The sequence below is a fragment of the Lepidochelys kempii genome, chromosome 5 (genome assembly GCF_965140285.1).
Source record: "Lepidochelys kempii isolate rLepKem1 chromosome 5, rLepKem1.hap1, whole genome shotgun sequence".
Lineage (NCBI taxonomy): Eukaryota > Metazoa > Chordata > Testudines > Cheloniidae > Lepidochelys > Lepidochelys kempii.
Window position 1 is genome coordinate 1,457,132 of NC_136384.1, and position 141,537 is coordinate 1,598,668.

The window sequence follows — 141,537 nt, forward strand, 5'->3', positions numbered from 1 at the left end:
AGTGATCTCAGGAGCTCCAGTTCTCAAATGCTATGATGTGAACAAACTCACAGCGGTTGGTGCAGATACAAGCAGCTCTGACCTAAGTGGTTCACTGTTCCAACAACATGGCTCAGAGTGGGAGCCAGCAGCATTTTGCTCTCGCTCACTCACAGAAGCAGAAAAACGATACACACAGATTGGCAAGGAATGCCAGGAAAGTGTATGGGCATTTGAGAACTTTTACAGATATCTGTGTGTAGACTGGATTCGTTTGCACTGATAACCGATCATAAATCACGTGTAACGCTCATCAGTGGAGAAGACCTGGACCAAGCATTGCTGAGATGCCAGCATCCATTGCTAAGGTTAACATGATTTAACCAAATTACTCCGTATGCTCCTGGGAACAATCTGGCAGTAGCAGACACTCTGTCACAGACCCCATCATCACGCACTCTGTGAGCTCGAAGATGACATAAAGGCATACGTGGATGCTGTGGACACATACAGACCAGTATCAGGAAGGAGACTACTCCAGTTACAAAAAGAAACCTTGACAGACACGCAACTTCAGGAAGTTCTAAGTTACATTAGGGGTGGCTGGCCCAAGTGTCTAAAGGATACAAAGGAACTGACAAGAGACTACTTTGTGGTGTGTGGACAATTAAGTCAGTCAAATGAACTCATGATTTAAAGGCAATTGCATTGTGATTCCAAACCATATGAGAGGAGAAATCCTAAACTTCATCCATGAAGGACATCAAGGATTAACAACTAAATGCCGTGAATGGGCCAACCAGTCAGTGTAAAGTATCCGCATGTGAACACTGCAGGACTAACAGACCACCACACTGCAAAGAACCTTTAATAACACCCCTGCCAAAGAGACCTTGGAAGAGACTTGCTGCAGATTGATGTGAAGTCACAAGACCTCATTATCTGGTCAATGTGGACTATTTTGCCAGGTAAATAAAAATAATATACTTGATACTCATAACATATTGCAGTGTTATTGGGGAAAGTGAAGTGCACTTTTGCTCAATTTGGTATTGCAGAACTAGTGACGGACAACAGACCACAATTCACTGCAGCAGCATTAAGTCATTCTGAATTAAATCTGATTTTACTCCTATCACTAGCAACCCACATTACCCACAAATAAATGGAGAGGCTGAGAGAGCTGTACAGGCAGCCAAGAAAATCCTACAGCAGGAAGATCCACTCCTTGCTCCTCTCAGATCAACACCACCAGCAGCTACTGGATATAGCCCAGCACAACTCCGGATAGGAAGACAGCTCAGAACGACTGTTCCAGCTTTGGAAAAGAATCTGTCTCCAAAGTGGCCAGACAGGAAAAGAGTAGCCAAATTGGCTAAAAAGGCAGAAAGAGCTCATGAACACTTCTGCAACAGATGAGACAGTCATGCTTTGAGGTGCAATTCAGGCCAGCGAGAGGTTCTGTCACAGCTTCTACTGAGTGCCCCAAAATGCTTCTGCTTCTTGTGGCTCCCAGACTGGGACACACATGGCTAGCAGCCGGCATGCGCCTTGTGCTGTGGAAGCCTCCCCGCGCGGATCCAGCAGAGCTGGCAGCAATTATCACAGGCAGATTCTTGTCTTTACCAGACTTGTTTAAAGTTAGTAGGTGGCCCCCCCCACCCTCCCACCCAGAGTCCCCAACTTTGCCAATCCTGTGCGCCCTGCAATGCCCAGACCTCTGCTGCAACATTCAGAGAAATAACGTCCTCTGTTTATTCCTTTAAAGAGACAAACCCAACCATTTGCCCCATTAACTGGAGTTAACATTCACTTGAATTGAAACACAGCACTGTTGATTTAGATTAACAGCAAAACAAGTACATTAACAAAAGAAGATAGGATTTTAAGTGAGTTCAGGAATAAGAAATAAAGTTAGAAATGGTTTCAAGCAAACAAAAGTAAAAATCTGCATCTAAAAGTCTAAAACTTAATCAAGCAAGGTACAAGGGTTTTGTTTAAGGTGTCCGTTCTCACCCTCGGTCTTCCAGTATGCTAACGGCTGACCATCCCACCCCCGGGATCTCCTCCAGAAGCCCAAAAGTGCTGGTTGCTTTGTTGTCTTAGGTGAAGGAGAACTGGCGGTTTTCTGCCCCTTGCTTTTATAGTCCAGTGAAACTGTGAAATGGATTCTTCTGAAGGCTCCCCCTCAAAGTAAAGTTTACTCAAGCTGCGAGGAAGGTGACGTGGAGTCAGGTGGTGATGGAGGCTCCATGCTGTCTTCCCCCCCTCCCCCCGCGCTGCTGTTTGCTAAAATGCAAATTGTTCAGTTTCCTGCAGTCTCCACCCCCTGTTGTCTCGATGGTCCAGTTTACTGCCTATATGCAAATTGAGGCAAACCCACTTCCCTTTGTTTATGTTAGACCTGTTTAACAACTTTACTTAGGCAAGGCTGGCAGGTCTTAAACATGTGCAAATAGCATCCTACAGGGAGTAACCATAACATTACAGATAATGGTGCTACATACATTGTACCATGATGTTATTGACCAGTGAGTGAGTTATTAGTTTTCCAACCACACCTCACAAGGCCTATTTTATACAATTATTACAATGGTGTGTAGGGTGTGAATACAGGGTGCCTAGCTCACAGTCACTCAGAGAACTGCCAGGTCTAGAACCTGATGACTGTTCGTGTTAAATCAGATGGAGAAAAAGGATGGAGAACTCCAGCTGTCGCAAAGACAAAGAATTCAGTGCCCAGCTCTTATGTGATTGAGACCAGCAGTGGAGAGTTCAACAGAAACCATCAACATCTACAGTTTGTTCCTCAGAAAGAGCAATTAATGGTTTAAACTCTCTACAGCTGGCAGATGGAGAACAAGAAGATTCCAGGATTCCATACTGACCACAGCCGTGCATCACAGCTAATGGACAACCCGACGAGCGAGTTGTTCCATGTTTGGGTGTCTAGTTAGAAAACAAATGTCTCTGAATCGTACATAAGAACATAAGAATGGCCATACTGGGTCAGACCAAAGGTCCATCCAGCCCAATATCCTGTCTGCCAACAGTGGCCAATGCCAGGTACCCCAGAGGGAGTGAACCTAACAGGTAATGATCCTCTCGCCTGCCATCCATCTCCACCCTCTGACAAACAGAGGCTAGGGACACCATTCCTTACCCATCCTGACTAATAGCCATTAATGGACGTAACCTCCATGAATTTATCTAGTTCTCTTTTAAACCCTGTTATAGTCCTAGCCTTCACAATCTCCTCAGGCAAGGGGTTCCACAAGTTGACTGTGCGCAGTGTGAAGAAGAACTTCCTTTTATTTGTTCTAAACCTGCTGCCCATTCATTTCATTTGGTGGCCCCTAGTTCTTATGGGAACAAGTAAATACCTGATAGCGATTGTGAGGGGCAGGAATGTAGAACTTAAAGGGGGAGATGGAATGGGATGTAAGATGTATTGTACAGTTCAGCAGGTGCTGTGTTGAAAACACCTTAGTTAAGCTAACGCCAGCCAAGCCTGGCAGCACAGCAAAGGATCTGATACTGATCAGAGCTGGTGTGTATCCCACTTAGAAGTAGGCTCTGTAGCCAGCCCCTAGCTGGGACGGGACCATGACATCATCCCCCCAGCTGAGTAAACACAGGGAGTTCTCTTTATATTTCCCCTAACCCAGCCCCTGCTCATTCATCATACATCGTTTGATCTGTCAGGATCTCAGGACAGACATTAAGTAGTTAATCCTCCTGGGAGGTAGGTGGGTCCATGTCATTAGCCTCATTAGGAATAGGGAGTGGGAGGAACAGACCGAGGGGATGTTACCGGCCTGTGATTACACACTCAGGGTAGATTCAGCCCCAAAGTAACTCCATTAAATGAGAAGGGGTACGTGTGGTCTCCAGTTGGGAGCAGAGCCAGCATCAGCACACTCGGCCTCTGGCCCCAGCCCTCTGAACCCCCTGCTCTTTGTAGCAGCTTTCCTGTACGGAGGCACCACTGACGAACTCACTCTTACAGGCACAGGTGCCAGCCCCGCCCTGCCCTGTCTCTTCCCGCCCCATTCCACCCCCAAGCGTGCTCTGCCCCCCCAGCACCTCCTGCACGCACTGAACAGGGGAGCTCTGCGATGGGGGGAGGGGAGCTGATGGGTGGGGGCTGCTGGTGGGTGCTCAGCACCCACTGTTTTTTTCCTGTGGGTGCTCCAGGCCCAGAGCCCCCACGGAGTCAGCACCTCTGCTTGCAGGCTTGGTCACCTTGGCAAGGATCCCTCCCCTCCCCGTCCATACCTGAGGCCTCTGCGAGATCTCCCAATTGCACTGGCCTTTTTAGCTGCCATGCACCGCTGTGCACTCCTGTCAAATCTCCCCCCCTCGGCCATGCCTGCTGCCCAGGTCTGCAGCTGGAGTCTTCCCCCAGCTGCCATAGGTGCATTTCTCCAGGGTGACTTGCTGAGGCCAGGCACTCAGCGTGGGAGAGCTGTCCTGCCCTGCCGTCTGTGGTTAAGCAAGACTTCTCCAGCCCTGCTGGTTGGGGCCTGGAGGCTTTGGGTCCCTGACACCCAGCACCAGAGAGAGCGTGCAGACTTGGGTGGGGAGGGCAGGAGCAGCCCAGCCTGGTGCAGAGACCCCAGCAGCAGGAGGAGTCCGAAGAATGTAGAGGTGTCTCCACAGGCTCCGGGGGACGGAAAGAAGCTGCGTTAGACAGACAGAGAAGTGACTGGGAAAAGAGACAGATGCTTTTATCCAGGGGAAATAGTGCTTGGTCCTTCCTTGGGCTCCGGGCAGGCCACAGCAGCACTAAGGGGGTGACCAGGCTCCGTCTCCAGCCAGGCCTCAGCCTCTCGTTCCCCCCGTCACAGACACGTGCAGGAGGGAGGGAGCCTGGACCACGAATGTGACGTTTCCCGCCGAGCCGACGGCGTTTCCGGTCAATGGCACGGTGGAGGTGACATGCACCGAGAAGCCTGAATCCGGGCCGTTCCCTGCAAAATGCACAGAGCTGAAGGACCGCGGGGCAGTCTGGGATATCAGCGGAGTCCAGTGTCTCAGTGAGTGTGCGGAGCCTGGTACACCCCCCGTGCCCACCCCCCAGGCATGGGGCCAAACCTCCCCAGCCAGCCCGGGCATGGGGCTGCCGCCAGTTGCGGGCAGGAAATGGCCAGGGAAACCGGGCCGGTGATAACCAGCCCCTGGAGATCAGTGACGTGATGCCGGGGCTGGGAGACCTGGGGGTGGGAGATCTGGGAAGCGTGACAATGGGCAGAGAAAAGGGGAACCCACTCCCTCAGCCTGCTGAGAAACCCGTCACAGGGCTGTCACCGTGGGCCCTCCCCACAAACACAGGCTTCCTCCCCCCGGTGCACACGGCTCCCCACCAGGCCCTGAGGCGGCTGCTGGCGGCTGTGGCCGCAGCCTGGCAGGAGTCTCCGCTGGGCACTGCTGGGCAGCTCTGCGAGGAGCGAAGCCCTGAGGCCTGGGAACAGATCTCAGCATTTCTCAGGGTGCTTCTTCCAGCACCGCTTCTGAGAGCGGCCAGGCCCGGGCCTCCCGGACACGCGGTCCCCTCCCTGCCCCAGACTCGCTCCCCGAGCCTTCCCCGTGGTCACAGGCCCCTTCGTGCAGGGCCGGCCCCCGCACCTGTGCGATCCTGGGGCCAGCTCCCCAGGGCCAGGGGCTGTCAGACCGTAGGGCAGACGCCCCCATGGCCGCTCTCCTGTTCCTTTCCCAGGGATGTGCAATGATTGGGTGAGGCAGGTGGATTTTGACCCTGCACAGACGGAGTTCGGCGTCGGGGCCGAGGGTCGGGTGACCTGTCGTCAGCAGTTCCAGCAGAACTCGTTCAACGTGACGTGCAGAGAGACGGCGTCGGGGCTCTTCGAGTGGGAATTGGGTGCACACAAGTGTCTCAGTGAGTGCGGGGAGCCGGCCCTGGGGCTGGCCGGGCGCCGTCTGGCCAGGGGAGGCTCCAGCCAGGCTGCTGAGAGGCCGTGGGGAGAGTCCTGCTGCAATGAACAGCTTCCCCCCCATGGTGTCCCCGGGGGGGCAGGCGCGTGGGTCTGATGCCGGCTCCTGGCCCTGCTCCCTGTGCAGGAGTAGCAGAGACCAGGAACACCGTTCTCCCCACGGCCCAGTGGGGCTGACTGGTCTGCACTCGCCCTGCCCACGGCGGCCCTGAGCGTGTGAACGGAGTAAATGTACCTGAGCACGTGGGGCCCAAGGATCTGGGGGGGTGGGGGTTGTGGGAGTATTTTCAAGCTGCAGGAGTGGGTCCCAGGAGCCACCTGGCCCACGCCCTCCAGGAGCCACTCGACCACGCCCCCTGGGAGCTACCTGCCCCCCAGGCCCCGCAGGGTCCACCAGCCGTACCTAGCAGAGCAGGAGCCCTGGCCGGGCGCCTCGGAGCCCCCTCGTTGCCTTGCAGCCGGGCTCAGAGAGCGCCCCGCGTTTGCTGGTGGTGCGCAGGGGCCTACAGCCACGCGAGGTGCCCACCAGTGCACCCCCAGGAGCCTGGCGTGGCCCTGTGCCCTTCCGCGGCTCTTCCCGGCCGGCCCCGCAGGGCAGGCTGCGTCTGGGGGACGTGCTGCTGTTCTCCGCTGTGGGGCCCTGGTGTCAGCGAGGCCAGTCTGGCCAGCCTGGCGACAACCTGGCAAGGAGCATCTGTCCCGCTCCAGCCTCTGGCACCCGCTCTAACTCCTGTGACCCCGCGGCAGCATAGGGCCCTGGGGGGGGCCTGCCCTAGCGTGCACAGCAGTCTGGCCCTGGGGAAAGCGGCCAGCGAGTGCTGGGACCTGGCTCCAAAGTCGAGGCCGGCTGCGAGCCCATGGGCTAGATGGGCTGCCCTGCCCTAGCTAGCGTGGCCGTGGGCGGTGGGGCTGGGTCCCAAGCCACAGCAGACCCCGCTCTGCCTCCGCGTGGGCAGGGAGCTCTCTGCAGCACCCCGGGGACGCAGACCGATCCTCACTCCCCCGGCAGAGGGCACCGCCCCCCAGACAGACCCACGCTGCCAGCACTGCTGGGGGCACAGGGCTGTGGCTGGCGCAGGGACCGGATCCTATTTTCTTTCTGACCCTGCCGGCTCTCGTTCTGTTGCTTGCAGGAGAGGCCCAGGCTCCCCAGCGCGGGGGCCGGGCAGTGGCCGTGGCGGTGCCCGTGGTCCTGGTGCTGCTGGCCGCAGGGGCCCTGCTGCTGTGGTTCCTGCTCTCCAGGTCAGTGTGACTGAGTGGGTCCCAGCCTGCCCGGCCTCCCGCTCCCTCCCCGCCCTCCCGCCTGCGGGTTTCCTCCGCCCTGGGAGGGGCTTTCCCAAACGGCTCACTGTGCCCACAGTTCATCTGTGTAGCCCGCCCTGCCCCCGGCTTGCCTCGCCTGCCCCCCGCCTTGCCTAGCCTGCCCCCCTCCCACCCTGCCCCTGCCTTGCCTAGCCTGCCCCCCGCCTTGCCTAGCCTGCCCCCCTCCCACCCTGCCCCCCGCCTTGCCTAGCCTGCCCCCTTCCCACCCTGTCCCTGCCTTGCCTAGCCTGCCCCCTTCCTACTCTGCCCCTGCCTTGCCTAGCCTGCCCCCCGCCTTGCCTACCCTGTCCCCTTCCTACTCTGCCCCCGCCTTCCCTAGCCTGCCCCCCACCCACCCTGCCCCCTGCCCAGTCTGCCCAGCCTGCCCTGGGCATTGTTACACCCACTGGCCCCTCTGGTTTCCGCAGGCGTTGGGAGCTCTCTGGGGCCGGCCGCGTCTCCTGCAGGCTGTGCCCGCGCGAGGAGCTCGGCAAGGAATCCCTGCAGGCGCGGCTAGCGGCTCAGCTCCCCCCGCCGGGCCGGAGCCAGCCCTGGTGTAGACGGGTGTTGGGATTTCGACCTCTGACGCCTCCAGCTCTGTGCACAATGGGCCCAACTGCAGCACGGGTATTTGATGAGCAAGGGGCTTGGCAGGGTCTGTCCCTGTCCTCCACCACAGCCCCTGGGACTCCCGGCTGCCCAGCCCAGCACAGGGACCCCCGACGCCCCAGCATGGAGCTGTCACAAGGTGTAGAAAGCCAGCTGGGCCCTTTGCCCAGAGGCTCCCCCTCCCCCAGTGCTCCTTTTCAGCCGGGTGCATGGGGGGGCCGCAACGGCCCCGTCCCATCAGCTCAGGACGTCCCTCCCGCTGTCCCCAGGAAACGCCAGGCTTCGGCGAGCTGCCCTGCCAAGGACACCGGGGAGGCGCTGTACACAGGTAGGAGCCATCCGCACCCACCCGTCCCCTGCTCCTGGGCTCCACCCATGGGGCTGAGCTGCGTGGGGAAGGAGCGCGAGTCCCTCCCAGCCAGACTGACGGAGTCCCCGGGCGATGCTCTGGAACTGCTCCCCATGAAGCCAGTCAGGACGCTGGGGAAGTCTCCTCTCTGTGAGCAGCCTGTCTGCAGGACACACAGCTCCCCCGGCTTCCCCCTTCCTGGGTCTGACCTGGGAGCATTCAGCCTCCTCTGCCCCTCTGTGTGCTTCCCACAGCGAGTCCGCTCAGGCAGGGTCCTGGGGCAGCCAGAGGGTCCTGCCCCTCAACTCCGCAGTCAGACGGGACTCTCAGCCAGCCAGTAAAACAGAAGGTTTATTAGACGACAGGAACATGGTCTAACACAGAGCTTGCAGGTGCAGAGAATAGGACCCCTCAGCTGGGTCCATTTTGGGGGGCAGTGAGCCAAACAACCACATCTGCCCTTCACTCCATGTCCCAGCCAGCCCCAAACTGAAACTCCCTCCAGCCCCTCCTTCTCTGGGCTTTGTCCCCTTCCCGGGCCAGGAGGTCACCGGATTCCTTTGTTCTCCAACCCTTTAGCTCTCACCTTGCAGGGGGGAAGGGCCCAGGCCATCAGTTGCCAGGAAACAGGGTGTCGGCCATTCTCTGTGTCCAGACCCCTGCACACACCTGCCCTCTAGGGCTCTGCAAGGATCATACACCCTTACCCCACCCTCTAGATACTTAAGAACTGCCTAGGGGAAACTGAGGCACCCCCACACTATTCAGAGGAAACATTAAGAACAGTCCCACTTCGTCACACACACTTCCTCCTTTCCCAGACACACAGCTTGGGACCTCTTTCTCCTTGTCCCAGCACACAAGGCTGGTCACAGACAACTGCTTGGAGATCAGGGTAGCTCCCTCCATAGGCAAGTCAATACCCCTGACAGACACAGGCACGTTTCCTTCACTGTCCCAATTCTCCACCCAGCTAACAGGTAAGGTCCAGGGACTCTCATCTTCCGCTCTCCTCGCCTTCCCACCCTGCTGACTAGACACAGCCATCAGCTCACGAGGCTGCCTAGGCTCATCCAGACTTTCCTTACCCAGCACCTTGCCACTCCCCACAGATCCCCTGCCCTGCCCGTGTCTCCCCCACCTCAGCTGGGGTCTCAGCTCCCATTGTGCTCAGTGCTGCCCTTGCTGTCCCAGTGGGGGTAGGCAGCGAGCTCTCTGCTTTCCTCACTGCATCAGAGCCAGCGTGAGCCCCCTCTCTGGTGTGCAAGGGGGGTGGGGAGCCCCAGGGGTCTGGTTACAGGCAGGCAGGTATCCTGAGCTTAGCAGCTCCTCCCCGCTGCCAGCCAGGTCATCTGCATTTTCACTGACCATTTCCCTGTCCACCGATTGGATCCCTGGATTCAAATTCAAACCCTCAGCAGTTACAGGAGCAGGGCCTGGATCCTGTCCCAAAAAGACACCATCACCCCATAACAGGGTCTCGCAGCTGGTATCCTGGAGAACCCCAACGACCAGCCAGCCCCACCCCTCCTGGATCTGCACAGGGATCTGGGCCATAGGCAGGGCGAGGGGCTTCATCCCTGGGACCCTCACCCAGCTCACACAGCCCCTCCGCATCTGAGGCTGCACCACCCAGGGCCTGACACCAGTTCTCTGTCCCAGGAACTCGCCACCCCAGGAAAGTCTCCCCATTGACCATCACCTTCTGCTCCCACTGTGGGTCCGAGGGGCCCGACCCCAGGAGACTCTACACAGACCTATAGGTCGGGGTCAGGAGTGGGAGCCTGTCCACCTCCCCACCCATCTGGCTGATGGAGTGTGTGGCCTTGGGACCCAGCAAGGGAGCTAGACACCAGGGCTTTTCTGCAGGGTACCCCTGGTTCAAATGGCCAGCCTGCTCAAAGGCAGTGAGGTGGGCATCCACATCCCCCTCTCCTTAACCAGGGCAGCAATTTAGTCTCGAGGTTCCCTGCGGAACTGGCCCCCCGGGATCTATCCCCACTCACCCCCGGGGAGGTCCCCTAGGCCTCTCCGCTCCCCACCGCCAGTTCATGCTGCTGCTGCTTCTGCAGCTCTTTCTCGGGCTCTCGCTGTCTCCCATGGTCCTCTTGCTCTCTCGGACTCAGCTCCAATCCCGTCCGTCTCCGATCCCCGAATGGGGAACCCGATCGTGAAGACCCCCGTCTGGTCGGGGACAGGAGTCTTGGCGATGCCTGGCTCCCACTCCAGCTGCTCCCAGATCCTGCTATAGCCCCATTTGGGGTCAGGAATCTGTTCCTTAGAGTGGTCATCCTCCTCCAGCTGCACGATGAACTGTGCTTTGGTGAACTTTCCAATGCTCAACCCTCTCTTTCTGCACAGGGTTACAATGTCCTTCTTCAGGAGATGGTGACAGGCCGTCACTCCACTTTTCCCAAATTGTTGTGGACTCACAGGCCTGTGTGCTCTCAGCTCCCCACGGTCTCCAGGGAGAACCCCTAGTGTGCCAGCCCTTCTCGAGGTCACCACCTCTTTGCCAGGGTCGAGCTGCAGACTCCTCCGCCCCTTGGACTGCTCACTGCAATCCCCAGGGGAACCCTGTTACTGCAAAAGTCCTTCTTTCTCCCAGGGCCAAGCCGCAGGCTCCTCCGCCGGTGACTCACCACAGTGCCCAGGGGGACCCCATTACTGCACAGCCCTTCTCGCTGGTCACACACTCCCAGGGGTTAACCGCCCCCCGAAACCGCTCCTCTCTGAGCCTTCAGCACGCCTGGTCCTCGTCAATCCCTCTTCGTTTTACTGCTCCCCAGTCATTTACTGCAGGAAGCGCTGTCCATGGGGTGCAGTAGATCCCACCGCTCCCACCAGTTGTCACGGAGTCCCCGGGCGATGCTCTGGAACTGCTCCCTACAAAGCCAGGCAGGACTCTGGGGCAGTTGCCTTTCTGTGAGCAGCCTGTCTGCAGGACACACAGCTCACACAGCTTCCCCCTTCCTGGGTCTGACCTCGGAGCATTCAGCCTCCTCTGCCCCTCCGTGCGCTTCCCACAGCAAGTCCGCCCAGGTGGGGTCCTGGGGAAGCCAGAGGGTCCTGACCCCCAACTCCGCAGTCAGACGGGACTCTCAGGCAGCCAGTAAAACAGAGGTTTATTAGACGACAGGAACATGGTCTAACACAGAGCTTGTAGGTGCAGAGAACAGGACCCCTCAGGTGGGTCCATTTTGGGGGGCAGTGAGCCAGACAACCACGTCTGCACTTCACTCCATGTCCCAGCCAGCCCCAAACTGAAACTCCCTCCAGCCCCTCCTCCTCTGGGCTTTGTCCCTTTCCGGGCCAGGAGGGCACCTGATTCCTTTGTTCTCCAACCCTTTAGCTCTCACCTTGGGAGGGGGGAAGGGCCCAGGCCATCAGTTGCCAGGAAACAGGAAAGGAAACAGGGTGTCGGCCATTGTGAGGCAGCAGGGAGGGGGGAGTGTTGACCTGGGAATGTGCCCTGGGGTTGGGAGACCTGAGAGCCTGTCCCCTGAGCCAGGAGGGGGAGGGGGAGGTGACACCTCTGCCCAGGAATGTGAACAGAGGCTGCAGCAGGGAACCTGCTGAGTGGGTTTAGTTTCAGTTTGGGGCTGGGTGGAGGAACACAGGGAACCCCAAGGCTGGGGTCTAAGCTCCCTGCCCCCCAGAAGGACTTGACTGAGGGGTCCTGGGGGTACCCACAAGCTCTATTTTAGTTTGTGTTCCTATTGTCCAATAAACCTTCCGTTTTACTGGCTGGCTGAGAGTCACGGTGAATCCCAGGAGGAGGGGTGCAGGGCCTGGACTCCCCCACACTCCGTGACAGCCATTCTGTGTGTCCAGACCCCTGCACACACCTGCCCTCTAGGGCTCTGCAAGGATCATACACCCTTACCCCACCACCTAGATACTTAAGAACTGCCTAGGGGAAACTGAGGCACCCCCACACTATTCAGAGGAAACATTGAGAACAGTCCTGCTTCATCACACCTCCCACCTGCCCTGGGCCGGGAGTCCAGCCCCCCATAAGGAGGGGGAGTCAGGGGAGGTTACAGCTACCCCTGAGCCATCTGGCGCTGGCCGGTGCCCTAAGGAGCAGCTCCGGAGCATGTCAGCCGCGGTGCGGCTCCGTCAGCCTGCCTGAGCTCTCCCGGCTCCTGCCCCAGGATTTAGTAACATGGGGCTCCTCGGGAGGAGCTCTTCCAGGGTCGTTCCCCTCCCTCCCCGGGGGGAGCTCTGCCAGGGGTATTCCCACCCCACACCTCTCTGGAGGGACCTTTGCCCAGCCCCGGGGCTCAGATTCCTGCCTCGGGCCAGGGTCTCCACAGCCCTCCTCCCTGAGCCCTGGCTGGTGTCGCCAGCCCGCTGCACCCAGGGTCTATCGCGGGCTCTTCCCTGAAGTTCCCTGCTCCAGGCTTCCTGACTGAGCGTTATAACCCACAGTGCATGGTCCCCTGGCTTCGGTGCCTGGCCCCGGTGCCAGCTGGGTCTGGGTATCCTTCCCTGAACTCCCTGCTTAGGGGCCAGGCCTTGGAGCAGGGCGGGCTGGCCCGGGCCTCCTCCTGCCCCGACAGGGGACAGTCTGCCCTGGTCCGCCGGATTACTGGGCGTGGGTGGTGGCTAAGGGCCAGACCCAGGCCGCAGATCCTCTGAAGACCCCTGTACCCTGCTGCATCTGGAGGGCACCTGCTGGAGCATGCCCTGGCAGCACATGGCTAACGCTGACTAGCACTTGGCCACCCTCGGCGCCTCTCCCTGGGGCAGGCGGCTGGTCGATGCTCCTGGCAGGAGCTCTGGGCGTCTCCACTGGGCCGGGAGCTGGCTGCCAGGGTCGCTGTGCTCCAGGCAGCTCCTCTCCCCAGGCTTCTCCCAGTGCCACCGGTATTAGCCCCCAGGAACACCAGGGACCATGGGGAGCAGGGTGATGCCCCCCCACCCCCCCAAGGATGGCACCAGCCACACGCTGCCACCGAATCTCGCCTCTCCTGTCTGCGTCCTGCTCCGGCCCCTCCTGCCCGCTCAGCGCAGTGAGCGTGCTTCTGCGTCTCCCGCCCCCAGAGCTCCAGCCCCGGGACACGCCAGACGTTTACTGCACGATCCAGACGCCGGCACGCGGAGCTGCAGGTAGGACCAGCACAGCCTCTGGCTGGCACGCCGCACCCAGGGCCCCGCCTGCAGGGTCCCCAGCTGTCGGGGGTTGGGGGACGGGTGCCGACTACGACTCTGCTGGTCCCACTAAGTGCCCCAAGTCCCAGAACACCCCCCGCTGCCCCACACGTGGCAGAGACATGGCGCAGCGCCATGCTGCAAGGAGTCCCCCCTTTGGGCTCCGCGAGAGGGGCCAGGGCAGGGCGCGGGGTGGAGGCGAGGCCCTGTATTTACCTGAACAGCTGTAGTGGGGAGGAGGGCTGTGCAGGTGTGAGGCTCCCCAGGAGTCCCAACCAGGGGGACGCGCTGCAGGGAGCTCCTGGGGTGACCAGGACAGGTGCCTGGTGGGAGACGCTGGCCCAGAGTCGTCTAACTTCATCCAGAGCCGTTCCGCTGTGACTCCGTGACACCCAGACCTGGCTCTGCACACGCAGCCCCCAGCACGGCTGCCCGTTGCAGAGCAGCGCCAGGACCCCGCTCCCCTCGGCACCGTTGGCAGAGCAGCCGGGGCCCACCCCGGGGATCGGAGGATGAACAGAGGCCCCTGAGCTCCAGGGGATGGGGAGGTTCTGCTCACCCTGAAGGGCCCACAGCTCAGTGCTGGTGCTTCCTCACGCCAGGCCGGGCGCCGAGGAACACGTCTGAGTAAAGAGAGGAAATGCAGGAGCTGAGGGATCTGGGAAGGGGCTACGGGGCCTTTCCCCTCCAGGGCGCTGGCCCCAGCTGTGTGCCCACTTCCTCACCAGCCAGCCCCTTGCGCCACTGTACACCCTGTGCAGAGGGGCAGGAAACGCTGCCACATCCCCGGGCCCAGGCGGTGCCGAAGCAGGCCCCAGCCCCTCTGTGCCGGAGCCAGCCCGTGGGGAAGGGCTGCTGCCCTTGCAGCAGGATCTGGCTGGGCAGTTCCCGCCCCTGCCAGCAGCAATGACCGTGTCTGGCCGTCTGCTGCAGTGTCATGCTGCCGAGCGCGAGAGGCCGGCCTCTCGTGTGGCTGCACCCAGGCTACGGCGCCCGGTGCGGGGACCGGCTACTGGGGCGAGCTGGGGGCAGTCAGGAGAAGCAGCGAGATGCCCGGGGAGCTGGAGCGATGGCTAACAGAGTGAGAGGGACCCAGCGTGTGCGAAGGGGAGATGTCAGAACCGCTACCGCTGCCCGTCTGGCTGGCCGTAGCGACGACGCTTGCCAGCAAACCCACCCCCCGCCCCCATGCACGACCCAAACCCTTCGCTGCCCCTGGAGCTCGAGCCCATGAGGTTCCACAGGCCCATCCCGCCAGGCGGGCGTCTCGCGTGGGAGCGTTGACTGCGCTAAGGTTCAAACACACCGTTCCCTGGTCCCGTCTGGGGATCCCCCAGCTGTGAGCTCCTCCCTCCACAGCTTCCATAAGTCACTTGTGGGGCAGCCTCCCGTCTCTCTTGGGCCAGCTCCTGAGCAGCCCTGCCGGCCCCAGGCAAGGCTAACTGCCCCTTTTCCTGGGCCAGGTGCCCTGTTGTCTCCCGTGCGCGAACGCGGGGCCAGGGCTGCGCATGGGAGCTGTGGGCGTTAACCCAACTAGCAAGAGCTTGCTATGAGACCCAGAAAAGTGAATGTCAAATGGGGCAAATCCCCGTTACCCCAAGAAATCCAACGCCCCCCCCCCCCCCTTCACTCAACCCCTGCGTCGGGCTGTCTTGTGAATCAGCGCTCCAGCACTCCCTCTGGCTCGGCTCTTGGTCCTCCCCCGTCCTGTGTGGCCCCCGGGGAGTGTGAAATTAAACGTACTGGATGTAATTGGGGTAGGAACTAGAGGGGATCTGTGTCTGGTGTCTCGCGCAGCGATTGGTGCACAAGAGCAGAGGTAGGAATTGTTCGGCACCCGAGGGGAAAAAACAATTACCTGGGTCTAGAAGGGACCTTCTGGCTCACTGAGCATCGAAGAATCTCAGCACCGAACCAGGGTGGAACTTTGGAGCATTAAAAGACACTGCTGAAAAGGGGGGTCCCAGGTGCTGGTCTGGTGAATTCTGACCCACAGCCCAGGGAAGGAGCTGACCCTCCCGGCAACAAGACACAGCGAGGAGAGTCGTTACCCACCGACACCTTCCACTGCACCCACGCGAAGCAGCAGAGAACCCGTGCACTGAAAGCTGCACGCCAGCTGGTCAGTGCCCAGTGCAGAGCTGCCTCCTCCCGGCCCGGAGACAGGCTAGAGCCCTGCTGGCACTAGGCAGATCTCTGAGCTTTGCTGACGCCCTGCAGGGAGCCTCTCCCCTGCCCCAGCTCACAGGCCAAAGGACGGGTGGTGAGATTTCAGGTCAGAACTTGGATTTCTCTGGCTTGTTCCTAGCAATAACTGAAGGTTCACTTGTTCAGGCGACACTTTAGCGAGACCCCAAGCTGGAGCCAGGTGTGGGCTCACCCTGTAAGCCCAGGAAACGTGGCGCAAGAGAGCTTTAAACTGAGCTTTAATCGGCTGCTTTTGATGTTTAAACTTGTCCCATTTATACCAAGTTGTTCAAATGGCAGCGCCCAGCCTCTGGGCAGTGCCTGAAGACAAGTGCAACCTTAGTCCCTAGCGCGGCCTGGAAGCGTATTAATGCGTCTGAGCTTTGACAGAATTGATAACTAAGGACAATAAGGCAAGAAACAGGGCTCTGGGGGACTGGGTTTTCCTTGGAACAGCTGCTGCCCCAGCACTGGACCGTGTTCCTTGCTTACAAGACGACAGGCTGGGCTACACCCACAATGTGGGTTGAACTGAGGTGAAGCTGGTAAAGCGAGGGCACCGTTCCACAAGGCAGCAGATCGGTGTGTGTTGCTGGTGTCCAGGAGACACGGGATCAGGCCTGTGAGTGTAACAGGGCAGGGTGTGTGAATTACCAGCCTGCAGAGGGAAAGCACAGGGCTCGCGGAGCCCAGAGTGGAGTGCTCGTGTTGACAGCAGCCGGGACTTTGGGAGAGTTTTCCTGGTGGGCATGGCCAGGGCTCCCTCCCACTGTGAGCAGTGGTACTGATTCCCCCCGGACACCTCGGCTACCCCTGAGAAGTCACAATGCACATGCACTCTGGCTCCAGGTAAGTTACCACCCAAGTCCCTGGCTGGACAAAGTCTGGGATAACAGATTCAGAGCATCCAACCCACTCCCTGGAAATGAGCCCCAGAGGAAACCGTCTGCTTCAGCCAGCAGCGTGGGCTCCAGGGTACGGCGTGTCAGGAGTCCAGAGCGTCCCAGCTGGCACCACCAGGGCCCTTCTCATCTCTGCCAGTTTCCATGGCCCTGGCTCGCTCCCCAGGACACGGGCTTCTGCCCGGGCACAGAGCAGTACAGAGGTGCCACGAGAAGCAGCAGCAGCAGAAGGTTGCGACTCGAGAAGGTCCCGACTCGAGAAGGTCCCTCGCTCGCCTCTATTTGAAATTCCCATAGATTTTGAATGAGTCCAGGTAGCTCAGGGCTAACTCGTAGCAGAACGTGTATTGTTCCTGGGGAGAGAAGGCTGCACGTCAGCACCCCAGGTGACAGGCCCAGACCCACCCGCACATGCCCCTGCTCTCGCTCCTCACTGTGCAGGGCTGGCTGCGGGTCTCGCAGCTCCTAGTGACCCATGCTCAGGTGTGTCCCCCACTGCCAGATCTAGGGTCAGAAACCCAGCCTCCATCAGGAGCCCGGTCCCCAGCCGCAGCCTCCCTGAGCCAGCCGCGGCAGGAGCCCGGCCCCCAGCCGCAGCCTCCCCGAGCCTGAGCCTGCAGGAGCTCCCACTCCTGCCGTGCTGTCTTGGCTCTAACAGAGCCCATCACCGTAGCCTCTGACGTGAAGCACAATCCCAAGAGGCCGCAGGTCTCTCTCCCCCCGCCACGCCGAGGCAGCTGGGGCTGGGGTTTGTTTCCCGCTCTGGGAGCTCTGGAATCAGCCTGGGCCCAAGGAGCTGGGGAGGGAGCGACTGAGAGCAGCGCACGGGACGCCAGGGGCGGCAGGACTGTTGATTGTGTGACTGTCCCCGGGTCGATTGGGGCAGTCCCCGGGGCTGACTGAGCTGTGGCTCCTGGCCTTGAGGCTGGCAGCAGGAGCACCGGCCTCTCTGGGCCAGGCTGGGGCACTTACCACGTCCTTGATCATCTGCCGTCGCCGGCGCTTCAGCATTCTCACCGCCTGCGAGACGTCCAGCAGCCCCTCGCTGCGGATCTGCTCGCACAGGAAGGTGGCAGCACAGAAGAGCCCGCAGCGGCTGGCACCGTCCCTGCGGGGGAGAAGGGAAGTGCAGATCGGTGCAGGCCAGGAGTCGCCCAATGGCACCGAGCTGCCAGTGGCCAGACTTGTGACTGTTCTACATGGCTGGTGCACCAGGGAGCTGCAGCCCGGGCTGTGGCTGGGGCGGGGCAGCCTGGGCTGCCACGTCTTGGGCAGGGGTGCCCGGTTTGCATGCTCCCGCCAGCCAGCCAGCCAGGGGGCTCGCAGAAGGCAGCCCTGGGCACTGTGCTGGATGGTTTGGGTGCGAGTCCTAGGGGCGGGAGCAGAGATGGGTCTGCTGTAGAGAGGCCATTCCAGCTGACGAGGACCTGGAAGCTCAAGGGTCTATCAACTATAAGGAGGATCTGAATGAATTCTCCCCTGACAGATGGCTGGGGGTGGGTGCGGGGGAGAGACCTCAGGACCAGACTGTATTTACATGAACACCCTACTCTTCCTAGGTATCCAGCTGTGATGTTATTGACATGAATCGTGGCCATATAGATCATTGTTGCAACCAAGGTCCTGTCGTGGCACCAAATCTTGTACAAAGGAGGTCAAGTAAGGTGTCTAAGACACGGTTATGGTTTGCTGGTTATGATGATGCTATCTGGGTGCAGGTATCATTTTTGTATTTAAAGTTATAAGTATTGGCTCTGTACTGTCTGTATTTCAAACTTGTGCTGTGCTTCTGGGGGACACCCCAGACACGTTGGTGTCAGCTCTGCCCAGCCTGCTGGATGGCCCATTAAGGACCATCAGCTACACACCTGACCCATTCAGAGAAGGCAGACACGCCTTGGGACTCAGCGAGGCATGCAGGGACCTGCCGATGGACAGAACTCTGAGGCTTTCAAGCCATGTGCTGGGCAGCTTGTGTTTGGAATAAAGGAAGCATAGGCCGCATGGCAAGAGACTATACAAGGCAGCTGCATCTTCTCCATTTTGTCTTCAGTCCTGCTTCTTACCTCTGGAGGGACTTTGCTACAAACTGAAGCTCTGAACAAAGGACTAAATGACCCATCCCAGCTGTGGATGTTCTCCAGAGACTTGGTTTGAACCTGAAGTTTATTCCATCCCTGCTACAAGCCTGAACCAAGAACTTTGCCATTATTGTATGTCATTGATTCCATTTAGCCAATTCTAGCTCTCATCTATATTTCTTTCTTTTTATGAATAAACCTTTAGATTTTAGATTCTAAAGGATTGGCAACAGTGTGATTTGTGGGTAAGATCTGATTTGTATATTGACCTGGGTCTGGGGCTTGGTCCTTTAGGATCCTTTTTTCTTTTACTGGGGTATTGGTTTTCATAATCATTCATCCCCATACGAAGTGGTGCTGGTGGTGATACTGGGGAACTGGAGTGTCTGAAGGAATTGCATGTATGACTTTTGCTTAGCCAGTGGGGTAAAACTGAAGTCCGCTCTGTTTGGCTGGTTTGGTGTGCCTTAGAGGTGGAGAAACCCCAGCCAAACAGAGCGGACTTCATTTTTTTGGCTATAACTGCCCTGCTCCAAGCAATTTGTCCTGAATTGATACTCTCAGTAGTGTCCCGCCAAAGGCCGCATCGTCATACTAGCAGACAGAGGTACGTTGCTCAAAGTGATCAACGATGGCTTTTGTTGGGTTACAAATCACTTTAGTACTGAATGCAGCGGGAGTGAAATGCTGTTATCCATGTTGTTGTCTTTATTGTATGAGTAAAGGGGAGCAGGGCTGTGCTCAGCCTGCCCCAAATGAGGGGGTCGCCCTCAGCTGAAAGGACCTTGTTAAGCCAGGGGCTCGAATGCCAGATCCCCATGAAAGTAAGAGGGGTGGGCACATGTGTCCCAGCCAGGGGGGGTTGGATTCTCCCTAAAGGTCCCTGGACTGGTTTAACCTGTTCCCTCCACTGTTCAAAGAATAGAGCTAAATAGGCTTTGTTAGGCGCCTCTTTGTTCTGTTAAATGCCCAGTCAGAACTGGAACGGGTTGCGGTAGGACTGTGTTTCTGCCCTGCCTGCTAAGAGCTAAAACCACTGAGAGCTGGAATCCCTTGAGATGGGGCAGCCTGCACAGAGCTGGCAATCACTCAGAGACGGATGTGCCAAGGTCACAGCCGAGAGGCAGGTGGCAGCAGAAGGCGACTGACAGAATCATAGAATCATAGAATATCAGGGTTGGAAGGGACCTCAGGAGGTCATCTAGTCCAACCCCCTGCTCAAAGCAGGACCAGTCCCCAATTAAATCATCCCAGCCAGGGCTTTGTCAAGCCTGACCTTAAAAACATCTAAGGAAGGAGATTCCACCACCTCCCTAGGCAACGCATTCCAGTGTTTCACCACCCTCCTAGTGAAAAAGTTTTTCCAAATATCCAACCTGAACCTCCCCCACTGCAACTTGAGACCATTACTCCTCGTTCTGTCATCTGCTACCATTGAGAACAGTCTAGAGCCATCCTCTTTGGAACCCCCTTTCAGGTAGTTGAAAGCAGCTATCAAATCCCCCCTCATTCTTCTCTTCTGCAGACTAAACAATCCCAGCTCCCTCAGCCTCTCCTCATAACTCATGTGTTCCAGTCCCCTAATCATTTTTGTTGCCCTTCGCTGGACTCTCTCCAATTTATCCACATCCTTCTTGTAGTGTGGGGCCCAAAACTGGACACAGTACTCCAGATGAGGCCTCACCAATGTCAAATAGAGGGGAACGATCACGTCCCTCGATCTGCTGGCAATGCCCCTACTTATACATCCCAAAATGCCATTGGCCTTCTTGGCAACAAGGGCACACTGCTGACTCATATCCAGCTTCTCGTCCACTGTAACCCCTAGGTCCTTTACTGCAGAACTGCTGCCGAGCCATTCGGTCCCTAGTCTGTAGCTGTGCATTGGGTTCTTCCGTCCTAAGTGCAGGACCCTGCACTTATCCTTATTGAACCTCATCAGATTTCTTTTGGCCCAATCCTCCAATTTGTCTAGGTCCCTCTGTATCCTATCCCTCCCCTCCAGCATATCTACCACTCCTCCCAGTTTAGTATCATCCACAGTCAGCTGGTGACCGAGTGGCTGGTGCAGCGGTGAGCAGAACGAGCAGCTGGCAGGGCAGCCAACTAGAGCATGTGCTCAGAGGCCAGAGCAAGCCAGATGCCTTCTTCCCCGGGTGGCAGGGGAACTCAAACAGCTGCGCCTCTGAACCCTGGGTCCTCACTGACCCAGGAGAACCCCTGTAAGTGGGGTGTGGTGAGGGAGCAGAGGGGGGCATAGAAAGGGAACTGTTGGTTGTAGATCTCAAGAACATGAGGCGGAAGCTCTGCCCCACGCACTCTGGGTGGGTGTCCTGCTCACAGTTTATGTTTATGAATCTTGTTTGTGGCATTTTCCCTAATTAATGTCGGGTGACTTCCCTCCTTTCTTTAAAAGTTTCTTTGCTACACTCAGACTCTGTGCTTGCGAGAGGGGAAGTTTTGCCTCTCAGAGGTGCCTGGGGTGGAGTGTAATTGTCCCAGGTCACTGCGTGGGGGCTCGAGCCGGTTCTGTGTTGTATCGATGGAAAGGAACCCCCAGGTATTGAACCCAGCCCTGCTTATGGTTGCTGCCAGCTGCACCTGGCAGAAGGGTTCCACAGCCATCAACGGTCCCAGTCTACGCCAGCCTCCCCCCGGGAGAGTCCGTGCCAAGCGCCCGCTGTGTTGAGCCACCTCCTGCTGCAGGGCTTGGGAGTGAGCTCCTGCTATGCTCGCCGACTCCGCACTGGGCAGAGCCAGCCTGTCGCACCAGGGCTGCCCGGCCCAGAGCCCTCACTCACCAGCAAGTGACAAGAACGTGGCTGTCCTGGCTTGTCCGCTGGCTCCGCTCCACCTCCCCCAGCAAGCTGATGATGGTGCCAGGGCATGGGGGGAGTCGCTGCTGCATGGGCCAGTCATCTACTTGCCAGAACCTGATCTCCAGCGCGGCCTTCTTGGGCTAGTGAGGAGACAGGTGAGGAGGGGAGGAACCGCAGCAGAGTCAGCCTCGGGCAGAAAGGAAAGCCTCACAGTGAGGCTGGTGGGAAATTCAGGGAAGGCTAATGGGCAGAAAGGGGGCAGCCCCAGAGAGGGGAGGGGGCTACATGCCAACAGACCTTTCCACAAGCTCAGCCATTGGCCCCCCAGCCCGAGGACGAGCTATGGGACTGGGACAGGGCCTAAGTCGTGTCAGACCCTCATGCAAACCTGGGGGAGCGACCTTCCCAATGGTGACAGCCTGCGTCTCTGAACAGCCTGGCTCCGGCCCACCACAGAGCCACAAACCAGACTCCAGGAAATGTGGGGCTGGAAGGGACCTTGAGAGGCCGCCAAGTCCAGCCCCCTGCGCTGAGGCAGGGCCGAGTTACCCTAGACCATCCCTGAGAGGGGTTTATCCGACCTGGCCTAGGACCTTCCAGTGACGGGATCCCACAACCTCCCTTGGGAGCCTCTTCCAGAGCTTAACTACCCTGAGAGTCCGAAAGATTTTCCTAATAGCTAATGGACAGCTCCCTTGCTGCAGATCACGCCCATCACTTCCTGTCCTACCTCCAGTGGCCATGGAGAACAATTCATCCCCATCCTCTGTATAACAGCCCATAGCATTTGAAAACTGTTCTCAGGTCCCCCCAGTTTTCTTTCCCCAGCGCTGAACATGCCCAGTTATTCGAACCTTCCCGCACCGGTCAGGTTTTCTCAACTGTCTCTCATGTGTGTTGCTCTCCTCTGGCCTCTCTCCAGCTTGCCCCCCCCTTTCCCAAAGCGTGGGGTGCCCAGACTTGGGCACAGGACTGCAGCCAAGGCCTCCCCTGGCCAAGTAGAGCAGGACAGCTGGAAGTTACGATACTGTCTGTGGGCCCTGCCTTCTCTCCAGCCTGGCTGCCGGGCTGCCCTTCGCAGAGGACGGTTCTGAAAGGCGGGACTCACCAACACCCTCCCCGCCCAGTCCCATCCTCTGAGGGGCAGTGATTGCTCTCTAGGCAGGCGAGGGCCCAGCCCTGCTCCGAGGGTCCCACCTGGAGTCCCTCAGGGCCCTGGCCATGCGAGGGTCACCCTCTCAGGGCAGCGATAGCGTCTCTGATCTCGGTGGTCGGATCAGTAGCTAGCCCTGAATCTCAGCTCTGAGCTGGGTCTCCATTGACCTGGGAGCCCTGCTTGGCCACCTCGGGCTCTTCCGGGGACCAGGGCCCTGAGGGCTGATCTCAGAGGAAGACCCAGGACCATCCCAGGGGCAGGGCCTACCTGTTGCCTGTTGGTTACAGCGAGTGTGCGAATGGTGAAGCCAGCTCCCGGCTCCTCTGAGATCAGCTCGACGTGGAAACGGCCGTAAGAGGCCTCTCCGTGCACAGGCCAGAACGCCAGGTATGTCTGGGGAGTGAACACACGGACCTGCTCACAGACGTGTGCTCACGGGGCACGCACGGACCATGTACACGCAGTCACACGCCTAATGCCGGCACACAGAGCAGTGTTCTGATGCACAAAGCATCCCCCACCCCCACATGTGCCCACAGACTGGCCCGGCCAGAGACAGGGCACACACAGCCTGGTGTCCTCACGCATGTACACTCAGACAGCTACAGGAACCTCTGGCGGCTCTAGCCAGGGTCCACAGGTGCAACTGCAACCTCAGCAATCCGGCCAAGATGTGCACCACCATGGATCCCACTCCACGGGCCGGGACCGCGCAGCTCCACTCGGGGCTGGGGACTGGCGGGCGCCCCGGGCGGGGCTCAGGTTACACAGGGCAGCGGGGAGGCGAGCCGGGCTCTTCTACGTGGCTGGCAGGCCGGGGAGCTGCAGCATGGGCTATGGATGGCGGGGGAGCCTGGGCTGCCACAGCTGCATGCCAGGCACCCTGCCGGCAGGGGGGAGCAGAGCGGGAGGTAGCCACCCGACACGCATAGACACACGGCGTATCCCCATCTCTCTGCAGACGGTGCCAGTGTGTGATGGTGAGAGGGGAGTAAGCAACAGAGCCCCAGAGCCAGCCAGACAGACAGACACCATCCCCCATCCCCAACCCCACTCCACACACGACTGCCCCCGCCCTCCCGGAAGCACCCAAGCATCCCTGGCACCCTCCGTTGCCTGGCCTGGATCTGTCCCACCGGGAGTCAGAAAGGCAGCTCTGGGGGCTACAGTGTGGGCAGACAGCCCCACAGCAGGGAGGGACACCCCGTCACTGTGGTGAGGAAGGGAGGTGGGGGTTCTCCTGCAAGCTCCAGCAACTAAGCTGCTCGGATCAGGACCCCTTGTGACGAAGCGGGACTGTTCTTAATGTGTCCTCTGAATACTGCAGGGGTGCCTCAGTTTCCCCTAGGCAGTTCTTAAGTCTCTAGGTGGTGGGATAAGGGGGTGAAATTGTTGCAGAGCAAAGGGCCAGGCTACATAAATGTCCGACACTCTGTCTCCTGGCAACTGATGGCCTGGCCCTTCCCCCCTGCAAGGTGAGAGCTAAAGGGCTGGAGAACAAAGGAATCCGGTGCCCTCCTGGCCCGGAAAAGGAACAAAGCCCAGAGGAGGGGGGGCTGGAGGGAGTTTCAGTTTGGGTCTGGCTGGGGATGTGGAGTGAAGTGCAGACGTGGTTGTCTTGCTCACTGCCCCCAAAATGGACCCAGCTGAGGGGTCCTGTTCTCTGCACCTACAAGCTCTGTGTTAGACCATGTTCCTGTCGTCTAATAAACCTCTGTTTTACTGGCTGGCTGAGAGTCCCGTCTGACTGCGGAGTTGGGGGGCAGGACCCTCTGGCTTCCCCAGGACCCCGCCTGAGCGGACTCGCTGTGGGAAGCGCATGGAGGGGCAGAGGAGGCTGAATGCTCCGAGGTCAGACCCAGGAAGGGGGAAGCTGGGTGAGCTGTGTGTCCTGCAGACAGGCTGCTCACAGAGAGGAGACTTCCCCGGAGTCCTGCCTGGCTTCGTAGGGAGCAGTTCCAGAGCATTGCCCGGGGATGCCGTGACACCCCTCCAACCCCCGTTTGTGCTACGAGCCCTCAGCTGGCTACCCCGACCCTCAGCAGGGTGTGCCAGGGCCCTGCTCCGAGATGCTCATGCCCCAGGGCTGGCAGAGCCCAGAGGAGGCCCCGTGTGTGCAGGGGAGATCGCAGCAGGGCGCACAGGGCTGACCTGGTCCAACTCCTCGATGCAGTTCAGCATGACCAGCGCGGTGCAGGTGTAGTCCCAGAGCAGGGCCCAGAAATCCACCAGCGTTTCCCTGAGCGGTAGCTGGGTGACGATGACGTTGTCTTCTTCCGCGTAGGTCTGCAAGACAGACAGACCCGGTGGGAGCCACCAGCCATCTCCCCTGCTTCAGGCACTACCCAAAGCCTTCACCCCTCCAGCCATGCTGCTGGTCCCAGCCCTGCCATGGAGGGGACTGGCCAGGGGCTCTGCCGAGAGGAAGCGTGACCCAAACCCAGGAACACACAGGCTGCCATGCTGCCCCGGACCATCTCCCCCCAGCCCAAGGGGGCCAGCCCAGCTTCAGGCTCTGAGTCCCTCCTGCCCCCAGCCAGAGCCGCCAGGGTCCCCAGCCCAGACACAACGACAGGGCTCACGCTGTGGGGCAGGGCCGCTCCAGGAAGCCAAGGGCAAAGGGGTGGATGCGGCACAGCTCGGCTGTGGGGGGGAGGGCATGAGGCACAGCTGGGCTGGGGGGAGGGGATGCCGCAGAACTGGGCTGTGGTGGGATGGGGGGATGCCGCACAGTTGGGCTGGGGGAGGGCGAGCGGGGAGGGGATGCGGCACAGCTGGGCTGGGGGAAAGGAAAGGGGGAGGGGAAGCAGCACAGCTGGGCTGGGGGAGGGGAAGGGGGAGGGGATGCAGCACAGCTGGGCTGGGGGAGGGGAAAGGGGGAGGGGATGCGGCACAGCTGGGCTGGGGGAGGGAAAGGGGGAGGGGATGCAGCAGCTGGGCTGGGAAGGGAAAGGGGGAGGGGATGCAGCACAGCTGGGCTGGGGGAGGGGAAAGGGGGAGGGGATGCGGCACAGCTGGGCTGGGGGAGGGAAAGGGGGAGGGGATGCAGCAGCTGGGCTGGGAAGGGAAAGGGGGAGGGGATGCGGCACAGCTGGGCTGGGGGAGGGGAAAGGGGGAGGGGATGCAGTACAGCTGGGCTGGGGAAGGGGAAAGGGGGAGGGGATGCAGCACCTGGGCTGGGAAGGGAAAGGGGGAGGTGATGCAGCACAGCTGGGCTGGGGGAGGGGAAAGGGGGAGGGGATGCAGCACAGCTGGGCTGGGGGAAGGGAAAGGGGGAGGGGATGCGGCACAGCTGGGCTGGGGGAGGGGAAAGGGGGAGGGGATGTGGCACAGCTGGGCTGGGGGAGGGGAAGGGGGAGGGGATGTGGCACAGCTGGGCTGGGGAGGGGAAGGGGGAGGGGATGCGGCACAGCTGGGGGAGGGGAAAGGGGGAGGGGATGCGGCACAGCTGGGCTGGGGGAGGGGAAGGGGGAGGGGATGTGGCACAGCTGGGCTGGGGGAGGGGAAGGGGGAGGGGATGCGGCACAGCTGGGCTGGGGGAGGAAAAGGGGCAGGGGATGCGGCACAGCTGGGGGAGGGGAAAGGGGGAGGGGATGCGGCACAGCTGGGCTGGGGGAGGGGAAGGGGAGGGGATGCAGCACAGCTGGGCTGGGGGAGGGGAAAGGGGGAGGGGATGCGGCACAGCTGGGCTGGGGGAGGAGAAGGGGGAGGGGATGCGGCACAGCTGGGCTGGGGGAGGGGAAGGGGGAGCAGATGCGGCACAGCTGGGCTGGGGGAGGGGAAAGGGGGAGGGGATGCGGCACAGCTGGGCTGGGGGAAGGGAAAGGGGGAGGGGATGCGGCACAGCTGGGCTGGGGGAGGGGAAGGGGGAGGGTATGCGGCACAGCTGGGCTGGGGGAGGGGAAGGGGGCGGGGATGCGGCACAGCTGGGCTGGGGGAGGGGAAGGGGAGGGGATGCGGCACAGCTGGGCTGGGGGAGGGGAAGGGGAGGGGATGCGGCACAGCTGGGCTGGGGGAGGAGAAGGGGGAAGGGATGCAGCACAGCTGGGCTGGGGGAGGGGAAGGGGGAGAGGATGCGGCACAGCTGGGCTGGGGGAGGGGATGCGGCACAGCTGGGCTGGGGGAGGGGAAGGGGGAGGGGATGTGGCACAGCTGGGCTGGGGGAGGGGAAGGGGGAGGGGATGCGGCACAGCTGGGCTGGGGGAAGGGAAATGGGGTGGGGATGTGGCACAGCTGGGCTGGGGGAGGGGATGCGGCACAGCTGGGCTGGGGGAGGGGAAGGGGGAGGGGATGCGGCACAGCTGGGCTGGGGGCGGGAAAGGGTGGAGGGGATGCAGCACAGCTGGGCTGGGGGAGGGGAAGGGGGAGGGGATGTGGCACAGGTGGGCTGGGGGAGGGGAAGGGGGAGGGGATGTGGCACAGCTGGGCTGGGGGAGGGGAAAGGGGCAGGGGATGCGGCACAGCTGGGCTGGGGGAGGGGATGCGGCACAGCTGGGCTGGGGGAAGGGAAAGGGGGAGGGGATGCGGCACAGCTGGGCTGGGGGAGCGGATGCGGCACAGCTGGGCTGGGGGAGGGGAAGGGGGAGGGGATGCGGCACAGCTGGGCTGGGGGAGCGGATGCGGCACAGCTGGGCTGGGGGAGGGGAAGGGGGAGGGGATGCGGCACAGCTGGGCTGGGGGAGGGGAAGGGGGGGGGTGCGGCAATGCTGGGCTGGGGGAGGGGAAGGGGAGGGGATGCGGCACAGCTGGGCTGGGGGAGGGGAAGGGGGAGGGGATGCGGTGCAGGGGACTGAAGCTGATCCGTGGGGACCATCTCCTGGTGCCGAGGCCGGTGTGTGGGGGAGTCCCAAGGGAAGCCTGGTGCTCAGCAGCCCCAACGGTTGCAGGTGGTGCCCTGGCACACAGTCTGAAGGGCTGGGGCTGGGGCGCTCCGGGGGCTCGCTGCTCGCGCCCACGCTCGGGCCAGACGGAGCCTTACGCCAACAAAGACTGCGTTGATGTAGCCGGGCGAGCCGTCCGCTTTCAGGGAGGACATCAGGATGGGGCGGCTGCAATCCGCTGGGAGGGGAAGGAAGGAGAGAGGGCGTGTCTGAGCCAGGCGGTCTGCACACAGGTACCTCACCCGGGCGGGAGCCCCCGGCGGGGGCCGAGAAGCACCGTGTGCAGCTGCGCCCAGCCCCCCAAAGCTCACAGGGCCTGTGCCTGGGGCCTGGCCCAGCGGCGCTGCGGAGGAGCAGACCCCTTCCGCTTCCAGTGTCACGGCCTCAGCGCTCGCCGCACACCGTGCAGGGGCAGGATGCTGGTGGCACGGGGTGAGGGTCTCAGCTGGTGGATGCTGGGCGGGGCTGGGCCATGAACGCAGAGATCTGGCCGGCGCCCTTGGCAGAGGACTGCCTGGGAGCTCTCCCAGCCGGGGACAGGGGCTGGGAGGGCTGAGAGGCACAGCACTCCCTGGGCTGCGAGTCTCCACAGACACCTGCCAGGGCCTCGGGAAAGCCAGGTCCCTGCGGGCTCCCGGGCCATGGTGCCCACACAGTGCCCCAGGCTAGGCCTGGCCCCACCGTGTTACCTGGCAGGATCGCCGCCTTGCGGTTCTTGGGCTGGTTTCTGGGCTGCTGGGCCTCCTTGCATGGGGAGAGCTGGAACAGTTCGGAAAACTTCTGCAAGGCCTGCAGAGCAGGAGGGTGCAGCAGCGTCAGCTCCCAGCCGTGGCTCCCTGCTCCCACCCGAGACCCGACAGCACCATGCCCACGGCCTGCCTCCACGCTGCAACTCAGTTGCCCCGGGCCTGACAGGGCGGACTGAGGGGTCATGCCACGGAGTGGATCCCACCCGACTCTCCAGGGGCCGGGCCCCGTGGGCCAACGTGGAGCAGCAAGCATGAGGGGGACTCTGCTGTTCAACACGTCAGCAGAGGGGCTGGCAGAGTGGTCCCTCCTCACTGCACACAGCTGCCTCCCAGGCAGCCCAGAGAAGTGCAAGGCAAGTCCATCTCAGGCAGAGCTGGGTTCCGGTGCTTGGCCTGCACCAGGATCGTCAGCACCAATCCCATTGCAGGATCCTTGTAATAAGCAACAGCCTGGGATGCTGAGCCCCCGACACGTCCCACGGAGCTACCGACACGTCCCACAGCCCGGGAAACGCTGCTCCCGGACGACACGGAGCAACCGACACGTCCCACGGCCCGGGAAACACTGCTCCCGGACGACACGGAGCAACCGACACGTCCCACAGCCCGGGACACGTTGCTCCGGGACGACACGGAGCAACCGACATGTCCCACGGCCTCGGAAATGCTGCTCCCGGACGACACGGAGCAACCGACACATCCCACAGCCCGGGAAACGCTGCTCCCGGACGACACGGAGCAACCGACACGTCCCACAGCCCGGGAAACGCTGCTCCCGGACGACACGGAGCAACGGACACGTCCCACGGCCCGGGACACGCTGCTCCCGGACGACACGGAGCAACCGACATGTCCCACAGCCCGGGAAACGCTGCTGCCGGACGACACGGAGCAACCGACACGTCCCACAGCCCGGGAAATGCTGCTCCCGGACGACACGGAGCAACTGACACGTCCCACGCCCCGGGACACGCTGCTCCCGGACGACACGGAGCAACCGACACGTCCCACGGCCCGCGAAACGCTGCTCCCGGACGACACGGAGCAACCGACACGTCCCACGGCCCGGGAAACGCTGCTGCCGGACGACACGGAGCTACCGACACGTCCCATGGCCCGGGAAACGCTGCTCCCGGACGACACGGAGCAACCGACACGTCCCACGGCCCGGGAAACGCTGCTCCCGGACGACACGGAGCAACCGACATGTCCCACGGCCCGGGAAACGCTGCTCCCGGACGACACGGAGCAACCGACACGTCCCACTGCCCGGGAAACGCTGCTCCCGGATGACACGGAGCAACCGACACGTCCCACGTCCCGGGAAACACTGCTCCCGGATGACACGGAGCAACCGACATGTCCCACGGCCCGGGAAATGCTGCTCCCGGAGGACACGGAGCAACCGACACATCCCACAGCCTAGGAAACGCTGCTCCCGGACGACACGGAGCAACCGACACGTCCCACAGCCCGGGAAACGCTGCTCCCGGACGACACGGAGCAACCGACACGTCCCACAGCCCGGGAAACGCTGCTCCCGGACGACACGGAGCAACCGACACGTCCCACAGCCCAAGAAACGCTGCTCCCGGACGACACGGAGCAACCGACACGTCCCACAGCCCGGGAAACACTGCTCCCGGACGACACGGAGCAACCGACATGTCCCACGGCCCGGGAAATGCTGCTCCCGGATGACACGGAGCAACCGACACGTCCCACGGCCCGGGACACGCTGCTGCCGGACGACACGGAGCAACCGACATGTCCCACGGCCCGGGAAATGCTGCTCCCGGACGACACGGAGCAACCGACACGTCCCACGGTCCGGAAAACGCTGCTCCCGGACGACACGGAGCAACCGACACGTCCCATGGCCAGGGAAACGCTGCTCCCGGACGACACGGAGCTACCGACACATCCCACAGCCTGGGAAATGCTGCTCCCGGACGACACGGAGCAACCGAGACGTCCCATGGTCCGGAAAAGGCTGCTCCCGGACGACACGGAGAAACTGACACGTCCCACGGCCAGGGAAACACTGCTCCCGGACGACACGGCGCAACTGACATGTCCCACGGCCCGGGAAACCTGCTCCCGGACGACACGGAGCAACCGACACGTCCCACGGCCCGGGAAACGCTGCTCCCAAACAACACGGAGCAACCAACACGTCCCACAGCCCGGGAAACGCTGCTCCCGGACGACACGGAGCTACCGACACGTCCCACGGCCCGGGAAACGCTGCTTCTGGATGACACGGAGCAACCGACACGTCCCACGGCCCGGGAAACGCTGCTCCCGGACGACACGGAGCTACCGACACGTCCCACAGCCTGGGAAATGCTGCTCCCGGACGACACGGAGCAACCGACATGTCCCACGGCCCGGGAAATGCTGCTCCCGGATGACACGGAGCAACCGACACGTCCCACGGCCCGGGACACGCTGCTGCCGGACGACACGGAGCAACCGACATGTCCCACGGCCCGGGAAATGCTGCTCCCGGACGACACGGAGCAACCGACACGTCCCACGGTCCGGAAAACGCTGCTCCCGGACGACACGGAGCAACCGACACGTCCCATGGCCAGGGAAACGCTGCTCCCGGACGACACGGAGCTACCGACACATCCCACAGCCTGGGAAATGCTGCTCCCGGACGACACGGAGCAACCGAGACGTCCCATGGTCCGGAAAAGGCTGCTCCCGGACGACACGGAGAAACTGACACGTCCCACGGCCAGGGAAACACTGCTCCCGGACGACACGGCGCAACTGACATGTCCCACGGCCCGGGAAACCTGCTCCCGGACGACACGGAGCAACCGACACGTCCCACGGCCCGGGAAACGCTGCTCCCAAACAACACGGAGCAACCAACACGTCCCACAGCCCGGGAAACGCTGCTCCCGGACGACACGGAGCTACCGACACGTCCCACGGCCCGGGAAACGCTGCTTCTGGATGACACGGAGCAACCGACACGTCCCACGGCCCGGGAAACGCTGCTTCCGGATGACACGGAGCAACTGACACGTCCCACGGCCAGGGAAACGCTGCTCCCGGACAACACGGAGCAACCGACACGTCCCACGGCCCGGGAAACGCTGCTCCCGGACGACACGGAGCAACCGACACGTCCCACGGCCCGGGAAACGCTGCTCCCGGATGACACGGAGCTACCGACACGTCCCACGGCCCGGGAAACGCTGCTCCCGGACGACACGGAGCAACCGACGCATCCCACAGCCTGGGAAACGCTGCTCCCAAACGACACGGAGAAACCGACACGTCCCACGGCCCGGGAAACGCTGCTCCCGGACGACACGGAGCAACCGACACGTCCCACAACCCGGGAAACGCTGCTCCCAAACAACACGGAGCAACCGACACGTCCCACAGCCCGGAAAACGCTGCTCCCAGACGACACGGAGCAACCGACATGTCCCACAGCCCGGGAAACGCTGCTCCCGGACGACACGGAGCAACCGACATGTCCCACGGCCCGGGAAACCTGCTCCCGGATGACACGGAGCAACCGACACGTCCCACGGCCCGGGAAACGCTGCTCCCAAACAACACGGAGCAACCAACACGTCCCACAGCCCGGGAAACGCTGCTCCCGGACGACACGGAGCTACCGACACGTCCCACAGCCTGGGAAACGCTGCTCCCAAACGACACGGAGAAACCGACACGTCCCACGGCCCGGGAAACGCTGCTCCCGGACGACACGGAGCAACCGACACGTCCCACAACCCGGGAAACGCTGCTCCCAAACAACACGGAGCAACCGACACGTCCCACAGCCCGGAAAACGCTGCTCCCAGACGACACGGAGCAACCGACATGTCCCACAGCCCGGGAAACGCTGCTCCCGGACGACACGGAGCAACCGACACGTCCCACGGCCCGGGAAACCTGCTCCCGGATGACACGGAGCAACCGACACGTCCCACGGCCCGGGAAACGCTGCTCCCAAACAACACGGAGCAACCAACACGTCCCACAGCCCGGGAAACGCTGCTCCCGGACGACACGGAGCTACCGACATGTCCCACGGCCCGGGAAACGCTGCTTCTGGATGACACGGAGCAACTGACACGTCCCACGGCCCGAGAAACGCTGCTTCCGGATGACACGGAGCAACCGACACGTCCCACGGCCAGGGAAACGCTGCTCCCGGACAACACGGAGCAACCGACACGTCCCACGGCCCGGGAAACGCTGCTCCTGGACGACACGGAGCAACCGACATGTCCCACGGCCTCGGAAATGCTGCTCCCGGACGACACGGAGCAACCGACACATCCCACAGCCCGGGAAACGCTGCTCCCGGACGACACGGAGCAACCGACACGTCCCACAGCCCGGGAAACGCTGCTCCCGGACGACACGGAGCAACCGACACGTCCCACAGCCCGGGAAACACTGCTCCCGGACGACACGGAGCAACGGACACGTCCCACGGCCCGGGACACGCTGCTCCCGGACGACACGGAGCAACCGACATGTCCCACAGCCCGGGAAACCTGCTCCCGGACGACACGGAGCAACCGACACGTCCCACAACCCGGGAAACGCTGCTTCCGGATGACACGGAGCAACCGACACGTCCCACAGCCCGGGAAACGCTGCTCCCAGACGACACGGAGCAACCAACAGGTCCCACAGCCCGGGAAACGCTGCTCCCGGATGACACGGAGCAACTGACACGTCCCACGGCCCGGGAAACGCTGCTCCCGGACGACACGGAGCAACCGACATTTCCCACAGCCCGGGAAACGCTGCTCCCGGATGACACGGAGCAACTGACACGTCCCACGGCCCGGGAAACGCTGCTCCCGGACGACACGGAGCAACCGACACGTACCACGGCCCGGGAAACGCTGCTCCCGGACGACACGGAGCAACCGACACGTCCCATGGCCCGGGAAACGCTGCTCCCGGACAACACGGAGCAACCGACACGTACCACGGCCCGGGAAACGCTGCTCCCGGACGACACGGAGCAACCGACACGTCCCACGGCCCGGGAAATGCTGCTCCCAAACGACACGGCGCAACCGACACGTCCCACGGCCCGGGAAACGCTGCTTGCGGACGACACAGAGCAACCGACACGTCCCACGGCCCGGGAAACGCTGCTGCCGGACGACACGGAGCAACCGACACGTCCCACGGCCCGGGAAACGCTGCTCCCAAACAACACGGAGCAACCGATACGTCCCACAGCCTGGGAAACGCTGCTCCCGGACGACACGGAGCTACCGACACGTCCCACAGCCCGGGAAACGCTGCTCCCGGACGACACGGAGCAACCGACACGTCCCACGGCCCGGGAAACGCTGCTGCCGGACGACACGGAGCAACCGACACGTCCCACGGTCTGGGAAACGCTGCTTCCAGATGACACGGAGCAACCGACACGTCCCACGGCCAGGGAAACGCTGCTCCCGGACAACACGGAGCAACCGACACGTCCCACGGCCCGGGAAACGGTGTTCCCGGATGACACGGAGCAACTGACACGTCCCACGGCCCGGGAAATGCTGCTCCCAAACGACACGGCACAACCGACACGTCCCACAGCCCAGGAAATGCTGCTTCTGGACGACACGGAGCAACCGACACGTCCCACGGCCCAGGAAACGCTGCTCCCGGACGACACGGAGCAACCGACACGTCCCACGGCCCGGGAAACGCTGCTCCCAAACGACACGGAGAAACCGACACGTCCCACGGCCCAGGAAACGCTGCTTCCGGACAACACGGAGCACTAAGGCACAAATGGGGGGTGACTTGTACAATGTCACAAAGCAAGTTCAGGGCGGCGCAGGACCCAGGAGCCCTGGCTCCCAGCCCCCTGCTTTCCTGGAGCAGGGGAGAAGGCAGAGTCCTAGACCCTGGGCCAGCCCCGTGGTTCCTCCCACAGGTACCTTGAACTCCCGCGAGAACCCGTTGCTCTGCGTCTGGGCGTCGGGCTGGCGCAGTAGGCTGACGTGGCTAGGGACGCTCTCCACCAGGACCCCGGTGTTCCCGCACAGCAGCCCCTCCAGCAGCACCTCGTAGAGGAAAGTGTACTGCTCCTGGGGAGGAGAACGCAGGCGTCGGCCCCAGAGCCCAGCCCACCGCAGGGGGCCGGCGCATGGGGCCAGAAGGTGATGCCTGGTGCTGCGGGGAGCCCAGATACCATGTGCCATCAATTGCACCCTGAGGGCAGGCTGGAGACTCACCCCTACACCAGGCACGCTCGCGCCAACAGAACAGACTCTTGGCACATTTCTCTTGAAGGGGGAGAGTCCCCATTTTCTGTCCCCACCCCCAGCCCATCCTTTGGCCCCACATGGTGGAAATCCTCCCTTTGGTACCAGTGGCCTGAGCGCAGCCCCCCTGAGCCTGCCAGTGCTGCCCCAGATGCCAGACAGACCCTACAGTGATGGGTGCCCCAGACAAAGCAGTTAGAGGGATGGGTTACTGCCACATTCTCACCACCCAGGCCACATGCAGCCAGGGCGCCCTGTGTCACGGAGTCCCTGGGTGATGCTCTGGAACTGCTCCCCATGAAGCCAGTCAGGACTCTGGGGTAGTCGCCTTTCTGTGAGCAGCCTGTCTGCAGGACACACAGCTCACCCGGCTTCCCCCTTCCTGGGTCTGACCTCGGAGCATTCAGCCTCCTCTGCCCCTCCGTGCGCTTCCCCCCAGCGAGTCCACTCAGGTGGGGCTCCTGGGGAAGCCAGAGGGTCCTGCACCCCAACTCCGCAGTCAGACGTGACTCTCAGCCAGCCAGTAAAACAGAAGGTTTATTAGACGACAGGAACATGGTCTAAAACAGAGCTTGCAGGTGCAGAGAACGGGACCCCTCAGCTGGGTCCATTTTGGGGGGCAGTGAGCCAGACAACCACGTCTGCACTTCACTCCATGTCCCAGCCAGCCCCAAACTGAAACTCTCTCCAGCCCCTCCTCCTCTGGGCTTTGTTCCTTTCCTGGGCCAGGTGGTCACCTGATTCCTTTGTTCTCCAACCCTTCAGCTTTCACCTTGCAGGGGGGGAAGGGCCCAGGCCATCAGTTGCCAGGAAACAGGGTGTTGGCCATTCTCTGTGTCCAGACCCCTGCACACACCTGCCCTCTAGGGCTCTGCAATGATCATACACCCTTACCCCACCACCTAGATACTTAAGAACTGCATAGGGGAAACTGAGGCACCCCCACAATATTCGGAGGAAACATTAAGAACAGGCCCACTTCGTCACACCCTGCTCACCCTGCAGCCCCTCCGGCAGAGCGACACCATCTGGGGGACAGTCCCACCTGCAGCCGTGCCCCCTCCAGGGAGCCGTACCAGCAGAGCCGTGGGACATGCTCATCCTCATGCTCCAGAGGAAGGTGTGGGGAGCAGGGAGTGGGGCAGATTTGACCTGGGGATGTGTCAGGGGAGTTTCATTGGGAATGGGAGACTTCCCTTGAGGGAAGAAACATGAGTCTGTAACCTGAGCCAGGAGTGGGGGTTGGGGCGAGGTGACACCTTCTGCCTGGGAAACTGGACAAAGGCTGGAGGAGGAGCTGTGGGGAGGCTGGGGGAGATGGCTGGAGGGGTTTCCAGTTTTGGGGGAGTTGGCTGGGGAAGAGGAGGGAGCCCCAAGGCTGGGGTCTAATCTCCTGTCCCCCAGAAGGGCCTGACTAAGGGATCCTGTTTATGCCTGCAAGCTCTGGTTTGAACTGTGTTCCTGTCGTCTCCAATAAACCTTCTGTTCTACTGGCTGGCTGAGAGTCACGGTGAATCGCCAAAAGTGGCGGTGCAGGGCCCTGACTCCCTCTAATGCCATGACAGAAGGAGACAATCCCCCTGGATCCTGCCCTGGGTGCAGGCCCCCGTAACCCCAGCCAGGTGATCAGTTCCCTGCAGGCACATGTGTGAGGATTCCCATCCCAGGAGAACCTGTGGGAGCTGGGTACCTGCCCAGGATGCTCTCAGATCCCAGCTTGGGGGTTCCGCCAGCACCTCCGTGACCCAGAACTCTCCTCAGAGACAGGGTCCCAAAATCTAGTCTCTAGGCAGCCTCAGTGCTGGCTCCCTGCAGCTGGGCCACATGCCGCGTGGTCGGGCTGGCTTTGCAGGGCCATATCATAGAATCATAGAATATCAGGGTTGGAAGGGACCTCAGGAGGTCATCTAGTCCAACCCCCTGCTCAAAACACGACCAATCCCCAATTAAATCATCCCAGCCAGAGCTTTGTCAAGCCTGACCTTAAAAACTTCTAAGGAAGGAGATTCCACCACCTCCCTAGGTAACGCATTCCAGTGTTTCACCACCCTCCTAGTGAAAAAGTTTTTCCTAATATCCAACCTAAACCTCCCGCACTGCAACTTGAGACCATTACTCCTTGTTCTGTCATCTGCTACCACTGAGAATAGTCTAGAACCCTCCTCTCTGGAACCACCTCTCAGGTAGTTGAAAGCAGCTATCAAATCCCCCCTCATTCTTCTCGTCTGCAGACTAAACAATCCCAGTTCCCTCAGCCTCTCCTCATAAGTCATGTGTTCCAGACCCCTAATCATTTTTGTTGCCCTTCACTGGACTCTCTCCAATTTATCCACATCCTTCTTGTAGTGTGGGGCCCAAAACTAGACACAGTACTCCAGATGAGGCCTCACCTATGTCGAATAGAGGGGGACGATCACGTCCCTCGATCTGCTCGCTATGCCCCTACTTATACATCCCAAAATGCCATTGGCCTTCTTGGCAACAAGGGCACACTGCTGACTCATATCCAGCTTCTCGTCCACTGTCACCCCTAGGTCCTTTTCCGCACAACTGCTGCCTAGCCATTCGGTCCCTAGTCTGTAGCTGTGCAATCCATGCAGAGGGTCCCTTGTGGGGGGAGTGTGACAAAGTGGGACTGTTCTTAATGGTTCCTCTGAATAGTGTGGGGGTGCCTCAGTTTCTCCTAGGCAGTTCTTAAGTATCTAGGGGATGGGGTAAGGGTGTATGATCGTTGCAGAGCCCTAGAGGGCAGGTGTGTGCAGGGGTCTGGACACAGAGAATGGCCAACACCCTGTTTCCTGGCAACTGATGGCCTGGGCCCTTCCCCCCTCCCAAGGTGAGAGCTAAAGGGTTGGAGAACAAAGGAATCAGATGACCTCCTGGTCTGGGAAAGGGACAAAGCCCAGAGGAGGGGCTGGAGGGAGTTTTCAGTTTGGGGCTGGCTGGGACATGGAGTGAAGGGCAGACGTGGTTGTTTGGCTCCCTGCCACCCAAAATGGACCCAGCTGCACCTGTCCTGTTCTCTGCACCTACAAGCTCTGTTTTAGACCATGTTCCTGTCGTTTAATAAACCTCTGTTTTACTGGCTGGCTGAGAGTCACATCTGACTGCGAAGTTCGGGGGCAGGACCGTCTGGCTTCCCCAGGACCCCGCCTGGGCGGACTCGCTGTGGGAAGTGCACGGAGGGGCAGAGGAGGCTGAATGCTCCGAGGTCAGACCCAGGAAGGTGGAAGCCGTGTGAGCTTTGTGTCCTGAAGACAGTCTGCTCCCAGAGTGGAGACTTCCCCAGAGTCCTGACTGGCTTCATGGGGAGCAGTTCCAGAGCATAGCCCAGGGACTCTGTGACAACTGGTGGTAGCGGTGGGATCTACTGCACCCCGCGGATGGCGCTTTCTGCAGTAAGTGACTGGCGAGCAGTAAAACGAAACGGGATTGACGGGGACCAGGCGTGCTGAAGATTCAGAGAGAGACGGTTTCAGGGGCTGGTTAAACCCTGGGAGTGTGTGACCAGAGAGAATGATTTTTGCAGTAACAGGGTCCCCCGGGGGATTGCAGCGAGCGGTCCCAGGGGCGGAGGAGTCTGCAGCTCGACCCTGGCAAAGAAGTGGTGACCTCAAGAAGGGCTGGCACTCTAGGGGTTCTCCCTGGAAACCGTGGGGAGCTGAACGCACACAGGCCTGTGAGTCCACAACAACTTGGGAAGAGTGGAGTGACGGCCTGTCACCGTCTCCTTAAGAAGGACATTGTAACCCTGTGCAAAAAGAGAGGGTTGAGCATTGGAAAGTTCACCAAGGCACAGTTCATCGTGCAGCTGGAGGAGGATGACCGCTCTAAGGAACAGATTCCTGACCCCAAATAGGGCTATAGCAGGATCTGGGAGCAGCTGGAGTGGGAGCCAGGCATCCCCAAGACTCCTATCCCCAACCAGACGGGGGTCTTCATGATTGGGTTCCCCATTCGGGGATTGGAGACGGACGGGATTGGAGCTGAGTCCGAGAGAGCCAGAGGACCGTGGGAGACAGCGAGAGCCCGAGAAAGAGCTGCAGAAGCAGCAGCAGCATGAACTGGCAGTGGGGAGCGGAGAGGCCTAGGGGACCTCCCCGGGGTGAGTGGGGATAGACCCCGGGGGGCCAGTTCCGCAGGGAACCTTGAGACTAAATTGCTGCCCCTGGTTAAGGAGGGGGGGATGTGGATGCCCACCTCACTGCCTTTGAGCAGGCTGGCGATTTGAACCAGGGGGACCCTACGGAAAAGCCCCGGTGTCTAGCTCCCTTGCTGGGTCCCAAGGCCACAGACTCCAGTCAGCTAGATGCGTGGGGAGGTGGACAGGCTCCCACTCCTGACCCCACCCTCTATGTCTGTGTGGAGTTTCCTGGGGCCAGGCCCCTCGGACCCCCAGTGGGAGCGGAAGGGGATGGTCAATGGGGAGACATTCCTGGGGTGGCGAGATCCTGGGACAGAGAGAACTGGTGTCAGGCCCTGGGTGGTGCAGCCTCAGAGGCTGAGGGCCTGTGTGAGCTGGGTGAGGGTCCCAGGGACGAAGCCCCTCGCCTTGCCTATGGCCCAGATCCCTGTGCAGACCCAGGAGGGGTCGGGCTGGCTGGTCGTTTGGGTTCTCCGGGATATCGGCTGCGAGACCCTGTTGCGGGGTGACTGTGTCTCTTTGGGACAGGATCCAGGCCCTGCTCCTGTAACTGCCAAGGGTTTGAATTTGAATCCAGGGAACCAATCGGTGGAGAGGGAAATGGTCAGTGAAAATGCAGATGACCTGGCTGGCATGGGGGAGGAGCGGCTAAGCTCAGGCTACTGGCCTGCCTGTAACCAGACCCCTGGGGCTGGGTGGGAAAGAGAGATGCTCCCTGCCCCCTTGCACACTGGAGAAGGGGCTCAGGCTGGCTCTGATGCAGTGAGGAAAGCATCGAGCTCGCTGCCTGCCCCACTGGGACAGCAAGGGCAGCGCTGAGCACAATGGGAGCTGAGACCCCAGCTGAGTGGGGGGAGACACAGGCAGGGCAGGGGATCTGTTGGGAGTGGCAAGGTGCTTAGTAAGGAAAGTTTGGATGAGCCTAGGCAGCCTCGTGAGCTGTGGCTTTGTCTAGTCAGCAGGGTGGGAAGGCGAGGAGAGTGGGAGATGAGTGTCCCTGGATCTTACCTGTTAGCTGGGTGGAGAATTGGGACAGTGAAGGAAACGTGCCTGTGTCTGTCAGGGGTATTGACTTGCCTATGGAGGGAGCTACCCTGGTCTCCAAGCAGTTGTCTGTGACCAGCCTTGTGTGCTGGGACAAAGAGAGAGAGGTCCCAAGCTGTGTGTCTGGGAAAGGAGAAAGTGTGTCCAGCTCTTCTTTGTCTGTGGAGCAGACAGAAGGGGCCTTTCAGCCTTTGATGGTTGAGGAGAGTGCAGTTGTCTCAGAGCTGGTTCTGGATTCAGCTAAAGCCCAGGAAGGGAAGGGTCCTAAGTTTGTATCTGCTCGGGAGAATGGCCCTGTAACTAGGTCACATCCAGTTAGTGTCTATGTGAAATCCCAGAGACCAGACAATTCTGGTGCTTGTATTTTGCCTGTTGCTCGTGTGTGGCTGGGAAAGGGTGTCGCAACTCTGTCTAATCAGGGTGAGATCCTAGCCAGGGCACAAGGAGAGCATGAAGGTGATGTGATTGTCTTACCTACTGAGGGTGTGGAAACCTATAGCAAGAAGGAAAAGATTCCTGAACTTGTGTGTGGCAAAGGGAAGGAGAATGCTTCTGACCTTTTATCTAGGAAGTCTGTAAGTTTGCCTGAAAGGGGATTGTGTAGGAATCCGCCGGATGGGCCAGAGGTAATTCTGGATGTAAGGGAGACCCAGAAAGAGTCTGTTGTTGCTCAGGAAAGTGTTCCTCTAGAGCAAGCCCTAGGTAAAGAGGGTAAGAGCAGAATTTCTGTGAGGGATGAATTGTTGCACAGAAAAGCCCTCCGGAAAGGAATTCTCATGGAGTCTTTGCAAGCAGTTTACTGCAACTGAAGAGTGTGAAAGTGATTTAATCAAGAAAGTTTCAGTTCCTAACGGCCAGAAATTTTCTGTTGTGAATGGATCCACTGACTTTCCTGTTGAAGGATCCAGTGTGGAGAGCTTTGAGAAGGTCTCAGATGAAGTGAAAGCTGTTAAGAAAGTTAAACAGTCCTATAACCAAGTGGCTGTGTTTGGCCAGCTTGTTGGGGAGAAGACCCAATCCCAGTTTGACCCCCTGGGTTTTGGGGTGGCCAAAGGGCACGGGCCGCATAAACCTTCCCACATGCGGCCTGCGAGTGCTATCGATCATCCCTGACCTAAGGGAGGGCGTGAAACTGGAAGGGCCTGGTGTAACTCCTACCAAGGAATGGGAGAGATGATGGGGCATCCATGGGAACGTTGGTGGCTTCGAACTTCCCCAGGCCACCAGCTAATGTGACTCTGCTCAGTTCGATCTCAAAGGGGGGAGAGATGTGACAAAGTGGGACTGTTCTTAATGTTTCCTCTGAATAGTGTGCTGGTGCCTCAGTTTCCCCTAGGCAGTTCTTAAGTATCTAGGTGGTGGGGTAAGGGTGTATGATCCTTGCAGAGCCCTAGAGGGCAGGTGTGTGCAGGGGTCTGGACACAGAGAATGGCCAACACTCTGTTTCCTGGCAACTGATGGCCTGGGCCCTTCTCCCCTGCAAGGTGAGAGCTAAAGGGTTGGAGAACAAAGGAATCAGGTGACCTCCAGGCCCAGGAAAGGGACAAAGCCCAGAGTAGGAGGGGCTGGAGAGAGTTTCAGTTGGGGGCTGGCTGGGACATGGAGTGAAGTGCAGACGTGGTTGTCTGCCTCACTGCCCCCCAAAATGGACCCAGCTGAGGGGTCCTGTTTTCTGCACCTGCAAGCTCTGTTTTAGACCATGTTCCTGTCATTTAATAAACCTCTGTTTTACTGGCTGGTTGAGAGTCCCGTCTGACTGCGAAGTTGGGGGGCAGGACCCTCTGGCTTCCCCAGGACCCCACCTGGGTGGACTCGCTGGGGGAAGCGCAGGGAGGGGCAGAGGATGTTGAATGCTCCAAGGTCAGACCCAGGAAGGTGGAAGCCGGGTGAGCTGTGTGTCCTGCAGACAGGCTGCTCACAGAGAGGAGATTTCCCCAGAGTCCTGACTGGCTTCAAGAGGAGCAGTTCCAGAGCATCGCCTGGGGACTCCGTGACAACCGGCCTGAGCCCAGACCCAGGAGCTGAGCTCAGCAGTAAGGGGGTGGAACCCTGAAAGTACCTGCCCTTTGAATTGGGCACTACGGGCGGGGCAGGCAGCAAACCCCGGCTCGGCGGCACAGGGAACTCGACTGAGCTCCTCACCTTTGTTTGCACCATGCTGACCCGCTGCTCCCGCAGCCGCTGCACGCAGCGGAAAACATCCACGCTGCCCTCGGCCCGCGCCATCTTCAGGAGGACGTCCAGGGCGATGAAGGTGCCTGTGCGGCCGATCCCTGCGCTGGGGACAGGGGAAGGGAGTGAGGCGCTCGCCGGGCCCTGGGCCTGTGCCCCACCCCCAGCCCTCTCTGCCCAGTACCTGCAGTGCACAAGCACGGGGCCGGCAGGCGCCTCCGACAGCCTCTCGTTCACCATCTCCACCAGCTGCAGAAGCCGGGCCGGGTTGCTGGGGACCCCGTGGTCTGGCCACAACAGGTAGTGAAAGTGCTGCACGTTTCTCGGGAGCGGAGAACCTGCCTGAGGAGAGGGCAGACGGGAGAGGGGAGGACGGAGGGTTGTCGAAAGGGCAGCGGGGGCGGGGAACTGAGCAGGGGCTCCCAGCACTCAGAACTCCCTCCAGCACCAGCAGCCCCCGAGGCCAGGCTGCTGGGAGCCCCGGAGCCCTGGGAACAGGGAGCTGCAGGGGAGTCCCTGCACCAGGAGGGCTGGGGCGATGGAGTGGGGCTGGCTGGCGGGTGCAGGCTAGTTTCAGGGCCCAGCCAGGCTACGCTCCACAGGCTGTTTGGATCTAGAGCCACCAGGGCCCAGCCATACTGCAGGGGCCGGTGCGCTCGCCTTTGGGATTTGCCCACAAGCAGCTCTCCCATCTGCGCAGGCCAGAGACAGGGCAACAGCTGGAGCTGGCTGCTGGACGGGCTAACGCACAGGGTGTTATTCTCCAGGGGCCTGCCTGCATCTCCCGGGCACAACAGCAACACAGGGCATGCCCCGCATCCAGGATGGGCCAGGTCCCCAGGTGAGTGACGGGTCAGCAGCTCCTCCCAGCCAGCTGCTGGGCCCCGGGAAATGCCCACACCCCTGGAAATGCCTGCTCTCCAGCACTGAGTTTATACATGCTGCAACAGCTGCTCTGGGTTAGGTTTGCTTGTGCATCCGATGAAGTGAGCTGTAGCTCACGAAAGCTCATGCTCAAATAAATGGGTTAGTCTCTAAGGTGCCACAAGTCCTCCTTTTCTTTTTGCTTGTGAGTGTATCATGGGCCTGCAGAGGGCGCTCCCGGCCCCTGGAACCTTCCCCCATGCCCCCCCCCCCCCGACACATTGCCGTCCACCCCCAGCTCTGCGGAGTCCCTGGGACCCTGGAGGGGCAGGACTGCCAGGCTGTCGGTAAAGCCCAAGGAGGCTCTGCCCCTTGCCCGCCGCCTTACCCTCTGCAGGCGGAAGGTGCGTGTGACCAGGCTCGTGGTTGTCCAGGTGTTGCTGAGAGTCACAGTGAAGTCCCCGCAGACCTGCTCGCCCTCCGGCCAGTACTGCTCACACTTGGTCTGTTAACAGCGGACGACTCCTGAGCACTGACAAACCCCCACTGTGTGCCCCCCACCCTGCGCAAGGTCTGTGCTGGTGAGTGGGGATGGGAGCCCCTGGCAGGGAACAACCCTGGCCTGCCCTGGCCTGGGCATGCCCAGGACACCAGCCAGGGGAAATGTCTGGCATCACCATGGTGTCACAGGTGCTCCCTACACTGCCCACACCTGCAATCCCACTGTACTCCTCCCGGCATGCCGGCCAGCCTCCTAATAGCTCCCCAGCCATGCTGAGAGTCGGGAGGGGAATGGCCCCATCCCCTTCCCATCCACGGGCGCAGGGATCACCCCATGCCAGGCCCAAGGATCGCTGGCCCCTGACTGGCAGGCAGATGTGCTGGGAAGTTGGTCTGCAATTTCTTCCCCTCTCCCCGCAGCTGCCGGAGGCACTCTCTCTTTCTCCACCCCCATCTCCATCTCTCCACCCAGGACCGGGGTTCCTCTCAGTGCACCGTTCCCTTAGCCTCCCCCTCTCGTGTCTCTGCTAAGCTCCCCCTTGGTGCCCCAGGACAGGGACCCCTCCCAGAGTGCATCTCACCCTGGGCTGGCCTTCCCCTGCCGCGTGGGGACAGCTATGCAGAAGGGAAAGCAGCAGCCGGGGTCCCCAACAGCCTGGCTGGGCTGGGCGAGACCTGGCTGGCTGAGGCCCCAGCGGAGCGTGGACCCCGGCTGGGAGGGGCTGGGGTGTCTGAGGACCTGGGCCCCAAAGAAAGCTGGGTTCTCTACCTTGTTTTGCTCCACCAGGCCCGTTAACATCACAATGACCGAGACCTTCTCCTGCCAGATCATCTGCCAGAAATCCCCCACGGTGCCAGGCAGCGGGCCTGGGGGAGAGGAACATACCACGTCAGTATCCCCATGCTCCTGAGCCAGGGCGGGGGCGCCATGCCCGTCCTAGGGGTCAGGGAGGGACTGAGTGAGTGCACCGCCGGGACCCGGGCAGCTGGCATGCTAATGGACCAGGAAGCCCAGTTACGCAGCCCATGAGCCTGTCCCCGAGGACTCCAGCTCAGAGCAATGCACAGCAGCCGGGCAGCCCAGAGAGCACAGTGGCTGAGGTCAGAGATGCCAGGGCCCAGTGTGGGGGCTGCCCAGCCGCTGGGCACAAGGGGGTAGGGCGGGGGTGAGGATGAGCCGGGGGGGGGTGTCAAGGCAGGTGCTGCTCTCAGCTGTTTCCCACAGTCCAGTGACCAAAGGGGTAAGTACGTTCTCTGCAGTAGCACGTGATTTGGCTCTGAGCTCAGTACCAGGCGGATTCCGTGGGCGCGGGGGCTCACGCTGGGGCATCTCCTATCTGCATGGGAGCCTGGAGACCAGGACCCGGGCGCTGCACAGAGCCAGGGGGCTGGGGGCTGCAGGGGGTGGCATCTGGAGGGGGAAGCTCCCAGCACTTTCAGTGACTAGCGCCGTGAGCCCCTGGGCACATGGCAGCTGTCTGCGCGCCTGTCTGTGCCTGTCTGCGCCTGTCTGCACGCCTGTCTGCGCACAGGTCTGCGCCTGTCTGTGCCTGTCTGCGCCTGTCTGCACGCCTGTCTGCGCGCAGGTCTGCGCCTGTCTGTGCCTGCCTGCACCTGTCTGTGCCTGTCTGCACGCCTGTCTGCGCGCAGGTCTGTGTCTGTCTGCGCCTGTCTGCGTGCCTGTCTGTGTCTGTGTCTGTCTGCGTGCCTGTCTGCACCTGTCTGCGCCTGCCTCTGTCTGTCTGTGTCCCTGTCTGCGCTTGTCTGTGCGCCTGACTGTGCCTGCCTGCGCTTGTCTGTGTCTCTCTGTGTGCCTGTCTATGCCTGTGTGACGAAGTGGGACTGTTCTTAATGTTTCCTCTGAATAGTGTGGGGGTGCCTCAGTTTCCCCTAGGCAGTTTTTAAGTATCTAGGTGGTGGGATAAGGGTGTATGATGGTTGCAGAGCCCTAGAGGGATGTGACAAAGCGGGACTGTTCTTAATGTTTCCTCTGAATATTGTGGGGGTGCCTCAGTTTCCCCTACGCAGTTCTTAAGTATCTAGGTGGTATGTGCAGGGGTCTGGACACAGAGAATGGCCGACACCCTGTTTCCTGGCAACTGATGGCCTGGGCCCTTCCCCCCCTGCAAGGTGAGAGCTAAAGGGTTGGAGAACAAAGGAATCAGGTGACCTCCTGGCCCGGGAAACGGACAAAGCCCAGGGGAGGAGGGGCTGGAGGGAGTTTCAGTTTTGGGTCTGGCTGGGACATGGAGTGAAGGGCAGATGGGGTTGTCTGGCTCACTGACCCCCGCAAAATGGACCCGGCTGAGGGGTCCTGTTCTCTGCACCTACAAGCTCTGTTTTAGACCATGTTCCTGTCGTCTAATAAACCTTCTGTTTTACTGGCTGGCTGAGAGTCACGTCTGACTGCGGAGTTGGGGGGCAGGACCCTCTGGCTTCCCCAGGACCCCACCTGAGCGGACTCGCTGTGGGAAGCGCACGGAGGGGCAGAGGAGGCTGAATGCTCCGAGGTCAGACCCAGGAAGGTGGAAGCTGTGTGAGCTGTGTGTCCTGCAGACAGGCTGCTCACAGAAAGGCAACTGCCCCAGAGTCCTGCCTGGCTTTGTAGGGAGCAGTTCCAGAGCATCGCCCGGGGACTCTGTGACTGCCTGTCTGTGTCTGTCTGCGCCTGTCTGTGTTTCTGTCTGCACCTGTCTGTGTGCCTGTCTGCTGTTAGAAGGGATCAGGGCTCTGACTGCACGGTCAGGGAAGGAGCGGTTCAGTCTCTGTTGCTTAGTGCATCACCCTCCCTCTCCTCCAAACTCCTCCGGAGCCTTCCAGCTGCGGTGCTGTAGCTGCTGATGCCCGGTCGCCCCACTGAGCAGAGAATGACTGGGACAGAGGGGCTCAGACAGAGGCCCCCATTCGCCCTGTCTCAGAACCAGGAGCAGGGCCATGGCCCCTGGAAGTGATCAAAGAAAACCCTTTTTGTGCACAGCACGTAATGATCATGTGGAACTCACTGCTACAAGGTGTCACTGAGTGCAGCACTTAACAGCAGTCACCAGGGCTCGGCGCGGCGCGGAGGGTGAGAACCGCCAGCATTGCCTCAGAGGGGATAATGAAATAGCAGGGTCTAACACCAGCTGCCTTGGGCAGGAGCCAACCCCAGTGGATGCAGGTTAGGAAGAGACTTCTCCAGCAGCTGGCCACTCCAGAGCTGGCCACTCAGCATTGTCCACTGCAAGAGGTAGGAGCCCAGGCTGGATGGACCCTGGGCTAGGCTGGCTTGCAGTCCATCTGTCAGCTCCACACGTCTTGGGAATGGCTGGACTGGGCATGCCCCAGAGTTGGGACTGACTGCCCTGGCCCTGGACAGGGCTACACGCTGGACAAAGCTACCCGCCCCCCAGAGCATCCCCCCATTGTCCCCAGCCAGGAGCACTCACCTTGAGCAGCAATGAAGAAGTGGGGGCTCCGGTAGCTCTGAGAGGGAGGGGAGACAGCAACAGCGTTAGTCACATGATCTCAACACTTAACAAATCAGAAGTATGAGATGAAATACCCAGGCCAGCCCTGAGCTGGGCCATGTGCCTGGGTCACAGGGCAGGGCCAGTTCCCACAGCCCCCACCCCCCACATGGTAGCCAAGTCCTCCGCCCGCTGGGAGCTACGCAGGGCTCTCTGGGCCCACATGCGCTTCTCTTTGACAAGGAGATCTCTGCTCCGGGGCCCCTCGGACGCAGGTGCTCAGGCAGAGCGCAGGTGTGAGACTATCCAGCTCCTGCCGTATCTGGCATCCCCAGAGGAAACCACCTGGGCCTGGTGTCACCAGAGTATGCGAGTAGGGTGACCGGCCGTCGCAATAGCAGGGGCTTTGTCTTACATATGCAGCTATACATGCCCCCCCCACACACACATATCCCCTGGAAAAAAAAATCCCCATTTTTCACCCTTGCTACTCGGTCACCCTCTGTGAGAGACGCTGCCCAGCCCCGGTGCACTCTGGAGGGCCTCGTGTATGCAGCCTCTGCCCAGGACCTATGTGACCTGGGGCAGGGCTGAGGGAGGGTGGCTGTTGCTTTGAGCAGGGGGGTGTGTGTGTTCCTGTGGTGCCAGGAGGGGGGGGCTGCCCGTGTTCCCCGGAGCTTCCCCTGCCCCCTTTCCCCGCACTGAGCAGCAGCAGCGTGCCCGTCGCTGCCCGGGTACCTACATCGACGTAGCTGGCATTGATGTAGTCAGCGCCCACGTTGGCGGACTGCAGCACCACGCGGCAGTGATCATCTGAAAGACAAAGGGGGGCCGATCACTGATCAGAGAAGCCCAGTCGAGGGGCTGTGACCATGCTCCTGCCCATGCTTCCTCCAGACTGACAGACATGGCCAGACCCACAGCCTCGAGCCAGGGCCCCTGGCAGCGCCGTGCCCAGCTTCGCCGTGACCCTGGAGTTCTCAGGTGAGGAAGGACAGCCCTGCTTTGACTCCCTGTGCGATCTTGGGCAAGTCCCATAGCCTCTCTGTGCCTCAATTCCCCACCTGCACAGTGGGGACAGCAGCCCTGCCCCACCACACAGAGCAGCCACCTCTGGCAGGAGAGGTGGCAGCTGCTTAGCTACATTGCAAATCTACTCCGGGGAAGAATGAAGAGAGACTCATACGTGCAAGGAAAGGCGCCAGCGGGGGAATGTCGGGAGGCAGAACAGAATTATCTGAGTTGACATTTGATCAGGACGGCAGGTTGACCCCCCGACTCTGGAGAAATGAGCCATGAGATCTAGAACGACCACGAGAGGTGAGGGGCTCCATTTTACGTAGCAGCCAAATGATGGCACCTCCAGCAACACAGGGCCCTCAGTGCCACTTGGGGGTCAGCATGGACTTGGAGGGGACGAGTCCTACTGAGTCACCCACCCCGGTCCCTGCTGCACAGCGCCCCCTAGCACCATGCCGGGGCATTGCAGTCAGCACTCACTCCTAAGGGAGAGCACCCCACTGAGTCACCCACCCTGGTTCCTGCTGCACAGCGCCCCCTAGCACCATGCCGGGGCATTGCAGTCAGCACTCACTCCTAAGGGAGAGCACCCCACTGAGTCACCCACCCCGGTTCCTGCTGCACAGCGCCCCCTAGCACCATGCTGGGGCATTGCAGTCAGCACTCACTCCTAAGGGAGAGCACCCCACTGAGTCACCCACCCCAGTTCCTGCTGGACAGCGCCCCCTAGCACCATGCCGGGGCATTGCAGTCAGCACTCACTCCTAAGGGAGAGCACTTAGTCACCCACCCCGGTCCCTGCTGCACAGCGCCCCCTAGCACCATGCCGGGGCATTGCAGTCAGCACTCACTCCTAAGGGAGAGCACCCCACTGAGTCACCCGCCCCACTCCCTGCTGCACCTAGGTTTCGTTGGCAGTCTCCCATCTGCAGCAGCACCCAGGCCCAGCATTGCTTGGCTTCTAAGCTCCGCTGGGATCCCAGCCCAGGTGGCCTGGCTGCAGCTTCTCCTTTGTAAAACGAAGCGTTTACAGAGTGCTCAGCAAAGATGCGAGAAGAGGCTCCACTCACATGGGATGACACTCTTGTAGCGGTTCTTGGCCTGGTTCCAGGGCTCCTTGCCGGCATGGCCTGGGTGCAGCAAACCTGAGACCAGTTTCTGCAGGGGAAGAGAAGGGACTTAGGTTAGGCACACCCAGTTGCCAGCCCTATCAGCACAGGATCCAGCTTGAGGGCACCACACCTGCCTGGGCGCTGGGGCCAGAGCGTGACCAAAGCGGCCTGCACAGCTCAGCCAGCATGGCTGATAGCGGCTTGTCTACACGGGGAGTCATTCCAGAATAAGGTGGGGTCGAGCACTATAGCTGATAGCTCCAGCTAGTCTGGAACGGCGCCCCCTGAGGCCATTCTGGAACTGCGCTCCTTGAGGCCATTCTGGAATGGCACCCCATGTTGCTGGGATGTGTATATATGTCTATCTCCATATATCCATGTAATAGGTTATAGGCTATTAAGGCCTAGTGTAAATGAAGTATGCTTAACGTAAGTACGTGTATTACGTGTTAAAAACAAAAACTAATGACATCACAAAGTAAATTATAAATGAAGGCTTCACACATTGGCAATTTAAAGTCATTTATTAATCCAACGCCCGGTTTAAATAAGGTGCAGTATTTGTGAACTTCCTGCACCTTGTAATTAAAAAACCCTCAACTAACCATCGGAACTTCTAACTACGAACTCTGGGGTAGTATGCTTGGGATATAAATGTAAAGTAAGTAAGGTTTATTTTATAAACAATAAAAAGTACATAAAGTATTATATACCAGCACTGTGTCCGGTATCTGCCTGCTCCCCCATCCTGTAGGGAGGCCCCTGCTGTGGGTCTAACAATGTGGCCACTCTGGAACAGTGCCCCATAGGGCCATTCTGGAATCAGAGTGTCCCAAAGGGGAGCTATTTCCCCATGTAGCTGTGCCCTACAGCCTCACTGCAGCGTAGTGAGACTGAAATGTGCAGTGAGTTCTGGCACTGACCTGGTACTCCGCATCGCGCCCCACTGGGGGCCGTTCAGGATTTGCGTCGTCCTCTGCCCCCTCCTCCTCCATTTCTGCTCTCTTAAACCGCTTCAGAGACTCTAGCAGTTCAGCCACCGGGATCTGTGTGCGCAGCCTGCTTGCACCTGCTGGGATCCGGAAACCAGGAGTTAGCCTGTCCCTGAGGCCTGGGAGCTCTGCCATTTGAACTGGGCTGGCGTCACCAACTCTGCTGGCCAGGGCCCCCCATTCCTGGGAGGGTGTCAGCATCCCCTTCTGGCCAGGGCCCCCCATCCCTGTGAGAGTGTCCCTCCCCCCGCCGGTCAGGGCAGGCCCTGGTCCCAGGGAGGGCATCCCCATCCCCTGCCAGCCAGGGCACCCAACCCCTGTAAGGGCATCACCCTCCCCGCCGGCCAGATCCCCATCCCAGGGAGGGCATTAGGAGCCCTCAGCCTGTGTACTGATCTGCCAGCACATCCAGACAGGGCCAGGGTTGGCCTCGCTCTGCCCACACCTCCTCGGTTCCTCTTCAGGGGGATTGCCCCGTTGCTCTTGTCCTTTGGCTCGTCCCGCTTCTTCCTGCAGATTAGCAAGATGAGACCCGGATGAGCAGTGGAGAGCCTGAGAGGGGAGAGCATGTCCCCCGACGCCCTGGGAATGCCCCCCAGCTGGCTATGGCTTCTCCTGGGGCCTGCAGGCCAAAGGCAGCCCATGTAACCGCCCCTGCTGTCATCGGCATCAATCAGCCTGGCCAGTCCACCTCAGCCCCCAGGATGCAGTGCTCTGCCTTGCTCCAGAGAGCCTGGCCCATGGCACGCTGGGATGTGCAGGTGCCCAAGCCTCACCCCCAAGACCCCGCTATGCAGCATACGGGGCTAGGCCACACTCCCCGGAGTTGCTTGGGCCTTCAGGTGGCTCTGGCTCTGCTGCCCAGGCAGGGGCCGTTCCAGTGGGCAGGGCAGGCAGTCTGGAACCGCAGGGGAGCCGTGCCCAGGGAGGGGCTGTACTTTGTGAATTACAGTCGCTCTGGTGCTGCTGAAAGCAGCCAGCTCACAGCCCTGCAGCCGAACTGGCAGCCTTGTTCATGCCCAGCTCCGCAAGACATGCGTCCCCCACAGTCCCTGCCAATGTGGTTTGGGATGTCGCTGTCTGTGCATTAGGCAGGGCTTCATTTGTGCCACGGCTGAGCCCTGGCACCTCTGGGCCTGGGAGGGCTGGGCCCCGGCACCTCTGCACCTGGCAGTTCAGAGCCCCGACACCTCTGGGCCTGGCAGGGCTGGGCCTCCATACCTCTGGGCCTAGGGTGACCAGATAGCAAGTGTGAAAAATCGGGACAGGAGGTGGGGGTAATAGGAGCCCATATTAAAAAAAGGCCCAAATATCAGGACTGTCCCTATAAAATTGGGACATCTGGTCACTCTATCTGCGCCTGGCAGGACTGAGCCCCGGCATCTCTGGGCCTGGCAGTTCAGAGCCCCGGCACCTCTGTGTTTGCCCCATCAGTTGAGCCCTGGCACTGCTTTCATTACAAATTAAACTCTGGCACTAGGAAGTGGGCTGCCACCCCCACTAGGTTTCCCACACCATGGAGAGGTCACTGAAGGGCCAGGGAACACCGGTGACTCAGTCACTTCCATCTGTGGCTGGATTGCATCTGGAGTTTATTCAATACCAGAGGCTCTGTCCCACTGCCCAGCCAGCAGTGCCGGGTGCTCTGTCCTCAGGCACATCAAGGCCAGTTCGGAGGGCATGTTACCAGGCCAATGACCCGGGTGCCAACTAGGAGGCGTGTCTGGCTCAGCCATGGACCAGGTGAAAAGAAATGTACTGACCCCGATGCCCCTTAGCTGCTTTCTGGTGAGCAAGAGGGTCGAGGTGTGACGAAGTGGGACTGTTCTTAATGTATCCTCTGAATAGTGTGGGGGGTGCCTCAGTTTCCCTTAGGCAGCTCCTAAGTATCTAGGGGGTGGGGTAAGGGTGTATGATCATTGCAGAGCCCTAGAGGGCAGGTGTGTGCAGGGGTCTGGACACAGAGAATGGCCGACACCCTGTTTCCTGGCAACTGATGGCCTGGGCCCTTCCCCCCTGCAAGGTGAGAGCTAAAGAGTTGGAGAACAAAGGAATCAGGTGACCTCCTGGCCCGGGAAAGGGACAAAGCCCAGAGGAGGAGGGGCTGGAGGGAGTTTCAGTTTGGGGCTGGCTGGGACATGGAGTGAAGGACAGACGTGGTTGTCTGGCTCCCTGCCCCCAAAATGGACCCAGCTGAGGGGTCCTGTTCTCTGCACCTACAAGCTCTGTGTTAGACCATGTTCCTGTTGTCTAATAAACCTTCTGTTGTACTGGCTGGCTGAGAGTCACGTCTGATTGCGGAGTTGGGGGCAGGACCCTCTGGCTTCCCCAGGACCCCGCCTGAGCGGACTCGCTGTGGGAAGCGCACGGAGGGGCAGAGGAGGCTGAATGCTCCGAGGTCAGACCCAGGAAGGGGGAAGCTGTGTGAGCTGTGTGTCCTGCAGACAGGCTGCTGCCAGAGAGGAGACTTCCCCAGAGTCCTGGCTGGCTTCATGGGGAGCAGTTCCAGAGCATCGCCCGGGGACTCCGTGACACCCCTGGACTCAGGGACAAGCTACCCCAGGCACTGTCCGTCACACCCCATGGGATTCGCCGCCTGGCACTACCAGCCCTACAGCTTGAGGAGCCGGGTTCCCAGCTGTCGAGCAGGAGGGGTGCAGGATGTGACCCCTGGGACCCACTCAGTCACACTGACCTGGAGAGCAGGAACCACAGCAGCAGGGCCCCTGCGGCCAGCAGCACCAGGACCATGGGCACCGCCACGGCCACCGCCAGGCCCCCGCGCTGGGGAGCCTGGGCCTCTCCTGCAAGCAACAGAATCAGAACCAGTGGGCATGTGGCAGACTCCTGGCTGAGCCAGCCTGCATCTTGCGGGTCCCTGGCAGAACCACGGCACGCACAGTGCACAGCTGCCATGGGACATCAGCCAGGCACAGAGCGTAGCCAGGTGCCCAGGACAGCACTGGCACCTGCTAGGGCAGGGACCCCACGTGTGACCCATATGGCCACTCCCAGCCCCTTGCGACTGGGTGTGGGTCATTTGATGGTGGTGCCCAGAGGGCCCAGCCAGGCTCCGGGCCCCGCTGCACTGGGGGCTGCAGACACATGCAGGGAGGCAGCCCCTGCCCCGAAGCGCTTGCGCTGGAATAGACAAGGACGACGAGGGGGAGGGGGAGAGAAGTGAAGTCATTTGCCCGAGGTCACACAGATGGTCCACGGCAGATCTGGGCCTAAACCCAGCTCAATCTGCGAGCTGGTGCAGTGCCCTGTCCCCTGGACCGCCCAGCGCCATGTGACCCAGCATGCAATGCTTCACCTTGGACCACACAGCCAGGCTGAAGCCAGTGCTGGGACGGGTGGTCTCTGTGGTATGACCCTCAGATCAAGCCTGAGCACAGCATGCTGGAACAACTGGTCGCTGCGGGCAGAAGCTCCCTGCTCAAGGTGAGGGTGGCTGCAGTCGGCCCCCTTGTGCCCAGCTGAGTGGCCCTCAGGTTCCAGGTGATTTCCACACTGCTGGGTGCCCAGGCTAAGTGTCACGGTGGGGCTGGCTCTACCCACCCCTGGGGCGCTGATCTCGTCTTTCAGGTTCGGGGGTGAGCCGTCTGCCCCCAGCATGGCACAGCCCGTTTGTCGGGGTCCAAGCTAGTTCTACTGAGCTGTAAACAAGAGTTCCTAATAAAAGGAAGGGTGTGGAGGGGATTTCTCCCTGGCACTGGGTCAAAGCCAAGCCACAACGGGCTGCTTACCGACGGAGAAGTCATAGTGCACACAGCTGGATTTCTCCATCTATGGAAGAGACAGAGAGGGATGAGTCCAAACTAGCCATTTCTATCAATGCCTTGTGATCCCTGAGATAAGGGCTCCAGGCACGGATCGCTGCGTGCTTCACAAACATCATTTCTAGGGCTGTCAAGCCGTTAATCGCGCTGTTAAACAACAACAGAATACCATTTATTTAAATATTTTTGGATGTTTTCTACATTTTCAAATACATTGATTTCAATTACAACACAGAATACAAAGTGTTCACTGCTCATTTTAGATTTATTTTTATTACAAATATTTGCACATAAAAAAACGAAAGAAATAGTATTTTTCAATTCACCTCATACAAATACTGTAGTCATGAAAGTTGAATTTACAAATGTAGAATTAGGTACAAAAAATAACTGCATTCAAAAATAAAACAATATAAAACTTTAGAGCCTACAAGTCCAGTCAGTCCTGTTTCTTGTTCAGCCAATCGGTCAGACAAACAAGTTTGTTTACATTTGCAGGAGATAATGTTGCCTGCTTCTTGTTTACAATGTCATCTGAAAGTGAGAACAGACATTCACATGGCACTGTTACAGCTGGCGTTGCAAACATTTACATGCCAGATGCACTAATTGCCAGATTCATATGCCAGATTCATATGTCTCTTCATGCTTCAACCACCATTCCAGGGACATGCTTCCATGCTGATGATGGGTTCTGCTTGATAACGATCCAAAGCAGTGCGGACTGACGTATGTTCATTTTCATCATCTGAGTCAGATGCCACCAGCAGAAGGTTGATTTTCTTTTGTGGTGGTTTGGGTTCTGTAGTTTCTGCACCAGAGTGTTGCTCTTTTAAGACTTCTGAAAGCATGCTCCACACCTCGTCCCTCTCAGATTTTGGAAGGCACTTCAGATTCTTAAACCTTGGGTCGAGTGCTGTAGCTGTCTTTAGAAATCTCACATCTGTACCATCTTTGCGTTTTGTCAAGTCTGCAGTGAAAGTGTTCTTAAAATGAACAACATGTGCTGGGTCACCATCCCAGGCTGCTACAACATGAAATATATGGCAGAATGCAAATAAAACAGAGCAGGGAACATACAATTCTCCTGCAAGGAAGTCAGTCACAAATTTAATTAACGCATTTTTTTTAAACGAGCATCATCAGCAGGGAAGCATGTCCTCTGGAATGGTGGCCAAAGCATGAAGGGGCACACGAATGTTTAGCAGATCTGGCATGTAAGTATCTTACAATGCTGGCTACAAAAGTGCCATGCGAACGCCTGTTGTCACTTTCAGGTGACACTGTAAATAAGAAGCAGGCAGCATTATTTCCCGTAAATGTAAACAAACTTGTTTGTCTGAGCGATTGGCTGAACAAGAAGTAGGACTGAGTGGACTTGTAGGCTCTAAAGTTTTGCATTGTTTAGTTTTTGAGTGCAGTTATGTAACAAAAAATATCTACATTTGTAAGTTGTTTTCATGATAAAGAGATGGCACTACAGTGCTTGTAGGAGGTGAACTGAAAAATACAATTTCTTTTGTTTATCATTTTTACAGTGCAAATATTTGTAATAAAAATAATAATATAAAGTGAGCAGTGTACACTTTGTATTCTGCGTTGTAATTGAAATCAATATATTTGAAAATGTAGAAAAACATCCAAAACTATTTAATACATTTCAATTAGTATTCTATTGTTTAACAGTGCGATTAAAACGGTGATTAATCGTGACTAATTTTTTTAAACATGATTCATTTTTTGAGTTAATTGGGTGAGTTAACTGCAATTAATCGACAGCCCTTATTATCTCCCTATAAGATACTGTCCTGACTTTACAGATGGGGAAACCGAGGCAGAGCTGGGCTCAGTGACTTTGCACCTGGATATTACAGGGGTTGATGCCCTAAAATCCTAAAGATTAGTTCAAATTAGAGAAAATAAATTCTATTACTTCAGTTTTGCCCAGGTCACACAGCAAACCATCAGCATGGCCTGAAATAGAACCCAGGAGTCCTGGGTGCCAGCCTCTTCCTCTAACCATTAGATAACACTCCCTGCAATGTCTCGGCCTGTGGATGGGCTCCCAAGGGCAAATGTTGGAAGCCCCATCTCAGGAGTGTTGGCTTTGGGCTGGACAAATCCTAACAAAAGGGACCAATGGAGCTTGTGGGGTGGGCGAAGGACGGACTAGATGTGGCCCAACAGGCCGTTCCCAGCCTCCACGGTGCGAAGGGGCGGGAGCAGTATCCCACCCACAGGGGCCATCCCGCTGCACTGCTTGGAGACGGGCATGGGGTGGCCAGCCAGGTCCTCCCCGTCTCTGATACCCCAGCCCTCAGCTGCCACCTCCCAGCCTGCCCGCTGCAGCATGGGCAGCCCCTGGCCTGGGAACCCCAGAGGAGTGGTCAGCGTGCCAGGGGAATCGAGAGCTACCTGGTGCCAGCGGCTGACGACGCGGACGACAGCCGTGTAGTTCCTGTGGGGGCGGAGGGGAGCATTGTAGTACCCATGGTGACGGGCCCCGTCGCCCAGCACAAAGTCAGTCGGGCCTGTGAGGTTGTGCGCGGGGAGCACGGCAGCCAGGTACATGTCGCGCTCCAGGCTGGAGTTGAAGGGCTGCAGATCTGGTGAGCAGCAGGCGTCCGCTTCGCTGCCATTCTGCATCGCAGACACAATGATCTGATACTCCCTGCAAGGGAGGGGTTAGCCAGGTGGGGGCTGAGGGGGAATGGGGGAACTGAACAGGGCGGGGAGGGGTTAGCCAGGCGGGGGCTGAGGGGGGAATGGGGGAACTGAACGGGGCGGGGAGGGGTTAGCCAGGTGGAGTCTGAGGGGGGAATGGGGGAACTGAACGGGGTGGGGAGGGGTTAGCCAGGTGGGGGCTGAGGGGGAATGGGGGAACTGAACAGGGCGGGGAGGGGTTAGCCAGGTGGGGGCTGAGGGGGAACTGAAAGGGGCGGGGAGGGGTTAGCCAGGTGGAGGCTGAGGGGGAATGGGGGAACTGAACGGGGCAGAGGAGGGGTTAGCCAGATGGGGGCTGAGGGGGGAATGGGGGAACTGAACGGGGCAGGGGAATGGGGTTAGCCAGATGTGGGCTGAGGGGGAGGGAAGAAACTGAAAGGGGCAGGGAGGGGTTAGCTAGATAGGGGCTGAGGGGTGATGGGGGAACTGAACCGGGCAGGGGAATGGGGTTAGCCAGATGGGGGCTGAGGGATGTGACGAAGCGGGACTGTTCTTAATGTTTCCTCTAAATATTGTGGGGGTGCCTCAATTTCCCCTATGCAGTTCTTAAGTATCTAGGTGGTGGGGTAAGGGTGTATGATCATTGGAGAGCCCTAGAGGGCAGGTGTGTGCAGGGGTCTGGACACAGACAATGGCCAACACCCTGTTTCCTGGCCACTGGTGGCCTGGGCCCTTCCCCCCTGCAAGGTGAGATCTAAAAGGTTGGAGAACAAAGGAATCAGGTGACCTCCTGGCCCGGGAAAGCCCAGAGGAGGAGGGGCTGGGGGGAGTTTCAGTTTGGGGGCTGGCTGGGACATGGAGTGAAAGGCAGATGTGATTGTCTGGTTCACTGCCCCCCAAAATGGACCCGGCTGAGGGGTCCTGTTCTCTGCACCTACAAGCTCTGGTTTAGACCATGTTCCTGTCGTCTAATAAACCTTCTGTTTTACTGGCTGGCTGAGAGTCCCGTCTGACTGCAGAGTTGGGAGGCAGGACCCTCTGGCTTCCCCAGGACCCCACCTGGGCGGACTTGCTGTGGGAAGCGCACGGAGGGGCAGAGGAGGCTGAATGTTCCGAGGTCAGACCCAGGAAGGTGGAGCCGGGTGAGCTGTGTGTCCTGCAGACAGGCTGCTCACAGAGAGGAGACTGCCCCAGAGTCCTGCCTGGCTTCGCAGGGAGCAGTTCCAGAGCATCGCCTGGGGACGCCGTGACAAGGGGTGACAGGGGAAACGCAGGGTGATTGTCAGGGAAAATTCCTGCCGCAGGCTAATCCAGGTTGGGAAACCCTCTGGGAATGGGGGAGCCCATCGCTGGGTGTTTACACCAGACTGGACAAAGCCGTGGAGAGCAAACCTCCCCAGCTCATCCCCCTACTGTTAGTCACCCCATGTACGGGGGCTGATCTGAGGTTTAGGTGAAAGCTCCTTGGGGAAGGGGCCTGGGCGTCCCGTTCCCTCTACGAAGTGCCCAGCACCCCTTTGGGCGCTATATGACACTCACATACTAATAATGACCAGCAACACCTCCGGACACCGTCCAGCCACGTGGCCGCAGCCAGGCGCTGCTGGCACCCAGGCCGGGGTGATCTAAGCGCACCCCTGGGCGTGGTGACGTGCTGTGTGTGGCTGGGGCCTCTGGCTGCGAAGACCTCTCGCTGATTCCAGGGGTGGGTTTCCTGCGGGTAGGAGCAATACTCCCTGCCTGAGCTGCGTGTACCTGATGGGTCCATGGAGCCCAGGGAGGGGCTGCAGCGGGAGCAGAGCCGTCCCGCTCGACGGGGAGATGCTGTAGACGCTCAGGGTGGTGACACTGGGGGGGATGGCCGGCTCTGCAGGGATTAACCGACAGGCAAAGCGTCAGCGGGCAGCATCGCATGCTGTCTGGGGAGACAGGAAGGGCCCATCTGACAGCCAGAAGCACAGAACTGCCCTGGAGTCAACGCCGGGTCTCAGTCCGCACCGATCCATTTTGGGGGTGCTGCCAGGCATGGCTCAGGAGCACTGCCAGGCTGTCTGGGCATAAACACCCCTGCTCCTGCCATGCTGTGCCTGCCCTGGGGGTAAGGGAGTGCACAGCATGGAGGGGTGCACCATGCGGGCCCAGCCTGTAACGCCGCATCCTGCTCAGCTGGGCACGCTGGGCCTATGCTCTCCCTGGGACACAGCGCCGTGGGAAAGGAGAGGGGCCGGGAGCCACGCCAGAGAGCTCAGGGAGTTGCTTTTGGTCCGTGCCCTGGTCCTCGGCCCCCTCAGACTCATCCTAGAGCAGGGAGGCCCCTACCAGAGATGTTGGTTTCAAAGTCCCAGCGCGACTCCTGCCCAAGGCCGGCAGCCGTCAGGCCCTGGATTGTCACCGTGTAGTTGGTCCCATGTCTCCAGGGGTGCAGCAGGTACTTGGTGACCGACTGATTCACTCGCAGCTTCTCGACCTCGAGGAAACTGCTGTTGTACTCTCTCCTGGCCGTGATGTTCAGCTAGAGAAAGGAACGCGGCTCTGGAGAGGAGCGGTTCTGACCCCCAGCCCCACCTGACAATGGGCACAAGCCCCACGCTGCAGGGAATTGTCTGAGCAGGGACTTCACCTGTGCCAGCAGGGACTTCACCCTCCTTCTCTCCCTCCCCCCGCAGCACGGCAGAGCTGCCCAGCAGCACCGGGAGTTTCTTCTTCCTCTGCGGCAGCCAGCATGGCCACCTGGGCAGCAAGAGGGGCATTGCTCAGGTAGGGGGAATGCCCAGGGCCGCTCCCCCTCACAGGGGTCCCCCATTTGTCAGTGTCCCCCGGGGAAGTGCTGGGGCACGGAGCTGCATGCTGTGCCAGGCAGGGGACGGGCGAGAGCCCGCAGCACAGGGGCACAGAGCTGCATGTTGCATTCGCAGGATCTGGGTCAGAGCCCGCAGCACAGGGGCTCGCAGCAAGATGGATGCAATGCTGGAGACAGGAGGGATTGGGTAGTTTTAAACTCCCAACTGGCCATAAAGGGGGAAAGCCTAGGGAGGGCCATGGAGCAGCTGGAGAGTGGGGGCGAGATGTCCCTCACTCTGGGGCAGGGCTCGGCGCTGCGGGAAGGGCAGCAGAAATGGATAATGACACCTGGACGATGCCCCCTGAATCTCCCTCCCTCTCTCGCTGTCCCTGCCCACTCAGACCGTGCCCCGGGCTGAGACACCCTCCAGAGGCATCCCAGCGAGTCGCTTGCCCCGGTACCTGGTACCCGACGATCACCCCTTTGCAGGGCGGCAGCTGTTTCCACCTGAAGGTTTTGGTGCTGGGATCCAGCGGCTCAATCTTGGGTTGGTCTGGGGCTGAAAGCGAAGGAATCCCAGGTCACTGACCGGGCCCAAGGATGAGGCACCCTGTGCAGAGCACTGTGGGGTCGGGGGCTCCCGGCACAGGGATCACCGTTCTGGGTGGTCCCTGCTGCAGGAGGGCGAGGGCCAGGCCCTGCCACTTCTCCTGGGCAATGCTGGCTGGCTGGGCATGAGGAGCTGGCAGCGTCCTACAGCTCCTCCCTGACAGCCCCTGGCAGCAGACACACAGAGCTCCTGCCCCTGCCCTGGCTGCACGAGGGGCTCAGACACCACAGTGAGGGGCGTGGTACCGGGACTGGACTGGATGGACGGACTGCTGGGAAGGTGGGCAGCCGACCAGCTGGGCTAGGGCAGCTAGTGGCTCTTCTTCCAACCGTCCCACGCCTGGGCCTTCAGAGCCCCGAACACACCGTGGGATCCCCCCACACCGAGCCTCAGGTTCCAGGCTCACCCCACAGGGCTGTTCTGGGGAGATGGGGAGGGAGATGCGGTTGGGGGACTCTGTTTACTGTAATGAGCCCCACACCCCTTTCTCCTGAGCCCCCCCTCCAACCTCCAGGCAGGGCCCCGATCACCAGCTAAGCCTGCTCAGTTCGTCGGACAGGGGGGTTGAGTTGCAGAGCGACTGAGGCCCGTCTGCCCCCATGCTCAGCAGCGAGCCCAGGATTCACAGCCACGGGGTGACTTCCCCACCTCCCCTACCTGTTTCACTCGTGTGGACCTGCTGGCTATAAAGGACGGTCACTGGGTAGCCCCCAGAGATGGTGACTCTGTAGGAGGTGAAGGGGTGCAGGGAGCTGCACGTTACTGTTCCTTCCAGTCCCTGTAATGGCTGCTCGCTGGTGGTGTGCTGTGGTCTCCGGCAGAGGCCTGACAGGGGTCCAACCAGCCAGCATTGGGCCCGTATCTTCCAGCTGCCGTGGCAGGATTCGGGGGGTTCACAAGTCCAGTGCAGTTTGATGGTGGCGGGTGAAATCTCCAGGGCCCCTGGGATGATCCGGGGGGTCACTAGAGAATAAGCACCAGCATGAGGGTTACTTTCCTGCCCCTTCCGCATGCACAGAGCTCTGCAAAGGCATTCCAGTCAAATAGCCCCTGCTCCCCACCCACAGCGGGGTGAGAGGCCAAACCCACCAACATCTCAGCTCCTCGGGTGGAAGGCACCACAGAGGACACAGGATTACCATCAGTATCGCCTAACTGAGCCCCAGAGGGGGTTCTGATCCAAGCCTGATTTCCTTTTCTTCCAGGAAACCTCACCCCCTTTGCAAACACCCCCGGTGCTCCCGTCCGTACCTCCGTCGCTCGGCAGCCAAGCAGGACACAGCCCTTTGAGGGAGCTGGAAGCTGGAGCTCCCTGCCCCAGGGCACATGCAGGCTGCAGTGGGACAGGGACGCAGCCCATGGAGACTACAGGCCTTGCGCCATGCGGTCCCGAGCGGCAGCAGAGTGCATGCTGGGATTGCCAGACCTGCTGACCGGACACGCAAAGTCCAGTTACTGCGGGTGGGGGCAGCAGGGAGGTGCTGAGTCACCACCCGCGCCAGCCCCTCCTCAGCCGGGGCTGCCTCCTACCTGTGTCGGGCGCTGCAGCTCCCAGCGGTGGCTCCGCAGGCGAGTCCCTCCCCACCCGGGCAGGGGAGACAGGGGAATAGCAGCGAGCGAACGGGGCTGGGTCTTGGGGGGAAGGGGCAGAGCGGGGGTGGTTCCAGCACTCCTGCTGGAGTCTGTGGTTTTTAAATATTACCCGAGAGGCCACTCACAGTGGCTTGAGGGGCTGTTGAAAACAGGGGGTGCTGCTGGGCTCCCAGGGCACGGCTCCGTGTCAGAGGAGCCGGACATGCCCCGGGCAGGGCTGGTTTATGGCCCAGACACTGCAGGCGCGTGCCTAAGGCCCTGTCACGGATAACGACAATCCCAACGCTCATTAAAACACTGCTTCAAGCTCGGTGGGCTGCAAAGAAGAACTTGAAAAGTGCCCTGAGTGTGAGTGATGCGGTGATGTCTGCCTGAGTCTGCAGACAGCCTTGATCTGGGGGGACTGTAGCTGGGCGCACCGGGTGGAACGAGGAGAGCTTAGACTGAACAGCAGGAGAAATGTTTGGGAGCAGACCTGCCCCTCCTGCTCCAGGGCATGAGCCGACCTCTGACTGGGGGGTGGGGACTCTCCCTGGGGCAGGTGACCCCATCGCTCCCTCCTGGGGGGTTCCTACGTCTCTGTCTGAAGCTGCTAGTTTGGACCCAGGATCCGGGGCTCGATGGAGCACAGCTCCGGTCCAGCCTGGCGTCGCCTGTTTCTGTGACAGACGTCCTGACAGGGACACCCTCGCCCCCCAGGAGTGGCATCCTCTCTGGGGGTGTGAAGGGAGCAGTTAACACTGGGCCGCTCAGAACGCTGGGGAACTCCCTGTTGGGAACAATCCTGCCCTGGCCTGGGGATGGGCTGGCTGGGCCCAAGGGGGCTTTGCTGGCTTCAAGTGCTACAAGTCTTTAAAAAATACCCTTAAAGCCCCCCCCCGCCATCCCCCCCAATGTGCCTTGGCCTCGTGGCCTCCTCTCACAGGCACTGACCCCTGACCTCAGGCCTTCCCCGCTCCCCTGCTCTGTGTGCGCCCAGACGGTTCTCAGTTACCCCACGCCCCAGCTGGGTTTCCAGCCGCGTGAGCAGGGAGCTGGCCAGGGCCGAGAGCCGCTGTGTCCTCACTTACCTGGACAGGTAACATTCCCTGTGGTAGGGCGCCATGTGCCCCGGTCCCACCTAGCCCAGTCACTCCAGGTCTGACCCTGTCTCACACATCTGATCACAGAGGGCGAAGGCTGGGACCCCCCAGGGCAGCTCAGTGTCGTCTGTTCATTTTGGCCATAAAACGGCCGGTCTGGCACAAACCGGAGTCTGGGGTCCCACTGGGGCCTGGGGCATTTCTCTGCCAGAGGAAAGGGGTGTGGTGTTAGTGAGGGCTGGGGCAGCCCGGCTGGGAGACGTCTGACGCTGGGGGATAATCACCCAGGGACGGGCTGGCGCCCCCTCGCCTGGGCCATTTAGAACGAGGGCCGGAGCACGAGGCCTGGTCTGTGGAGCCCTGCGGGGGTGGGGGTCTAACCGGGCTTTCCCGGCTCTCACTGGTCCGACCCATGGGCTCACTTGCCCCCTCTGTGGGGCAGGTCCGTGAACGAACTCAGCCGCTTCTGGAAGCACCAGGGGTCTGAACACAGTGGAAGAGCCCGGCAGGGACGGGGGCTGACCCAGGCAGCTCATGGTGCGGGCGGTGAGGGCACGATTCAGCCACAAGGCTCTTTTGGGAAGGTTTATGTCCTTGGGGCATTGCCCTCTGCCCAGCCTGGGGCTTCTCCTGCCTCAGGCATACGTCCCCCGCAGGGCGCGACCAGGGCCCGAGGGGTCAGGCAGGGCAAACGCCCACCCCGATGGTTGGGGTCCTGAGATGGGAACTGGCCCCTGGGTGCTGCTCTCCTGACAGCGGGGTAATGTCACGAGAGCAGAGACCTCCACCCCATCCAGATCCCTGAGCTCCATGGGCCTCGCACCTGCGCAGAGCCTCGCAGGGGACCTCAGGTCTTGGGTTCGAATCCCGCCAGCCCATCCTGCAGCCCGTCTGTGCAGAACTCACCCACACAGCTCACATGGCTCGTGTCCCACTGCACGCGCCCAGCCGTCTCCGTACACTGCATCCAAGCCGGGCGCCCCTCATACTGCTCCGGGCGACAGGTCACCCAAACCCTCTCGCCAACGACAAACTCTGTCCGTGCGGACGCAGCAGAGACCGACGGGGGCCAGTTTTCTGCCGTCGTACAAACCCCTGGAGGGAAAGAAATGCCCAGTCTCCGCAAATCCCTCCCTCATGACGACTGCATCCTCCCCTCCCAGCAGAGCGACCCGGACTGCGCCCCACCCTGGGAGGGGGGCACCCAGTGCTGATACCGCTCCCGCCCCATAATGTTGTGAGAGGGGCTGTCAGCCCATCTGCCCAGGCCGAGCCCCACCCCCGTCACCTGAGGGATGCTGACAGCTGTTGGCCGGTGCCCCATATCCCACCGCGTCTCCTCCCCCCGTTAGCCAATGTCCCTCCCCCACACCCCAGACCGCGAACACCCCCAATACGCCCCAATACGCCCGTCTGGGTCCCCGCGCTGCACACATCACTATGGCAACTGAGCTCCTGCCCCAGTGTCCCCATAGCAGCTTAGTGTCTCCTGAGCCGCCCACCTGCCCCTGGCACCCAGCCCCGGCACACCTGCCTGGGCAAGATCTGCTCCCTCAGAGGCAAATGCCACCTGTGTCCCCCAGACAGATCCCAGCCCCCCGAGCGCCCCTCCCCACAGCCCTCTGCCCGCTCCTGGGAGCTGCTCCTCGAGGACCCTCCCCCTTGAGCAGCCCCTCACTTGGGCCGAGGAGCTGGGGTCACGGTCACACCAGGGCTGAATTCAGATTCTCCACTCTCTGAACCCTGCCCCGGAGCATCTCGGTCTCCCACGTCCCTCCGGGCCCAGCCTCTCGGTGCTTTGCCGCTGCCTCCTTTGCCCGAGCCTGCCATGCTCTCACCTGGGCCCACAGAGCCCGGCTGGGTCTGGCCACTCTCCCTGCCTCCCTCCTCCGCCAGTGACCCCGGATCCTGCGCTCACACCCCGCTGGGTCTGGACCCTCACCCTCCTCCCTCCTCCGCCAGTGACCCTGGATCCTGTGCTCACACCCCGCTGGGTCTGGACCCTCACCCTCCTCCCTCCTCCGCCAGTCACCCCGGATCCTGCGCTCACACCTCCCTGGGTCTGGACCCTCACCCTCCACCCTCCTCCGCCAGTGACCCCGGATCCTGCGCACACACCCCGCTGGGTCTGGACCCTCACCCTCCTCCCTCCTCCGCCAGTCACCCCGGATCCTGCGCTCACACCTCCCTGGGTCTGGACCCTCACCCTCCACCCTCCTCCGCCAGTGACCCCGGATCCTGCGCACACACCCTGCTGGGTCTGGACCCTCACCCTCCTCCCTCCTCCGCCAGTCACCCCGGATCCTGCACTCACACCCCGCTGGGTCTGGACCCTCACCCTCCTCCCTCCTCCGCCAGTCACCCCGGATCCTGCGCTCACACCTCCCTGGGTCTGGACCCTCACCCTCCACCCTCCTCCGCCAGTGACCCCGGATCCTGCGCACACACCCCGCTGGGTCTGGACCCTCACCCTCCTCCCTCCTCCGCCAGTCACCCCGGATCCTGCACTCACACCCCGCTGGGTCTGGACCCTCACCCTCCTCCCTCCTCCGCCAGTCACCCCGGATCCTGCGCTCACACCCCGCTGGGTCTGGACCCTCACCCTCCTCCCTCCTCCGCCAGTCACCCTGGATCCTGAGCTCACACCTCGCTGGGTCTGGCCCATGGTTTACACCGCAGGGGGTGTTCGCGGAGGGAGCCTCATATCAGGTTGCCAGGTCCAGAGACAAGGGGACACCTGTCACTAGGTGTGACGAAGCGGGACTGTTCTTAATGTTTCCTCTGAATAGTGTGGGGGTGCCTCAGTTTCCCTTAGGCAGTTCTTAAGTATCTAGGGGGTGGGATACGGGTGTATGATCGTTGCAGAGCCCTAGAGGGCAGGTGTGTGCAGGGGTCTGGACACAGAGAATGGCCGACACCCTGTTTCCTGGCAACTGATGGCCTGGGCCCTTCCCCCCTGCAAGGTGAGAGCTAAAGGGTTGGAGAACAAAGGAATCAGGTGCCCTCCTGGCCTGGAAAAGGGACAAAGCCCAGAGGAGGAGGGGCTGGAGAGAGTTTCAGTTTGGGGCTGGCTGGGACATGGAGTGAAGTGCAGATGGGGTTGTCTGGCTCACTGCCCCCCAAAATGGACCCAGCTGAGGGGTCCTGTTCTCTGCACCTGCAAGCTCTGTGTTAGACCATGTTCCTATCGTCTAATAAACCTCTGTTTTACTGGCTGGCTGAGAGTCACGTCTGACTGCAGAGTTGGGAGGCAGGACCCTCTGGCTTCCCCAGGACCCCGCCTGAGCGGACTCGCTGTGGGAAGCGCACGGAGGGGCAGAGGAGGCTGAATGCTCTGAGGTCAGACCCAGGAAGGTGGAAGCCGTGTGAGCTGTGTGTCCTGCAGACAGGCTGCTCCCAGAGAGGAGACTTCCCCAGAGTCCTGCCTGGCTTCGTAGGGAGCAGTTCCAGAGCATCGCCCGGGGACTCCGTGACACTAGGACATAGGCTGAGCCGCCAACATGGACACCAGGGGCTAGTGCCGGGAGAGCGGCAGGGGGGCGCGAAGGCCGGTCGCTCGGGAGCTGTGAGGTGCTCGAGGGTGGGATGCCGGAGCCCTGTGATCGCGGTGACTCCAGGGGCTCACACTCACCAGTGCAGGCAGCAGTCCCACTCCAGACACTCTGGTTTCTCCGTCTAGTGCATCTGATCACAGGTGGTGAGGGCTGGTACCCCGCAGGGCAGCTCCATTTCACCGAGTCCCCTTGGCTGTAAAACTGCTGCTCAAGTGCGAACTGGACTCTGGTGTCCTTGGTTTCTGGAGCTTTACACTTTTCTGTTCACAGGAGTAAGACGATGGGGGTGAGGGGTCTGAGACACGGTTTGAACAGAGGTCTCTTGGGGCACCTTGGCTGAGCCATGTGCGCTGTTGACACGCCACAGGCTGCCAGCTGTCACGTCCGCAGGGCTCTGGGCCCTGGGCTGGGCTGGCTGGTCTCCGACAGATTTCACATCCATGGGCTGTTATTATCCTGACTAGTGCATTCATCACCCACCCCAGGATTCAACACCCCGCGCTCGACTGGGGAACTCAGTGGGGGGGTGGGGGAGGCTGGCGGGCTCCCACTGTGTGTCGTCAGCCCTTAGACACAACTTCCCTGCTTGGCAGAGAGAATACTTCATGGCCTGGCTGTGCATTAACTTTGAATGTGGATCCAGCTCATGATCTAACCTCACTTTGGAGGTCCGGGGGGCGGAGGACTGGGAGGAAGGAAGGGAGTTAGACAAATAATAACGGAGTTAATATTTCTCTCATTCTGTACTCTGTTTGCAGTGCTGCTGTAGCCGTGTTGGTCCCAGGAGATTAGAGAGACAAGGTGGGTGAGGTAATCTCTTTTACTGGCCCAATAAAAGGACCTCAACCACCTGGTCTCTATCATTCTATCGAGCTTCACCCCCAGGATCCCAGGCTCTACCCCACCTACACACAGGGACCACTTCAGCCAGCAGCCAAGTGCAGCTACCGTGGGAGGAGCAGGGTGGGGCTTCTTCTTGGCAACAGCCCCTAGGACCTAGTGTCACAGCGTGAGGGGGAGTCAGGACCCTGCACCCCCACTTCCTGTGATTCACCGTGACTCTCAGCCAGCCAGTAGAACAGAAGGTTTATTGGAGACGACAGGAACACAGTTCAAACCAGAGCTTGCAGGCATAAACAGGATCCCTTAGTCAGGCCCTTCTGGGGGGCAGGGAGATTAGACCCCAGCCTTGGGGCTCCCTCCGCTTCCCCAGCCAACTCCCCAAAACTGGAAACCCCTCCAGCCATCTCCCCCAACCTTCCCCCAGCTCCTCCTCCAGCTTTTGTCCAGTTTCCTGGGCAGAAGGTGTCACCTCGCCCCAACTCCCCTCCTGGCTCAGGTTACAGGCTCAGGTTTCTTCCCTCAAGGGAAGCCTCCCATCCCAATGAAACTCCCCTGCCACATCCCCAGGTCAAATCTGCCCCACTCCCTGCTGCATCACACCTAGGACCTCAGCATGATTCACCCTGGGGTAACTAAGGAACTGGCTGAAGCGGTCTCCAAACCGTTAGCAATTATCTCACAGAGCTCCAGGAGGATGGGGTCAGTGTGTTCCTGTTCTCCTTGAGGAATATTTTTGTACCATCCTTGATCCTGGGATGTTCTGGTACCACACTTCTGGAACGTGTCTATGTGAATGCGCTGTGCCGAGCATGTCTTAGGAATGTGCGTTTCTGCAAGATCAGCCCTATTCTTGCTGCAGTCTGTGAACTTGATCGCAGGCAGAGCCTAGCGTTTGCTCACAGCCCGACTTTTGCCAACTTTGCTTCATATCAGCAAAGCTTGGCCACTACTTTAGCTCCGGCCTCATACCAGGCCTCTGATACAAAGGCTTATCTCTTAGGCTCTCTTCCTACAAAAGCTGGGGGAAGCAGTAGACTTGATATATCTTGGATTTAGTAAGGCTTTGTTACAGTCCCACCTGACAGTCTCATTTGTAAACTAGGGGAACGTGGTCTACATGAAGTTATTATATGGTGGGTGCAGAACAGGTGGGAAGGGCATACTCAAAGAGGAGTTATCAATGGTTCACTGTCAAACTGGGAAGCTGTATCTAGTGGGGTCCCGTGGGGTCAGTCCTGGGTCTGGTACTACTCAATATTTTCATAAATGACGTGGATAATGGAGTGGAAAGTACGTTTATAAAGTTTGTAAATGACACCAGGCCGGGAGGGGTTGGAAGCCCTTGGAGGACAGGATTAGAGTTCAAAACAACGCTGGCACATTGGAAACTGCTGTGAATCCAGCAAGATGAAATTTCCTAAAGACAGGTTTCAGAGTAGCAGCCGTGTTAGTCTGTATTCGCAAAAAGAAAAGGAGGACTTGTGGCACCTTAGAGACTAACCAATTTATTTGAGCATAAGCTTTCGTGAGCTATAGCTCACTTCATCGGATGTATACTGTGGAAACTGCAGACGCAGAAGGGAGAGGGGAGTGTTGACCTGGGAATGTGGCAGGGGAGTTTCACTGGGAGACCTGAGAGCCTGTCACCTGAGCCAGGAGGGGGAGGGGGAGGGGGAGGTGACACCTCTGCCTGGGAAACTGGTCAAAAACTGCAGGAGGGAGCCTGCTGGGGGTGGGGGGGTTAGTTTCAGTTGGGTGCTGGGTGGTGGAACGCAGGGAACCCCAGGGCTGAGGTCTAAGCTCCCTGCTCCCTCAGAAGGACTTGACTGAGGGGTCCTGGTTGTACCCACAAGCTCTGGTTTGGGACTGTGCTCCTGTGGTCCAATAAACCTTCCACTTTACTGGCTGGCTGAGAGTCTCCGTGAATCCGAGGAAGAGGGCTGCAGGACCTGGACTCCCCCACACTCTGTGACACAGGACAAAACACTTGAAATGGGAAGGAAAAATCAAAACAATGGGGAATACCTGGTGTGAGGATGTGACTCAGCAGGGAGGGGGGAGTGTTGACCTGGGAATGTGCCCTGGGGATGGGAGACCTGAGAGCCTGTAACCTGAGCCAGGAGGGGGAGGGGGAGGTGACACCTCTGCCCAGGAATGTGAACAGAGGCTGCAGGAGGGGGCCTGCTGTGGGGGAGTTTAGTTTCAGTTTGGGGTTGGGTGGAGGAACGCAGGGAACCCCAGGGCTGGGGTCTAAGCTCCCTGCCCCCCAGAAGGACTTGACTGAGGGGTCCTGGTTGTACCCACAAGCTCTATTTTAGTTTGTGTTCCTATTGTCCAATAAACCTTCTGTTTTACTCGCTGGCTGAGAGTCTCAGTGAATCCCAGGAAGGGGGATGCAGGGCTCAGACTCCCCCACACTCCGTGACAACTGGTGACAGCGGTGGGATCTACTGCACCCCGTGAACGGCACTTCCTTCAGTAAGTGACTGGGGAGCAGTAAAACGAAGGGGGATTGACGGGGACCAGGCGTGCTGAAAATTCAGAGAGAGATGGTTTCTGGGGGCGGTTAACCCCTAGGAGTGTGTGACCAGAGAGAAGAACTTTTGCACTAACAGGGTTCCCCGGGGGATTGCAGCGAGCGGTCCCAGGGGCGGAGGAGTCTGCAGCTCGACCCTGGCAAAGAGTCGGTGACCTCAAGAAGGACTGGCACACGAGGGGCTTTTCCTGGAAACCGTGGGAAGCTGCCCGGCCTGCGAGTGGCCAGCAGGGAGATGTACGCTAAACGCCTAAAGAGCGACCTGGTGGAGCTGTGCAGGCAGAGGGGGCTGCGCATTGGGAGGTCCACCAAGGAACAGCTGATTGCCCAGTTGGAGGAGAGGGATCGCTTGGATGACCCGGACGCAGCGTGGGCCCTGGGGCCTGACCGAGCTGGGAGGGGTCAGACTGCTGCTGAGGACATCCCAAGACCGTTCCTACCTAGGCCTGGGGGAGGGGTTGGGGGAAGCCCGGTGAATACTGAGGGCACCTTGACCCCGGCAGCCAGCGGGGGATCCTCCCGGCGGAGCTCCCCATCCCTGGAGCGGATGTGGCTGGAATGGGAGAGGGAGATGAAAATGAGGGAGCTGGAGGATCATGAAAAACAACATAAGCATGAGCAGCAGAACGAGAGGGAACGTCAGGAGAAGGAGAAACAAAGACAGCATGAACTGGAGCTGGCCAGGCTGAGGAGCAGTGGGGCCCCGGCTGCGGTGAGTGAGGGGGGACCCAAGACTGCAAGGAGCTTTGATAAGTGCTTCCTGGCCCAGCGGAAGGAGGGGGAGGACATAGATAGCTTCCTGACGGCCTTTGAGAATGCCTGCGAGATGCACAGGGTTGACCCTGCTGACAGGCTCCAGTTTCTCACCCCCTTATTGGACCCCAAAGCCGTGGAGGTGGACAGTCGAATGACAGGGGCAGAGGCAGGGGACTACGAACTGTTCAAAAGGGCCTTGCTCCGTGAGTTTGGGCTGACCCCCGAGATGTACCAGAGAAGGTTCCGGAGTCAGCGTAAAACACCTGAGGTCACCTACCTACAACTGGTCAACCGGATGCAGGGGTATGCCCGCAAGTGGACAGCTGGGGCCCAAGCAAAAGAGGACCTGCTTGACCTAATCATACTGGAGCAACTGTGTGAACAGTGTCCTTCACTGTTCACACAGTTGCTCCAGTATGATTAGGTCAAGTATGGGCTGGATGAATGCACTATAAGGTGGGTAGAAAGCTGGCTAGATTCTCAGGCTCAACGGGTAGTGATCAATGGCTCCATGTCTAGTTGGCAGCCGGTATCAAGTGGAGTGCCCCAAGGGTCGGTCCTGGGGCCGGTTTTGTTCAATATCTTCATAAATGATCTGGAGGATGGTGTGGATTGCACTCTCAGCAAATTTGCGGATGATACTAAACTGGGAGGAGTGGTAGATACGCTGGAGGGGAGGGATAGGATACAGAAGGACCTAGACAAATTGGAGGATTGGGCCAAAAGAAATCTGATGAGGTTCAATAAGGATAAGTGCAGGGTCCTGCACTTAGGACGGAAGAACCCAATGCACAGCTACAGACTAGGGACCGAATGGCTAGGCAGCAGTTCTGTGGAAAAGGACCTAGGGGTGACAGTGGACGAGAAGCTGGATATGAGTCAGCAGTGTGCCCTTGTTGCCAAGAAGGCCAATGGCATTTTGGGATGTATAAGTAGGGGCATAGCGAGCAGATCGAGGGACGTGATCGTTCCCCTCTATTCGACATTGGTGAGGCCTCATCTGGAGTACTGGGTCCAGTTTTGGGCCCCACACTACAGGAAGGATGTGGATAGATTGGAGAGAGTCCAGCAAAGGGCAACAAAAATGATTAGGGGTCTGGAACACATGAGTTATGAGGAGAGGCTGAGGGAGCTGGGATTGTTTAGCCTGCAGAAGAGAAGAATGAGGGGGGATTTGATAGCTGCTTTCAACTACCTGAAAGGGGGTTCCAAAGAGGATGGCTCTAGACTGTTCTCAATGGTAGCAGATGACAGAACTAGGAGTAATGGTCTCAAGTTGCAGTGGGGGAGGTTTAGATTGGATATTAGGAAAAACTTTTTCACTAAGAGGGTGGTGAAACACTGGAATGCGTTACCTAGGGAGGTGGTAGAATCTCCTTCCTTAGAGGTTTTTAAGGTCAGGCTTGACAAAGCCCTGGCTGGGATGATTTAACTGGGAATTGGTCCTGCTTCAAGCAGGGGGTTGGACTAGATGACCTTCTGGGGTCCCTTCCAACCCTGATATTCTATGATTCTATGATTCTTCCGACCTGAGGCTGTGGCTGGTGGACAAAAAGCTAGAGAACACCCAGCACGCAGTGCAGCTGGCCGACGAGTTTGTGAACAGTCGGTCAGGGGGTAGCAGGGAGGAGTCCCAAAAGAACAGGCCCCCCCCAATGCAGAGAGAGGGTCACCATGGGACCTCCCAGTGGGGAAATAGGGAGAACCCCCTTCCAAGGGGAACTCCTGGCGTCAGGACCGTCCGACCCGCTCGAGGGGACCAACGTGACCTGAGCTGCTATCACTGTGGCCAGAGAGACCACGTACGGACCCAGTGCCCCAGGCTCAGGGACAGACTGAGCAGACCCAACCTACCCAGGGTTAACTGGGTAGGGATCCAGCTGGGTGAGGGGCAGATGACACAGGCAAGGGGGGCTGCCAGTTTACCACCTGCTCAGGAGGGAAGAGTACCCCAGGCCAGCTCCGCCAGAGGGCTGGAGGCTCTGGACTCAGGGTGCTCGGTTTACAGGGTGGGCGCGGGGCTGTCCCTCCGGAGAGAGTGCCTTGTTCCCCTGGAGGTGGATGGGAGGAAGGTCAATGGATACTGGGATACAGTCGCGGAGGTGACGCTGGCCCGGCCCGAGGTGGTGGCCCCAGATCGGGTGGTGCCCAACACCTACCTGACCCTGACAGGGGTGGGCGGGACCCCATTTAAGGTGCCCGTGGCAAGGGTACACCTGAAATGGGGGGTCAAAGAGGGCCCCAAGGACGTGGGGGTGCACCTCCATTTGCCCACTGAGGTTTTGATGGGGGGAGACCTAGAGGACTGGCCAAGCAACCCCCAGAGCGCCCTGGTTGTGACCCGTAGCTAGAGCCGGCGACGGGCATTACGCCCTGACCTTGGGTAGGGTACCACACCGGAGGCACAGGACCCTACCCTGGTGGGGAGGGAGCACCGAGGGGCACGGCTCAGAGAGGCTGTGGCCTCAGACCCGGCCAGTGAGAGGGAACCGGTCCCCATCCCTTCCCCAGCCGCTGAGTTCCAGGCCGAGTTGAGGAAAGATCCCTCCTTGCGGAAGCTCAGGGACCTGGCTGACCTCAGGGTGGTACGGACCATGAGGAGAGGCTGCCAGGAGAGGTTCCTGTGGGAGAAGGGGTTCCTGTACCGAGAATGGGCTCCCACAAGGGAAGTAGAGTCCTGTGGGATCAGGAGGCAGCTGGTGGTCCCCCAGAAGTATTGCCGCAAGCTCCTGTACCTGGCCCATGACATCCCCCTCGCAGGGCACCAGGGAATCCGGCGCACCCGGCAGAGGTTGCTACAGAACTTTTACTGGCCCGGGATCTTTACCACAGTCCGGCAGTATTGCCGATCCTGTGACCCCTGTCAGAGGGTGGGGAAGGCCTGGGACAAGGGGAAAGCGGCTTTGAGACCTTTGCCCATCATAGAGGAGCCTTTCCAGAAGGTGGCCATGGACATCGTGGGGCCTCTCAGGAAGACGACCCGGTCGGGGAAGAAATACATTCTGGTGGTGGTAGATTTTGCCACCCGCTACCCCGAGGCAGTGCCCGTACCTTCCATTGAAGCAGACACCGTGGCCGATGCGCTCCTGACCATTTTCAGCCGAGTGGGGTTCCCCAAGGAAGTCTTGACAGACCAAGGCTCCAACTTCATGTCGGCCCTGCTCCGGTGCTTGTGGGAGAAATGTGGGGTCCAGCACGACTGGGCCTCAGCTTATCACCCCCAGTCCAATGGGCTGGTGGAGAGGTTCAATGGGACGCTAAAGATGATGCTGAAAACCTTTATGAACCAGCACCCGCAGGATTGGGACAAGTACTTAGCTCACCTGCTGTTCATGTACAGGGAGGTGCCCCAGGAGTCTACCGGATTTTCGCCTTTCGAACTGTTATATGGAAGGAGGGTGAGGGGCCCCCTGGACCTGATGAGAGACGAGTGGGAGGGGAAGGCCACTCCCGATGGAGAGTCAGTGGTGGAGTATGTCCTGATCTTCCGAGAGAGACTTGCTGAACTCATGGGCCTGGCCAGGGAGAATCTGGCCAGAGCCCAGAAGAAGCAGAAGGTCTGGTATGACTGCACGGCGCGGGCCTGTGCCTATGCCACCGGGAATCAGGTGATGGTTCTCATCCCTGTGAGAAAGAACAAACTACAGGCCCTGGGAGGGCCCTTTCAAGGTTGTAAAGCAGCTCAATGAGGTAAAATATGTGGTGGAGCTGTCGAACCGGGCGCACCACCGCCGGGTGTACCATGTGAATACGATGAAGCCATATTATGCCAGGGGGAATGTGGTGTTGGCCGTGTGTGGACACTGGGAGGAGCAGGGAGATGACCCTTTAGAAGATCTATTCCCTGGGACCAGAGCTGGTTCCCCCCTGGAAACAATTCCCCTCTCGGATCAGCTAACCCCTGCCCAGCAAGCTGAGATCAGGGGGGTGCTGCATCCATACCGACAGCTGTTTTCTAACCAGCCTGGATGCACTAATCTAACTGTTCACCGGGTGCAGACAGGGTTGCACCTGCCGATAAGATGCTCCCCCTTCTGAGTCACAGGGAAAACTGCTCAGGACCTGGAAAGAGAGGTCCGGGACATGCTGGACAAGTGCTGGACCAACTCCACGGGGCTGGGCTGACTGTAAAAACAGAGAAGTGCAAGGTGGGGATGGCGGAAGTATCTTACCTGGGCCATCAGGTGGGGAGCGGCCGCCTAAAGCCGGAACCAGCTAAGGTGGAGGTGATCAGAGACTGGCCTGCTCCCCACACCAAAAAGCACCATGGACCTTACAAAGGGCTACTGGCAAGTGCCGCTGGATGCAGATGCCCAGCTGAAATCGGCCTTTATCACCCCTCTGGGGCTCTAGGAGTTCCTGACCCTGCCTTTCGGCCTCAAGGGAGAGCCGGCCACCTTCTAGCGCCTGGTGGATCAGCTACTGAAGGGGATGGAGAGTTTTGCCGTGGCGTATATTGATGACATCTGTGTGTTTAGCCAGACCTGGGAGGACCACGTGTCCCAGGTTAGACAAGTGCTGGACCGACTCCAGGGGGCTGGGCTTACCATAAAAGCTGAGAAGTGCAAGGTGAGGATGGCGGAAGTATCTTACCTGGGCCATCGGGTGGGGAGCGGCCATCTAAAGCCGGAACCAGCCAAGGTGGAGGTGATCAGAGACTGGCCCGCTCCCCACACCAAAAAGCAGGTCCAAGCCTTTATTGGGATGGCAGGATACTACCGAAGGTTTGTGCCCCGCTTTTGCGCCATAGCCACCCCCATCACCGAGCTATGCAAGAAGCGGAAGCCAGACAAGGTGGTCTGGACCGAGCAGTGCCAGGAGGCTTTCCGGGCGCTGAAGGAGGCTCTGGTCAGTGGCCCGGTTCTGGCAAACCCAGACTTTGAGAAGACCTTTGTGGTGTTCACTGACGCCTCCGACACGGGACTGGGGGCGGTGTCAATGCAGGAGGATGAAAAGGGGGAGAGACACCCCATCGTGTACCTGAGCAAGAAGTTGCTACCCTGGGAGCAACACTACGCGGCCATCGAGAAGGAGTGCCTGGCCATGGTGTGGGCCCTCAAGAAACTAGAGCCCTACCTCCTCGGGCGACACTTCACCGTGTACACCGACCACTCTCCCCTGACCTGGCTGCACCAGATGAAAGGAGCCAACGCCAAACTCCTGAGGTGGAGCCTGCTCCTGCAGGATTACGACATGGACATGGTCCACGTGAAGGGAAGTGCCAACCTGATAGCGGATGCGCTGTCCCGGAGAGGGGGCCCTGAACTTCCCCAGGTCACTGGTCAGAGTGACCCCGCTCCGTTCAGTCTCGAAGGGGGGAGAGATGGGACGCCGCAGGGAGGGGGGAGTGTTGACCTGGGAATGTGGCAGGGGAGTTTCATGGGGATGGGAGACCTGAGAGCCTGTCACCTGAGCCAGGAGGGGGAGGGGGAGGTGACACCTCTGCCCGGAAAACTGGACAAAGGCTGCAGGAGGGAGCCTGCTGGGGCGGGGGGAGGGGGGTTGGTTTCAGTTTTGATGCTGGGTGGTGGAACGGGACGCAGGAAACCCCAGGGCTGGGGTCTAAGCTCCCTGCCCCCCAGAAGGACTTGACTGAGGGGTCCTGATTGTACCCACAAGCTCTCTTTTAGACTGTGTTCCTATTGTCCAATAAACCTTCTGTTTTACTGGCTGGCTGAGAGTCACGGTGAATCCCAGGAAGAGGGGTGCAGGGCCCAGACTCCCCCACACTCCGTGACAGCTTGTCATTAAATCAAATGAAAGATCGTTAGATGATCCTGAAAGCATTCCCAGGCACTCCAGTTAAAAGATAGGAAACAAAGGGTCGGAATAAATGGTCTGTTTTCAGAAGGGAGAGAGGTAAATAGTGGTGTCCCCCAGGGGTCTGTACTGGGCCCAGTCCTAGTCAACATACTCCTCAATGATCTGGAGAAAGGAGTAAACAGTGAGGTGGCAAAGTTTGCAGTTTCCTTTCAGAAAAGATGTGCACAAGTTGGAGGGAGTCCAGAGGAGAGCAACAAACCGATAAAGGGTTAGAGAACCTGACCTGCGAGGAGGTCAAAATACTGGGCATGGCTATTCTTCAGGAAAGGAGACTGGGGGGGACCTGGTAACAGCCTTCAGATATGCTAAGGGCTGTTAGAAAGAGGACAGTGATCAAGTGTTCTCCATGGCCACGGGAGGTAGGACAGGAAGTCATGGATGTAACCTGCAGGAAGGAAGATTTCGGTTAGCTATCAGGAAAAACTTTCTAACTCTCAGGGCAGTTAAGCTCTGGAACAGGCTTCCAAGGGAGGGTGTGAGATCACCCTCACTGGAGGTTTTTAAGACCAGGTTGGACAAACCCCTGTCAGGGCTGGTCCAGGGTTACTTGGCCCTGCCTCAGCACAGGGGGCTGTACTAAATGGCCTCTCGAGGTCCCTTACAGCCCCACATTTCTATGATGCTGCGACAGAGAAATCAGTGCTGGTCTGGGCTGCGGCTGCAGGATTCTCTCTGTAGGTAGTGACAGAGTCTCCTGTAGGTAGTGACACTGGGCACTACTCTAGGTAACTCGGAAAAATAAAAAACCACAAGTGTCAAGTGTCACACAAACAGACAGGTTTGCACACGGCTCGCTAGCCAAGGCCAGCTTCGGCCTAAAAAACATATAAATAAGGCAAAAATGTTTCGCAAAAACTAGTAACAAATAAACCCAAATGAGGCAAGGCTCGGGCAATGCTACTAAAAAAAAACACAACTGACTGCTTTAGCTAATTGGCTACGGTATTGTACGGGGCAACAGGCAATTAGTTGGATAAGCTTATGTAATAAAATAAGCAAAGGTATAAATGTATACTGTAATCTGCATTCGGGGCTGCAGGATTTGAGACAGCTCAGTCTCCCTGCGCCCTATTTAAAGCTTCAAATAAATCTCTCTGCTTCTCCACCCTGTTGTGGTCATTGGCGCGACGCACACCGGGCAACAAACTCAGCTTTTGCTTGCCTCGGGCACTTTGTGCCGGCAACAGTTCTTGGCGACCACGAAGGGACTCGAGGCTGCTATTTAGCCTTGCCCTGACCCCTCCTGGCGGTCAATGGATTGCAGCGACAACCGACGCCCAGCTCGCACCGGTGAGTTCATCGGGAGGCCTCGGAGGAGATGCGATTTGCTTGACCCCGGAGGGCACAACGGTGCAATGCACCCCTATAGTGGAGAAGCAACTGCAGGCGATGGTGAGGAACCGGTCCCTTGAAAAAGGTAGGAACAGTCCAGTGGTCTGGACTTTCTTTGTTAAGACCTGGGGATGCCCAAAGTCATCCGGAAATATGGGACAGGGACAGAGTACTATAGGCAGGGCACAGTGCACGCCCCTAGAATGCATTCTAGCAAACTAAAAAGTGTTTAAATCAAATCCAATAACAAAAAGCAAATTAAAAAGGTTTTGTACAGTAAACTGGCCTCAATATCAGCTAAAGGACCAGGAATGGTGGCCATCGGGAGGGTCAATCAAGTATAATACGATCCTCCAATTAGTTCTGTTTTGTCAGCAAACAACTAAATGGAATAAACATCTGTATGCACAAGCATTTATGGCTTTAAAAAATAAAACAGACATTCTACAGAGCTGTAATTTAACTCCAACAGGACCAGTAGTAGCTAATGTTAGCCCCCAGAACCCCCCTGTCATAAATATAAAGGGAAGGGTAAACCCCTTTAAAATCCCTCCTGGCCAGAGGAAAACTCCTCTCACCTGTAAAGGGTTAAGAAGCTAAAGGTAACCTCGCTGGCACCTGGCCAAAATGACCAATGAGGAGACAAGATACTTTCAAAAGCTGGGAGGAGGGAGAGAAACAAAGGGTCTCTGTCTGTCTATATGCTGCTTTTGTCGGGGATAGAACAGGAATGGAGTCTTAGAACTTTTAGTAAGTAATCTAGCTAGGTATGCGTTAGATTATGATTTCTTTAAATGGCTGAGAAAAGAATTGTGCTGAATAGAATAACTATTTCTGTCTGTGTATCTTTTTTGTAACTTGAGGTTTTGCCTAGAGGGATTCTCTATGTTTTGAATCTAATTACCCTGTAAGGTATCTACCATCCTGATTTTACAGAGGGGATTTCTTTACTTCTATTTACTCCTATTTCTATTAAAAGTCTTCTTGTAAGAAAACTGAATGCTTTTTCATTGTTCTCAGATCCAAGGGTTTGGGTCTGTGGTCACCTATGCAAATTGGTGAGGCTTTTTACCAAACCTTGTCCAGGAAGTGGGGTGCAAGGTTTTGGGAAGTATTTGAGGGGAAAGACGTTTCCAAACAGCTCTTCCCCAGTAACCAGTATTTGTTTGGTGGTGGTAGCGGCCAATCCAAGGACAAAGGGTGGAATATTTTGTACCTTGGGGAAGTTTTGACCTAAGCTGGTAAAGATAAGCTTAGGAGGTTTTCATGCAGGTCCCCACATCTGTACCCTAGCGTTCAGAGTGGGGGAGGAACCTTGACACCCCCCAATGTTGTAATGGCAGATTCGGTGTCCCCTTCGGCCCCCACACCCCCACCTTATAAGGGTAGGAGGCCTCAGGTTACAGAGATTGCCCCCTCAGTGGGACTCTATCCTTTAATTACCAAGACTGTTGTCAGAGTAGCAGCCGTGTTAGTCTGTATTCGCAAAAAGAAAAGGAGTACTTGTGGCACCTTAGAGACTAACCAATTTATTTGAGCATAAGCTTTCGTGAGCTACAGCTCACTTCATCGGATGCATTCAGTGGAAAATACAGTGGGGAGATTTATATACACATAAACACCCATTTTTTCATGTTTTATCATGCACACTGTAAGGAGAGTGATCACTTAAGATGAGCTATTACCAGCAGGAGAGTGGGGGGGGGAAGAAAACCTTTTATAGTGATAATCAAGGTGGGCTATTTCCAGCAGTTAACAAGAACGTCTAAGGAACAGTGGGGGGGGGGGGAGAGGAATAAACAAGGGGAAATAGTTTTACTTTGTATAATGACTCAACCACTCCCAGTCTCTATTCAAGCCTAAGTTAATTGTATCCAATTTGCAAATTAATTCCAATTCAGCAGTCTCTCGTTGGAGTCTGTTTCTGAAGTCTTTTTGTTGAAGAATAGCCTCTTTTAGGTCAGAAATCGAGTGACCAGAGAGATTGAAGTGTTCTCCGACTGGTTTATGAATGTTATAATTCTTGACATCTGATTTGTGTCCATTTATTCTTTTACGTAGAGACTGTCCAGTTTGCCCAATGTACATGGCAGAGGGGCATTGCTGGCACATGATGGCATAGATCACATTGGTAGATGTGCAGGTGAACCAGCCTCACCCATTTTTTCATGTTCTGTGTGTATATAAATCTCCTCACTATATTTTCCACTGAATGCATCTGATGAAGTGAGCTGTAGCTCACGAAAGCTTATGCTCAAATAAATTGGTTAGTCTCTAAGGTGCCACAAGTACTCCTTTTCTTTTTTCAAGACTGTTGTGGCTCGCCCAGGGGCAGACGGACGCCAGGCTACCACCGTGCAAGTTTACACCCATGTGCCCTTCAATCCAATAAACTTAGCAGCTTTTAAAACACAGGCTGGAAAATTCTCAACGAACCCAAGCCGCTTTATTTCAGCCTTTGAGGGGTGCCTCAGTAGTCACAAGCCGGATTGGGACAACTGTAATATCCTCCTAAAAACCTTGTTGTCTAAGGTGGAGCGGAATCAGGTTACAGCTAAGGCAAGGGAGGAGGCACGGCAGAGACCTGAAAAAGGAAGCTAATAAAAGCTCCAGCCCTGGGTCTGCCGGATCTCTCTAAGCCATTTCAATTGTATATACATAAACAAAAAGGGATAGCCCTGGAAGTGCTAACCCAGTTGTTGGGGACCTGGAAACGTCCCGTGGCTTATTTTTCCAAACAACTGGATCAGGTTGCAAAGGGTTGCCCGGCATGTTTACGGGCGGTTGCAGCTACTGCCCTAGTACTAAAAAAAGCTAAAAAGCTAACATCAAAAAAGATTATGCAAATCTATACTCCCCATATGGTCTGAGCCCTGCTAAACACAAAGGGTGGGCTCTGGCTCACCCAGGCTCGGATTGCTCGGTATCAGGCTAAGCTGTTAGAGAACCCCGAGGTCACCCTGCAGTCTTGCTCCTCCCTTAACCCAGCCACCCTCTTGCCAGAAACAGAGGAACAAGAACACAACTGTTTAAAAATCATAGATGCCCAATACTCCAGCCGCCGGGACCTAAAGGATCAGCCGCTCCCAAATGCGAATTCTGAGTGGTAAACTAATAGTAGCAGCATTGTCATAAAAAGGCAAAGCAGGGCGGGTTATGCTGTCGTAACCCTCCATGATACCGTAGAGGCCGAGAGGTTGCCCACCGGGACCTCTGCCCAGCTGGCTGAGCTAGTAGCCCTGACCCGTGCACTCGAACTGTCAAAGGGGAAGTGGGTCAACATTTTCACCAATTCAAAGTATGCTTTTGGGGTACTGCATGCTCATGCTGGCCTGTAAAAGCAAAGGGGAATGCTAACGGCCCAAGGCTCCCCAGTCAAGTACGGGCCCCAAATTCTCCGGCTCCTAAAAGCCGTACAACTCCCCTCGGAAGTAGCGGTGGTGCACTGTAAAGCCCATCAAAGGAAAAATGAAGACGTGGCCAGGGGCAATGCCAGGGCGGATAGAAAAGCCAAGCATGCCACCACCTTGACTCCATCGGAAGCTGAGGATGCCCACAGGCATACCCTCATCCCATCAGTGGGGGAGCTTCCAACCCCTCGGTACTCTAAAAAAAAACAAAAAAAAAACTAGCTAACAAACTCAGTCTTCAAAAAAAAAAAAAAATGGCTTCATTCCCCGGAAGGGAAGATCCTCCTACTGAAGGGCTTGATCCGGCCAGTACTGCAGCAGCTACACCAAACCACTCACGCTGGCAGGAAGGCCCTTATCCAGCTAATAAAAAAATACTTCTTGACTTCTGGACTCCGACCCCTGGCTACCCAAATACAAGCTGACTGTTTAGTCTGCCAAAAGAATAACCCCCGGCCAAGACATCCAATAACACCAGCTACCCTGAAACCCACTCCAGGCCCTGAACTGGTGTAGCAAATAAATTTTACTGAGTTTCCCCGAACTCAAGGGTTCAAATATCTCCTCGTCTTGGTAAACCAATTTAGCGGATGGCGTGAAGCCTTCCCATGCCGTAATTGCACTGCCAAAACAGTGGCCCTCAAGTTCATTAAGAAAATTATTTCCCGCTTCAGACTCCCCCAATAAATAAAATCTAACAATGAGACGCACTTCACATCAAAAATCGTTCAAAATATCTCAAATGCCTTACAGATACCCTGGAAACTCCACACAGCCTAAAGACCGCAGGCCAGCGGTGTAGTAAAGCGTACCAATCAAACCCTTAAGCAACACCTCTCAAAAGTGCGCTAAAAAGCCCCCCTGCGATGGCCCAATGCTCTACCCCTTGTCCTGCTCCGCGTCCGCGCTCTCCCAAAGGGTAAACTAGGGCTTAGTCCCTTTAAAATTATGTTTAAAAGGGCACGGCCTATAAATGGGACACCGGTTCTAACAAAAAAATAAAAAATAAAGTGTGTTTTTTTTGTCTCAGTATATGTGCTCTCTGTCTGCTGTTCTCTCTTCTCTCCACAGGTATATCAAAGACTTCCAGCCTCTTCCATTGGATGCCCCTGTCCACTCCTTGCAGCCAGGTAACTCCCTGCTTGTTCATACCTAAAAAAACAAGCCTCTCCAAAAAAGGTAAAAGGGACCCCACACCGTCCTGCTGGTTTCCCACACGGCGGCAAAGGTCAAAAACCACAAAAACTGAATCCATCACTCTCGCCTGAACACGGTGCCTACTGCTTCCCCAGCGGAACAGTGAACCGTCCAGCCCATCACCACGTCACCCTCCGACAATCTTAAACTCAAATTATTATTTAAAAAAACATAAGCACCGGGGGGGGGGGCAGGACTACAAGGGCATAAGGTCCCTCATAGTAAATGTCATTTGCCTAGTAGTCCCCATATCTCTCTCTCTAAAAAAAAAAAAAAACATTAATCTAAATATAAATATCTATAAAGGCCTCAAAATAGCCTTTGCCCGGAAATTTAATCTTTCCAACTGCTAAATATGTTCCCAGATCCCCTACCATGTGGCCAGCTTCCCATGAAGGGTGACCCCCCCCCACAACTGGTCAAACCTCTATAACAAATAAATAAAAGCAAACGCCACTCAGTTGCAAACGCAGCCCACCTTAATAAAAAACTGTTCTAAAAAGGCCAAGTTTAGCAGCAACATTAATCCCTAAAAACCCTACTGAAATTCGACCCATAACCCCCTCCCATCCAACTACGCTCCATCCCCTTAAGTCTCCTTTATAAATGCCAGGAAGCCACTGCTAACCATACCTGGTTTGCTAAAAACAGCACCTGTCAATTTTATCTCTCCTCTAGTAACAATGTTACTATTCCCCTGTACAATAAAATGGCCTAAAACCAAAAAATAAAACAAATATATTATCCTCCCTCTCTGGCCTCTCAAATCAAAGCGGGTCTTAATGGCCAGGTGGCCAACAGCCAGTCCTTTTATATCTGTAGTAACTCTGCCTATAAATGGCTACCCCACCACTGGCATGAAAGCTGTTATGTGGGATACCTTATCCCTCCCCTTTGGGTCATGACCCAACTCCTGTCTGGCCGTCCCCGGCATCGGCGGTCTCTGTATGCCACCCCTGTACCCATTAGTGAAGGGGACAAATTCAGTATAATTCTTATCCCAGGCTATGGAATAGGTAAATTGGCCAACCGCTATCGTCAGCTTTCTGTATTTCTCACTAAGTTTGCCAATAATACCTTAGCCATAAAAAAAAGCCTTAATTCAGAGCTTTACCAATTCCGGTTGCTGTCCCTGCAAAACTGCCAGGCCTTAAATTACCTTCTAGCTGCACAGGGCAAAGTGTGTGCCCTGATTAAAAATAAATGCTGTACGTATGTCCCAAAAAATGCACAAAATATTAACAAGCACATCCTGTCAGCTGAACAGGCCCTTAACCAATAAAAAGCCCCCAAAAAAGAGCCCACTCTTTTTGACTCACTCTAAAAATGGCTGCCTGACCTGGGGGAAGGCATTGTTCGTCTTCTGCTCACAAATGCTGTGCTGTGTATTATCATTCTCCTCGTGCTTGCCTATTATAAAGCACTCATATATAAAATATCTGCCTCCCACTCCACAAAAAACCCATTATATGCTCTTGCTTAGGATTCTAACTCCTCAGCACTTAATCACTTATTGTCCTTAAAATATAAAAAAACTCAGTTGCAAGCTTGTTAAGTGTTCTCAGAAAAGGGAGTTGCTGGTGACACTGGGCACTACTCTAGATAACTCGGAAAAATAAAAAACCACGAGTGTCAGTGAAGCCCTCTTGCTCTAGGCCCAGGCAAACTGAAGCCCCTCTGCTGCTTGAACTTTCGGTGACCCTGCCCAACTCTGAGGAAGCTAGCACACAAACAGACAGGTCTGCACATGGCTCGCTAGCCAAGGCCAGCTTCGGCCTGGGAAACGTATAGATAAGGCAAAAATGTTTCGCAAAAACTAGTAACAAATAAACCCAAATAAGGCAAGGCTCGGGCAATGCTACTAAAAAAAAAACACAACTGGCTGCTTTAGCTAATTGGCTACGGTATTGTACAGGACAACAAATAATTAATTGCATAAGCTTATATAATAAAATAAGCAAAAATATAAACGTATACCATAATCTGCATTCAGAGCTGCAAAATTTAAAACAGCTCAGTCTCCCTGCGCCCTATTTAAAGCTTCAAATAAATCTCTCTGCTTCTCCACCCCGTTGTGGTCATTGGCACGACGCACACCGGGCAACAAACCCAGCTGCTGCTTGCCTCGGGCACTCTGTGCCAGCAACAATAGGTATCAAGGCCAGAAGGGCCCATTCTGACCATCCCGTCTGACCTATTGCCTAGCCCAGGCCAGAGACCCGCCCCGGGGTCCCTGCAGGGGGGATCTTCTCCTCTTCTGCCAGCGACTCTGTAGCACTCAGTAACTGGTGGCTGAATGAGAGCGAATCTTTAGAAAGGCAGCAGCCACCCTTGATGTAAACGCTCCATGTGTCAGAGACTCCACCCTGTCCCTGGGGCAGCTGTTCCCCTGGGGAATGACCCTCACTGTTAAAAGGTTGCACCAGAAATGGCCCCACCCCATCGTGTCCGAGGGACTGGCACAGTGACAGAGGCTGCAGCTCCGGCTCCTGGGGGCAGCTCTAGGAGTCTCAGTAGAACAGACTCCCCTGCCCCCTGAGCTCTGTCTATCTGCCTCGGGCCCTGTACGGCACATCCCCGAATGCCTGAGCTGGACCATTGCTCTGATCTGGGACAGCAATTCCTTCCTCCCTACAGTATCGAAGGGTCACGGAGCATCCGGCACCAGTCCAGGCCCTTGGAATCACGGTGACCCACGTAGGGGGCCCACACTTACCCAGGCAGGCAGCAATCTCATTCCAGATGCTCCGGTTCCCCTGTCCGGTACATGTGATCACGGGATGCGAGGGCTCGAACCCCTCAGGGCAGCTCAGGGTCACTGGTTCCTCCCTGCTATAATACATCTTGTCTGGTTCGAACCGCAGAGCTGAGGCCCAGCTGGGTTTGGGGCACTTTTCTGTTGGGAGAACAATCAGGTTTGGTGTCAGTAGAAAAAGGCGAGATTCCAGTCCCCACATTAGACTGTCAGTCCCTGCCGCAAGGAGCTGTCTGTCTGTCCAGCGTTTGTACAGCACCGAGCGCCAGGGGGTCCTGGGCCATGGCTGGGGTTCCTAAGGACGACTGGTAATACAAATAAATAATCACAACAGGCCTTACCCATGAACCCACACATTGATATGCACCCTCACGTACAGGCGCCAACATCCCCACACACTGATACGCACCCTCACGTGCAGGCGCCGACTCCGTGGGCGCTCTGGGGCTGCTCAGCACCCACCGACATCCCCGTGGATCAGCCCCTCTCCCTCCCCCACAGCGCCTCCCGCCCGCCGCTATCCGCTGTTCAGCGGTGTGCAGGAGGCCCTGCGGGGGAGGGGAAGGAGCAGGCGCTGGAAGAGCCGGGGGAGGGGTGCAGCGGGGGCAGGAAGAGGCAGGGCAGGGGTGGGGGTATGGGGGAAGCGGTGGAGTGGGGGTGGGGACTAGGGCAGAGCAGGGGTCAAGCACCCCCCCAGGGAACTGAGGAAGTCGATGCCTATGCCCTGATGCACAGTGACACACCCTAACACCTCCTACATCCCACAGACACAGCAATACACACCGTTACTAGCTAACACACGTCTCCCACACCATTACAGACACCTGATATATCAGGGTTGGCAACCTATGGCACGGGTGCCAAGGGCGGCATGCGAGCTGATCTTCAGTGGCACTCACTCTGCCTGGGTCCTGGCCACCGGTCCGGGGGGCTCTGCATTTTAATTTAGTTTTAAATGAAGCTTCTTAAACATTTTTAAAACCTTATTTACTTTACATACAACAATAGTTGAGTTATACATTATAGACTTCTAGAGAGAGACCTTCTAAAAATGTTAACATGTCTGACTGGCACGTGAAACCTTAAATTAGAGTGAATACATGAAGGCACGGCACACCACCTCTGAAAGGTTGCCGACCCCTGTGATACGTCCTCAAACCCCTATACACACAAGAACACCCCCCGACACCCTATACACAACCCCATAGACGCCCCCCTGTAATACTTGGCCACACAACCCCCCCCACACACACACACAAATACACCCCACAGACATCCCCTCACACCCCTCCAACACAGGCCTATAACCTCACCACACTCCCCCCACGCAGGCTGCTTTGCCCCACACACTCGCTGTCACTGTCACTTCACACCCTTCAGAAGGTCTGAGCTGAACACTCAAGACATAAATACGCCCCCAGGAAGTCGCGGGGCCTCCTTGGAGGCTCCTGGTGTCACAGGGTTTGGATCCTGCAGCCCGTCTGTGCAGAACTCACCCACACAGCTCACATTGCTCGTGTCCCACTCCACGCGCCCAGCCGTCTCCGTACACTGCATCCAAGCCGGGCGCCCCTCGTACTGCTCCTGGCGACAGGTCACCAAAAGCTTCTCGCCAACAACAAACTCTGTCTGTGCGGAGGCAGCAGAGACCGACGGGGGCCAGTTTCCTGCCGTCGGACAAACCCCTTGAGGGAAACAAATGTCTGAGTCTTGGCAAATCCTGTTCTGGTGAAAGGTGCAGCTGGCTGCCACTGGGTGATCCCGTGGCAGAGCTGAGCCAAAGGGAGCCCTGGAGAAACCAGCACAGCAAAGGGCTGGGGGAGAAGCGAGGAAGATGGACACACTGGTGACAGGGAGTCTCTGGGCTGATCCTGCCCTTCATTATTGGCCTGCGGGCGGGGCGGGGGGGGTCTGACTGAGGCCCCCTGCAATTCCAGCAGGATTTAGGGTCCCCATACTAGAGGCTGAGAGGCCAAAATGAACCAGAGGGTTTATGGGGCGAGCTTCCACCTGGCTCCGGAGATACCAAAGTGTCACAGAGAGTCTGGCTGCTGGCCCGGCCCCTGTGACTGCAGTGACTCGGGGGGGTCTCACACTTACCCTGGCAGGTGGGTGTCTCACTCCAGACAGACAGGCTCCCGTTTCTGACACATTCGATCACAAGTGGTGATGGCCGATACCCCTCAGAGCAGCTCAGTGTCACCGATTCACCCGGGCAGTAGAACTGCCCCTTGGGGGAAAACTGCAATCTGGAGTCCCAGCGTTTTGGTATTTCACATTTTGCTGCGTATCAAAGAAATAAGGGGAGACTCTTGAGGGTTATTGAATCATGCGGCTTTCCCCAGCCATCATGGGCCCGATCTTGAGCCACGCTGGGCACCCACACTATAGTAGGGGTTGCCGGGATCAGCTCCTCTGTGATCAGGTCTATCTACCCCATTTCTCTCCACAGGATTCACATTGCTCAGGGCCTCAGTGGGGTGGAGCGAGTGAGGGTGAGTGCAGGCGAGTCAGCCCCACTGAGTCGTGGGGGGAGAACATATTTCCCTGGGTGTCAAGGCCATTCTGACCATCCTGTCTGACCTATTGCCTAGCCCAGGCCAGAAACCCGCCCTGGGGTCCCTGCAGGGGAGATCTTCTCCCCTTCTGCCAGCGACTCTGTAGCACTCAGTAACTGGTGGCTGAATGAGAGCAAATCTTTAGAAAGGCAGCAGCCACCCTCGATGTAAACGCTCCATGTGGCTCCATGTGTCAGAGACTCCACCCTGTCCCTGGGGCAGCTGTTCCCCTGGGGAATGACCCTCACTGTTAAAAGGTTGCACCAGAAATGGCCCCACCCCATCGTGTCCGAGGGACTGGCACAGTGACAGAGGCTCCTGGGGGCGGGTCCAGGAGTCTCAGTAGAACAGAGCCTCAGCTCCCCTTGCCCCCTGAGCTCTGTCTGTCTGCCTCGGGCCCTGTACGGCACATCCCCGATGCCTGAGCCCCTGCTGATGAAGGGATCTGACCTCAACGGCACATTGTGGAGACCTGACTGGTGGAGTCTGAGCAGTTTCTGTGGGGCTAGAAGGCAGGAGCGGAGCGTGCCCCGTTAAAAATGCCCATCCAAACCCCCCTACACTAATCACCACCACTACCCAGCCCCCTCCTACAAACACAGGAATACACATCCCAGACACCCTCACCCCGACATCCCTACAGACACTCCGACACAGCACCTCCACACACACGGTATGTGCACTGCCAACCCAAACCCCGACACACACGCACACCCCCAGATGGACTGCTTTACACCTGCTGCCCGTACACTGGCTGTCACCGTCATTTAACACTTTTCAGAACATTCAGGACATAAATACCCCCCGTGACCACAGTGACTCGGGGGGGGTCTCACACTTACCCTGGCAGGTGGGTGTCTCACTCCAGACAGGCAGGCTCCCATTGCTGACACATTTGATCACAGCTGGTGACGGCCAATACCCCTCAGAGCAGCTCAATGTCACCGATTCACCCGGGGAGTAGAACTGCCCCTTGGGGGAAAACTGCAATCTGGAGTCCCAGGTTTTGAGTATTTTACATTTTCCTATGGGCATGGAATGAGAGCACTGTATTGGGGGTCACTGGAACCAGGCAGACTCCACTGAGTATTATGGGCTGACCCTGAACCATGCTGGGCGCCCACAAGAGCAGGAGGTGGGGGGCTGCGAGGATCAGCCCCTCTCAGGATCAGGCCCCACGTATTCAGGTACATTTACTCCGTTCACACGCTCAGGGCCGCCGTGGGCAGGGCGAGTGCAGACCAGTCAGCCCCACTGGGCCGTGGGGAAAACGGTGTTCCTGGTCTCTGCTACTCCTGCACAGGGAGCAGGGCCAGGAGCCGGCATCAGACCCACGCGCCTGCCCCCCCCCCGGGGACACCATGGGGGGGAAGCTGTTCATTGCAGCAGGACTCTCCCCACGGCCTCTCAGCAGCCTGGCTGGAGCCTCCCCTGGCCAGACGGCGCCCGGCCAGCCCCAGGGCCGGCTCCCCGCACTCACTGAGACACTTGTGTGCACCCAATTCCCACTCGAAGAGCCCCGACGCCGTCTCTCTGCACGTCACGTTGAACGAGTTCTGCTGGAACTGCTGACGACAGGTCACCCGACCCTCGGCCCCGACGCCGAACTCCGTCTGTGCAGGGTCAAAATCCACCTGCCTCACCCAATCATTGCACATCCCTGGGAAAGGAACAGGAGAGCGGCCATGGGGGCGTCTGCCCTACGGTCTGACAGCCCCTGGCCCTGGGGAGCTGGCCCCAGGATCGCACAGGTGCGGGGGCCGGCCCTGCACGAAGGGGCCTGTGACCACGGGGAAGGCTCGGGGAGCGAGTCTGGGGCAGGGAGGGGACCGCGTGTCCGGGAGGCCCGGGCCTGGCCGCTCTCAGAAGCGGTGCTGGAAGAAGCACCCTGAGAAATGCTGAGATCTGTTCCCAGGCCTCAGGCTTCGCTCCTCGCAGAGCTGCCCAGCAGTGCCCAGCGGAGACTCCTGCCAGGCTGCGGCCACAGCCGCCAGCAGCCGCCTCAGGGCCTGGTGGGGAGCCGTGTGCACCGGGGGGAGGAAGCCTGTGTTTGTGGGGAGGGCCCACGGTGACAGCCCTGTGACGGGTTTCTCAGCAGGCTGAGGGAGTGGGGTCCCCCTTTCTCTGCCCATTGTCACGGCTTCCCAGATCTCCCACCCCCTGGTCTCCCAGCCCCGGCATCACGTCACTGATCTCCAGGGGCTGGTTATCACCGGCCCGGTTTCCCTGGCCATTTCCTGCCCGCAACTGGCGGCAGCCCCATGCCCGGGCTGGCTGGGGAGGTTTGGCCCCATGCCTGGGGGGTGGGCACGGGGGGTGTACCAGGCTCTGCACACTCACTGAGACACTGGACTCCGCTGATATCCCAGACTGCCCCGCGGTCCTTCAGCTCTGTGCATTTTGCAGGGAACGGCCCGGATTCAGGCTTCTCGGTGCATGTCACCTCCACCGTGCCATTGACCGGAAACGCCGTGGGCTCGGCGGGAAACGTCACCTTCGTGGTCCAGGCTCCCTCCCTCCTGCATGTGTCTGTGACGGGGGGAACGAGAGGCTGAGGCCTGGCTGGAGATGGAGCCTGGTCACCCCCTTAGCACCGCTGTGGCCTGCCCGGAGCCCGAGGAAACACCCCAGGAAGGGCCCAAGCGGCAGCACCTGCTCCCAGTGCCCCCAGAGGGGCAGTCACACTAAGCCAGGGGGCAGGACTTTCTCTCCTACCACCACAGCACACACTGAGCAAACCGCGGGGTGGGAGGGGCAGTGGCAGGAGGGTGTGGGGGGCCCCAGAGCTCAGGAAAATTAGCAGCAACAAGAGATCCTAAAACTTCACATGAAAAAATAATGTCGTGGAGTCCAAGGCAAGTCTGCCATGTGAGCAGATCCCCTGCCTCCACCCCTGCCTCTTTCTGACACTCACCTCTGCTCCGCTGAGCACGGGAACAGCGTCAATGGGGGGGGAACCACGAGGGGACGTAGGCACTGCAATGCTGAGCGTCACCGCACTTAACTTTTGGGCGCTTAGAAAATCACAGGAGCACCCTGGGATCCACAGAGCAGAGTTAGGCACCTGGGCAGAGACAGGCGCCCGTGATCCACAAAGCCAGCACGAGCGGTGGTGAGCCACGAAAGCCAGCCAATGGGCGATGCCAAGGACCGGGTGGGGGTGCTAAGCCCTGCCCCCTCTCAGAGCTGGGTGTCTCAGGCCTGGTCTAGGTCCCGTGAGCTGCCAGCTGCGGGCACAGTGACTGCACGCGTGCGGGCAGGTGTAACAAGCTTGGACGCCAATCATGCACACACCTATTTTCATGCACTGCTATGCACGGGCTGCTCCGAAACGTGGTCCTGTAACTTCATGGAATTTTTGAAATGGCGCCTCCATTTCTATTGGCCTCATCTTCCTTCTTCTCCAGCCCGCTCTCTCTGCCAGCCCCCGAGCAATGTGCGACTGCCTTCGCCAATGAAGCTAGCCGGACTTGGGCTGTCCTTGCCTCTGCTAGTGGCGCCCGGAGTGCGGTGTCCTGTTTTCTCTGATATTTGAAGGGGGCTTTGCGGGTGATATTTCTGCACTAGGACCTTATGGAGGTCTGCCAGCAGGAGCTAGTAAAGTGACGGGTGCTATTCAAAAAAGACAGAGAGAACCTCTTCCGACCCCACTGCTATGATAATGCAGGTGTGTTCGGATCTCAGCCCTCGGCTTTCTCATTTCTCTGAGCCGTGTGGTTTACTGGGGTGTTCTAACAGCGTGTTGGACAGGTGTTCTGTAGGTCTGTGCAGAGTTGGTGGGACACTGAAGAGACCCAGCAGGGGACTGAACAGAGAGGGGCCTAGAGGGAATTCTCTGGACCCAGCCAGCTGCCAGCCTAAGGGGCAGGAGCCTGCTGACAGCTATTGCAGCTAAGGTGCCCCAGACACAGGGGATGAGCCTGGGAAGTTGGCAGCATCCTCAGTCGGGGGTTGAGCCCAAGAGAAGGGGCTGCTGTACAAGTTATATACACCCAGCAGGGACTGTGAGGGGGCTTGCAGCCTAACTGCCTCCCACAGTTGGGGCATCCTGCTAGCCGGAGCTAGGCAGGGACAACACAGGGGGGCCCATAATGGTGCACACATGGACTGATCCCAGTCAGGAGACCCGCTGCCAGCTGATGGCCTGTAATAGGGGACCCGGCGAGGGCTCCCCAGGCACGAGGCTGGAGAAGCCAAACCCCTCTGTTGGACAGCCCTAGGGGCCAAGATGGGAACTGCAGTGCTTGACCTTGAGGTGTAGGCGATTGGCAACCTTTCCTTTGGGCCAGCCCTAGCCAAGGCCTCTTCGCTTTAGCTGGGTGTCCGAGGGGTCACCGGAACCCAGCAGGGTGAGCTCCCAGGGGGCCCAGCAGCTGAAGCACCTTCAGCTCTTGCCTCCACGCTGTGGGGTGCTTGGTGCTGCTGGGCACCGGAAGAGAGCTGGTGTAGCACAGCACAGAGCAGCCAGGCGAACCACCCGACCTTCACCCCCAGGTGCCCATGGGTGTTGCTATGGTTCCGATAGGCACTGAGGGCAGAGGCTATGGAAATCTCTTGCTTCCCTTGCTGCAGGGCTGGGAGGTCTCAGACTTCGTCTCTCTTTGGGTAGGTCTACACTGGAGTAATTTTCAGCTTGAGCAGACGTACCTGCACTAGGTATGATGGCATACTGGGCTAAAAACAGGAGTGTAGTCATGGTGGCACAACCAGTGGGACAGCTGAGCCACCCCAAGTGGTCTCCCACCTGCCTGAGACCCGGGGCATGTACCCAGGCGGCTAGCTCCTACTGCTGCTGCTACTTTGCTACTTTTAGCCTGCCAGCTTGATCAGATCTAGCACAGGTATGTCTGCTTGAGCTGAAAATTACACCTCAGCCCCAGTGTAGCCGGCCTCAGAGTCTCAGTGGCATCCCTGAACAGAGCCAGGCGGCCCACCCTTCATTCATTGTTAAAGCTGGGGAAATGGAAACGCCATTTTTGGCCCTCTCACTTGCCTTTGGACCCAAGATTCCATGTCTATTAATATTATTATTTGTATTGCTGCAGCACCTAGCACCCTTCATCACGGACCAGGAGCCCGTCGCATGAGGCCCTGTACAAACACTGAACACAAAGATGGTCCCTGCCCAAGGAGCTTCCAGTCCAAGTTGTACGACAAGTGACAGTGGATGGATGGATGGATACAATGATGACAGGTCTAGAAAACATGACCTGTGAGGGAAGATTGAAAAAATTGGGTTTGTTTAGTCTGGAGAAGAGACAACTGAGAGGGGACATGATAACAGTTTTCAAGTACATAAAAGGTTGTTACAAGGAGGAGGGAGAAAAATTGTTCTTCTTAACCTCTGAAGACAGGACAAGAAGCAATGGGCTTAAATTGCAGCAAGGGCAGTTTAGGTTGGACATTAGGAAAAACTTCCTAACTGTCAGGGTGGTTGAGCACTGGAATAAATTGCCTAGGGAGGTTGTGGAATCTCCGTCATTGGAGATTTTTAAGAGCAGGTTGGACAAACACCTGTCAGGGACAGTCTAGATAATACTTAGTCCTTGCTCAAGTGCAGGGGACTGGACTAGAGACCTCTTGAGGTCCCTTCCAGTTCTATGATTCTATGATTCAAAGACTGCATTTGTCAAGGTCCGAGAGAAGGATGTTGCAATACTGAGATGATGAGACCCCTGAGGAGAGGTGTAGCTGGGTGGAAGGCCTATCGTAGAGATGCTATTCAGAAAGAATTGGCAAGTTTTCTCCCTGGGCCTAGATCCTCACATCCAGGCTGAGTCAATGATGACGTCCCGGTTATAGGCCTGCGTGACAGGCAGGATGTGGTGTTGACCCCAGTGATAGAGAAGAGAGGGAGCAGGGAGGGCAGATTAGGAGCTGGGGTTTAGCCATGCTGAGGTCAGGCTGCTGGCTCGACCGCCATGAGGAGATGTCAGAGAGACAGGTTGAGGTTCTAGGTTGGAGAGAAGGAGACAGGTCTGGAGCACAGAGGCAGATCTGTGAGTTGTCAGCATAGAGATGGTAGCTGAATATGTGTTTGCAGAGGAGATTACTCAATGTAAACGGCCGGGAAATGTGCACACAGGGTCTAAGTTAGTCAGACTGTAACTGGCAGGGTCATCTCAGTGTCAGCCATCTGGAATTCACCAGTCAGGCAAGAGGAGATGGACTCCCCTTGGTCTGCAACTGTCGGTGTAGCTGGAGCAGGAACTGTGCTCAGTCAGAACAGGGAAAGTCACAACGAGGCATTCAGCAGGGCTGGGCACAGCAGTGACTAACAGAAGCTAGGGGAGGGAGAAAACTGCCCCCAGCTCTCTTTCGGTTACCCTTGCACCATGGCAGAAATCTCTACCATCCTCAGCAGCACATGCCAAGCCCCCCACAACCAGCTGTGGGAAAGAGGTTGTCAGACCCAAGGGCTTTTCAGCACTGAAAACAGGTTTTAGATATGATGAAACAGGCAGATTTTATAATATGGAAGTAGGGGAGGTAAATTGAAAATGCTGACTGCTACATTCCTAGCCAGGGATTATTGTAAAATGTATTTTACATTTGCCTGATGCAATCAGAGATTGTTATATTTTCCCTTATTTAATTTTATTATTATTATTCTGTAGTACTCTCAGCTGGGCTAAGAACTTGACAGAAAACGTATGGAGCTTTGGGCCCTGTCCCCAAGAACATAGAGTCTAAATGATGGGCTTAGTCAGGCTCTAACCTAGCCTAAGACCAGGAGGCAAGGAAGGGTAACAGAAATCGGATGTCCTTGCTACTCATCTTAGGTGCCTGAGAGTCTTGGGCCCTGTCCTCACTAAGAAAAGAGGCGCGTTCTTACCTGGTGTTAGCTGACACGTGGTAACTGACATGAGAGAAAATGCTAGTGAAGACCAGGTAATTTGTAGCTTTAACCTAAGGGATCAGGTCGCGATAAACTCTGCTTCCCCCCGCTTTACCCTTCTAGCACAGCACGCTCCCCATCACTGAAGTGCAATGCCCTGTACTTCCCTCCCCTGGGGCACGTGCACACTCCCAGGCAGTGTGAACAGAGAAGGGCCTCTGCAGTTCACAAATGCATCATGCACAGAGACCACATCCTGTCCCTGCAGCTGCTCTTCATTCTCCAGCAGCCTCACCCTCGGAGCAAAACACCTCCCCGCACTTGGCACAGGCAGCACATGGCACCCCCAGCACTGTGCAGATGTCACGCTGGGCTGCACCTTGTGCTTTTCAGGGAGAGCAGAGCTCCTCTGGCCCCAGCTACGCTGCCCCAGAGCCTCACCCCAGGGGGCACAGTGACCTGAATGGCTGTCCAAGAATCAATATCGATAACAACCAGGACTGGGATGAAAGACCCGTGGGACTACAAGCCCCCCACTCCCACCCCCAAAGCCAGGGGAGGGTCCCCCCTAGGGATCCTAGGCACAGTTTGCTTCAAGAAAGACTAAGGCAGCAGCCACACTCAGGAAGTGCCCCTGGATTAAGAAACGGCATCTTCCATGGCTGACCCTGGCCAGGGCCTGCTTCACCAGTGCTGAAAAGGGTCTGGCCCCAGACTGCCCAACACCCATTACAGAAAGGCTGTGAGAGCCTCATTCCACGATCACGCTGCCAGAGGTCCTGCCCAGTGCCCTCTGAAGCCATGTCCCACATGGGACCCATCATGGTTGGGTGGGCGGGGACGGCACTTGTCTGCCCGCCCACTGCCCTACATGGGTCCAGCCCTCTTGCCAACGTCAGTCTGGCCTGGGGGAAAACCCTCTCTGCCTGCCCCAGCTGCCTGCCCCACTGCATACCTCACAACAGTCCTGACTTTTGCTGGACTGTCCTGCTTTGGCCCCCAAACCCGCTGGCTTGGTTGAAGAATAACATTTCCCACATTAACCTTGCTACCTTAAAGGCAAATCAATTACCATGGGTGAACAAAAATACCGTTACAACTGAGTGTGCACACGTAGCCACAAAACTGTATTTCATTTGTTGTGCAGAGTAACAACTCCGTATGTCTCTCTCGGGTGATTACTCTCACTGTCTGTTTAAATGACTCTCACCCTCCTTGTTATTAAAAACCCCACACCCAGCTTGAACATCATGTCCAGCAGTAGTTGTGTGAGTTGTAACTAAAGAAGTAGTTCAGAAGGGGCAATCAGCCACAAGACCCGAGTGTTAAACGAGGAACGGTAGGCATAGGCCTATCGTAGTGGCCGTGCCGTCTCCAACAACTAAAAATTCAAGTTGCCTATAGTTGAGAAATTGAAAGATTACGAAGAAAAGCAAAGACTCAACGGCAGCCATGGTGGATGACGACACCCAGGCTCCACCAAAAAAAACCATGAAAAGTCTTTATCAGTTTAAAGACTCGTGGCAGGTGCAAGACCGTTTCCTACAAAAATCAAGGCGAGGGCTCACACTGATTTTTGTGAGCTGGTCGTCCTGGCGGACACAAGGGTCTTTCACGCTAAATTGCTACAGAGAAACGTGCAAGCTGTGTCATGGCTGCCACAGTCAAAATCAGCAGCAGCTTTTTTCCCACCCGCTGGATCAACCATGCGTGATGGTGTAACCGAAGCTGAAGTTTCAGAGGATTTCTTCAGGAGTGCAACATCCCTTGTGCTAGCAGTGATCATGTTAGACCTTTAATCAAGAAATGTTCCCAGTCTCCAAAATTCCCAAGAGCTATGAGCATGCTTCCCCCAAAACAACTCATGTTACACAAGGGGAAATCGCACCTAAAACCTGAAAATGTACAGTGTGGGACTGAAGGCCATGAACGTCGGTTTGGCACTGGATGCTGGTTCGGACAAGTCTGAGAAACATTTTCCATTCTTGGTTACATATACACACCCAGAAATTGGCTGTACAGTGACAGAGTTTTTAGCTATGGTTTCTTAGAATCACAGAATATTAGGGTTGGAAGAGACCTCAGGAGGTATCTAGTCCAACCCCCTGCTCAAAGCAGGACCAACATCAACTAAATCATCCCAGCCAGGGCTTTGTCAAGCTGGGCCTTAAAAACCTCTAAGGATGGAGATTCCACCACCTCCGTGGGAAACCCATTCCAATGCTTCACCACCCTCCTAGTGAAATAGTGTTTCCTAATATCCAACCTAGACCTCCCCCACTGCAACTTGAGACCATTACTCCTTGTTCTGTCATCTGCCACCACGGAGAACAGCCGAGCTCCATCCTCTTTGGAACCCCCCTTCAGGTAGTTGAAGGCTGCTATCAAATCCCCCCTCACTCTTCTCTTCTGCAGACTAAATAACGCCAGTTCCCTCAGCCTCTCCTCGTAAGTCATGTGCCCCAGCCCCCTAATCATTTTTGTTGCCCTCCGCTGGACTCTTTCCAATTTGTCCACATCCCTTCTGTAGTGGGGGCCCCAAAACTGGACGTAATACCCCAGGTGTGGCCTCACCAGTCCTGAATAGAGGGGAATAATCACTTCCCTCAATCTGCTGGCAATGTTCCTACTAATACAGCCCAATATCTATTGGCCTTCTTGGCAACAAGGGCACACTGCTGATTCATATCCAGCTTCTCCTCCATGGTAATCCCCAGGTCCTTTTCTGCAGAACTGCTGCTTAGCCATTCGGTCCCTAGTCTGTAGCGATGCATGGGATTCTTCCGTCCTAAGTGCAGGACTCTGCGCTTGTCCTTGTTGAACCTCATCAGATTTCTTTTGGCCCAATCCTTTATTGCACACTGAACAAATCTCAGGAATTGTTTGATGGAACCAGCGTGCTACCAAAACACAATGCTGACTGGATTAAATGTGCTACATTTCAGCGGATAATGCTGCAAATCATGCAGGGTAAGCACAACAGTATATTGCCTCAAATTAAAGCCAAGCAAACAACGAACGAGGGAGTGTGTATGCAGAGGGGTGCCTCTGCCACCCTGTGCACCTAATGGCCAAGCATGCCTCAACATCACTGCAGATGCGTGGCGAGCATACAATACTGACATTTACTACCACTTTCAGAGCAGTGTCAAAAGAGTGACATCCCTGAATGGACACAGGGCATTTTGCAGTACTAGTGTGAAGAAAATTGAAGCATATGAAAAAGCGCGGGCTGCCTTTGGAGGGATCTGCTGAATGCACCTTGGCTACTCGGGATGGGCTCTACTCCTACTTTGTCAGTGGTTTTGACGAGGAAGAGCAAAGAGCTGCTGCTGGACCATGGGAACTAAGGTGTATTTAGTGGTTTTGCATGCAGTGCTACCCACGTTTAACAAGTTAAACGCACTCCAAACTGAAGCACCAGTGAGTCACCTTTTGAACTCAGCAATGATGACGCTACACAAAGTTATTATTTTGAGATTTGTGTGGTCCTCTGTGCTAGCTGCAAGTGAAAATGTTATGGAACTAAACGTCAAAGACTCTTCTGTGCGGTTAGGGGCACCTGAACTATTTGTAGGCTTTGAGATATGTAACTGTCAAGAAAGGAAAACATGATGAACACAAAGCCATGTAAAAACATTCTTGGCTGAAGCTGTGGAGTTTGCGTTCTTTTTTTCTTCTTCTTCTTCTTTTTTCTTTTTTTGCAAAAAGACTGGATTACACTGTCAAGGCGTCCCCAGGCGATGCTCTGGAACTACTCCATATGAAACCAGACAGCACTCTGGGGGAGCCTCCTCTCTGTGAGTAGACTGTCCCCAGGGCAAAAAGCTTACACAGCTTCGACCTTCCTGGGTCTGACCTCGGAGCATTCAGCATCCCCTTCCACACCATGCATTTCCCACAGCAAGTCCAGCCAGGCAGGGCTCCTGGGGAAGCCAGAGGGCCCTGCACCCCAGCTCCACAGTCAGACGTGACTCTCAGCCAGACAATAAAACAGAAGGTTTAATAGACAACAGGAACATTGTCTAAAACAGAGCTTGTAGTTACAGAGAACAGGACCCCTCAATCAGGCCCATCTTGGGGGGCAGGGAGGCCAGAAGTCCATCTGGCCTACCTCCATTTCCCCAGCCAGCTCCAAACTGAAAACTCAAAACTGAAAACTCTCCAGCCCCTCCTCTCGCCTTTGTCTCTTTCCTGGGCCAGGAGGTCACCTGATCTCTTTGTTCTCCAACACCTTCAGTCCGCACCTTTGCAGGGGAGGGGCCCAGGCCATCAGTTGCCAGGAGACAGGGTGTTGGCCATTCTCTGTGTAGATGCCATCACACTGGCCCTCTGGGGCTCTGCAACAATCACACACCCTTATCCCACCACCTAGATACTTAAGAAACATAGGGGAAACTGAGGCACCCACACAGTATTTAGAGAAAGCATAAAGAACATTCCCACTTTGTCACATCCATGAAAAAGTCAATGCGTCTAGAAGACCCTGTACGTAAGAGCCTGATTTTGTTAACCCAACCAGTTGTTTATAAGTATCTTTCTGTGATATGGAGCTGACGATTAATTCCCTGGACCTGATGTGATCAGCATGCAAGAAATGGATCCTCTGCTTTCCAAATTTAGGGATTATCAATCTGCGAGGCACTTCCTGAATATGACAGCCCTATGAGAACTGATGGGTTTTGGCATACAAGATCTCAAATGAACAACCCAGTAAAGGGACAGGCAAGATTCTCTGTACTTTGAAAACTTGTAACATTCAAACGTTTAATCTCCCACAGCAACGCTTTATGTTAAAGACTATTCAGCATAGTTCAGAAAACAATAATCAGCATGAGAAGTTCTTTGGGGGCAGGAGGGGAGAAAACACAACTCCCCCAGCAACCAGTGCCCAATGTGTATGACGAGGCAACAGTGGGACACACTACATGCTACGCTGGCAGCAAAACTCAATATCTTTTCCCGTATGAAGTGTCACCGGTGGCAGCCTTCACCTGAACTGTGCAAAAAGGCAAAGTCTGCCACATATACCAGTTTGTTCAGACAAAAGGAAACACTCTGCAGAGTAACGGACGAAGGCACTTTTATGTACATAAGACTTACTTTTGTTATCTCCAAAACCAGCGGTAAAAATGAAAAAAATCCGATTGCTCACAGTCTTTTCAAAAGTTGTCTGTCAGTCATGAGGACAGATAAAGAAACATTTACCTGTCTTAGTTTCTTCCATTATTTTGAACATGTCATTGTTACAGGCGTTACACCAAACCTTCCCCAGGAATGTCATCATTGTATGGATTTGATTGCACTGCACCCCCTTTGGCCACCTGAAATGTTGGGAGGTACGCCACTGCCCCGCCTCCTGAGGAAGAGCAGCCAATCAGGGCTGCTGCAGGAGGCAGGCAGAACTGCCCCCACTTCCCCACAGGAGACAGCACTGTTCTCATAGGAAGGGTGGGAGGAGCAGAAAGAGCCCAGCAGCTCGGGATGACTCCACTACCCCCTCTGCCCCATGAGCAATAGGGACAGCTCCTCTGTTCCTCCCCTCCCCACTGTCACAACTGGGTCTTGGGCAGTCTGACCCAATGGTCAGAGCAAGAGCCAGGTGTGACATTATTGACATAATCTGGGACCGTATAGATCATCGTTGCAACCAAGGTCCTGTCGTGGCACCAAATCTTGTATAAAGGGGGTCAAATAAGGTGTCTAAGACAAGGTTACGGTTTGCTGCTTATGATTATGCTGTCTGTATGTGTGTATCATTTTTGTAGTTAAAGTTATGAATACTGGCTCTATACTGTCTGCATTTCAAACTTATGCTATGCTTCTGGGTGACACCCCAGACAAGTTGGTGTCAGCTCTGCCTAGCCTGCTGGATGGCCCATTAAGGACCTATACAACTGACCCACTGAGAGAAGGCAGATACGCCTTGTGACTCAGTAAAGTATGCAGGGACTTGCCCATGTGACTCCAAACTCCATTTTGCTGTAATGTTCCACAGTAAGAACAAAGAGGAGTTCTTACACCTGGAAAAGACTATAAAAGGCTGATACCTCATCTCCATCTTGTCTTCAATCCTGCTTCTTACCTCTGGAGGGACTTTGCTACACTGAAGCTTTGAACCAAGGACTGAAAGACCCATCCCAGTTGGGGATGTTCTCCAGAGACTTGATTTGAACCTGCAGCTTATTCCATCCCTGCTACAAGCCTGAACCAAGAACTTTGCCATCACTGTATGTCATTGATTCTATTTAACCAATTCTAGCTCTCATCTATATGTTTTTCCTTTTATGAATAAACCTTTAGATTTTAGATTCTAAAGGATTGGCGACAGCGTGATTTGTGGGTAAGATCTGATTTGTATATTGACCTGAGTCTGGGGCTTGGTCCTTTGGGATTGAGAGAACCTTTTCTCTTTTGCTGGGGTATTGGTTTTCATAACCATTTGTCCCCATAACGAGTGGCACTGGTGGAGATCCTGGGAAACTGGAGTGTCTAAGGGAATTGCTTGTGTGACGTGTGGTTAGCCAGTGGGGTAAAACCAAAGTCCTCTCTGTCTGTCTGGTTTGGTTTGCCTTGGTGTGCATATGTAAGGGGACTGTTGCCCCCTTACTAACATTCAGTGGGGTGTTTTGGTTGGCTAGCTCCCAGTACTAAAAGGGGAAGGGTCGATGGGAAATCAGGACCCTGAGACTGACAGCCCCCAGGAACAATGGGGAGAGACCAATGCTCCAGGTCAGCCTGAATGACAGGGCGGGCAGGCTAATCAGGGAGGCAGGAGGCCAGGGAGGTTCCGTCCGCCGTGTGAGCTGGAATTGCCTGGGTCAGACAGAGTGGGGCCGAGCTAAGGAGAAAGCAGGGGCCTGAGCTGAGCTGGGAGCAGAGCTGGGCCAGATCCAGAGAGCGCAGACCCTGTCCTGGGAGCAGAGCTGCAGCCCCAAAGCCAGAGGCAGGGCCCAGAGAGAGCAGACTTGCCCTGGGAGCAGAGCTGCAGCCCCAAAGCCAGAGGCAGGGCCCAGAGAGAGCAGACTTGCCCTGGGAGCAGAGCTGCAGCCCCAAAGCCAGAGGCAGGGCCCAGAGAGAGCAGACTTGCCCTGGGAGCAGAGCTGCAGCCCCAAAGCCAGAGGCACAGCCCAGAGAGAGCAGACTTGCCCTGGGAGCAGAGCTGCAGCCCCAAAGCCAGAGGCAGGGCCCAGAGAGAGCAGACTTGCCCTGGGAGCAGAGCTGCAGCAACCAGAGCCAGAGGGGCCAGAGAAGCAGCCCAGGGAGCTGGGGCTGGGGCTGGGGCTGGGGCTGGAGCAGTCCGGAGCCAGGTGTCGTGAGCAGCTGGGGAGAGCTGGGGAGAGCTCATCAGGTGGAATTCCTGAGGCGGAGGCTGAGTGTATCAGTCTGAGAAAATCCTGGTGACGAGTGGCACTGAGAAAGTTATGGGATTGGAGAATGTGGGTTGTTCCTGGCTGAGGCCTCATGAGTTGATAATGTGTCTTCGGAGCAGGGCGTCGGCCTTGCCATTTTTGGATCCAGGGAGGAATGTGATAATGAAATCGAATCATCAGAAGAACAGGGCCCACTGAAGCTGCCATTGATCGAAGGCTTTTTCCCTACATAGGTATTCCAGTTTTTTATGATCAGCGAATAACTGGACTGGGTTGCGAGCTCCTTCCAGGTAGTGCTGCCATTCTGCAAAGGTGGTTTGTGTCGCCAGGAGTTCCAGTCTAGTTCTGCAGGAGTGAGCTTCCTTGAATAACAAGCGCATGGGTGTAACAATTGTTTGGGATCAAGCCGCTGGGAGAGGACAGCCCAAGTCACCTCGCTCTATACACTTGGGAGCGCTGGTGACACGACTTGCCACCCAGACACTGGGGAAGGGGGAGTCCCCAGTTAAGAGACCGAACGAAACAACCACTTCATCCTTAAAACGTCTCATGATTTTTGGGTCTGGCTTGTGATTTTTGAACCTTTGGGGTTGGCGATGCTGCAAGTGTGTGTGGGCAACAGGGCCGCGTCCGCTCTCTGCCCTTCTGGGTGGGGGGGACCCTATCTGCTCTCTCGCCCCTCTGAGTGAGGGGCTCCTGTCTGCTCTCTCACCCCTCTGGGTGGGGGGTATCCCTGTCCATTCTCCCACCCCTCTGGGCAGGGGGACCCTGTCTGCTCGCCCATCCCTCCGGGGGTTCCTCCTCTTTCTCCTCAGGAGACACCCCATTTAAAATTGCCCTCAGCCTTCCCTCCTTGAGGCCCTATTGGAGGAGCAGGATCCTGTGTTGGCCTCCCCACCAATTAGATTCCTCCTGCACCAAGGGGGCGGGGCTTACAGGGCCCAGCATTCTATGGGGTGACCGTTGGAGCCCAACTGCCATGGAGCCTTCTCACCCCAGAATCCCCCTGCCCCATTGGCTCTGGTGGGGCTGCACTGGGCCCCTGGGCAGCTATTGGGATGGGCTTGGCCGGGCCCCAGGGGGGATGGTTGGTGTCTCCGAGGGGGCCTGGCCACGTCTCTTGCCCGGGCCCCGGGGGGATGGTTGGTGTCTCCGAGGGGGCCTGGCCACGTCTCTCGGCCGGGCCCCGGGGGGGGATGGTTGGTGTCTCCGAGGGGGCCTGGCCACGTCTCTCGGCCGGGCCCCGGGGGGGGATGGTTGGTGTCTCCGAGGGGGCCTGGCCACGTCTCTTGGCCGGGCCCCGGGGGGGATGGTTGGTGTCTCCGAGGGGGCCTGGCCATGTCTCTCGGCCGGGCCCCAGGGGGGATGGTTGGTGTCTCCGAGGGGGCCTGGCCACGTCTCTCGGCCGGACCCCGGGGGGGATAGTTGGTGTCTCCGAGGGGGCCTGGCCACGTCTCTCGGCCGGGCCCCGGGCGGGATAGTTGGTGTCTCCGAGGGGGCCTGGCCACGTCTCACGGCCGGGCCCCGGGGGGATGGTTGGTGTCTCCGAGGGGGCCTGGCCACGTCTCTCGGCCGGGCCCCGGGGGGGGATGGTTGGTGTCTCCGAGGGGGCCAGGCCACGTCTCTCGGCCGGGCCCCGGGGAGGGATGGTTGGTGTCTCCGAGGGGGCCTGGCCACGTCTCTCGGCCGGGCCCCAGGCAGGATGGTTGGTGTCTCCGAGGGGGCCTGGCCACGTCTCTCGGCCGGGCCCCGGGGGGGGATGATTGGTGTCTCCGAGGGGGCCTGGCCACGTCTCTCGGCCGGGCCCCGGGGGGGGATGGTTGGTGTCTCCGAGGGGGCCTGGCCACGTCTCTCGGCCGGGCCCCAGGGGGGATAGTTGGTGTCTCCGAGGGGGCCTGGCCACGTCTCTCGGCCGGGCCCCGGGGGGGATGGCTGGTGTCTCCGAGGGGGCCTGGCCACGTCTCTCGGCCGGGCCCCGGGGGGGATGGCTGGTGTCTCCGAGGGGGCCTGGCCACGTCTCTCGGCCGGGCCCCGGGGGGGGATGGTTGGTGTCTCCGAGGGGGCCTGGCCACGTCTCTCGGCCGGGCCCCGGGGGGGATGGTTGGTGTCTCCGAGGGGGCCTGGCCACGTCTCTCGGCCGGGCCCCGGGGAGGGATGGTTGGTGTCTCCGAGGGGGCCTGGCCACGTCTCTCGGCCGGGCCCCAGGGGGGATGGTTGGTGTCTCCGAGGGGGCCAGGCCACGTCTCTCGGCCGGGCCCCGGGGGGGATAGTTGGTGTCTCCGAGGGGGCCTGGCCACGTCTCACGGCCGGGCCCCCAGGGGGGGATGGTTGGTGTCTCCGAGGGGGCCTGGCCACATCTCTTGGCCGGGCCCCGGGGGGGGGGATGGTTGGTGTCTCCGAGGGGGCCTGGCCACGTCTCTCGGCCGGGCCGCGGGGGGGGGGGGGGGGATGGTTGGTGTCTCCGAGGGGGCCAGGCCACGTCTCTCGGCCGGGCCCCGGGGGGGATAGTTGGTGTCTCCGAGGGGGCCTGGCCACGTCTCTCGGCCGGGCCCCCAGGGGGATGGTTGGTGTCTCCGAGGGGGCCAGGCCACGTCTCTCGGCCGGGCCCCGGGGGGGGGGATGGTTGGTGTCTCCGAGGGGGCCTGGCCACGTCTCTCGGCCGGGCCCCGGGGGGGGATGGTTGGTGTCTCCGAGGGGGCCTGGCCACGTCTCTCGGCCGGGCCCCGGGGGGGATGGTTGGTGTCTCCGAGGGGGCCTGGGAGTTGTTTATGGCATGGTTCCTCTTTTCGCGCACAGCTCAACTTTCAGTTCAGCCTCAGCATGAGAGTTCGAGGCAGCCCCTCCCGCTTCTGCCTGGGCACCATTCACGCCAGCAGCCCCTCATGACACACCCAAAGGGAGATGGTCCTGACTGCTGGGGTGCTGGGATGGGACCTGCCCAGCTCCCTCAGGCTCCTGGCCCGCTCACTGGCGTGAGTCTGCTGCCCTCTCTGAGGGAGTCGGTGCCACCATGGGTACCAAGGCCCCGGCTGGGAGCCATCTCACAGGCTGCGCAAGTGGTTTTACTCAATATAGCACTGCCAGCCTGAAGCCCCAGGGACAGGAAGCCTCTGTTTCTCCTCGGGGCAACGTCAGCCCAGGCAGCGCCAGCTTCCCCGAACGCAGCCTGGCCTGCCCTGAGCTAGCGGAAGCTACATCGCGGGAGGGGAGCTGAGCCTCCATGGCGCAGCCAGTTGGGCTCCCTGCTGGGTGCTGTAGTGTGGACACCTGTCCACTCGGAACCTGACTGAGACACACCAGCTCGTTTCACAGCAGCCCGAGACAGCCATCAGGTCAGGACTGTGCCTCCTCTTTGGCCGAATGAAAGCCAGCAGCCTGCGGGTCACGGGCCCATCTCCATTCTCCTGAGCCAACCTGCAGGGCCCTTAGAGCACCAGCGCTTTTAAACGGGCCCAGCCCAGAGCCAACTCTGCTAGCGGTGCCCACGATGCAAACTGCTCCTAATTTACCGAGCTTGTCAGCTCTTTCCAGACAGACCCATTTCAAGAAACAACTGATTTAAGAAAGATCCTGCCAAAAGGCGTTGAGCTGCAGGGCAGGGTGCTACAGCCTCCATGGGAGTGGCTGGGTCATTCCACATATTGAATGTATTTCCCCAGGTTCAGTATCCTCCCACCTTCTTGTCCACTGTCTAAATGGGCCAGCTTGATGATCGAGACAAAAGTTTTTTTCTCCTGCTGATAACAGCTCATCTTAATTAATTAGCCTCTTACAGTTTGTATGGCAACTTCCCCCTTCTCTGTATGTATATCTATATCTTCTTACTGTATGTTCCGTTCTATGCATCGGATGAAGTGAGCTGTAGCCCACGAAAGCTCATGCTCTAATAAATTGGTTAGTCTCTAAGGTGCCACAAGTCCTCCTGTTCTTTTTTCATGGAAACAAACTCAACTAAGGAACAGGTTGAGGCAGTCCCACTCTGCTCAAACCCAAACACCCTCTCAGAGCCATGTTTCCACTGACCAATGACTGGGCTGGCAAAACAATGCAGGACACAAGCCTGTGCTCCCTGCACATCTTCCTCTCACCCGGGTTCATGCCTGCAGTCACTCTGCCCTGCTGAGGGGAAGATGAAAGTTGCACCTTGGCAGAAGGGGTGGGTCCCCACTGTGAACAGAGATGCGTATTGTAGGCCATGTGATGCAGGGGAATTGTTATGGCAAGACACTTCTGTACCACATTTTCCACCACAGACAATGACTCATAGTTCAGGCTCCCCCGGCAGAGAGGGGTGCTTACTGGGGCACTCCCAGGCGCTCCGTACAGAAAGCTGCCAGCCCCACAGTACAGCGCCGGTGTCAACGTGCATCTGCTATGGAAACGAATCCCTGCTGCATGGTCCCATCACTCATACCAGGTACACCCCCCCTCTCCAGTGGGCACTGAGAATGCAATGAACTTGTTACAGGAATGAGCCCACTGTGCTGGGGGCTCCAGGAGGGTCTGCATGGCTCAGAGGGAGCAGGGAGCTCAGGGTGGCTGGCTGGACTCCTGCTCCTGGTACCAGAGTTGTTCCCGGAAAAGAAACAGAGCCCCACAGGTTCTCCCCCACCCACGCGTGGGACTCACACCTGCCCCGCAGGGAACTGGTGATACTATTTGTAGGGTAGCGTGAAGGCCACTTCCCCGGGCTTCTTATCCCCAGTCCAGAGACAGACGCTGACCTGTCTGCTGCTCCCAGGGGGGGACCTGCTTCCCCGAGGGGCGCACAGCTGCAGCTCTCACTTGGGCCCCCCCAGGGGAACATGGTTTCCTGCCCCAGCATCACCCTCAGCTGCCTTTCACCCCAGCTCTCTGAGCGGTGCTTGGCGCTGAGCCCCTCAGGCTCTGGCATGGACGCAGAGGGCAGCCCCCTCCCGGGACAACTGCAGCAAGACTGACAGGCAAAGCCCAGCAGCCACTTGCAGCCAGGGGAGCAGCAAAGCCTGAGTCGGGTCCTACCTGGAGTCTTGGGGCGGCTGGAACTGGGCAGTCCTGCTCCCTGGGCAGACAGCAGTGGGGGAAGGGCCAGGAGAAGGGCCAGAGCCGACACCTGCAGGGCCATGTTCCAAGACAGCCCCAGGGCAGAACTCAGCCCCAGGCGCTCTGCCTCTCTGCTCAGCTCCCGTGTGAGCTCAGCGTGGCAGAGACCAGCGAAGAAAGGAAACAGCCAGACACACAGAAATTGCATGTGGTGCAAGAGCTTCCTCCTTGGAGATGGAAACTCCTGTCAGAGCTGCTCTTGTTTCTCTCCGGGTCTGCTGGGGCACCATGTGGCTCCAGGCCTGTTCTGTAACCTCGCTGCTCTGTGAGCTGTCAGGGGAACATACAATCTGCTGCTTCCCCTCATCACTGGGCCAGGACTCCTAGGTCCCTTTGGCCCATGCCTAGCTTGCAGTGGCAGGCAGTCAGGGAACTTGAGAGCAGCTGGGCCTCAGCATAATAATGCAAGCCATGGACCAGAGTTCCAGGAAGGATGTGGGCTTCCAGGGTGCCAGCGGCTGTCAGGTCATGGTACAGCTCGTGAATCCTGGAATTCCTAGGGCAGGACTGACAAGGGTTTTTGAACCCTCCCCTCATGAGACGAGATGGCTAGGTTGTGCTAGGGCTGTGATAGGGAGAAGGTTTAGGATGGGTGCTCTGGAGAGCCCCATGGAGTCACTGCTCAGATGGTGTGGTGCCCTCGGAGTAAAGTGTCTCCCTCCTGCCCTAGAGCTCATAGAAAGAACCCCATGATTTAGGGGCATAAAGCCCTCCAAACTCAGGAACAAAGTTCCCCACCTTTTTACTGCCACCAAGTGCTGGGCCGAGGATACTCCTTCCCCCTTGCATGGATGATGGTCTTCATCAGGGTGGTAAGATCTGGAAGCAGTGGCAAACCTGACCCCTTGGAACCAACCTATGCCAGAGGTGGAGTAACTCATCCTGTGTCTGTTGTGCACTCCCTCCCCCTCTCTCCCTCTCACATGCCACTGCAATGTGCAGCTGGGACTCGGGGAGGAAGTGAAACTCTTCAGCATTTGGACCGCCTCCCTGTCATTCCCAGCACAGACTCTGTGCCTTGCACTTGGCTTCCCCTTTTCTGTGCCATTGGGGACTGGCCTGGGACCCCCCAGCCTGGAGCCTGACCTTGCTTTCCGTTGATTCACATGTCCTCTTTGCTGTGCATTCCCTGACATAGAATCATAGAATCATAGAATATCAGGGTTGGAAGGGACCCCAGAAGGTCATCTAGTCCAACCCCCTGCTCGAAGCAGGACCAATTCCCAGTTAAATCATGCAGCTGCCTCCATATGATCGAGGCCAGGGAGGGGAGGGAACTCGACTTGCCTGACAAAAATCGACTTTTCCATAAAAAAATTGAACAAAAATAGTTTTATTTGGACATGCTGCCACAATGCCTCATGGGAGTTGTTCTCATAGATTCATGGATTCCAAGGCCAGAAAGGACCATTGTGATCATCTAGTCTGACCTCCTGCATAGCACATGCTTCTCTATAGGCTGGGCTCCCTAGTCATATTGCGTGTCTCATGATTAAGGCTCTGTGTTTGTCATGAAGGTCATGGATTCCGTGACTTTCCATGACTTCTGCAGCGGCCCATGTGCCTGGCCCGGGAGCCAACAGAGCAGCTTGGGCAGCCCCTGAGCCAGTTGCACCGGCTGCTGCTGGGACAGTCTAGGGCCCCCCAAACCCCCAGCAGCAGGAGTTTGGGTGTGAGGGGACTCAGGACTGGGGGTTGGTGGGGGTAGTGCTTACCTGCAGGGGGGCTCCCCGGAAGAGCAACAGGAACTCACCTCCCCAGCACCTAGCTGCACATGCTGCCTCCGCCCACATGCCAGCTCTGCCAGCTGTCTCTTCATGCTGGTGGCTGAGTGATCACAGCGCCTGGAGGGTTTTGCTGCTTGTCACTGGCAAAACATTATGCGTGACAGCCCAGTTAAGGGGGCACAGTGATTCCACAGTTCCAGATTGTACTCTGGAGATCCCATCACACTTATAAGTTAAAAAGTGTGTTTTATCTGGGTACTTAGAAACCATCTCTTTGTACCTCTGCATTCCTGTTAACACTTCTGCTCTCCCAACTTGTATAAACTCAGTGTAGATATTAATGTTTTCCAGTATGTAGGTATCTTGACATCCAGCCATCAAAGCAATGAGATGGTGTGCCTCAGTTTCGCCTTCCACACAGCACACCACGTTTATTATCATTTCTCTGTTTTGACAAGCTTTAAGTCCGTTTACAGGTGATAGCTGAGAAGCAGCATTACCATAAGGCTCCTTGACATTACATGTGTTCCGAGTTACCTTCACAGCATGTCCAAAGACTTTTTCCAAAAATTGTACATAATGTGTCTTATCACAAGGTTTAATATTAATACCATTTTTTTATAACAGGTTGGCATTTTACAAGTATCTTTATCATACCACACCTTCTGTTCAGGCAGTTTGGTTTTGAGGTTGGTTTGGTCATGTAGTGGGGCAGCTGCCCCACTCCGATAGGCAGGGGTTAAAAGCAGTCAAGCTAGGCTGATTGGGGAAGCTAGGCCCGCTGGCCCTGGTAAGAGGGCTGTGGGCTAGAAACTGGAAGAGTCTTTCTCCAGCCCTGGAGGGAGAAGGGCTAGCTGCCTGAGAGGAAGGTCCCTGAAGCAGAGCAGAGCAGAGCAGAGCTGGGGAGCTCTAGCCTGGTTGAAGGCCTACAAAAGGTGCTGGGGCAGCCCAGGGATAGGCAAAGGCAGCAGGTCCTACCCCACTGTCAGGGATGAGTGGCCATTAGACTGCAGTCTGCCCCTGTGAGTGGTGGCTAGATGATGACTGGCAATAGCCACTGAGGCAAGGTGGGTTTAGAGGGTTGGGGGTTCCCCTGGGAGGGGAGACCCAGAGAGTGTGGGTACCGTGGGGCAGAAGCCTGAGGTAAAAGGTTACCGGGGTCTGGGAGGGACATGGGGCCAGTGGCAGGAGAGAGCCCGGCCTGCAGAGGACGTTCTGTATGTTGGAAAAGAGCTAATTCCAAGATGACGAGCAGGAGGTGCTGCACTGGTGAGGCTTTGCTTTGCTACAGGTCAATACCCATTGTCTTTTCCTTCTTCTTGAACCTTTGCATGTAATGTATTGGCTTTCCTTTCACTACAGTGTACCCTTCTGTTTGGGTTCTTAATCTAGTCCTGTCTCTGGGATTCTGGTACCTCGGGGTCTGGTGAGATAAGGGGATCCTACATATTGGCTGGCACTTTGTGGAGCTGTCTCCCAGTGCCAGGACTGCACATATGCAAACACTCCATCTCCTCTCTTGAGGTTACCCTGTGTTCCCCACTCCCAGCACTGGGTCCTTTCCTGCCCCTTTTTCCTAGAGGGTTGTGGTCTCTGCGTTAAGAGTGCTTGCTCTTTCACTGAATGCTTCTGTTCCCAGCAGCTCTCCCTCAGCAGGGTTCTGTGTCTTACCAGCCTGGGGGAAGTCCCCTTCCACTCTGCCAGCTGGGTCATTTGCATGCTTACAGACAACTGCTTCCTGGAAGCCTCCTGGACTCAACTTCTTGGCTATTACAGGGGTGTGACCTGCATCTTGACTTAGACAGTTATTTTCCACAAGTGTCAGGACCAGTGTTATGACAAGGTTATGGTTTGCTGGTTATGATTATGCTATCTGGGTGCATGTATCACTTTTGTATTTAAAAGTGTAAGTATTGGCTCTAGACTGTCTGTAGTTCAAACTTGTGCTGTGCTTCTGGGGGACACCCCAGACATGTTGGTGTCAGCTCTGCCTAGCCTGCTGGATGGGACATTAAGGACCATCAGCTACACACCTGACCCGTTGAGAGAAGGCAGATACACTTGGGACTCAGCAAGGCATGCAGGGACCTGCCTACGGACAGAACTCTGAGGTGTTTCCAGTCTGTGTTGGATAGCCTGTCCTTTGGACAAAGAGCAGGGGCCACATGGCAAGAGACTATAAAAGGCTGCTGCAGCTCCCTCCATCTTACCTCTGGAGGAACCTTGCTACAGACTGAAGCTCTGAACAAAGGACTGAATGACCCATCCCAGCTGGGGATGTTCTCCAGAGACTTGATTTGAACCAGAAGTTTATTCCATCCCTGCTACAAGCCTGAACCAAGAACTTTGCCATTACTGTATGTCATTGATTCCATTTAACCCATTCTAGCTCTCATCTCTTTTTTCCTTTTATGAATAAATCTTTAGATTTCCAATTCTAAAGGATTGGCAACAGCGTGATTTGTGGGTAAGATCTGATTTGTATATTGATCTGGGTCTGGGGCTTGGGCCTTTGGGACCGAGAACCTTTTCTCTCTTTTTTACACTGGGGTATTGGTTTTCATACTCATTTGTCCACATAATGAGTGGCGCTGGTGGTGATACTAGGAAACTGGAGTGTCTAGAGGGAATTGCTTGTGACTGTTTTTACCCCACTGGGTACCCATAAGTCCTGTCTGGTTTGATGCCTTAGAAGTGGAGAAACCCCAGCTTTGGTCTGTAACTACCCTGCTCTAAGCAATTTGTCCTGAACTGGTCCCCTCAAAGTGTCCCACCAAAGGCAGCATCATTACATCCCCTACTAATAAAAGCTCTGTGCTTTGTCCTGGCAATAGTTCACCTTCTTGAACTAAAAAGAACAGGAGGACGTGTGGCACCTTAGAGACTAACCCATTTATTTGAGCATGAGCTTTCGTGAGCTACAGCTCACTTCAGCGGATGCATGCCGTGGAAACTGCAGCAGACTTTATATATCTAAAGCTATTACCAGCAGGACAGTGGGGTGGGAGGAGGTATTGTTTCATGATCTCTGTGTATATATAAAGCCTGCTGCAGTTTCCACGATATGCATCCGATGAAGTGAGCTGTAGCTCACGAAAGCTCATGCTCAAATAAATGGGTTAGTCTCTAAGGTGCCACAAGTACTCCTTTTCTTTTTGCAAATACAGACTAACACGGCTGTTACTCTGAAACCTTCTTGAACTACACTCTGCTGAGCCACTGAGATCCCTGCACCTTTATCTTCCCATCCTAAGGAGTCCCTGCCATTCATTTTGACAAGCTTGATTTGCTCCAGGTCTGGCTCTGTGGAGTCCAATCCTACAAAAAGCAATACAAGTTTCAGAGGCTTCTGTGCTGAGAACAGCAGTAGTAAGATTCCTTCCTGCACGGGGCATTTATTCCTCGGGTGATCGGGGGCATTGCAGCGATGGCACCGTTTAGGCTCTTCTGCTCCTACAGTAGGTTGGGGATGGGAACTAGACGAATGGCTCTAGGGCGGTGAGTGCCCCACCTCCCAGCCACCCTCCTTTCTCCCAGGAGTAAAACGGGAACCTCCCTTCCCCCAGGTTCAAACGCCTTTGTGTGGTTTACTTTCCAGAGAGGCCAGGGTCTACTCAAAGGCATCAGCTAGAGATGCCGTTTCCTCCAGTCTTCACATTTCTATCCCACAAATGCTGTTTTACATCATCTTAGTTTAAGAAATATACTTGACCAATGAGATCACTCACTGGCTCAAGGTTTTCAATGATTTTTTTTTTCCCCCTCACCCACTTTCTTATCAGGTCATTCATCCTGTTTACATACTCACCATTACTACTCCCAGCACCCCTCTTAAGATTCCTAAATTTCACCCTATACCTATCAGAGGTCATTTGAAACCTTTGCAAAAAACAGTATTTTTAAATTTACAGTGGTTTAAAGCATCCTCAAGTGTCATTTCACGGAATATAGTTTGTTTTACCACTTAACAAGAAAGTCCCTGATTGCAAAGTTAGCAGGAATTTTGTGTACTGCACACACAGCCTTGCAAAAGTAGCAAAATATTCTGTGATATCATCTGTTTCCTTGTATGTAACTGGTCCCAATTGTGCCTTCATCAGTGATGGGAACCTTTGGGCTTGGTGGTTCCTGGTTCTGCTTCTCTAGCAAGTCCAGGTGGTGTGTTTGCTCTCTTTGTTTCTCAGCTTCTTTGGCTTTCAGCTCTAGGACCCACTGATATGCTGCCTCCTCTCTGTCTCCTTGAGCTCCAGTTCTTTCATTTCCAGCTACTACTCATGGTCTCTCTTTTTCTGCTGCCTGTAATTGCAACATCTCTAACATTGCAACTGTTTAGCTCTCACTCATCTTTATGCCTTTCTGTCCCTATTTCCTTTCCCCTAAAATAAGCAAACAGAAAATAACACACTTGTCCCCTCCTCTGCCTATTCTCAGCCACCACACTTAAAATCATTACACCAGTGCATAAAGTGTAAATCTCGCTCAGCACGACAGGTTGTGTAATCCTGCTTGCTGGGCCACTCTGGTGGGATCCCTGGGGTACAACCTGTGTCCCCTAACTCTCCAGCCTGGGCTGTCTCTCACAAAGCTATGCCAGCAGCAAACTGCTGTGATCATTCAGCCCCCAGCGTGCAGAGGCACACCCAGCTACGTCGCATGAATACTCTCCAAGCCACTCATGGGACTGGATTCTGTGAACTATACACAGGGAAACCCCAGCAAATCTATACTGTAATATACTGTCTTACAGTGCAGGCTTATTAATTGGCTCACCACTTCAAAGGAAAAGGGACATGCACCAGCCTTTGTAACTGGAGCAGATTTCCCAAGCATTTTAGACAAACTCACTGGTAAAGATAAAACATTAAAATCATAGAATATCAGGGTTGGAAGGGACCTCAGGAGGTCATCTAGTCCAATCCCCTGCTCAAAGCAGGACCGATCCCCGACTAAATCATCCCAGTCAGGGCTTTGTCAAGTCTCACCTTAAAAACTTCTAGGGAAGGAGATTCCACCATCTCCCTAGGTAACGCATTCCAGTGTTTCACCACCCTCCTAGTGAAAAAGTTTTTCCTAATATCCAACCTAAATCTCTCCCACTGCAACTTGAGACCATTACTCCTTGTCCTGTCCTCTTCTACCACTGAGAATAGTCTAGAACCATCCTCTCTGCAACCACCTCTCAGGTAGTTGAAAGCAGCTATCAAATTCCCCCTCATTCTTCTCTTCTGCAGACCAAACATCCCCAGTTCCCTCAGCCTCTCCTCATAAGTCATGTGTTCCAGACCCCTAATCATTTTTGTTGCCCTCCGCTGGACTCTGTCCAATTTTTCGACATCCTTCTTGTAGTGTGGGGTCCAAAACTGGACACAGTTTTCCAGATGAGGCCTCACCAATGTCGAATAGAGGGGAACGATCACGTCCCTCAATCTGCTGGCAATGCTGCTACTTAAACATCCCAAAATGCCATTGGCCTTCTTGGCAACAAGGGCACACTGTTGACTCCTATCCAGCTTCTCGTCCACTGTAATCCCTAGGTCCTTTTCTGCAGAACTGCTGCCAAGCCATTCAGTCCCTAGTCTGTAGCGGTGCATTGGATTCTTCCGTCCTAAGTGCAGGACTCTGCACTTGTCCTTGTTGAACCCCATCAGATTTCTTTTGGCCCAATCCTCCAATTTGTCTAGGTCCCTCTGTATCCTATCTCTACCCTCCAGTGTATCTACCATTCCTCCCAGTTTAGTGTCATCTGCAAACTTGCTGAGGGTGCAATGCACACCATCCTCCAGATCATTTATGAAGATATTGAACAAAACCAGCCCCAGGACCGACCCTTGGGGCACTCCACTTGATACTGGCTGCCAACTAGACATGGAGCCATTGATCACTACCCGTTGAGCCCGACAATCTAGCCAGCTTTCTATCCACCTTATGGTCCATTCATCCAGCCCATATTTCTTTAACTTGCTGGCAAGAATACTGTGGGAGACCGTGTCAAAAGCTTTGCTACAGTCAAGGAAGAACACGTGCACTGCTTTCCCTTCATCCCTTCATCCAAAATAAGCTTATTAACTACAGAGATTTTTTTTTAAGTGATTATATGTGGTAGTTACCTTTAAAGTAAAACATAAACACGCATTCTAAATCCTCAACTTTTAGACTAAGCAAGTGTTGAATCAAACAGCTTTTCTCACTCCACTGGACGTTGCAGGTAGGTGACAGTTCTTAATGCATGGGCTGAATTTCCTTCTCGGCCTGGGAGCAGTCTCCTCAGTTCAAGTCTTTGTCTTGCAGCATTCTTGTTGCCTTCAGCATAGGTGGGAGAGGAGAACGATGTTCTCAGGCTGCCACTGTTCCTTATTTTATACTCTCAATCCCTGCTCCTGGAGAGATACTGGCCCAGGCATGTCCTGGTGGGCCTCCCTGAGTCACACAGTTGAGCAATAAAAGTCTCTTGTAGATCTCTTGTTTATAGTCCCCCTGCTGGCTAATGGTTGTTTAACACCTGCCTCGGGGCGGGTCACCTTCTTCCCACCCATGTCCCTTTTCCCATCTCTCTCTCTACTCCCCCATCCTGGTGGCTTTGTCTAGTGCCTGGCCTGCCTATGCACTCAAAGCACAGAGCAGGCTCCCCCTCCTTGGGGTAGGAAGGGTGGCCTACCGGCTAAGTCAAATAGCCAAAGCTCCGCGGACCAGCTGAGCGGCGGCGGACCAGCTGAGCAGCAGGGAACAGCAGAGCAGCACACAGCAGGAGTTTGCCTGGGAGTTCGCCTGGGGTGAGCCCAGTGAGGCTTACATCTTGCCAGCTTCTCTGAGGAAGCTCATAGTAGGAAGGTGATATGGATGGGGGGTGTTCAGCTATTGTGACCTGCACTGGATGTGCCATGTTTGTCTTTCTTCCACAGGACAGAAGCGACTTTGTACAAAGTGCAAGCTAGTCTCCATATTGGAAGAGAAGATTGAAGGTCTGGAGCAACAGATATCGACCCTGCGTTGTATACGAGAAACGGAGGATTTCCTGGACAAAAGTCAGGCTATGCTTCTACGGGCACAAAGCTCTAAAGATATAGAGCAGGTTGCACAGAGGAGCCAAGAGGCCAGTGAAGAAGCTTGGCAACATGTGACCTCCAGAAGAAGAAGGGGGAATGTCCGGGTTCCAGCAACACGGACATAGGTAACTAACCGTTTTCATGCTCTCTCCACAGGTACCGTTGCGGAGAGTGGACCAGATGATATGTCTGGGGGGAGAAAGCAGAAGGAGACTCCGCTGGTTGGAAGGCATGAGATGCACTGTCCTGAGATGTTTCAGAGTAGCAGCCGTGTTAGTCTGTATTCGCAAAAAGAAAAGGAGGACTTGTGGCACCTTAGAGACTAACCAATTTATTAGAGCATAAGCTTTCGTGAGCTACAGCTCACTTCCTCAGATGCGACCACCACTCCCAAGAGAAGGAGACGGGTGGTGGTGGTCGGGGACTCTCTCCTCAGGGGGACTGAGTCATCTATCTGTCTCCCTGACCGGGAAAACAGAGACGTCTGCTGCTTGCCAGGGGCTAAGATTCGCGATGTGATGGAGAGACTGCCAAGACTCATCAAGCCCTCGGATCGCTACCCCTTCCTGCTTCTTCACGTGGGCACCAATGATACTGCCAAGAATGACCTTGAGCAGATCACTGCAGACTACGTGGCTCTGGGAAGGAGGATAAAGGAGTTTGAGGCGCAAGTGGTCTTCTTGTCCATCCTCCCCGTGGAAGGAAAAGGCCGGGGTAGGGACCGTCGAATCATGGAAGACAACGAATGGCTACGCAGGTGGTGTCGGAGAGAAGGCTTTGGATTCTTTGACCATGGGATGGTGTTCCAAGAAGGAGGAGTGCTAGGCAGAGACGGGCTCCACCTAACGAAGAGAGGGAAGAGCATCTTTGCGAGCAGGCTGGCTAACCTAGTGAGGAGGGCTTTAAACTAGGTTCACCGGGGGAAGGAGACCAAAGCCCTGAGGTAAGTGGAAAAGCAGGATACCGGGAGGAAGCACAGGCAGGAACATCTGTGAGGGGAGGGCTCCTACCTCATACTGAGAATGAGGGGCGATCAGCAGGTTATTTCAAGTGCCTATATACAAATGCACAAAGCCTTGGAAACAAGCAGGGAGAACTGGAGGTCCTGGTGATGTCAAGGAATTATGACATGATTGGAATAACAGAGACTTGGTGGGATAACTCACATGACTGGAGTACTGTCATGGATGGTTATAAACTGTTCAGGAAGGACAGGCAGGGCAGAAAAGGTGGGGGAGTAGCACTGTATGTAAGGGAGCAGTATGACTGCTCAGAGCTCTGGTATGAAACTGCAGAAAAACCTGGGTGTCTCTGGATTAAGTTTAGAAGTGTGAGCAACAAGACGGATGTAGTGGTGGGAGTCTGCTATAGACCACCAGACCAGGGGAATGAGGTGGATGAGGCTTTCTTCCAGCAGCTCGCAGAAGCTACTAGATCGCACGCCCTGGTTCTCGTGGGTGACTTTAATTTTCCTGATATCATAAAATCATAGAATCATAGAATCTCAGGGTTGGAAGGGACCCCTGAAGGTCATCCAGTCCAACCCCCTGCTCGAAGCAGGACCAATTCCCAGTTAAATCATCCCAGCCAGGGCTTTGTCAAGCCCCCTTTGTCAAGATATCTGCTGGGAGAGCAATACAGCGGTGCATAGACAATCCAGGAAGTTTTTGGAAAACGTAGGGGACAATTTCCTGGTGCAAGTGCTAGAGGAGCCAACTGGGGGGGAGCTTTTCTTGACCTGCTGCTCACAAACTGGGAAGAATTAATAGGGGAAGCAAAAGTGGATGGGAATCTGGGAGGCAGTGACCATGAGTTGGTTGAGTTCAGGATCCTGACACAGGGAAGAAAGGTAAGCAGCAGGATACGGACCCTGGACTTCAGGAAAGCAGACTTCGACTCCCTCAGGGAACGGATGGGTAGGATCCCCTGGGGGACTAACATGAAAGGGAAAGGAGTCCAGGAGAGCTGGCTGTATTTCAAGGAATCCCTGTTGAGGTTACAGGGACAAACCATCCCAATGTGTCGAAAGAATAGTAAATATGGCAGGCGACCAGCTTGGCTTAAAGGTGAAATCCTAGAGGATCTTAAACATAAAAAAGAAGCCTACAAGAAGTGGAAGGTTGGACATATGACCAGGGAAGAGTATAAAAATATTGCCCGGGCATGTAGGAATGAAATCAGGAGGGCCAAATCGCACCTGGAGCTGCAGCTAGCAAGAGATGTTAAGAGTAACAAGAAGGGCTTCTTCAGGTATGTTGGCAACAAGAAGAAAGCCAAGGAAAGTGTGGGCCCCTTAATGAATGAGGGAGGCAACCTAGTGACAGAGGATGTGGAAAAAGCTAATGTACTCAATGCTTTTTTTGCCTCTGTCTTCACTAACAAGGTCAGCTCCCAGACTGCTGCGCTGGGCATCACAACATGGAGAGTAGGTGGCCAGCCCTCTGTGGAGAAAGAAGTGGTTAGGGACTGTTAAGAAAAGCTGGACGAGCACAAGTCCATGGGGCTGGATGCGCTGCAGCCGAGAGTGCTAAAGGAATTGGCGGCTGTGATTGCAGAGCCATTGGCCATTATCTTTGAAAACTCATGGCGATCGGGGGAGGTCCCAGATGACTGGAAAAAGGCTAATGTAGTGCCAATCTTTAAAAAAGGGAAGAAGGAGGATCCTGGGAACTACAGGCCAGTCAGCCTCACCTCGGTCCCCAGAAAAATCATGGAGCAGGTCCTCAAGGAATCAATCCTGAAGCACTTGCATGAGAGGAAGGTGATCAGGAACAGCCAGCATGGATTCACCAAGGGAAGGTCATGCCTGACTAATCTAATCGCCTTCTATGATGAGATTACTGGTTCTGTGGATGAAGGGAAAGCAGTGGATGTATTGTTTCTTGACTTTAGCAAAGCTTTTGACACGGTCTCCCACAGTATTCTTGTCAGCAAGTTAAGGAAGTATGGGCTGGATGAATGCACTATAAGGTGGGTAGAAAGCTGGCTAAATTGTCGGGCTCAACGGGTAGTGATCAATGGCTCCATGTCTAGTTGGCAGCCGGTGTCAAGTGGAGTGCCCCAGGGGTCGGTCCTGGGGCCGGTTTTGTTCAATATCTTCATAAATGATCTGGAGGATGGTGTGGATTGCACTCTCAGCAAATTTGCGGATGATACTAAACTGGGAGGAGTGGTAGATACGCTGGAGGGCAGGGACAGGATACAGAGGGACCTAGACAAATTGGAGGATTGGGCCAAAAGAAATCTGATGCGGTTCAATAAGGATAAGTGCAAGGTCCTGCACTTAGGACGGAAGAACCCAATGCACAGCTACAGACTAGGGACCGAATGGCTAGGCAGCAGTTCTGCGGAAAAGGACCTAGGGGTGACACTGGACGAGAAGCTGGATATGAGTCAGCAGTATGCCCTTGTTGCCAAGAAGGCTAATGGCATTTTGGGATGTATAAGTAGGGGCATAGCGAGCAGATTGAGGGACGTGATCGTCCCCCTCTATTCGACATTGGTGAAGCCTCATCTGGAGTACTGTGTCCAGTTTTGGGCCCCACACTACAAGAAGGATATGGATAAAATGGAGAGAGTCCAGCGGAGGGCAACAAAAATGATTAGGGGTCTGGAACACATGACTTATGAGGAGAGGCTGAGGGAACTGGGGATGTTTGGTCTGCGGAAGAGAAGAGTGAGGCGGGATTTGATAGCTGCTTTCAACTACCTGAGAGGTGGTTGCAGAGAGGATGGTTCTAGACTATTCTCAGTGGTAGAAGAGGACAGGACAAGGAGTAATGGTCTCAAGTTGCAGTGGGGGAGATTTAGGTTGGATATTAGGAAAAACTTTTTCACTAGGACGGTGGTGAAACACTGGAATGCGTTACCTAGGGAGGTGGTGGAATCTCCTTCCTTAGAAGTTTTTAAGGTCAGGCTTGACAAAGCCCTGGCTGGGATGATTTAATTGGGGATTGGTCCTGCTTTGAGCAGGGGATTGGACTAGATGACGTCCTGAGGTGTCTTTCAACCCTGGTATTCTATGCTGCTGGCCCGGTGGCATGCTGGGCTCGGGTTTCCCAGGACGGGGAGGACTAATGGTGAGCTGGCTGAGGCAGATCAGCAAGGAGCCAGAGTGGCTGTTGGGCGCCCAAGGCGGAGAGCAGCTGGTGAGTCTCATGTTTACAGCCAGCTCCAGCCTCTCAGGCATGGGTAGGGCTGCCGGTTTGTGACAGAGATCACAGCTCAGGCCTGGTAAACTGAGTGGAGTCAGGGGCTTTCAGGGGATAGGGTGTGTGTGAAGTCTCGGGTGTGAATTCATGAGGGGATCCCCCAGCAGGCCTTCTGCACTGCCACCTCCTCCTTGTCTCACCGTGGGGCCCCAACCACCCATCAGCCCTAATCCAAACCTGGGGAGGGTGGCTCCCGGAAAGGGGGTGCTGGAGAGCAAGCTCACTCCACAGCGGGGGCTCCTGTCCGCGGGGCTGGGCCCGGCTCCCCGTCCTGGCTTTGCGACTTTGTGCTGGGGGTCGCAGCACGGCTCAGGTTTGACCCGGCCACCCCTCTGTCTTGATGGGTGGGGAGAAGACGGGATGGCCAGGCCCAATTTGAGTGAGTGGCACTGCGCCAGGTTCCCTCCCTCAAATTTGGCTCGGCCGTCCCCTGTCATGGCAGAGGAGCAACCAGGCCAAACCCGAGCAGTGCTGCAACCCCATGTGCCACGCCACAATGTCTGGAGCTGGGGACTGGGCCTGGCCTTGCAGGCCAGAAGCTGCTATGGTGGAGTAGGCTCACTCTCCAACAACCCCCTCCTGGAGCTTCCACTCAGCACTGGACTGGAAACCCACAGAGAACCTTCTCTTGGAGAAGCTGAATAGATGAAACTTCCTAGACCTATCACTGGAAAGCAGGTTTCCAGCCCTTCTTGTCGCTCTCTTCTGAACCCTTTTGAATTTGTCCACGTCCTTTTGAAGTGTGGACACTGGAAGGAAGCACTGTATTCCAGAAGCAGCCTCACCACCGCCATGTAGAGCGGTGATGTCACCTCCCTACTCCTGCTTGACGTTCCCTCGTTTACCCATCCAGCAATCACATTAGCTCTCTTAAGCACAACAGCCCACTGGCAGCTCATGTTCATTTGGATTCCTCCATGATCCCTCAGTCTGTTTCAGTCACTGCTTTCCAGGATACAGTCCCCCACCCTGGAAATGTGGCCTCCATTCTTTGTCCCTAGACATATAATGATGCATAGATGTTTGGGCTGTTAATTAAGAACATAAAAAAGGCCATTCTGGGTCAGACCAAAGGTCCATCTAGCCCAGTATTCTGTCTTCTGACAGTGGCCAATGCCAGATGCTTCAGAGGAATGAACAGAACAGGGAATCATCAAGTGATCCATCCCCTGTTGTCCAGTCCCATCTTCTGGCAGTCAGAAGCTAGCGACACCCAGAGCATAGGGTTGCATCCCTGCCCATCCTGGCTAATAGCCATTGATGGACCTATCCTCTACCTGGCTAATAGCCATTGATGGACCTATCCTCCATGAATTTATCTAATTCTTTTTTGAACCCTGTTATACTTGTGGACTTCACAACATCCCCGGCAACGATTTCCTCAAGTTCACTGTGTGTTGTGTTAAGAAATACTTCCTTTTGTTTGCTTTAAACCTGCTGCCTGTTAATTTCATTGGGTGACCCCTGGCTCTTGTGTTATGAGGAGTAAATAACACTTCCTTATTTACTTTCTCCCCACCAATCACGATTTTATAGACCTCGATCATATCCCCCCTTAGTCGTCTCTTTTCCAAGCTGAAAAGTCCCAGTCTCATTAATCTCTCCTCATAAGGAAGCCGTTCCTAACCCCTCATCATTTTTGTTGCCCTTTTCTGAACCTTTTCCAATTCCAACAGATCTTTTTTGAGGTGGGGCGATCAGATCTGCACGCAGCATTCAAGGTGTGGGCGTCCCATGGATTCATATAGTGCCGTTATGATATTTACTGTCGTCTTATCTCTCCCTTTCCTAATGGTTCCTAACATTCTGTTCGCTTTTTTAACGGCCACTGCACATCGAGTGGATGTTTTCAGAGAACTCTCCACAATGACTCCAAGATCTCTTTCTTGAGTGGTAACAGCTAATTTAGATCCCATGATTGTATATGTACAGCTGGGATTATGTTTTCAAATGTGCATTACTTCACATTTATCAACATTGAAATTCATCTGCCAGTTTGTTGCCCAGTTGCCCAGTTTTGTGAAATTCCTTTGTAACTAGTCGCAGTCTCCTTTGGACTTAACTACCCTGAGTAATTTTGTATTGTCGGCAAATTTTGCCAACTGACTGTTTACCCCTTTTTCAGCTCGTCGATGAATATGTTGAATAGGACTGGCCCAGTACGGATACCTGAGGGATACCACTATTTAATTCTCCATTCTAAAAACTGACCATTTATTCCTACCCTTTTTTTCCCATCTTTTAACCAGTGGGAGGACCTTCCCTCTTATCCCATGGCAGCTTACTTTGCTTAAGAGCCTTTGGTGAGGAACCTTGTCAAAGGCTTTCTGAAAATCTAAGGACACTGGATCCCTCTTGTCCACGTCTGCTGACACCCTCAAAGAATTCCAGTAGATTGATGAGGCCTGAGTTCCCTTTATAGAAGCCGTGTTGACTCTGTCAGAAAGGAGTTTAAAATTCAGCCAGCAGAAAAGACTGAAACTGCTAAGAAGCAAGGACATAGTTTCTGTCAATACCTGATACCTTATCTCAGCTTATTGGTAAGAAAGAACAATGCGGGCCACCCTCAAGGCCCCCCGCTATCTGTAAGCACTCATCCCTACCTACCCCACCCCGCCTCTTCACCCCGAAAGTAGTCACAGATAACAGATGTAATTAGGATGGGCCAAAACGTAGGTATTGCGTTTACTGGTATTTTTGTTAAGAGTTGTGGGTTTTTGGTAACAAATGTTTGCCCCTGTAAGTACAAAATAAATGTAAATGTATAAATAAAAAATTGTATATAACTGGCCACTATGACACCATACTTTTTGAAGCTACTTGTCAGTCTTCCCGGTACCGTGAATAAACCCCCTTCAGTATTGTCTGTGCCTGCCTGATCCTTGGGGAAAATTATCTTTGTTGTCTAACAACTCTTCCCTAATATATCGTGTTCATCTATGAGTTGAGACAATTCTGTTGTTTACCATAATTTCAACCAATTTGCCTGGTACTGAAGTCAGGCTTCCTGGCTTGTAATTGCCAGGATCGCCTCTGGAGCCTTTTTAAAAATTGGCGTCGCATTAGCTCTCCTCCAGTCATCCGGTCCAGAGGCGGTTTACATACCACACCTAATGGTTCTCCAGTTTCATGTCTGCGTTCCTTCAGAACTCTTGGGTGATACCATCTGGGCCTGGTGACTTCTTATTGCTTAATTTATCAATTTGTTCCAAATTCTCCACTACTGATTGACATGATTTTGGAGACAATCTGGGACAGTTCCTCAGATCTGTCACCTAAAAAGAATGGCTCAGCTTTGGGAATCTCCCTCACATCCTCAGCCGTGAAGACTGATGCAAAGAATTGATTTAGCTGCTCTGCAGTGGCCTTATCGTCCTTGTAGCATCTCGATCATCCAGGGGCCCCACTGATTGTTTGGCAGGCTTCCTGCTTCTGCTGTACTGTGATGGGGTGTGCTCTCCACACTGGCCATGCAAGAACTGAATTAGGCCAGGGGGCCCCAATCAGCTAATTAGGCTGCAAACAGGGGAGCTTTAGGCTGTAGGCAGCTAATCAGATAGATGCTCACCTACAAGAGACAGGAGGGGTTTCTACAAAAGCCAGGAGGCTGGCAACGGAGGAGGCAGCTGGGAAAGGCTGCAGTCACTCCCTGGGAGGAGTGTTTGGAGGCTGCAGAGATGAGTTCCCTAAAGTTAGTCCCTGGGCAGAGGGAGGGAAGAGAGTGGCAAGCCCAGAGGAGTGGGGAAGGCCAGGAGGTACAGAAGCAGCTCAGGGAAAGGCAGCAAGGTGCAGGGAACGGACCTTGGCTGCTGTGTTGAGGGTCCCTGAGCCGGGACCCGGAGTAGAAGGTGGCCCAGGTTCCCCTGTGGAAGTGGCACTGTGAGGCAGAAGACTGCCCGATACTGCTGGAGAGCAGGAACCTTGATGCGCTCCCCCAGAAAGGGAAATCACAGCAGTGACCTGCCCGGAGGGCTGAGTCCCGAAGAGGACGCTGCAGCTCCTGAGAGCGAGAGGGGGGCTGCAGGGGGGAGACTGACGGGGTGTAAACCGCTGGAAGGGGCTCTGGCCTGACCAAGTGAATCCCCAGGAGGCAGCACCATCCAGCGGTGAGTAGAGCAAGCCTGTCACATGCACTTACATTTTTTTGCTATTAGGTTTTGAGTCTTTTGCTAGTTGCAAACTTAACTTAAACTTCCAACGGCAAGCCAAGTGGGATGCCAGCAAGCCAGGGGACTCCCCTCAAGACAGAGGTGGTGGAAGGTAGAGGGCCTGAGGGCAGGAGCAGTGTTGCAATGTGAGAAATCCTGACTCTGAGGGGCCCCCCAATCCCTTCTACAGCAGGGCTCAGGCTGTCACCTCGAGCCGAGAGTAGAGGCGGTGGAGGGGCGGGACGCCTCAGGCTCCTGGGCCCCCTGCTGCTCCAGCTCAGCGGGCTCGTCTTGGGGCGGTGGGTCTGTTCTCTCTGGGTCTGGTTTGCACGCTCCTGAAATGCTTTGCCTTGGCACGCTGCCCACCGTGTACAGCAGCTTCCTGCGGCTGCCAGCACTCTGCTGAGCAGTCTGTGCAACTAACCTTCCTTCCCGTTCTAACCCGGGCCCTGAGGGGCCGTCACACCCGGACGCACAGCACAGACAGCGGGAAGGAGGGGTGCTGGTACGTCACGGAGCACACCATGGAAGTGGAGTCTGGAGCCAGCCCGGTGAGGTTGGGGGAAGGACTCGAGTGAGCAGCACAACATTCCCCCATCGCCCAGATCTCCTTTGAACAATGAGCAGCACCTGAGGCCCAGCTGAGTTCGGGGCCCCACTGCGCTCGGAGCTGCATGCATACTTTGTCCTATACAGGGCCTTACCCTACCCTGGTGGTCACTCAAGTAGCCGAGCGCCCTCCAGGAGGGTGCTAAACATCCACCATGTGTGGTTTGTTCTTCCTCTCCCACGGGGAGAAGTGTGTGCAGTGCGGTGGTTGGGGGTTTTGCTCTGGGTTTACACAGCAGGCCCGAGGGAGAAGTGAACATGGCCTGTGCAGTGGAAGGTGGTGATGTCTGTGGTTGCCCTTAGTTCCTTTGGGAAATCGTTCCACATCCTGGGACTGACCCGCTCTGCACAGGCGAGCTTTACCCTTGTGTCGGAGGAGCACAGCTGTCCGCCGCGCTCTGCACCCCAGAGCCTTCGGCTGCTTAGATGTGCTGGGACCCAGACCACCGAGTAGCACTGAGACCTTGGAAATGGAGTGACCAACGGACAGCATCAAGGGAGGCTGCCAGCAGGCTGAGCAGGTGAGCTCCGTGTGGCGATGCCGCAGGAGAGGGGGCCGGGATAGGAACCGCCTGGGGACTCAGCTGGTCTCTTGCCTGGGACTAGCCAAAGGGACAGAGACAGAGAAGAGGAGCCCAGATGGTTCCCACAGGAGCAATGGCTTGGCTTCTGTGTACTGACCTACGGCTGTCCCCGTGCTGGGTACCAGCTGATGAATAAAACCCAACTCAAAAGACTGCAGGGGGTCGCTGAAGCTCCCCGAGGGAGTAGAAATCTCTGAGCAGGGATCTGCCTCGTAGGACGGAGCTCATGGGGAGAAGAGCTGGAGCTCAAGGGTCAGACACATGGCAGGGTGTGACCCTTTGGGGGTGTGGCCCACTGACGGGCTCCTCCCAAGGGACTGTTTAAAGGGCAGGGCACAGCACGGAGCCTGTCCAACTGAGGGGAGGGAAGGGACAAGGCAGGAGAAGGGTAGGGAAAGGAATTCATGTGCTCCCCACTGAGACAGTGCACCCAGGGAGTCCATGGCAGGGCCTGAGGAGGAGCCCAGATCTCCTGAGCCCCATCTTGTGCCTGCCCCCCAAGGCCACCCTTCCTCTCTGAGCAGCTGAAAAGGAACTTGCAACCATTCAGCGTGCGCTGGTTTCCAAGCACACCCCGCTGTGTTCCCGTTGTGCAATCCCACGTGACGGGCTCGTACAATAAGCAATAGCAACGCTCCCAGTGATGTGGGCTGTCTTTGCTTCAGCACGTTCCTAGGCTGGGTTAGACTGGAGCTGGAGTTACCTCTGAGAAACTGGTGGGGGGCGGTGGCGGGGGAGTCAGTTACTGCAGAGCCCAGCAGCCCAACGGCAAGGGCATCCTCCTGTGCTCCATGCCATGCCTGGGCTCTGTCACCCCTTAGAATCATAGAATCATAGAATCATAGAATATCAGGGTTGGAAGGGACCCCAGAAGGTCATCTAGTCCAACCCCCTGCTCGAAGCAGGACCAATTCCCAGTTAAATCATCCCAGCCAGGGCTTTGTCAAGCCTGACCTTAAAAACCTCTAAGGAAGGAGATTCTACCACCTCCCTAGGTAACGCATTCCAGTGTTTCACCACCCTCTTAGTGAAAAAGTTTTTCCTAATATCCAATCTAAACCTCCCCCACTGCAACTTGAGACCATTACTCCTCGTTCTGTCATCTGCTACCATTGAGAACAGTCTAGAGCCATCCTCTTTGGAACCCCCTTTCAGGTAGTTGAAAGCAGCTATCAAATCCCCCCTCATTCTTCTCTTCTGCAGGCTAAACAATCCCAGCTCCCTCAGCCTCTCCTCATAACTCATGTGTTCCAGACCCCTAATCATTTTTGTTGCCCTTCGCTGGACTCTCTCCAATTTATCCACATCCTTCTTGAAGTGTGGGGCCCAAAACTGCACACAGTACTCCAGATGAGGCCTCACCAATGTCGAATAGAGGGGAACGATCACGTCCCTCGATCTGCTCGCTATGCCCCTACTTATACATCCCAAAATGCCATTGGCCTTCTTGGCAACAAGGGCACACTGCTGACTCATATCCAGCTTCTCGTCCACTGTCACCCCTAGGTCCTTTTCTGCAGAACTGCTGCCTAGCCATTCGGTCCCTAGTCTGTAGCTGTGCATTCGGTTCTTCCGTCCTAAGTGCAGGACCCTGCACTTATCCTTATTGAACCTCATCAGATTCCTTTTGGCCCAATCTTCCAATTTGTCTAGGTCCCTCTGTATCCTATCCCTCCCCTCCAGCGTATCTACCACTCCTCCCAGTTTAGTATCATCCGCAAATTTGCTGAGAGTGCAATCCACACCATCCTCCAGATCATTTATGAAGATATTGAACAAAACCGGCCCCAGGACCGACCCCTGGGGCACTCCACTTGATACCGGCTGCCAACTAGACATGGAGCCATTGATCACTACCCGTTGAGCCCGACAATTTAGCCAGCTTTCTACCCACCTTATGGTGCATTCATCCAGCCCATACTTCCTTAACTTGCTGACAAGAATACTATGGGAGACCGTGTCAAAAGCTTTGCTAAAGTCAAGAAACAATACATCCACTGCTTTCCCTTCATCCACAGAACCAGTAATCTCATCATAAAAGGCGATTAGATTAGTCAGGCATGACCTTCCCTTGGTGAATCCATGCTGGCTGTTCCTGATCACTTTCCTCTCATGCAAGTGCTTCAGGATTGATTCTTTGAGGACCTGCTCCATGATTTTTCCAGGGACTGAGGTGAGGCTGACTGGCCTGTAGTTCCCAGGATCTTCCTTCTTCCCTTTTTTAAAGATTGGCACTACATTAGCCTTTCCTTCCGTGCCTTCCATGGCACGGAGCCCCAGGCTGTCCCGGGGCTGGTATCTGCGCACTCTGGGTATAATCTCAGGAGGGTGGCAGTGGGGCCATCGCCCAGAGAGCCTGTGACCGGCATTCTCTCCCGGTCCGGCTACACCCGCCTGTCTGGGGCATCCTCCCACGCAAAGCTCGGGACACTGTTGCCTTGTGAGCTATTTGCGGGGGTGCAGGTAGTTTCTGCTCTTGCTCTGACGCTGCTGGGCCACACAGCATTGGGTTCTGTGCTGTCAGGTGCACAGAGGGCCAAACCCTCCGGGCCAGAGCCTAGCAGCTGTCCACACTGGGCTTCAACTTTCCAAACTCCAGCCATGCCCTAATAAAGCACCCGAGACTCATCGCTGTACAGACCTCCCGGGGAGCGCCTGCTGTCCTGCCCCCCAGAGGCCAGTGTCCTGCAGGCAGCCGACAGACAGACACCCAGAGGCTGAGCAGCTTGGGGAAGGGATAGGAGTGCAGTGGCGGGGGGCTACCCAAGGGGTGGGCCAGCAGCAGGGAGTAAGCTGCTTGGAGGACCCAGGACAAACCTAACAGAGGGGGCTGCAGGTTGGGATTGAGGAGCAGCAGCCAAACCACCTGGGGAGCCCAGCACTGCGCGTGTCTCGCTTGTCATGCCAGTGACGTCTCCGGGTCCTGAACGGGCTGGACTAGCGGGGGGCTGGCTGGGGCTCAGGGCAGGGGCTCAGAGGTCTGTATGGCTTGTTTCTATTGGAGCCGCTCCGCTCCCCTTGCCGGCCACGAGTTTATCAGCAGAGTGCTCTATGTGGCTAGCTCCTCGGGCCTGGGAAGAACCAGCTAACGAGTCACGTCACACAAGGTGACCCTCTCATTTACATCGTTCTTGTAAATACTTAAAGTGCAGGTGGCCCTTTAAGTATTTCTCTGGGCTGTCCACAAGTGGCTATTTTCAAGCTGGGTGGATCAGAAATCCCAGGTGGGCGGTAGCTGGGTTTGGTTTATGATGGGCTAAGAGAGCATCTGTGACCGGAGCAGGCAACACGGAGGCAACGTCATGTCTCACCCTATGACACCCCCTCCTTCCGGTTGCCTTGACTCTGTGCACCAGCACAGGCCAGAGCTCTGGGGAATGCTTTCTGGACAGACTGAGTTAAACCTTGGGGCTCTTGGGTGTAAAACCCTGATAAGTAGACGGTAATCGCTCCCCACTGATGTCCAGGAGAGAGCACTGTCTGCTTTCTTGGAAAACAAACCTTGACTCCCCTCAGAAAACACAGGAAAGAGTCTGAACCACTGGCAGTAGTACTGGGAATACTGTGGGTAACTGTTAAAGAAAAGTTCCCTGCACAGACCCCCTCCCTTTGTGTCTGTTCCATACATTCAAATCTGAGGGGTCAACATGACTGTGTTCTTCAGCGCACACATCAGAACCGCTTCCCCCCGATCTGCTCTCGGAGATCGTTTCGCAGCCTTAGGGCGTGGCCGTAGTGTGTCACCCAGGGCGTGACAAGGGCAGCAGCATCTCTGTCTCTTCCCGTGCTTTAGAAGCGTGTCAGCAAACCCACAGCCTGGGGCTCTGCAGCTAGCCGCAGGGCAGCCCTGGGGTTAACGGCTGACTGGGCCCACCTCAGCTGCTGGTGCATCAGGAACCTAGAGTCTGTATCCCGGCTAGACTGGGACCCAGCCTCAGCAGCAAGCACAGTTATTGCTCCTACATCCGTCAGCCAAGCCCACTCCTGCGCTTATCGCCTTCTCCCACTTGTGCTCTGATTGAGTCAGCTCTCAAAGCGTGACTAGGGGCTGACCTGCCAGGCAGGTTGCCCACAATGAAAATTTCCTGGGCTGGGCTGTACACTATAGCTTCGGAAACAGCTACTCAGTGTTAGAGAGCTTATTCCTTCACTCTCCCACTTCCCTGGTCCTTCTCGCATGAACAGAGAGCAACAATACCCAAAGTCCGAAGGTGCAAACAATTCGATGTTTATTGGGATGAACTTCCAGCAAGCTTAAATCCAAGTTCCTTTTTCCTTATTTTCGAATCCCAATTTACTTCCTGTTTGCCCCTAATTTATATAGTAATATTCTTAGCTATACCTTAACCAATCATTCTACTGAAATTTAACTAACCAATCCTAACATATTGTAACATGATTAGCTAACCAATTATATCCCACCACCTTCATTAGTTTACACCCAGCAAAATTAATTATACAGCAGACAGGAACAATCATAGAACCAGACAGAGATTATACAGACAAACAATAGCAAAGTGGGAACTATAATGACAAAACAATACAGAAGTGAGGATTTCACATCCCAGCTATTGATAAGTGAGTTCTTGCCAGACAGGATGCTATCAAACTAAGTTTCCTTTTACATTTTCTAGGCACTTCCCTTTCTCTGGAGGTGATAGGATACAATCCTGTCCTGATAGTGCCTAACAGCCCAATAGCACCTTTTTTCAATGTGACTAGTTTGGAATGTGAGGATGTGACTATTCGCTTCCTAGCTTATGGCTGCCTCTGCTGCTTAGCCAAAGGCCTTAGCCTAAGCACAGGGCCTCAAACTGTCACAGTAAGAGAAGGCCCTTACACCGGCAGACAGTGATTTTGATTCTTTCTTTTGTACCTCTATAACTAGCCAAGTGATAAGAATACACCTAAATTCTTAGAGGCCTTTGCAGACAGGCCTAAATATCTATATCCTAACACTCAGCATGGCCAGTGACTGTCACACCCTCTTCTGGATGTTCCTGGGGCCATCTGGCTAAGTTGCCCTGCCCTGCCCTCTGCACCTGTGCAAAGACACAGAGTATCCACTCCACCCATGTCTCTGCCCCACAGTGGAGACATGCAGTGAAATGCTGCAGGATACCGCAGGTGAGTTACGCCTGTGGCAGGTGGACCACAGCTCTGTGGAGATGGGGGTCAGATTCGGGGCTTTGCATTCGGCAGCTGGGGGAGGTCCCTTCACTTAAAAGCCCGCACCAGCCTAATGTCACTTCAACTAACAGGCCTGGTTCCCCTAGCTGCTCACTCCCAGCCCACAGCAGGGGCTCTCCTGAACTTGCACCGTTTGTCCCAGCTCCAGATGGCAAAGTGCGAGCCTGCTCCAAAGCTGCTGTGGTGATAGGAGATGCCAGCTGCTCCTGATGGAAAGGGAGAGTCCAAAGGCTTTAGATTTGCTCTCCTCTCTTGGCACTAATTACACCCAGGCCGATTCTTTGCCAGCCTTGCAAACCACAGACGAGCCCCTGCTAGAGCCCAGTGGCCCTTTCATGAGCGTCCCACGTTGCAGCTGCGTGTCCAGTACCACAACGGACAGCTGCAATGTGGCACCCAGTTTCCCCAAGTATCATCTCACACAAAACTACCACATCTCTGTGTAACCCTTCTGCCAGGCGGAGCCAGCAGCAACCAGGGCCGGGTTCAATAGCTGCGGATTCCTTTCCATTGATACAACACAGAACTGGCTCGAGCCCCCACCCAGTGACCTGGAACAATTACACCCCACCCCTGGGCGCCTCTCACAATCACAGAGTTTGGGTGTAGAAAAGAAACTTTTAATAAAAGGAGGGAAGTAACTCAGCGTTAATTTGGGAAAACACCACACACAGGGTTCATAAACCTAAACCCTGAGTAAAGACCCACCCCCAAGTAGGTCTGGCAGTGCCCTTTTCCCCTCAGGGTCTTAGCTCCAGCAACCTAAAAGTCCCTTTCACATGCCCGACCTGACCCTTCTCTGCACCCCCCTCACAGTTGCTGTCCTTGGTCAGTGCAGACCCAGAGGTGCATCTGCAGAGTTCACATTCCAGCCTGGCTGCCAGCAGGGGTTGGGCCCTGTTTCCCTTTGGAACCACAAATGCGGGCGGAGCAGGAAGGTGGTGGGGCTTGGGCTTCAGACCTGGGGTGGCGGGTGGCAGGCTCCTGCTAGCTAGCAAGTCTGCTGCTGTGAAAAGTGATATTAACAAAATGCAAATATCACTTTTCACAGAAACAGACTTACTAGCTACCAAGTCTTAAAAAAGAAAAGCAACCAAAAGAAACAAAAGAAACAACAACAAAAAGGGACAAGAACATGCAAAGCACCTTATTTGTTTCTATTCTGTTTAGGTCCAGTAAAGAATAGAGACAACTGTACATTATTTTTATTATTGAGTCTGTGAAAACCCTACATAGATAAAATACAATGATTTGGACGTGGCTATGTGCATGTTTATTTGTTTTTCCTAAAGTTAATTGAGTATTTTAGGAAAAATTGTCAGAGCAGCCACCAGTAAGAGTTGGTGGCCACACTCTGAGGCCACCAAAAAATGTCTTGTGAGAAGCCCTGGGCTAGAGTGTGTGGGCTTGCTCTGCAAACAGGGAGTGAAGTACACGGTCTCATTACTGCCAGTCAGTGGAAGCGGTGAATCTAGGAGCTTGTCTCCACAGGGAAACTCGTGCACACTAAGCAAGCGGGGAACTGAAAGCACACTACTGACTCTGAACTAATTCTCCATGTGAACACTCAGACCGTGCACTAAAAGTGCCCGCAGGCAATGTAACTTCCAAAGTGCATTATGCTACCGTGGTGACCTGGCGAGGTGAAGCTAACTGTGAGGAGAGGCCGAGGCAAACCGAGACAACAGGGATCATTTCAAATGTTTAGAACTTTATAAGGGAAAATCCCAAAATTGTACCAGGAGCATAAATAATACAGAACATTACCAAAGACTCACTATTTAAAAGAAATGATACGTTACCACCTCACTAGCCTTTGGGAGCTTATACATGCTACTCTGTGCACTTAGTTACTAAACGCATTGTTAACAAGAACAAAGGAAAAAGAACAGGAGGACTTGTGGCACCTTAGAGACTAACCAATTTATTTGAGCATGAGCTTTCGTGAGCTACAGCTCACTTCATCGGATGCATCACAAAGGAAGTTACTTACCAGTCTGCAAGCAGAGTCAGGATGAGCTCCACCCTGACATCTGGTGGTGAGGTGTGTCAAGTTGTGGAAAAGAACTTCAGGGGCCGATCGCATTTGCATAGGCACACCCACCCTGCCTAGCATGAGCCCGTAGCTGCCCAAATGGTCAGTTTGGCTGCTGTGGGATCCCCAGTGTCTCTGCTATTGGGGCAGGAAGAATAAATTGTTATTACCCTGATTATGGGAATCAAGGACAGTGGAACTGCACTTGGTCTTTTGTTATGATGGAGGGACTCGCCATCAACCAAGTAGCACTCGGTAGGCAAGGGACATGGGTTCCAAAACTCTGTGACTTGAGAGAGGTTAGGGACAGGTATTAATACTTAGTGGTATGCCCCCCCAGGTGAGGGCCTTACATGCTAATTACACTTCCTCCTCTCTCCACTGTGGAATATCAGAGCTAATTTTGATTCCATTAGGAGTCTAGTTACAGGCTGCTGAGCTGAATTCACTTTGGGCTAATGGTGCACCAGCACTGAGGCTCCCCTGCTACAAGTTGGAATCACCAAAGAGCTAAACTTACTAAGAGCTGAAATCGCTGAGCGTTGTGTTAAGTAGTGGGGGAGCCTGAAGATCTATGGTGGAACAGTTTGCAGGACGGTGAGCGGAGTGGCTGGTGGAGCAGAGCTGTTTGTTGGATGCCTAGAGCAGCTCATGGGGCGGCTGGCAGAGCGGAGCCCCATGGAGAGGTGGGGCCATCAGCTTTGGACCACATAAGGTGTCCCTTAACCCCTCCCCTGCCCCCAATCTCCACCCAGGTTGGGAGGTAAAACTCTGCCGATAAACTTTTGAACTCTGGGGCTGCCCTGACCAGGGATAGAGACTTTTGGTCATTGGACTTTTGGGACTTTGGGTGATTTTGGGTTGCTGGACTCAAGAACCAAAGGGAAAGGACATGCCCCAATTTGCTTGGGGTGGGTTTTTTTTGCTCATGGGTTGTGTTACGAATCCTGTTGGTGGTGTTTCCCCAACATAATGCCGCATTGTTTCTCTCTGTTATTAAAAGTCTTTTTGCTACACTCAGACTATGTGCTTGCGAGACGGGAAGTATTGCCTCTTGGAGGGGCCCAGCGGGGGTGGTATAGATTTGTCCCAGGTCACTGGGGGAGGGGGGTTCGAGCCAGTTTTGCATTGTGTTATTGGAATGGATCCCCTAGATACTGAACCCGGCCCTTGTTGCTGCCAACTCTGACAGGCAGAAGGGTTACAAGTCTATCGTGTCACCTCAGAGACGAATCAGCTTTGCCTCTTCATGGCTCTATGTCCAGCTCCACTCTTGCTGTCCTGTTCGTTGCTTCTCTCCCACTGGAAGTGCTCTCTTGATTTGCTGTTCCTGTGGCCGGACCTCTCTTCACCAAGTTCTGGAGGTCCTGGTGATGTCAAGGAACTATGACGTGATCGGAATAACAGAGACTTGGTGGGATAACTCATATGACTGGAGTACTGTCATGGATGGTTATAAACTGTTCAGGAAGGACAGGCAGGGCAGAAAAGGTGGGGGAGTAGCACTGTATGTAAGGGAGCAGTATGACTGCTCAGAGCTCCGGTACGAAACTGCAGAAAAACCTGAGTGTCTCTGGATTAAGTTTAGAAGTGTGTGCAACAAGAGTGATGTAGTGGTGGGAGTCTGCTATAGACCACCGGACCAGGGGGATGAGGTGGATGAGGCTTTCTTCCGGCAGCTCACGGAAGCTACTAGATCGCATGCCCTGATTCTCATGGGTGACTTTAATTTTCCTGATATCTGCTGGGAGAGCAATACAGCGGTGCATCGACAATCCAGGAAGTTTTTGGAAAGCGTAGGGGACAATTTCCTGGCGCAAGTGCTAGAGGAGCCAACTAGGGGGGGTGCTTTTCTTGACCTGCTGCTCACAAACCGGGTAGAATTAGTGGGGGAAGCAAAAGTGGATGGGAATCTGGGAGGCAGTGACCATGAGTTGGTTGAGTTCAGGATCCTGACGCAGGGAACAAAGGTAAGCAGCAGGATACGGACCCTGGACTTCAGGAAAGCAGACTTCGACTCCCTCAGGGAACGGATGGCCAGGATCCCCTGGGGGACTAACTTGAAGGGGAAAGGAGTCCAGGAGAGCTGGCTGTATTTCAAGGAATCCCTGTTGAGGTTACAGGGACAAACCATCCCGATGAGTCGAAAGAATAGTAAATATGGCAGGCGACCAGCTTGGCTTAATGGTGAAATCCTAGCGGATCTTAAACATAAAAAAGAAGCTTACAAGAAGTGGAAGGTTGGACATATGACCAGGGAAGAGTATAAAAATATTGCTCGGACATGTAGGAATGTTATCAGGAGGGCCAAATCGCACCTGGAGCTGCAGCTAGCCAGAGATGTCAAGAGTAACAAGAAGGGTTTCTTCAGGTATGTTGGCAACAAGAAGAAAGCCAAGGAATGTGTGGGCCCCTTACTGAATGAGGGAGGCAACCTAGTGACAGAGGATGTGGAAAAAGCTAATGTACTCAATGCTTTTTTTGCCTCTGTTTTCACTAACAAGGTCAGCTCCCAGACTGCTGCGCTGGGCATCACAAAATGCGGAAGAGATGGCCAGCCCTCTGTGGAGATAGAGGCGGTTAGGGACTATTTAGAAAAGCTGGACGTGCACAAGTCCATGGGGCCGGACGAGTTGCATCCGAGAGTGCTGAAGGAATTGGCGGCTGTGATTGCAGAGCCACTGGCCATTATCTTTGAAAACTCGTGGCGAACCGGGGAAGTCCCGGATGACTGGAAAAAGGCTAATGTAGTGCCAATCTTATAAAAGGGAAGAAGGAAGATCCTGGGAACTACAGGCCAGTCAGCCTCACCTCAGTCCCTGGAAAAATCATGGAGCAGGTCCTCAAAGAATCAATCCTGAAGCACTTGCATGAGAGGAAAGTGATCAGGAACAGCCAGCATGGATTCACCAAGGGAAGGTCATGCCTGACTAATCTAATCGCCTTTTATGATGAGATTACTGGTTCTGTGGATGAAGGGAAAGCAGTGGATGTATTGTTTCTTGACTTTAGCAAAGCTTTTGACACGGTCTCCCATAGTATTCTTGTCAGCAAGTTAAGGAAGTATGGGCTGGATGAATGCACTATAAGGTGGGTAGAAAGCTGGCTAAATTGTCGGGCTCAACGGGTAGTGATCAATGGCTCCATGTCTAGTTGGCAGCCGGTATCAAGTGGAGTGCCCCAAGGGTCGGTCCTGGGGCCGGTTTTATTCAATATCTTCATAAATGATCTGGAGGATGGTGTGGATTGCACTCTCAGCAAATTTGCGGATGATACTAAACTGGGAGGAGTGGTAGATACGCTGGAGGGGAGGGATAGGATACAGAAGGACCTAGACCAATTGGAAGATTGGGCCAAAAGGAATCTGATGAGGTTCAATAAGGATAAGTGCAGGGTCCTGCACTTAGGACGGAAGAACCCAATGCACAGCTACAGACTAGGGACCGAATGGCTAGGCAGCAGTTCTGCAGAAAAGGACCTAGGGGTGACAGTGGACGAGAAGCTGGATATGAGTCAGCAGTGTGCCCTTGTTGCCAAGAAGGCCAATGGCATTTTGGGATGTATAAGTAGGGGCATAGCGAGCAGATCGAGGGACGTGATCGTTCCCCTCTATTCGACATTGGTGAGGCCTCATCTGGAGTACTGTGTGCAGTTTTGGGCCCCACACTTCAAGAAGGATGTGGATAAATTGGAGAGAGTCCAGCGAAGGGCAACAAAAATGATTAGGGGACTGGAACACATGAGTTATGAGGAGAGGCTGAGGGAGCTGGGATTGTTTAGCCTGCAGAAGAGAAGAATGAGGGGGGATTTGATAGCTGCTTTCAACTACCTGAAAGGGGGTTCCAAAGAGGATGGCTCTAGACTGTTCTCAATGGTAGCAGATGACAGAACGAGGAGTAATGGTCTCAAGTTGCAGTGGGGGAGGTTTAGATTGGATATTAGGAAAAACTTTTTCACTAAGAGGGTGGTGAAACACTGGAATGCGTTACCTAGGGAGGTGGTAGAATCTCCTTCCTTAGAGGTTTTTAAGGTCAGGCTTGACAAAGCCCTGGCTGGGATGATTTAACTGGGAATTGGTCCTGCTTCGAGCAGGGGGTTGGACTAGATGACCTTCAGGGGTCCCTTCCAACCCTGATATTCTATGATTCTATGATTCTAAGTTTGTCCTCAAGTGGGAGTTGTTCGCCTCGGGGCCCTCACTTGTCCAGGAGGCGCCTCTGACCTCTATCCTGTCACTAGATGTTCAGACACCCTCTCTCTGTTCATGTACTTCAGGTCCTTGGTGGGTGGGCTCCTCACGTACTGTTCTCAGAATCTGTTTTCACCTAACACAGCTCTTGGATCAATTCCCTTTCCCCATCCAGACAAGCTCTAAAACTCATGGTCTCCTGATTCCCAGCCCTTTGCACCTTCCCCTAGTTTAAGGGGCTTTTTGTTGGGGGGGGGGGCTCTCTCTCTCTCCCAAACCCTCAGGAATTTGCACACCATGCCAGTGATATACAAGTGGAGTCTCAGCACTGTGTCGTGGCACTTGATTGTTTCAAAGAGAGTCTAATAACTGTCTGTATTTTACATTATGGACCTTTCAGTGCCAAGCATAGATTTCTGCTAATAGAGCTTAATGCCCCAAATTTTGTGGGAAAAGAAGAATTTTTACACCCTAAAAATGAGCTCTTGGTGAAATTGCTTCAAATTTCCCCACTAACCGTACTCAGGACCCTAAACTGAGCTACCAATTTTCAGGTGGATCTGATAGTTCGGTTTCAGAGTAGCAGCCGTGTTAGTCTGTATTCGCAAAAAGAAAAGGAGGACTTGGGGCACCTTAGAGACTAACCCATTTATCTGAGCATGAGCTTTCGTGTTCGAGTAGTTCGGGTGGGTTTAGAGAGGATGCAAAATCCAGCTTTAAACAGAAATTTAGCAGCAGCTTAACTACGGAGTGACGAGTGTCTTCCGAATGAAAGCAAGTTGGCCAGCAAAACAGGCTCCCCAGAGGGCACTTCCAATCTTCCTTCTCTCTCCAGATACAAAAAGAAAAGGAGTACTTGTGGCACCTTAGAGACCAGCAGGACAGTGGGGTGGGAGGAGGTATTGTTTCATGGTCTCTGTGTGTATATAATGTCTGCTGCAGTTTCCACGATATGCATCTGATGAAGTGAGCTGTAGCTCACGAAAGCTCATGCTCTAATAAATTGGTTCGTCTCTAATGTGCCACAAGTCCTCCTTTTCTTTTTGCCAATACAGACTAACACGGCTGTTTCTCCAGATACACTCCTCCTTCCGGAGCCTGGCAGCACGGCAAGCAGACACGGGATACAGCTGGCCCAGGTGCAGCTCTCGAGGTCAGCATTGTCAGTGGCGTTAGTTATCTCGGAAAGCACTTTCCTGAGTGCAAACAGGGTGTGTGCAGTTAGCAGGTCTCCCTGAACTCAGAGCTGTGCTCCTGGCCTTGCAACGCCAGCTGCTTTGACACATTTAAAGCCGATCAGTGAACAGGGATAAAGAATCAGCATCACCAGACCGGCCTGGCTGAAATAATGCCCACAAGAGTTACTAGCCTTCCCCCCAGCCCACGTACATGGAAAGCTCTGCCGGACGCCCTAAAGGTTAAAAATCTGGGCTCCGGCCAACCAAGGCAGAGCATCTTCCTAACGGCCCTCATTTGGCCCTGCTGGGAAGGAGCGTTTCTGGGACTTAGAGCAGGTTCCTGGGCTCTTGGCCATGCCCAGGGAGGAGGGGGGGATCCAGCTTGCTCCAGAGAACAGTGCCTTGGCTCTAGTGCCTATTCTTCGCAGTCGGGGATACCCCCTGAACACCCCCCACCCCATCCACGGGACCCGTCGGCGCCGCGAGAAAGGCACGACCGCCGGAGGAGATCCGCTCTGCTATGACGCCACAGACGTGACCGTTGTCCCTCTGAGCGAAGGGCCCAGCCCCCTCCTGCTCACCGCCTAGCGCCACTTATGAGATCCAGGGCTAGTGAAGGTTTGAGCACGTGGAGTAAACTCAGCAGCACGCGGGAAAGTGCAGCAGAAGCCATTCCTGCATGCAGCAGGAGGTGGGCCCAGTGGGGATGGGCAATTGCTGGGCTCTAGAGTTCACTCACTCCCTGTATCAGGGTGATTCCCCAGGGGGGCGGGTTTGAGGTGACGTGGGGCAGTTTCTTTTGAAGAAACATCCAGGCTTGATTGTACAACAATTGCCAGTGATGGAGAATCCACCAGGACTTTTGATAAATTATTCCTATGGTTAATTACCTGCACGGTGAAAAAATTGCACCTCATGTCCAGTCTGAATGTGCCTGGCTTCAAGCGTCTACCTTGGGATCTTCTTTTACCTTTGTCTGCTAGACTGAAGAGCCTCTAATTTATCTCTGTTCCGTGCTGAGGGACTCACACGCTGTTCAAATCACCCCTTAGCTTTCGCTTTGTTAAGTTAAATATAGTGGACTCCTGGTGTCTCGCACTGCAGGGCCGGTTTTCCAAGCCTTTCATCATTCTCATGGCTCTTCTCTGAGCCTGCTCCAGTTTTTCAATGTCCTTCTGGAAGTGCTGACTCCAGAACTGGACACGGGATCCCAGCAGAGGTCGCCCCAGTGCCAGATACAGAGGAAATATAACTTCCCTACTCCTCGTCAAGATTCCCCTGCTTATACGTCCCATATTAGCCCTTTTGGCCTCAGCATCGCACTGGGAGCGCAAGTTCTGACGATTATTGATGACCCCCAAGTCGTCTTCTTCAGAGGAACCATGGCCGGCATTCTTTGGTCCCAGCTGTATGACCCTACATTTGGCTATACTGAAATACACATTGTTAGCTTGTGGCCAGCTTACCCAGGGACCCCGATCACTCGTCTGAGTGGCATGTTCCCTTCATTATTTTCCACTACGCACCCTTTGCATCATCTGCCAGCCTGGTCAGTGACGGCTTTACATTTTCTTCCAGCTCCTGGATAAAAATGGTAACTCGTGTAGGGTTAAGAGCACCAGCACTCCCACTTGAGGCGGATTCCCTGCCGGCACTTCCGTCGTGAGGCCTTCGGTTAGCCAGATTTCAATCCATGGAACGTGGGCCGTGTTCGTTTTGTATCATTCTAGTAAATGTCTTGCGCTACCAGAGTGAACGCCTTACAGGAGTCTAAGACTGTTACATCAGTGCTAATATCTTTATCAACCAGATTTGACGTATTTTTATGAGCTCACAAGTTATCTTGACAAGATCTAGCGTCCATAAACCCATGGTGACTGGCTTTAATTCCATTACTCTCCTTTAATTCTTTTCAGAGTAGCAGCCGTGTTAGTCTGTATCCGCAAAAAGAACAGGAGGACTTGTGGCACCTTAGAGACTAACCAATTTATTACAGCATAAGCTTTCGTGAGCTACAGCCCACTTCATCGGATGCATAGAGTGGAACATACAGTAAGAAGATAGATAGATAGATACATACATACATACATACAGAGAAGGGGGAAGTTACCATACAAACTGTGAGAGGCTAATTAGTTAAGATGAGCTGTTATCAGCAGGAGAAAAAAACTTTTGTTGTGATCATCAAGCTGGCCCATTTAGACAGTTGACAAGAAAGTGGGAGGATACTTAACATGGGGAAATAGATTCAATATGTGGAATGACCCAGCCACTCCCAGTCTCCATTCAAACCCAAGTTCATGGGATCTAGTTTGCATATTAATTCAAGCTCAGCTGTTTCTCCTTGGAGTCTGTTTTTGAAGCTTTTCTGTTGCAATGAGCTGTAGCTCATGAAAGCTTATGCTCAAATAAATTGGTTAGTCTCTAAGGTGCCACAAGTACTCCTTTTCTTGTTGCAAAATTGCCACCCTTAAATCTTTTACTGAGGGGCCAGACAGGTTGAAATGTTCTCCTCCTGGTTTTTGAATGTTCTGATTCCTGATGTCAGATTTGTGTCCATTTATTCTTTTGCATAGAGACTGTCCGGTTTGGCCAATGTACATGGCAGAGGGGCATTGCTGGCACAGGATGGCATAGATCACATTGGTAGATGTGCAGGTGAACGAGCCCCTGATAGTGTGGCTGATGTGATTAGGCCCTGTGATGGTGTCCCCTGAATAGATATGTGGACAGAGTTGGCATCGGGCTTTGTTGCAAGGATAGGTTCCTGGGTTAGTGTTTTTGTTGTGTGGTGTGTGGTTGCTGGTGAGTATTTGCTTCAGGTTGTGGGGCTGTCTAAGCGAGGACTGGCCTGTCTCCCAAGATCTGTGAGAGTGAGGCATCATTTTTCAGGATAGGTTGAAAATCTTTGATGATGCGCTGGAAAGGTTTTAGTTGGGGGCTGAAGGTGACGGCCAGTGGCGTTCTGTTATTTTCTTTGTTGGGCCTGTCCTCTAGTAGGTGACTTCTGGGTACTCTTCTGGCTCTGTCAATCTGTTTCTTCACTTCAGCAGATGGGTATTGTAGTTGTAAGAACCCTTGATAGAGATCTTGTAGGTGTTTGTCTCTGTCTGAGGGATTGGAGCAAATGCGGGTTTCAGAGTAACAGCCATGTTAGTCTGTATTCGCAAAAAGAAAAGGAGGACTTGTGGCACCTTAGAGACTAACCAATTTATTTGAGCATGAGCTTTCGTGAGCTACAGCCCACTTCATTGGATGCATAAAAGTGGAAAATGCAGTAAGGATATTTTTATACACACAAATCATGAAAAAATGGGTGTTAATCACTACAAAAGGTTTTCTCTCTCCCCACCCCACTCTCCTGCTGGTAATAGCTTATCTAAAGTGACCACTCTCCTTACAATGTGTATGATAATCAAGGTGGGGCATTTCCAGCACAAATCCAGGGTTTAACAAGAACATCTGAGGAAGGGGGGGCCGTTAGGAAAACAAGGGGAAAGAGAAAAGGAGTACTTGTGGCACCTTAGAGACTAACCAATTTATTTGAGCATGAGCTTTGGTGAGCTACAGCTCACTTCATCGGATGCATCGGAAAGAGGTTACCTTGCATAATGACTTGGCCACTCCCAGTCTCTATTCAAGCCTAAGTTAATTGTATCCAATTTGCAAATGAATTCCAATTCAGCAGTCTCTTGCTGGAGTCTGGATTTGAAGTTTTTCTGTTGTAATATCACAACTTTCATGTCTGTAATCGCGTGACCAGAGAGATTGAAATGTTTTCCGACTGGTTTATGAATGTTATAATTCTTGACATCTGATTTGTGTTCCTTTTCATAGAGACTGTCCAGTTTGACCAATGTACATGGCAGAGGGGCATTGAAATGGCCCACCTTGATTATCATACACATTGTAAGGAGAGTGATCACTTTAGATAAGCTATTACCAGCAGGAGAGTGGGGTGGGGGGAGAGAAAACCTTTCGTAGTGATTAACACCCATTTTTTCATGATTTGTGTGTATAAAAACATCTCCTGTATTTTCCACAGTATGCATCCGATGAAGTGAGCTGTAGCTCACAAAAGCTTATGCTCAAATAAATTGGTTAGTCTCTAAGTTGCCACGAGGAAATGTGGTTGTATCTTAGAGCTTGGCTGTAGACAATGGATGTGTGGTGTGTCCTGGATGGAAGCTGGAGGCATGTAGGTAAGTATAGCGGTCAGTAGGTTTCCGGTACAGGGTGGTGTTTATGCGACCATCGTTTATTAGCACAGTAGTGTCCAGGAAATGGATCTCTTGTGTGGACTGGTCCAGGCTGAGGTTGATGGTGGGATGGAAATTGTTGAAATCATGGTGGAATTCC

At 56.0% G+C, this 141,537-nt stretch overlaps 1 protein-coding gene across 2 annotated transcripts; it reads right to left on the reverse strand.

The window, feature by feature from the left end:
* Positions 1–15,760: 15,760 nt before the first annotated feature.
* LOC140911060 (receptor-type tyrosine-protein phosphatase T) lies at positions 15,761–106,392 on the reverse strand. 2 transcript variants are annotated; one of them, XM_073343286.2, is made up of 34 exons: positions 106,184–106,392; positions 89,312–89,500; positions 88,452–88,631; positions 87,814–87,996; positions 86,514–86,696; positions 85,910–86,098; positions 84,375–84,554; positions 65,839–66,021; positions 63,114–63,302; positions 62,196–62,411; positions 60,190–60,495; positions 59,384–59,481; positions 58,460–58,652; positions 57,896–58,007; positions 55,892–56,147; positions 53,444–53,483; positions 52,390–52,498; positions 50,140–50,204; positions 49,626–49,774; positions 48,661–48,748; positions 47,313–47,383; positions 46,550–46,586; positions 43,891–43,988; positions 43,009–43,125; positions 41,941–42,098; positions 41,727–41,862; positions 34,070–34,219; positions 28,065–28,164; positions 27,474–27,553; positions 24,647–24,781; positions 22,763–22,888; positions 21,322–21,479; positions 17,412–17,547; positions 15,761–16,792 (listed from the first exon to the last, which is right to left on the reverse strand). In XM_073343286.2, exons 1-34 carry the CDS (start codon positions 106,284–106,286, stop codon positions 16,718–16,720), a joined length of 4,788 nt encoding a protein of 1,595 aa, XP_073199387.1. In that variant the 5' UTR covers positions 106,287–106,392; the 3' UTR covers positions 15,761–16,717. The 2 variants fall into 2 exon arrangements, with proteins under 2 accessions (XP_073199387.1, XP_073199388.1); XM_073343287.2 differs by lacking the exon at positions 65,839–66,021.
* Positions 106,393–141,537: the final 35,145 nt, after the last annotated feature.

Coding starts and splice junctions, on each gene's coding strand:
- LOC140911060 (XM_073343286.2), bottom strand. CDS start 106,286: ATGGCCCTGCAGGTGTCGGCTCTGGCCCTTCTCCTGGCCCTTCCCCCA. Junction 60,496..62,195: donor AGGGAATGTTACCTGTCCAG/GTAAGTGAGGAC, acceptor CTTATTCTCTAG/TGACCCCCCGGATCATCCCA. Junction 58,008..58,459: donor CTTTGAAACCAACATCTCTG/GTAGGGGCCTCC, acceptor TAATCCCTGCAG/AGCCGGCCATCCCCCCCAGT.